The 121,896-nt window shown below is 37.6% G+C and overlaps 1 protein-coding gene across 4 annotated transcripts; it reads left to right on the top strand.

Moving 5' to 3' along the window:
• The first annotated feature begins 5,286 nt into the window (after positions 1-5,286).
• SLAIN1 (SLAIN motif family member 1) lies at positions 5,287-63,918 on the top strand. Of its 4 annotated transcripts, XM_081047197.1 has the most exons (8): positions 5,287-6,087; positions 19,464-19,603; positions 43,728-43,877; positions 45,128-45,277; positions 47,950-48,291; positions 54,174-54,329; positions 60,360-60,642; positions 62,819-63,918. In XM_081047197.1, the coding sequence occupies exons 1-8, from the start codon at positions 5,486-5,488 to the stop codon at positions 62,892-62,894; spliced, it is 1,899 nt and encodes a 632-aa protein (XP_080903323.1). In that variant the 5' UTR covers positions 5,287-5,485; the 3' UTR covers positions 62,895-63,918. The 4 variants fall into 4 exon arrangements, with proteins under 4 accessions (XP_080903323.1, XP_080903324.1, XP_080903325.1 ...); XM_081047198.1 differs by lacking the exon at positions 43,728-43,877; XM_081047199.1 differs by lacking the exon at positions 19,464-19,603 and having other exon boundaries at positions 5,890-6,087; positions 62,819-63,912.
• The last annotated feature ends 57,978 nt before the right edge of the window (positions 63,919-121,896 follow it).

The following is a 121,896-nucleotide window of genomic DNA, read 5'->3' as shown; positions in this document are numbered from 1 at the left end:
GATTGCAATTCTTTTTTTTTTTTAAGGGGAGTTTTATAAAAGCTCTGGAAATTATCAAAGAAAATTCTTCTGAATTAAAGGAAGAATACGCTACCACATTGATATTTGTGATGAGAGAACCATTTGAGAAAAACAAGAAAATAGATTGTTCTAAATCCAGATACTTTCTAGAGTAGACACCAAGTATGATGGTAATTTAAATTACCAATTTTTGCCAGCAAGATCCAAGTCATACCAGACTCATTTTTCTTTTAACGAATTTTGGAAAAAAAAATTAAATGCTTTTAAAGATGTTATCTTCAAGGTTTAAGTAATTTTGCATGTTAATTTTCAAGAAGAGCAGATCTTGTTCAAAATTGTTTATGTGTGTTGGGGTAAAAATAGTTTCAGATTTTGAAAAAAGTTCCTAAACTTTTTTTTTTTGACATTTTTCACTTTTAAAATAACTCTCAAACCATTTTGGGGTCTGTCATGGGTCTGAGATAGGCTGTGAGAGTGCTTATTGAGATGGGAAGAATCCAAATTGCTAGAAATGCAAAACAAAGCAGTACTGGTTTATGCTCTTTGGTCATCTGTGCAGAAATAAGCATTGAATGAATAGCCATTATACTGTCAGAAGTGTTGTTCCAGCACTGGCAACTTTGTTGATCTTGGTAACTTGCTGTTTTCTAATCTGAGCTTGGAAAGTTTCAGTAATCTTTGCTGGCTAATGAATCAGACTTTGTTCAAAGCATTCCTGACTATTGGTTTTGCACAATCAATAGTTTGTATTGATAAGCCACTAAGCCCAGAGCAGTGTGTTGTGCTAGGTGCTGCTGAAGATCAGAAAGGAGGTACTGCAGTTTGTGAACTTGGATTCTGAGGGCAGGCTGCCTCACTTCAAGTCCTGGCTCTGCCACTTACTGGCTCGGTCATTTGGGGCAGATTATTTGACCTCCCTGTGCCTCAATTTCCTGATTTATAAAACAAAAAAAGTAATAGAAAGTATCTCAGAGTGTTGTTTGATGATTAAATGAATTAATACAAGTAAAAGGCTTAGAACAATTGCTAGCCTTTTCTAAGTACTAATCGCTACTACTAAGATAAATTGTAAAAAGTTTCATTTTAATGGGAGTGGTAGGTATGTGAGCTATCCATAAAAATAACAAATTGACCCCAAAGGAAACAATATTGACTAGGAATTAGAGCTGGGTGCTGTATCCTAGTTCTATTGTTGCTTTGATGCATCCTACATCTTGCCTGATAAATGAATATATCAGACTTGCTGTAGTGTCTCACAACTTGATAAGGAGAACTGAATGAAATAATGCATGCTTTCTACATGAAGTCTTGCCAACATTTATAGCCAAAATTAATTGCTCCTTCTTGGACACTCACTCCCTATGCTGTTGATTTGTATTTTCATCATGATACTTATCGCACTAAGTCTTGTACTATAGTTGTTTATGTGCTTCTTTCTCCAACTAGATAAGATCTCAGTGTCGGAGACACTGTCTTACTCACTTTTAAAAAATCATATAGCATTGTGATTTGAGCATAATAGATATGTAATAACTGTTTATTAAAAAGGGGCTCTGAAAACTATAGCTTGCTAAATGAACAGAATTATTATTATTGTTACTATTATTCTTATTATAACTACTACTATATGTGACTTTACAGGGCATAATTACATGGGTTGTTGGCAGGAATTTGAGTAGTAGAGTTGGGTGGGGTCAAAAGGGAGCAACCCAAACAAGGATTACAGGCATACCCTGGAGATATTGTGGGGTTCATTTCAGAACCATAGCAATAAAGCAAGTCCTAACCTTCTCGCTGCTGGTGGTGGAGGTGGCGGTGCTGGTGGCGGTGGTGGTGGCGGTGGTGTTCTAGCCTTCCATTTGTAAAAGACGCAACATCTGTGAAGTGCAACAAAGTGAAGCACAAAACATGAGGTATACCTATATGTACATAAATTCCGGCTTCATGCATTTTTGTTTTTTTCTCTGCATTATCTCCTTACATGAAAATGTACACATTAGATGCAGCACATATTTTTCTAGCTTTTAATTGGGTGAGATGTGAAATAATCAATTATTACGGGGTTTGCAAAAAGTCTTGTAATCCTACTGTGTTGTTACCATATGATAAATGGAGTTTATGAAAACAATTAGATTCTTCTCTAAATTTCAGCTAGAGTTTGGGGATTTATTTATTTATTCATCTACTCTTTAAAAACCTATTTCAATGTTTCTGTGCTGTGCTAGACACTGCACAGGGCAGTGGAGACCCACAGTATGTAAGTCTATTCTGAGTGGATAAACAGAAATCTCCATTCAGATGCAAAAACAAACAAACAAAAAAGCAAATACTGTAGTCCAGACGAATTAACTTGAAAACATAGTCAGGGATCTTGGATCTTAGCTTAAAACCCAGATGATTTTTTTTTTTTTTGCAGTAATTGGATCTATCAACTTGAATGAATGTAGGGCTCATATTAGGGTATGTCGACTGCGCTGATTGAAAATCTACATTTCAAACATATGGGGCTTACCCTTAGAGGAATTTTACTCTAAGACAAAGGTATATAAGGAAAGGAGTGGTTGGACCACTAGAAACTGTGCTGAGAACTACTGTTATTTTCATGACTGAACTTGGGAAGTAAACTAACCTTGTTCCTAGATTTCCTTGGAAAATTAGATTTAAAAATTGAAGAAGAAACTATGCTGCTTTTGCAATTCTATGGCTGGATGAATTTGATATCTATAGATACTATTAGAGGTATATGTGAAAACTACAAATGAAATAAGTTTACTTTCTCTCTTAAAAGTTACCCCAATAAACTTTAATTTTAAAAAAGTCACTAGAATGGCCACAGTTCTGAGGTGCACTGGAAAAATACACTTTTATTTATCTGTTTTGAATGTGTAGTATATATGGATGTTTCTCATGAGCTTCTGGTGTTTCAAATGTATTTGTAAAGCGTGAAGTTTTTGATGAGACATGCACTTTCATTTTTCATGTCTTTGTAAACCTCTGAAATCACCTTATATATTTCATTTAAAATAAAAAGTATTTTAAAATGGAGCAACTATACATACAATTTCTTTCAAAACACAAAGCTTACAAATTTACATCAAAATAAAAAAATCAAGACTGCTTAATTAAAACCTGGACACCATCAACCTCTTTTATTATGTGTTAAAGAGACTGGCATCCTAAGGATACCAACTTAAAATCAGTGTGTGTTTTCAGTGTCTCTGGTGTGTACATGTATAATTCACAGAAGGGGGGGAAGTGCTTTAATTGAAAGGAAAGACATGATTTAAAATTTTCTAGACATGAGTCATTTCACTTTTAAAACAGTTTGGAAGAGGGCAAATTTGTCTTTGCAGAAGAATGCAGCATAGAAGTTTAGGCCAGAATGTTTTATCTCTCTTTCATGTCTAAATTTCAATGAATACTTTGTTTTTACGCAACAGATTCTTATGACAAGTGTTACTTAGAGAACACAGTTCTGAAGCTTGACTACTAGTTGCGTGGATGTATTCTGTAGCCCATATTGGCTAAATGGGGAAGAGCAGGCTGTCTATTTCTCTCCTCTAGTGTTTAAATTTTGCAGTAACGTGATTGCTTTTCTTTACATCTTAATTCTTGTTGCCTTCCCTAGTCTGCCTATTCCCAATTTCTTTTGCTAATGTGGAACCCAGCAGCTCTTTGTTCTCATTGTGTCTGTCGTCTCCCTTTCTTTGTGTTGCAGGGATTCTGCTACCCGCATCTGCCACTGAGCATGCGGAAAAAAATCCTTCAATAGATTCTTTACTTGGGGCTTTCGGTAGTATTATTCCACTTTTCCAGGTTTTAGTAATAACCAGAATATCCAGAAGAAGGACTGAAACTTGGAAAGGTGATGGGTGATACAGGTGGTTAGGTGGTGGTCTAGCAAGCTGGGACACCTGAGAGGAAAGTTCAGGGTTTATGCAAGCTCTCTCTCAGCAAGTTAAATACGGAACACCCACCCTTCACACAGAAACTAGAGATAGAGGCTTACAACCGAGAAGACACAAGTGTTTCTGACTAGGAAGGCACAGAGCCATATCTAAAATCAACCAGTTCAATGTGCGAGCAGTTCCAGAGCCAAGGGGTCCACTGTCACAAAGATTGGTGGTATCTAAAGTCCCTGAGCGGGGACTTTCACTAGATAGTTTACCATCTGAAAATGAATACTAGTTGTATGGACTTTTCTCATAATAAAATCTCACTTTCCTCTGATTGTGTTAAACACTCAAAATGCTAAGTCAATATTAATTGAATGAAACTTGATTCAGTAGTTCTTCTTAAAAGCCCTTTCGCTCTCCCCCTCCCCCTTAAAGCAGATTTGTTAATGCTTTCCATAGGATGTAAGAAATAGATTTGAAGGTGAGATTAGGGGTATCGGGGTAGAGTTCTGACCTTAATAGCTTGTATATTATTTAATAGATGGAGCGCTACACAATTTTACTCATGTGTCTCCCATATTTTTGCCTGTTTTGTTCACTGCCTGCATGGCCAGGTCTTAGAATGGTGTTGGGCAGAGTATGGTTCTCAGTCTTTTGTTTAATGACTATATAGTATGGAAAACATGATCGTTTTATTGGGGCAAACATTGGTGGTAAATAGAATAGTTCAAATTAGACTATTTTCAAATAAACTGAAGTTGAACACTTCAGTGGCTCTTCAGCAGCTGGCTACTGTCCCCCTCTTAGTGAGGGGGGATTTCTTCTTTCTCCTCGGCCTCCCCTCTCCCACCATTTTGTTTCTGTATCCCCAATTAGTGGATTAGATAGCATCGTTTCAAAGCTTTTCTGTTCCACGTATTTACTTTTAGGTTCTTACGATAATGTCCCCTAGCCTTTTGGTTTCCTATGGGTTTCACTAGCTAGCGGCTAGCAGCTAACGGGGTTAAGCGTAACAGTGTTCTTGGAAGGCAGTAAGCCAGGGGGCGCGCGGGGCGCTGCTCTCGGGCTAGCACCTGCAGCTGGGGCTTCTCCGTAGCAGCGCTCAGTCCGCACTCTCCGCAGCTGCGGGAGGAAGCGCCTGCGGCGGGAAAGCTCAGGCAAGGTCCAATAGCTGGCACCTGGGCTTAGGTGGAGTGGGCGGGGGCGGGGGCGGGGGCGGGGGCCCCGCCCCTTGGGGGCGCCTCAATCCCGCTGGTCCTCCATTCAGGCCCCGCCCACCCGGCTCCCGCGCCCCGCCCCGCCCCCAGGCCGCGACTAAAACCCGGAGCCGCCGAGGCGCCCAGGGGACTGGAGAGACGCTCTGAGCATGTGCAGAGCAGCTCGGCGGCTGCTGCCTAGGCGGGAGGCTGGAGCCCGGTGCTGATGCGAGCAGCCCACTCGGCCTCAGCCCCAGCGTGGTCGGCCCCCCGGGCCGGACGGCAGGGAAGGAGCCGTAGCCTCCCCGCGGCCAGAGGAGCCTGCACGAAGGCGCGCAACCCCCGGCGGCTGCGGCGCCCTCCGGGCCCAGGATGATGGCGGAGCAGGTGAAATGCGCCTCGGCGGGGGGCGGCTCCGGAGCGGGCTCCGGGCCGGTGGTGAACGCGGAGCTAGAGGTGAAGAAGCTACAGGAGCTGGTGCGCAAGCTGGAGAAGCAAAACGAGCAGCTGCGGAGCCGGGCGGCCAGCGCGGCCGCCGCCCCGCACCTGCTGCTGCTGCCGCCGCCGCCGCCGCCCGCCGCGCCGCCCCCCGCCGGGGCCTGCAGCCCGTTGGGTCCGCGGAGCCCCCCAGCCACCGCTGCCTCTTCTGGGGGCCTGGGGCTCGGACTGGCGCTGGGCGCCGGGGGCGGAGGCAGTGGCAGCACCAGTGCCGCGTTCCCGGGGACCTACTGCCTGCCCAGCCCGGCGCCCTCCCTGCTCTGCAGCCTGGCGCAGCCCCCCGAGGCGCCCTTCGTCTACTTCAAGCCCGCGACGGGCTTCTTCGGCGCGGGTGGCGGGCCGGAGCCGGGGGGCGTGGGAACGCCGCCCGGGGGAGCCGCCGCGCCCCCCTCGCCGCCCCCCACGCTGCTGGATGAGGTGGAGCCGCTGGACCTGGAGAGCGTGGCTGCCTGGCGCGACGAGGACGACTACACCTGGTATGGCCGAGCTCCGCTCCCTGCCCCGGGACCTGGGCTTGGAGGCCCCGAGGACGGCGGGGAGGACCTGGGCGGGGAGGGGGGGCTGCCCTCTCCCCTGTGCCCCGGACGCTGTGGCCTAGCAGGTGCCGAGCCGGGCGAGGAGTGGAGGAGGCTTTGCACGAGGGCGGAAGCCTGCTTCTGAAAGCTCAGGCCGACCCGACTGGGGATGAGCTGGTCCCCTCCATCTCCTTGTGTGCAGCTTTCCGCTGATGGTTAGGTCCCAAGCGCCTCATACTATTAACTGAAAAATCCATGTTATCTTGTCTTTTTGTTACTCGGTCTTGTTTCCCCCGCCCCCCCCCGCCCCCCAGCATTTTTGGTAGTGACGCGGAATGGGTAGGGGTTGGCCTCAGTCTGCGACTGTTACTCCCAAACGAACGCTGGGCAGGGTCTGCGTCTTGTCCCTCCCCTTGAGGCATCCCACGCCGACTAGTGATTGATCCCCCTTAGAGACTCGTTCTTGTAGTTTGAGTTGTGCGGTCGTACGTCCTCATTCCCTTCATTTTCATTAATAGCTTCTCATTTCAGAGACTGACTTGGTTTATTTAAATGTGCTGACCTCACTGGCTTTCCTGTTAGTAATGGTATCAAAAATGAGAGCTTTTCAGGGAATGTAGTGGGCAACTTGAAGACACTTTTGCTTGGGAACTAAGGAGCTTTGCTTAATAAATTAAACTGGTGGTTGAAGAAAAGTGAGATTAAAGAAACGTTAATTTTCAGAAACTTGAAGTTACCAGAAAACTTGAGGCTGGCAGCATTTATCCTGTCGAAATCAGTTTAGATCTTTCTACTTTCCATCCATGAGTAACTTTGGAGGAAGGGGTTTTAAATTCCTTTGTTTTTCATTTTTCATGCTATTTGCTCATAGAGAAATAATGTGCCTTCTTGAGTCTCTAGAGGTACTGGGATATGGTCAGATGTGTAGAAGCTTCAGATAAGGTGGAACTTAGGTTCATATGGGGAAAATGAACAGCACTCACCTCTACATAGCAGTGGCCTGAAGAATTGAGTTGTACTCCTTTTATCTTGTGTCCCTTTATTTAGGACCCTTCCTATTTTTGCAAGTTGAGTTTTCCTTACTTTGTTTTCCTCTTGCATGATTGCACAAGAGGGAATGGGAAATGGAGAACACGACTGGTTTCGGATTGGGATCTGTTGTGTTCCTTTTACTTTACACTCTTTTATGTGAGAACTCTATAAAGTATGTCCACTAATTGGTTTGATTCTGAGAATCAAAATGTATGGAGAATATTCATCTATAAGGCTTTCATGCTCCTCCTTAGTACTTTACTTTTGGGCAGCTGTGCCAGTAGCTCAAGTTGTAAAAATCAAAACAATTCACCTCTTTAAGCCATTCAAGTTCCATTAAATGGGACTTTAAGCCATTTTTTAGAAGCTACACCTTTATTTTTGTGAAGCCCAGGCTGTATTGTAATCTCAGTGTCAGCTTGAAAATGGTACTGGAAAATGCTCTCATGGTGGCTCTTAGGTTGGTTATCACTAGTAACTATAAGCCCTTATCCCCTCTTATTAGTTTAGATTGATTTAGTCCCCATTTGGCTTTTTCTGAAGATATGTGCTAAAATAGTGGAAGGAAACTTGTTTGTATTTTTGATGGAGATCAATTCTATGCTTTAAAATATTAGCACTTAAAAGATTATACTGTTAGTAAGTGTATTAGATTGGTGATAGTATATATAGCTAATATAACCTTAATATTTCTTTTGAATGGGTTTCTACCATATTGAGTTATCCAATGATTGCTTGTACTTGATATCTAGACTTGGCTTTTGTAGTTTTGTTTTTGTCTCTTTTAATCAAAATAGTATTGAAACAACTAACTTAAAAAAAAAAATCACCTAGGTAGTGGGATTAGCCTAGTAGCACTTAAGATGGTTTGAAGCAAATCTAAATTAGTAGCAGATTTTACTAATTTTCTCAACTATATAGGTGAATAAATAAATCATTGCCTTGACACTTTACAAGTGTTCCTTCAGACAGATGGACAGTATTTATAGTACTGTGTCTTCTTCAAAACAAACCTAGGATTAGAATCCCCAGGTGGAAAAACAGGGAGGGATCATTAATCTTAGTGGAATGGACTTAAAACTTTTTTAAAGGTGACCTGATTTACAGAAAACTTTCAATCATAGCATTTTATGCATTAAGATATTTTTGTATTGCAATATTTTGGGCTATTGATGAACAAATAATCTACAGGGTTTAACCCACTTGTTAATGCTTGCAGAGACCTCTGCAGTGCCTTCATCACTACAAACTGTGTATGTCCCCGTCTTGTGGTCCCGCCAGGTACTTTTCCTTTGAATTCCCTGATATGTTTGCAGGAAGGCAACTTAGTTTTATTTTCCATTTATTAAGAAACAACTGTAGTAGATTACAGGTACCTGATTACTAAAAATATTTAAAAATAAAAGTTTTACATTTTCAATGTAAAAAAAAGTCAAAACACAGAAATGAACATAAAGTTGCAAGTCTTCTCTCTTACTCTCAATTTACAACCATAACTTAGTTACCCCTGCTCACATTCTGTAGATCCTTCAAGATAAAAACATAATCATACAAATCAGTTTGTAAGTATATACGGATTCGTTTCGTTATCCTTACCTTTAATTGAACATGTCTCGGAGAATGTCTGTCTCCCTGTAGCAATGACGTTTTTGTTGTTAAAGTAAAAATATGAACCAAGTTACTGTTAACTATCACCTGCAATTTTTCATGCATTTTTTTCATGATTTTATCCTAACGAGTTAAACAAAATTGGCATTTGATAATTTATTTTGAGTTGTACTGCCTGCTAAGACGTCTTCAGGAAAGAAAGTTCACAGATGTGGATTAATCACTGAACATTTTACAAGGTTTTCCATGTAAGTCTGTTTTTTCTAATAAAGCAGAGTATAACTATTCACCTTTTATTAATAACCTGGATAACACTTGGCTCAAGAATTATGGGAATGCACAAGGAAACAGTGAATTAAAGAGTCAGTATTTTCTTGATGATAGTTCATTGGTTAATGAATGGTCAATCAGGTCTCTTAGGTCTTTTTTCCAAACAATTATTTAATGTGGAAGTATCTTCTATTTATAACAAAACAAAACTTGATGTAAGAAGAACTATGTGTTTTGCTTTTAATTTTCATGAAAATCTTTGAAACAAAACAGTTGTCTGATTTCTTCAAATTTATCTCAGCTGAATTTAAAGTATTTAATTCTGCCATAATACAACCTGATTGTCTTAGCACACGGATGCTAGAATTAAATGTCCCAGAAAACTAAAGTTGATTACAATTCCAGAACCTTAATTCTTAAGTCCAGTTATTACAATCCCATAGTATTTCAGCTCCCTTATTTCACTGTCGAGGGACTGAAGCTCCAAGGTGAAATTACTTCTGTAAGCTCCTCTATTTATTTACTGAAAAAGTCAAGATCAAAATCCAGATTGTTTAAACAGATTTGGAAGTGTTGACAGCATTGGTATTTTCCCCCAGCTTGTATTTTCCCCCAGATGTAACCATTAGCGGGCTATAAAGTCAGGTTAGTGGATTTTCTTTTCTTTTAAACATTTAAATTTTATTCAGTTGTTAACTTCTCATGAAATTTACCTTGCATCTTTGTCATATAAAAAGTAACGATATTTAAGTTTTCTTTAAAAAATGAAGTGCAGTAGAATGTAAAATTAGAGTGCATTATATCTTACAATACAAACTTGTCTTGGGTAAACTTATTTCAGTTTTACATGTGTGTGACCTGGGCTGAAATAGTAAATGTATTTGTACCTCATGGTGGGAGTTAGAAAAAGTCTACTTTATACTGTTTGAAAGCAAAATGGACTGGAAAAAACAGGTGGAAAAGCACAGCTCTCTGAAGATAGTGAAGCAGTGGGTTTTGCACACTGTAGCCAGAAAGGCAAGTCTATATTCAGAAAATGCCAAGATACACATATTCCAGTTAATATACAAAACATAGGTCATATAAGGAGACCTTTATTTTCGTGGAGTGGCAATTAGCTGAATACTGAGACTTATGTAAAGGGGACATGGCAGGGATTTTAAACTTGCCCAACTGTAAAGGACAGGAGAAAAGTCCATAATTATACAAAGGAAAAATGGTGATATGTACAAATAAAGGAAAATTTAATGAATGAATTTTCATCTTCCATGTGTAACACCAAGACCCTGGACAGCTGGCTAAACTCCTTGCCAATTTTTCATCAAAGCTGTTGAACACCTTGAACTATACATATGGCATGGCTAAATTAGACCACCTAAACTGTTTTTTGCATAATTAATTTTCAGTGAAAAGACCAGAGGGTGCTTCACTTTCTGACAATGCTAATTGAAAACAGCAGTGTTTTCTAAGAGCAAATGGAGTTGACTGGAGTATGTGCTGACGTGTCTTTAAAATGAAAATGTTGAAATGCTGCAGTAAGACACTGAACTAGAAGTTTAGATCTAACTGGAGGCGGTGGGGAGTCTGCTGTAGGATTGTTCAGTAACTAAAATTTGGGCTTGGTGTATTTTAATAACTTAGTGGGGTAAGTTTCTGTTGCGATGGATGACCCCAGCAGGTGCTAGTGAATCGAACACTGTTTAATTTGACTAGAGATTGATTGATTGTGCTCATCAGTGCTGATGTTTTAGCTTGCCTTAAAATAAAACTTGTGATTGAAGGCTCTTAAAATTACTTGAAAATTGTCCCATATTACTTTTCAATGACAGGTCTTTTTTTAGATATATTGCTTTTGTATTATCTGCAGAAGGATGACTTTAGAAGTAAATATTTACTGGAGAATAACAGATTTTTTTTTCTAGACAGTTGCAATACTTCATTTGAAGCATATGGCGGGCTTTGTATTATTTCTTACCTCTCAGTGGTAGCACATTTATGAAGTCAAGAGGCCTAGAATATGAAATGTTTGCAAAAGGAGATTCTATGAGAAGGATGATAGTTTCTAGTCCTACGCTTTTGGAAATTATCGAAGCAAAGTTAAAGAAAATTAGAGTGTGACTCAAGTGATAGCTTTTTTAATATTTGAAGAACTCTCAAGTTTTAGACTAAGGCTTTTCATATAGTCTTGCCAGATTCTAATATGCCATCAATGAAACTACAGAAGTTGAAAGTAATTTGTAAGTCACTAGGAGGTATGTTGTATTAATGATGGCAATAAAGGATATTGTAAATGGTGCTGGCGTTGGCAATGACAATGAATAAGGTGATTTTTAAAAAGGACTTTTTAAAAGATTAGAACCATTTACGAGAAGTAAAGATTTTACTTTGCTTATCTAATTTTGGAAATTGTAGGAGTGGTGCTCAAGGAATTTGTAGCTACGTGATCTCCATAACTAACTGCCTTTTTGCTTCTTTATTTAAATCCACCTCTAGGCCTTAGCCATAGACATAGTAGGCTCAAACCTTAGACACAGTAGGCTCAAAGCTATCGTGGGTACATTGTTTGGAGACTGACTCTGCAAATGATCACTTGTCTTAATACCATATATTTGCATAGTGCTTCCAAAGTTTTATCAAAGTAATATAATAAGTAGGATGTAAATAGTTCCAAAACCATCTATAGCGAGGCTTTTTACAGAATGCAGCGCTTTTCTACTCTTTCTACCTCTGAACCCTCCACACAGGCATCACTTTAAACTCCTCTAGTTGTTTCTTTGGTTCTTTATTTCTAAACTTTTTACTACATGTTTTTAAACATCGGTAGACTTCTTTTGGAAGGTGAGGACTAAGCTCTCTTCCCCTCACCTCCAAACCACCATATTTCCTTTCCCTTCTGAAAAGTTTTTTTTTTAAATTTTTGTATTAAATCATGTAATTCCTGTATTATGATTATAATTGTTATTAGCCGAGCCCTGTTAAATGCATGTTATATTTATTTTCTCTAAACCCTATGTTCCTCTAAGAGTTAGTAATGGTCTAGCTCTCTTTTTTCCTCTTCACTTTCTTTAATCCCTTATTAATTATTTATCCAAACACCCTATTTAAGCCATATAATTCCTCAGTAAGGTCAAACACTTTTGATAATCTCTTAAACCTGTTTTTAAAAATGTATTTTGTAGTGCCACCCATTCTGGTACTCTTAAGCCCACTGCTCCTGTCTTTACTGTTTGCTCCTTAGGCTGGATGCCTACTGGTACTGTCATGGGAATTCCTTAGGTTTCTTGCCTATGTAGGATCTCCTGTTTCTTTAATTCTTTGTCTTCGTATTTCATTTATTCTTGTAGGTGGGGCACAGCCTCCAATAGCTTTCTGAGAAAGGCTACAGGTATGAGGAGTATACTTTGAAATCCTGCCTATTTGAAAATGTCTTTATTCTTTGCTCATGCAAGAGTCATAGTTGAGCTGGGTATGAAAGTATAAGTCAATAATTTTCTTTATATAAGTCAATAATTTTCTTCGTGTTTGAAGACATTGTTCCATTTTGTTTTAATTTTCATAATGTTCTAGATATTGAAGTTTATTGTGATTTGGATATCCAGTCCTTCTTGACTTCCGCTTTACAAAAAAAAAAATCCCTAGTGTTCTACAATGTCATGTTTTACCTTAGTATGGGCCTCTCTATTCATTTGTTGTACTGGACATTTGTGGGTGCTTTCTCTGTAGAACTCAATGGCCTGCCTTTAACTCTCAGAAATTTTCTTTTTTCCTTTTTCTTTTGTGTGTGTGTGTGTGTGTGTGTGTGTGTGTGTTAGAATTTGTAGTAATCAGATGTAGGCCCACCTGGTACAATCATTTAATTTTCTTACTCATCTCCTATTGTAAATCTGCATCTTTGTTTTGCTTCTGGGAGACTTCTTTGACTTGATTTCCCAAACTTACTCATTGAATCTTTTGTCTCTACTATAATAGTTTCATTTCCCAAGCTTGAAGAAACTTTTTTTAATATCCTGTTTTTTGATGAATGCAACATTTTCTCTGAGATGATATTTTATAATTGTCTTGGGTTTTTCATCTGTTCTCTACATTGTTTTTCTCATTTTTCCACCTTTACTTTTAGTCTGAGGGTTTTATTTAAAAGGAATATTCCAAATACCTGTTGTCATTGGTTGTTAGTTCATACCCAAAGGAAGTATTGAAGTTGATCTAAAGCTCTGTGTGGGTGGTGCTTTCTGACTGGTGCACTTTACTAAATGATTGGGTGAGTAGCAGTTCAAGTGTCAGTATTTCTAGGTCTTCTCTTGGGTTCATCTGTTTTTCCACACATAAACCTTCCGTACTCCTGAGAGATTTAAATAAGACAGTCAGTTCTAGGAATGTAAAGGGAGAAATGGGGCCAGAGTTCTAACCTGTCAGCAGGTACACTTTCATTTAGTCCCTCTGGTTCAGTGAGGTTCTTCATCCCTGCTTCAACTAAATCTGGTGTGCCTGAAGTCAGAGCTTCTCTTGGTCAGCCTATCCACATAGTAAGCCTGTGGCCTTAGGTTGTGATGGATAAGGAGTGGTGGGACTTGACTGTATGGGGGGGGGGGGCGGAACCTAGGGTTCTGTTTGTTCCTTATGCAGCCTTCCAGCTGTATTTCCTTCTTTCAGTCACTTGATCATCCCCATGTTCTATGAACTTAAGGGTAAGTGTGAGATATAAGTACAAGATAGCATGGATGGACAATGGAGTATAAAAAAGAGAAATGAAGATGGTGGAGTGGGTCACTTAATCATGTGCCTGTGGGAAGTGAGCACTGCTTTTAACTATGTTGCGAGACTGTGTGGTCAAATGAAAGAAAACTACATTACGTAAGCCTTAAGAGATTAAGGGAATCTTCTAAAAACAAATCCAGAGGTATCACAGTCCCCAATTTCAAACTATACTACAAAGCTATAGTAATCAAAACAGTATGCTATTGACAGAAAAACTGAAACAGACCAATAGAAAAGAGTTGAGAGTTCAGAAATAAACCCTTATATATAAGGGCAAATAATTTATGACAAAGGAGACAAAAATATACAATGGGGAAAGTCTTTCCAATAGTGGTGCTAGGAAAACTGAACAGCAGTATTCAGAAGGATAAAACTGGACCACTATCTTACACCATACACAAAAAAAATTAACTCAAAATGGGTTAAAAATTTGAATGTAAGATGTGAAACAATAAAATACATAGAAAAAAACAGGTGCTGAGCTTTTGGACATTGGTCTCAGAGGTGTTTTTGTGAATTTGTCTCCAAAGGCAGGGGAAACAAAAGCAAAAATAAATGAGTAGAAAGGATGTCGAAAAAAGGGAACTTTCTTACGCTGTTGGTGGGAGTATAAATTGGTGCAGCCACTATGGAAAGCAATCTGGAGATTTCTTTAAAAATAAAGAATAAAACTACCATATGATTCAACAAAAACAAAAAGCTCCACCAAAAAAAAAAAATGGAGGTGGGTATCTGAAATCCAGAGGCAGGCCAGTTGGTGGAAGCTTCCTCATAGAGGAAGATAGGAGCAGTTGTCCCTTACGATGCTAGAGGTAATGGGAAGAGCAGGGCTTCAGATAGTAGTTTCACATGGCAGCCGAGAGACATTTGAGAAGCAAAGGCTCAAACAGTGCCATGAGTTTGTGTATTAAATAGTGAGGAAATTGTATTAACTTAAAGCCTAAAGGTGATGAAATTTCACACTTAACTAATTTAGGGGCTTATTTATATCAGGGCTGTGGCACCTGCTTCTCTTATTCATCTGCATGGTAGATGGCAATTTGAGTCTCAAGTCTTAACATTGAGGAACAGGAAGCAGTCCGTTCCTGTCTTGTGACTTTTAAAGCTTTATTAAGGTATAAATGAAATGTAAACTGCATATATTTAAGATGTACTGCTTGATAGGTTTTGATATGTGTATCCACCTGTAAAACCACCACCACAATCAAAATAGTGGATATATCCTAACTGTCCAAGTCCCTGTGTGTCCCTTTGTATACCCTCTCTCCTGATCCTGCCTATCTTCAACCCAGGCAACCATTGATCTGTTTTCTGTCAGTCTAGATTAGTTTACGTTTTCTATACTTTAATAGCAATAAAAACATATCGTATGTACTCATTTTCATTTGTTTTTGGTCTAGCTTCCTACAATCAAAATAATTATTTTGAAATTCATCTGTATTGTTACATGAATCGGTAGTTCATTCCTTTCTATTGTGAGAGCTATTCGATTGTATAAAAACAGTTTATCTATTCATCTTTTAATGAGCATTTGGTTGTTTTCAATTTGAGGCTATTATAAATAAGTCTTTGTGTGCATTCATGTCACTAAATACTTAATGACTTTTGAATGGCTGGAACAGAGTAGTGTGTTAACTTTTTAAGCAGCTGCCATAATCGTTTCCAAAGTGGTTATGCCGTTTTACAGTTCCACCACCAGTGTATTGTATGAGTTTCGTACCACATCATCACCGATGCTTGCTATGGCCAGTCTTTCTAATTTTAGCCATTCTAATAGATATATAGTGGTATCTCATTGTGGTTCTAGTTTGTATTTCCCTAATAACTAATGCTGAGCATATTTTCTATCCGCTGTTTGCCATCCGCAGATTTTCTTTGGTGAAATATCTGTTCATATCTTTTGTCCATTTAAAAAAAAATTGGGTTGCTTATTACTGAGTTTGCAGATTTTTTATATGTATTCTACATACAAGTTCTACATACAGATACATGATTTGCAGATATTTTCTCCCAATCCATGGCTCACCATTCCCTTAATAGTGTCTTTCAAAGAGCAAAGTTTTACTTTTTATGAAGTCCAATAGGTATGTTTTTTTCTTTTCTGGATTATGGTTTCAGTATGAGAAATTATCTCAAAAATATTTGCCAACCTAAGGATACAAAGACTTTCGCCTATGATTTCTTCTAAAAATTTTATAGCTTCAGGTTTTACGTTTTTGTCTGTGATCTGTTTGGTGTTGACTTTGGATATAGGAAGTGTGGGTCAAAGTTTACTTTTTGCACGTGGATATCCATTTATCCCAGCACTGTTTGTTCAAAAGACTACCTGTATTGAATTGTCTTTGTACTTTGTCAAGAATCAGTATTCCATATGTACGTGGTTGTTTCTGGACCATCTCTTTTTTTTCCCCATTGATCTATTTATCTTTATGCCATATGAAATGGCCTTCATTATTATAACTTCAAAATGAGTCGCAATCAGCAGTAGTTCTCTAACTTCATTGTTTTCTAAAGGTTGTTTGGCAATTCTAGGGTATTTGCATTTCCATATGAATTTTAGATTCAGCCTTTACATATCTACAAAAAGCTTGCTGAGATTTTGATTGGGATTTTGTTAAATAGACCAATTTAGGAGTAATTGACATCTTAATATTTACCCTTCTCACCCATGGACATTCTTTTTTTCCATTTATTTGTATCTTGTTTCATTTATTTCAGAATGTTTTCTAGTTTTCAGTCTATGGTTCTTGATGTTTTTTATGTCAGATCTATCCTTAAACATCTTACAGTTTTTTTATGCTAATGTAAATAGTAAGTGAAATTTAAAAAGTACTGATTGTTGCTAATATGTAGAAATACAATTAACTTTTATACATTGACCTGGTATCCTACAATTTTGCTAGTAAACTCCCTTATTAGTACTAGTATCTTTTTTATAGATTTCCTCAGATTTTTTTACATAGACAACTATATCATCTGTGAATAAAGACAGATTTACTTCTTGCTTTCCAATCTAAATGTTTTTATTTATTGCCTGATTGAACTGGCTAGAACTTCCTTGTCTTCTTCCTGACGTTAGGGGAAAAGCATAGTCTTTCTCCATTACAGTGTTTTTGTAGATGCCTCTAATGAGATTAAGGATGTTTTCTTAATTTGCTGAGAGTTTTTATCAGGAATGGATATGTTTTATTCTTTGTCCATTAAGATTATCATATGGTTTTTCAATTTTAGTAGATCTGGTAAGTTACACTGATGTTTGAAAGGTAAGCCAACCTTTCATTCCTGGTATAAACCGTACTTGGTAATGATGATGTATACTTTTTACATATATATGGTTGGAGTTAATTTGCTAAAATAGTTAAGACTTTTTTGCTCCTGTGTTCATGAGGGACATTGGTCTTTAATTTTCTTCCTTGTAATGTCTGTGTCTGATTTTACTATCAGTAACACTGGTGTTATAGAATGTGTCAGGATGTGTTCTTTCCTCATCTGTTTTTTGGAAGAATTTGTGAAGAATTGGTATTCTTTAAATATTTGGTAGAATTCAGTGGTGAAATCTGGGTCTGGACTTTTCTTTATGGATTTTTTTTTGTAGTTTTCCATTCTTTTACTTTTAATCCGTGTGTTTATACTTTATATATATATATATATATATATATATATATATATATATATATATACACACATATATATATATATTTAAAGTATATATATTGTAGGCAGCATATAATTGGGTCTTTTGTGACCCTTTAAAAACGGGGAGAAGCTGGACCACATGCCTATCAGCATGTTTCTCCTTCGTTTTTATTGGCTAGCATGGTTGGTGTGCAGGGCCTATGCCTAAAGCAGTCAATGGGCAAAGGGGACAGCGGGATTACTACGCTTGGCTTAGCCCAGTGCATCCATCTCCATCTCCGGGAGTGGTCTGCAGGCAGCCATGTCAGTATCACCTGGGAACTCGTTAGACATTCAGGTCTTGGACCCCACTCCAAGCCTACTGAATCAGGTAGGTCAGACCTGCCTGCAATCATGTGTTAGCAATCTGTGTTTTAACAAGCCCTCTAAGAGTTTGTGACGCACCAAAGATTGTGAACCACTGGCCTAGACTAACCTTTACTTGGGGACGTAAAGGGAGCTGCGTAGTACTGGACAGTTCAGGCGTCCTTTAGCAGGGGAGGGTGAAAGGGCTGGATTTATATTTGTAGGTGATAATCTTGTCAGAGTAGGCTGAAATGGGGCTCAGGAATATAAAGATTTAAGAGCGTCCACACTCTCAGGGGATAATGATATGTTAGGATTACTATTAAGTTGATTAAAAGAGTATTTTAGAATCTTCATCTGTAATAGAAGCTAGCAAACTATCCTACAGGCAAATCGGGCCGTTGCTTGGTTTGTATGGCTGGTCAGCTAGATTTTTACATTATTAAATGATTGAAAAAAAGCAAAAAAATACTATTTCATGACGTGAAAATTATGGGAAATTCAGCTTTTAAGGTCTGTAGGTAAAGTTTATAGGAACACACCTATACTTAGTCATTTACATATCATCTGTGATGCTTCAGGGGCTGCTGGGGGGGTGAGTAGTTAGGACAGAGACTGTGTGGCCCACAAGCCTAAGTACTTCCTCGCTGGCCCTTTACAGACAATGTTTGCCAGCCCCTGACCTAAAAGAATAATTTACCGAAGAATGAATGGTACATCCCTTGACCATCTTGGATAACTGATGAATTACTCTACTATGTGGAAGTCCTGACTAAAAACAGTAAAAGAGTGAATAATGAAGTATGTTATTTAAAGAAAGTGTGTTCATTAGAATTATGGTAACTTTGAGGGAGTTACTTAATGAGATCTGTAATTAGAATACAGCTTTATAAAGGAATGTCAATTACTAGAGCCAGTGATTATAATTTTTCTTCCTCCTGTTTTTTAGTTAACTGTTGGTTAATCCTCAAGATAAACCTTTTTAAATAACCCTATCGCTGAAACTCTGAAATTTACCTTAGCACAGTATGTCAATGAGAGGAAATCTTTGTTTTAACTTACAGTGCTTCATGGTGGTAATTTTGAATCCTACCCATTACTATGTAATGATATAGATGCTGGAAAAGAACTCTTCCTAAAACATATATTTTGAAAGCTGTTAGTTTGGCTTTAATGAGAAAAAAGTACATACCAAATTTAGTATAGATTTGAGACGGGAAATAACTGATTATTTAAAAGGTTGAGAGAATCAACAACTTCTACTTATTTTCAGACCTATTTTTTTTATAAAGCACATAAGATTTGCTTTATTTGCTATGTCATGTTTACATATATTAGCCCCAGTTCATGTAAGATTCTGTTGCCAAGAAAAATGAAAATGAGAGGTAGTCAGAATATCATGGTGTCTCTTCAACGTTAGTTCAATAACAGAAGCCCCCAATCTCTGACTTTCTGAGATGTAATTTCATAGTTTCTTTTTTGAAGTCCTTCCCACCAAGCTATAGAAAGCATCATACTCTTTTTGGGGATATTTACTTGTGAAAAAATAGTTTGGGTATTTGAAGTAATCAAATGTGAATTCTGTTTTGATAGAAATGGTCAAATACATGTTATTTTCTCTAAAAAAAAAAAAAAAGAGGTAATTGCTACATAACTATATCATACCTATAATGTAGATTTCTTTTTTTAAGGTTATACGTTGGCTCTTCAAAGACATTCTCATCATCAGAGAAATCCCTGAGCCCTTTGCAATGGTGTAGACACGTCCTAGATAACCCGACTCCGGAGATGGAAGCCGCAAGGCGCTCCCTGTGCTTTAGGCTGGAGCAAGGTAATTGTGAACCCCTATATTTACATTCGCCAACTCTTGCCACTGGTAGCTCTGCTTTTGTTGTTGGTTTTGGAATAGACACTTAAATGAAAACACCTTACCCTGAGGTATGGCTGTTGCATGCAATTCACTTCACCTGTATTACACATCAAGGTTTCTTAATATAGAATATATTTAGTTTCCTGCTTATTTTTAGTCAGATTTTTAGCTTGTTTTAGTTTTTATTGCAAAGTAGGAATACATATTATTTTTGTCTCGTTTTTTCTTTCTGTTTGCAAATATACCAGTAAATAAAATGGGTCAGTCTTAAATTGTCAGTGGATAATAACAAGGTTTGTGGCTGAATTCTGGTAGAAAACTGAGGTTCCATGGGGATCTGAGTACTGACCCTTTTGAGTTCCTTAAATGTTTAGTTGGATGTATAACTGAAAGTCCTAACCTTTATACACGGGGAAATAATCTTTGTATTGAATGTAATATTAGTTATGGAACCCGACATAAGTTAAAAAAACAAAATTAAGACTTTTAAAATGAAAAACAGCGAAAGGAATGAGTAGTACTGGGCTCCTTGCTATTTTGATTAAGAAGACTACTTAATTAAAACTGTGATTATTTAGGCTTTTGCTTGTCTCTTAACCTCTCAGTGTCTGTTTCATTATCTAGGAGCACTATTTCTATTCCATGAACTACCTGTATCCAAATTTCATTTGAGCTTGAAAATGCAGATTCCTGCCCCATTTTCCAAATTAATCAGAGTGGGAGTGTGGCCAAGGGCATCTGCATTGACAAGTTCACCAGTGTGGTTCTTATGTGCACTGAAGTTTGGGAACACTGCCTGTGAAGCTCTTCGGGGATAATGAATGATGAGAAAATATCTGGACATGATGAGACAAAGTATAATAGGTAACATTTCTTGAGCTCTTAATTCTGTGACAGTCAGTACATTAAATTCTTGACATCCTTCATTTTATTCAGTCTCACCACACTCATCTGAGGTAGGTACTACACTCACTTTAGGAGGTGAGGAAAGTGAAGTTTAGAGAAATTCAGAGTATTATGAGGCCAGAGTGATTCCCTGGGGGCAGAGACTAGAGCCAGCCCGGGTCTTCCTGACACCAAAGACTCCTTAACCAATATTCTATAATGCTTCTTGGCCAGTCATAGGGAAATATCAAGAGAAATGTGTTTTAAATATTTGGGGAAGGTAAAATTGAGAAGCTCGTTTTATTAACATTTTAACTCAAAGGAAATAAGTGATTTAGGAATAGAAGGTTGAAGAGTGGAATAGGCACAAAGGAGTATTAGGGTTAAAGCTTGGTGACAGATGCTTATCTGAGAGAGCAACTGTCTGAGTCAGGAGACTCTAGTCTTGATTCTGTTCCCATTTACCCAAGTGACCCTAAGCAAACTATTAAATCCCTCTGGACTTTTCTCTTTCAAGGGCTTTATAGACCATCCCTGTTTCTTTATTCAAACATCCCTTGATTCAAGGACTTTTTATATGTACATTTTATATATATGAATTTGGCTCAATTTTACTTTAAAATGAAATTCAGAACTAGAGTTCTTTAGCCCTGGGGTCAACAAGTTTTTCTGAAAGGGACCAGATACTAGTAAATATTTTAGGCTTGGTGGGCCACACACTCTGTCATCATTAGAAAGCAACCATAGGTGCCAATACTAATGAGTGTGTTCTAATACATCTTTATCTGTGGACACTGGGATTTGAATTTCTTGTGATTTTTTTTTTTTTATCGTATGTCACAAAATATATTTTTATTTTTTTAAAGCACTAAAAAAAAGTAAAAACCATTCTTAGCTGGTGGGTATTATAAAAGCAGGGGCAGGTTGGATTTGGGCCACGGAGGCCGTAGTTTGCCAACTCTTACTTGAGTTCATCTGCATACATGGTTGATTTAAAAAAAAAAATAGAGGAGAGGCTTTTGTTAAATTGGGTGTAAATAATCCTGGTTGCTGGTGGCTTTTGAGATTTTAGAGTAAGCCTGATCATCTGATTTTCCCTTGATTGACAAGGGGGCTAAAGCAGAATTGTGAGGTCATGAGGAAATGAATTGACATGCTGCAGTTTTATTCATGATGTAATTTATTTAAATTTCATAGAAGAGAGTTTAAGCAGAAAACCAGCACTTCAAAACTAAAATTAGTCTTTTGCTGAATTTCTGTATGAATCTAAATCCTCTTTTACTATGAGGATAAATGCTTTTGTTCCAAAGATCCATGGTCTATAATCCCATTATGAGAAGAGTAACCCAGTAGAGTAGATTATTCATTGGATGAATTCTTTTTTAAAATTATATGTTATAAAGTAATATGTCTGTAGTTTAGAAAATATTAATCTTATGGGTATTATAAGGAAAACAGCAGATTCCTATGCCATTCTCCCATGCCAATTTTATTACCTAAATGAAATTACTTACCAAAAGCTATTTGTTTTGATTTAGTTGTCTGCCTCTATTTATAAATTCCATACCTATATAGCTATCACTCGAGTTGTCAATATTAAACATTATCCATTAGCTTTTTGCTTTGGATTGTGAAGGTTTAATTCCTTTACAGACCCCCCCCCCCCATACTTTTTCTCTGCATATCCTCCCACGTAACTTTTTACTAATTTTAGGACACATCAATTGATAGAAATAGTCATATCTAAGTCATGTAGTAGTTTATTGTTATTTTTTTTTCCATCGGACTTTTTGTTTTTTCTAGAGTTAATTGTAAAAAGACACTTACTTGCTTTTTTTGGTCTTTGTCATTAATTTTTCCCCAAACTCTCTAAATGAACCATTCTCAATACAGTTAGACATATAAATCCACCAAGGTTGATTGTTTGTTTTTGTTTAACTATTATTCCTGATAATGTCCTCTATTCTCTTACTCCAGTCTGAACTGGTTCTCTGCAGGCCTACGCAGAGCTGTCATGGTGGGACTTCCTTTTGCTGTCATCCTGGGAATTCTCCCATCCTCCCAAAGTGCTTATCACCTGTGTCCTAGATGCAAAGACTTCTTTTTCCTTATATTCCCTCTTTTAGTAGAATACATTCTCCTGTTGCTGTTTACTGCAAGTAGGAGAGGAAAGAGGATATGGGGGAGGTAAACTTTGAGAACCTCACATGTCTGAAAAATGCATTTATTGTACCCTCATGCTTATACTTGACTTTTTTCGGGCTAAATGTATAATTCTAGGCTAGAAACCATTTCCAACAGAGTTTAGAAGGCATTTATTCCATTATATTTTAGCTTCATGATTGCTTTTGAAGTCCTTCCTATACCATTCTCATTTTGGATTCTTGTGACCTTTCTATTTAAAATATGACAGGTATTTTAGAATCTTTTCTTCTTGGTGTTTTGAAATTCATTTTTCTGTGGTAGACTGTTAGTGGGCAGTTCAACCTAGAAATTTTTGCTCTGTAAAATTTTGAGCAGTATTTCTTTGTAATTCTCTCCTCCCCTCCAGTTTCTTTGTTCTTTCTTTCTAGATATTCCTTTTAGTCAGATGTTGAATCTCCTGGATTGATGTTCATATTTTATGTTATTCTCTCCTGTTTTCTTTCCTTGATTTTTCTTTTTTTTGATGTTCTGCCTTCCTTTCGATTAAAAAACCAAAACCAAAACAAACCCTCTTCCACACTCCTTTGCTGTGTATTTATCAAGTACCTTTCATGTGCCAGGCACATGTAGGTAATGGGGATGCAGTCGTGATCAAAGCAGGTGTCACGTCTCTACCTCACTGAGCTGACCTGTTAGGTTGGTGCAAAAGTAATTGTGGTTTTTGCAGTTATTTTTCACCTTTAAACCACAGTTACTTTTGCACCAACCTAGTAGTATGCACTGATCTTTCATTTATTTCTCCTGAGTTTTTGTAAGGTATCCTTATTTGTGTACGGTATCTTAAATCTAGCAGCTTTCTTGTTCAATTTAAGTAATAAGACCTGTTTTTGAGGAAAAGCAGGAGAGGAGCAGCTGCTTGGGCAGGGAAGAGAGCCCCAGAGTTTCAGCACCTCCCTAGGAGACTTTGAAATAGTCGTTCTCTGTTTTTGCTTCGCCGTAGAGCTCCCTACCTACCCTCTGTGGTCCTTTGCACCTTTAATTCTAGAACTTTCCAGGTCCTTGTTGGTGTATACCCCACAGTGGACCCTTAGAGCCCAGAGTGCTAAGACCTAAGTCCGTTACCTAATGTTTATCTGTTTTTCTTATTTCTAAATGAAATGATCCTTGTACCCCCTTAAGTCAGATAGGGTCTCCTCTCCTATTCAGTCTTCCACATATGTATTAGACTAAGTTTAGCTGTCAGTCTAGTGTGGTTTTGTAAAAGAATAGAGAAGAATTCATATTTAGTCTTCCATGTAAAAGAATTTTTACAGGCTTCCAATTAAAGGGGTCCTTTGCCAGTGATAGCTAATTAACAGATAATCAGAAATCACGGTTTTAACTTTATCTTTATTCATAATGCAGAATTAAATATATAATTGGGATAATGTGAACATTCCATATTTTAGAAGTTTCCAGTGCCTCTTTAATAAAGTCTTTTTGTTTAGACTTCATTTCTCTCTTGAACAATCAGCATTTTCAAGTAACAAATAGTATTGAGCATTTTCTTTGAGACCAGGGTTGTTTCCCTTCATTTGGGTATAAATTGCCTAAGGACGGGGACTTTGTTTTGTGCACATCAGCTAGAAGGGAGCCTGACCTGTAAGAGATGTTGTTGCTAAAAGGAATGCAGTTTCAATTCTTTTTGAACGCCTACTGTAGTAATTTCAGTTTTCATTTTGAATATTTTAAGATGGGTGGAGTCTTTGCACCACTTTCCTTACCAGCTGCCTCTTTCTTCCAGAAGAAAGACTGGCGTCATTTGAAGTATCACCTTGCAGCATCGTTTTCCCAGTCACAAGCATGTTTTACTTTAAAATAACCAGCTTTTACTTACCTTACTGAATTTTGTTGCAAAATGATTAGTGGTTGTATACGTTCCCCCTGAATTTAAAGACTGTTCAGTGAGACCATCCACAGCCATGGAGAGATTAGAGATTAGATTTGAAGAAAGGGTAAAGTCATCCTCTCTCACTCTTTTACCGAGGGACAGGTAAATGTTCTTTAATGTTACCTGCGGCTTCAGGTAAGATGCTGCTTATTAGAGAGCAAATATTTTACATACCTGGTTTCTATTTCTTGACCCTGATGTTTTGGGAAGAGAATTACTCAAAAATTAAGGATTAATTCCTTGTAGAACATGTGAAGAGGGGCCGTAGTTATGAGGAGCCAAAGTATATCTGGTAGGTGGACCTTGTACGCCCTCTGGTCCCTTGGTCTTACATCCCTTCTTTCTTATTCCCTCTCGTACCCTAGGAACTTAGCCTGTGCTGTTTTCTTGGTTGCACATTAGCTGTCTTCCTGCTTAATGAAGACCATCTCCAGGAAGACATCGGTATAAGGGTTTGTCAAAGTCAGTGTCTGCAGTCCCGTTGGCAGCATTTCTTCCAGGGTGGTCTCTAATTATACAATTGCTAATGAACTCGTTTGGATCGAAACTTCTCGAAGGGTCCTCTAGCTGAGTTTTTGCTACCTGTGTTCTTGATTTGAGAGGTCTTCAAATAGCCTTCATGCTGTATCTGACAGCTTTGTGACTGGATATAGATAAGAAAACTTGGTAAGTTATGGGAGAATGTATGGGAAGGGTTCAAGTTTTGTCTTAAAGTTGTGAGAACAGGCTTATGAAAATCCTGCTCTTCTGAGGAAAGTTTGCTTTTCTGAAGCAAATGAGGGAAAGAAAGTGATATTTTGTAAGACTTAATTTTATAGGGAGCTAGCACCTGTATTGTGACCGTTTTAAGATACTGCTAAGAGAAGTGCTTTGTCTCCATAGCTGCAGTTTTGCAAATTGGTTATATGTGTGTGTGTTTAAGTTATAATAGGATAATTATCTTTGGTGTAAGGTATATATAGTCTTACAGATGACTGATAAGTATCTGATACCCTTACATTCTCATAGGGAAAATTAATTGAATATCAATTAAATTAATATAGTAGATCTCTTTTCTAATATATCTGAATAATGTAAATGGCTTTTCTGGATAATCTACTGAAAATAATGTTGAAAGTAAAATAATTGTTGAAAGTTAACTCTTTGGGACTTCTAAATCTGTAGTCTATTGGTATAAAATTAATTAAGACCCAGAATAATATTTTCTCTTTCTCCCCCAAATACTGAACCATGATTTGAATATGCCATCTTAGACAAAACTCAATATCTTGATTGTTTTTTCTCTTTTGAAAATGGTTCTAACAATGTTCATTATTTTCCACTTTGAAGCATCTGAGAATACGGGCCTATACATCAATTTCATGTTGAATTGCCAACAGCTTAATAACTTTTCAAATGTGTTTTAAGTTCTGAATGTTTGGTTTTTGTGATTTATTAGTAATTTGACAACATGCAAATTCCTTAGATGAGCAAAAGAGGTAATTGAACATTTGGTGTGTAAATGGTATCTGAGTAGACAAGCCAAGAAAAAAAGTCACATGGTGGTGCTCATTAAAATGTTAGTTCTGAGGGTGGAGATTTGAGTCTGTTTTGTTCTCTGCTGTACCTCTCCCAGGGCCTAAAATAGCTTCTATCACATTGTAGGTGTTGAATGCTAATTATTGAATGAACGAATATGGCGGAAGGGATTTTGATCTAGTTGTTAGAAATAGTGACACAGTGCCTTAGCTCTACGTAACTGTATGATTAGGAGCGTGCCACCTGTTCCTAGTATTTCGCTTGGTAAGTGCAGACATTTAACAGATTTCATGGAGCTATTAGGTTGGTACAAATGTAATTGTGGTTTAAAAGGTTAAAAATAATTGCAAAAACCACAATTTTGCAGCAACCTAATATTAGATTTCAGGAAATGTTGACTGTGACATTACTTTGAAAAATGTGAAGTGCTATATAAGTATAGAGGCACATTACTAATATGCAACTCTTCATTCAAAAACTGAACCAAAAAATACAGGGAATCCTTTTTGTTTGGCTATTTATATTTTATGGAAAACTAATAGCATTGTTTTCTTTGAGGGGTGTCTGTTTTCTCTACCTGTACATAAAGATACTTGTTAGAGTTAAAATCTCAAATTGAAAAATTTTATGACTGTAGTTTATTTGAGAAGAGTAGAAATTTCAAGACAACCTCGTTAATCTATTCCTTTTCTTCTGTTTCTTCTTAGATCTGTACGTATTCCATTTCTGACGTGGTTTTCTATAGTCTCCAATTCCCACACCCCTTTAGAATATTAATAATAAACACCCATAGAACTTGCATGGGTAACATTAACTCACATGGTATCCTAAATTGAAATAAGACTAATCTCGTGCCATGAGTCCTGGATGTTAAATAACCAAATAATGATCAAAAAGCTTATCTAAGTAATTTGAGACACCCAATATGTGGCTCAGTTAATTTGGGGCCAGTTAATAAAAGCTTATCTTGCCGTAAGATACTTGAATGTCCATAACTATTGAATCAGGACAGGTCACATTTGAAGAGTGTGGGTATAGTTTTCACAAATGGTGTAGCCCTGCACAATTACTATCTTGGGTCATGTTACCCTATGACTACCTCTCATTTCCTCTGGGATTATGTGCTAAGCAAATGTGGATAGATATTATTTCTTTGAGTTTTTCTTTTATCTTCATATGATACCAGTTCCCATTCTTGTCTCATTTATTATGATGTAGTGTTTCTCTCTAAATTTAGCCAATGAAGAAGAAAGTTGTCGACTAATCCGGTGCTCTGAAGGTGGCCTTTTCATTTGGAAAAGCCACACAGATTGAACCGAGACATTAAGAAGCTTATCAAGTGTCTGTCTCCTGGAGCCTGTCCAGTCTCTCCTTGCGTGGCCCAAGATGCTATCTCCATCAGTTCATGTTTCCAGTCTTGAGGTGCTCTGTCAAATTTGGAACACAAAATTAAAACTTAGTCTGTGCAGTTCATTTTAGGTAAGCTTTGTAAAGGATTCACTTTCTCACTGGAAAAATAATTTGGAACCATACCAAAATTTTTGTGCTGAGACAGGGTCTCTTGACATTTGCTATTATTCCCACATGCTGGAAATTGAAGAGACGTTGGCATGATTGTGAGCTTCCATCACATTTGCTTTGCTCTTACATTCAGAATAGCCCCCAAACATTTGCTTCCATGTTAGAGACGCTATTTAGTACATCAAGTGACAAATAACTGACATTGTGCTCCTATGACATTTGTAGTTTCTGTCCCATGCGTTTCTGTGTGCTTTTTGTTTTGCTTTTGTTTTGCATTTCTACTATGGAAGGTGTTTATTAAAATAAAAGCAATAACTTATGACAGTGCATAATGTTTGTTATAACGAATAGATAACTGACATGCTATTTTGTTACCTACTCCAAGAAGGAAAAAAAATAACAATAGTCTCCCAAAGTAGTTGTTGTTTACTATTTTCATACTACTCTGATAATTGTGCCTCTATGGCAGCAAAATTTTATTGTGGTAGGTGTTCATGCTTGTTTCTTTGGACCGCTACAAAATAGAATTGATTTACGCAAGAATTTGTAGACTCTTCTTTTCTGAAACATTGGGCCTTTGTCAGAGAGACTATTCCAATGCTAGGTCATGAAATAAATGTATTGAGTACTTGCTAGGTGCAGGCCCAGGGCTAGGGACTCAGGGTACAATGGAAGACACATTGAATACCTAGGTTTTGGAGTCTAGTATGACAAACAGATTACAAAGATAGCAGCTCTTTTTTCTTCCTTTCCCTTAAAACAAGTATGATGATGCTAACAGACCTGAGTCTGAGTGCTATGGCCAGGAAATATTTTCACAAGAATGTCCCATGTCGAGGAGCCAGCAAGAGTTAAGCAGCTACCTCTGTAGGAGAGGGGAGCGGAAGGATGGCCCTGACCACAGGAACAGCATGTGCAAAGGCCCTGACATGGGACAAGACTCAGGATGTGAGGAACTGCCAGACTGTTATGGTGGGAGTGTAAGGAGGGGAATGAAGAGGGAGAAAACGAGCTGCGTGACTCTAGATGAAACTGGAGAGGTGTGTAGGGTTTTCAGGGCAGTTAAGGATTCTGGAATTTATCTTAAGATGTTTGGGAAGCTTTTGAATAGTTTTAAGCAAAGAAGTGACATGATTCTGAACAGGAAAGCTACAGGGTATATTGTCTGAATTGTTACAAGACTGAGCCGTTTTTGAAATCTGGAAAGATGTGGAGAATGAAGTAGAAATTGTTTAGAGTTTGAGTAAAGTTAGGCGTTAGCATTTTTTAGGGGGATTCTTTAATTTAGATAAATTTGGAAATGTTTTTCTTCTGCTTCTCTCATTAACACCCTGAATTTTTTCTATGACCTCGTGAGAAATGGTTGTTTAAAATGTGGGCAACTCTTCGTGATACTTAATTTACTTTGAGAACATAAGGCTTGATATTCTCATTTATTTATAATACATGGAGCCTTGACTTTTATATAGTGACAAGTTTAATGTATTCAAATTTTGGAGCTCTTGTCAGTTTCTACTTGTGAGTTTAGTTTTTTCCCCGTCATAGCTGTAAGATTATATTTCAAGGAGTGTTTTGTGTGTGTGTGTATGTGTGTGTAAAAGTATTGGTCTTTTGAAATTCAGATTTATAGTGTATTTAATCATATGCATGTGTGTGTATGTATACACATAGTATTATTATGTGTTATCTTCCATTTTTGTAGTGTTTTTTAAATAAGTTGGATCATTAAAAGGATATTCTAGCAGTAGGAGTTGCTTGCATGTGCTAAAGATGATGATTGCAAATATGAGGTGAGGTCTAGTCTTTAGGATAAAACAAGATACCTATTTTTAAAGACGGTAAAGAGATCTAAGTATGGGATTCCTACCTCTCATTGAGAAGCAGAGTTTGAGGTAACATAATATGTGCACATTTAATGAAGCAGAAGGTGGGAGGAATATTAGATGGACTCTAAAGCATCCCACCCCTAGGACAACAACATCCTTACTTTGTCTTATGGGGTCCACAGCCACTCTGCTGCTGCATGTCCAGGCACTGTATGGAAAGCTTGTTTATGGACTAATCCATCCATTTGCTTAGTGCTTGTTGCCAGGTTTCTTTTTTTAAGTTAGAAGCCCATTTGGGTAATATCTACATTGGTGCAGAAGAAGCTCATGCTAGTTACCTCTTCGGATTTAGTCTTCGTTCGTAAGTATGAGCCAGTAACCAAGTCTACTTGCTTTTTGAGAAAATTAATAGCAAGAAAAAAGATGCACAGATCAACTGACTTTGTAGGAAACAAGTAACTGGGAGGATAGAGAACTTCGAGAACTTAATGTGCTCTGATTTAAGAGAGTAACATATCTTTAAGACAAGAACAGATCGCTGGGAAAATAAGCAGTCAAATCATCGTTTTTTTAGTTATTTTCAATTCCTTGAAAATTCTAAAAGAACGAGCAGGGCTAAAAAACAGGCTGCTTATCTGAATCAGAAGAAATCAGAAGGGGCGGGGGGGAGAGACATAGAAATAGAAAAGTTAGGGGACATGGAGGACAGATCCCAAACCTCTAATCTTTAATAGTTTTAGAAGCAGAAACAGAAAGTTGAGGGGAAGAAAGTATCAATAAATAACAAAAGAAAATTTCTTTGAGTTGAAGAAAGACAAACTTAGCATGAACTAGGATAGATTTAAAAAATGACCTACACCTAGATATCCTTGTTGAATTTCTGAAGTTTAAAAAAGATAAAATTCTAAAAATGTTCAAAGGAAGAAAAATTTACCCACAGTGGTAACAGACCTCAGACAATTCATAAATGATATTTGATGCTAGGTGGAAAATGAATATTGTTTCTAAAGTTTTGAAGGGAAATTGTTTTCAAACTATGATTTTGTACCCAGGCAATCTTAAATTGTGGAGACAAATGGAAGAGATTTTTCGTTTTGCAAAGACTTAGAAAATTTTACTTTATGCACCCTGTTTTAATGGTGGAAAAGTACAAGGAAAAGGATCCTTGAGATCTAGAAAACAGTAGCCAACAAGATGGCCTAGCCAGGAAAGATGAAATAAGAAAATGCGTTGAGGGCTTGTGAAGGCTTGTGATATTCTTCAGCTGTTGGTTAGGGTCTAGTGCCAAATAATTATCTTTCTTTCTCTTGGTTCTTTCATAATATACAGTTCCTCAGTTAACGATACTTATTTCAAAACACTGAAGAGCCACATTTATGTGGTTTGCCATCTAATGAACCTTTAAAGCTGTCTTAAGCATAGCTATGGAACAGAATGAAAATACAGTAAACCTTGACCGTGTAAAATAGAACTGTCAAATCTGGAGATGGACGTGGAAGGTACGAGAGGGAATGAGTGCACTGCATGTCTAACCTTTGCACTCTGGTGAGTCAGCTACCCACAAGGTGTGTTGGTTTGTCTACTTAATGTTACACTTACATACTAATTGCATAACTGTCTCCAATTCTGAAACAAAACTCCTGGAAAGTGGGTCTGGCTGTTTTGGACTTTCATGTATACTTTAATGCTCTTCTGTGTTCAGATGTTGCAATACCATCATGAAAGGGGTTAGTTTTAGAGCAAGAAAAAAAAATGTTTTTTTTCCCCAGAACTCTTAAGTTTATATGTTTATTTTCTACCTCCCCTTAAGATTAGTGGGTCAAAGGCCTTTTCTGCCATTGGAATAAAAGCCATATGCATTGTGTCCTTATTGGAAGAACAGTACTTAGCCCAGGTAGTACTAAATAGGAAGGATTGTCAAATTCCATTTCCATCATTCTTCTATTCAGGACCTTCTAGTGCTTTCTAATAGCCCAGTGGGCTCGAATTTCCTACCACACTGTACTTGGTCAAGGGCAGGAGTACTCTTACTGGTTATTGGTTATCTAGTCTATCCTTCGTTTCAGGCAGGGAAAACCCACTATTTTCAGACATGAGATAATGTAGCGGTGTAGAACTTGGAAGTAATTCTAGCTAGTTGTCACAGTTGGCATTATGGCTGTAGTCTAAGCTGTCGAGGATCTACATGACGACATCACATCTTTGACAGATTATTAGGTCATTCTTTTCCCTTGTTCTTTTTACTTGCACACAGGCCCCCTTGTCACATGCTACGACTATTGTCACAGTCCTTAAATTTGATTTAATTCTTAGCAGTCAGGCCTAAGGGGAAAATAGCTTCTATAAAAGGGAATTTTTAAACATGCCTTTGAAGTATAATTACTGCTAAAGTTAGATTTATTTTTTTTAATCTCCCCTGTTAACTGCAGATAGAAAGTGATTATGACTTGTGAAGTTGTAGAAATCACTCTTGTCCTAGATAACTCTGTATTTGGTCTCTGTGCTTAAAGCTGGCAGCTTACCTTCAGTTTGACCAGTGATTAAGTGGAAGCAAGTGGACAACCCGGAGAATTTCCCCTTCCCAGCCATCATTTTCCAGCTGTAGTTTTCGACCATTGTTCTGGTTAGAGAAGACCCTGCAAAGGATCCAGTAGTGGCAGTGAGAAGAGTATTTGGCATGTGGTTTGAGAAATAGAAAAGATTTAACGCTTTAATTATGATGACTAGATAGTTTAGCCAGTAAGATTACTTTAACTGTTAAGACGTAGGAAACATTTGACCTATTTCAGATCAAGAACAATTATAAAACTCTGATCCCTATGGAATAAATGTTATTTAATTAATACTCCTTTGTGGTGAAAGTTTATAACTCATTCAACAAATATTTATTAAACATTTATCTGCCAGTCATTGGAAGTATATGGTCCCCTTTCAAACCTGATATATTTTAAACCTAATATACTTTCAAACCTAATATATTTTAAGACTTAATCCTAATATTGAAAGTGACTTTCTTGACTAACTGTAGGTATTATTTAAATGTATAAATGAATTCTTTTATTAGCTATTTCTTAAAGATAAATGAATTCTTTTATTAGTAATATTTTTGTAAGTTGTTACATTTTGAATACAACTGGAAGTTGAAATACTGAGTATCTACCATGTTCTGGGGTAATGTGCGTGTGTGCGTGTGTGTGTGTGTGTGTGTGTGTTGGTTACTAATTTTCAATCATTATATTTGTCATCATGGGTTGCATGAATTAGAACTGTGGGAAACGAGTCAAGTTAATCCAGTAGGTGTTTCTAGCTATAATTTGATGATTGAGAGACTTGAGGGTTATGATTAACTTAGCCTCTTTACTTTGTGTGTGTCTGGGAAGAGCACTCTGAACACCGGTTTCAAAGTGTAGTAGTAGGACTTCCTAGATCCCATATGCTTATTTATCAGGTCATGGAGCGCTGCGGAGAAATTAATGCTACTCAAGTTTACCCAATAAAACTAGTAGATCAGATAAGCTGCAAACCATATGTTACTGCTCCAGGGGGGCTTACTCTCAGGTTGGATTCAAATCAGCAGTGCTTACTTAATATAAACGTGTGGCCTCTCCAGAAAACTTATACCTCAGTCTGTGCAGTGTATAAGAGTGAACCCGTAAAATACTATCTTTGCCTAAGGTCCTTAATTCCTTTGTTTAAGTTTAGTCCAAACGTCTGAGTGCATTTGTGTGCCAAGCATTTCTGTAGGCTCTGAGTATGTAAAGATGTAAACCTACGAAGTTTATACTGGAGAAGATGGTGGTGAAAATGAAGGTCTTCCTGCCCTGGTGGTTTGTGGGTTTAGGTTAAAATGCTGTGATCTGCATAAAACTTCCCGCCAATGTAAGGGAGAATAAAAAGCATTACAAAGAGGTGATGTCTCCCATCCCTCCACTGATCTCAGACCACTCTGTAACTAGTGTTAGTAAAGAACCAAGTATTTGAATTCCTCTAATTGTTTGGTTTAGAGCTGAAGCTTGTCTACCCTCTTGTGTAAAGAAAGGATAAAAACAGAAGGATGGAAAGCTTTCTTACTTTGACCTTGCTTTTAGACTCTGTGGTAAAGAACATTATTATTTAAGAGTCAAAGATACGACCTTAGGAGCCTTTGGTTTTAAAGAAACCATATTTTTTTAAAAATGTGGCATTTGGGACATTTATTTCCTCTGAGATAGTTTTTGGATAAAGAAGTGAGAACTTTTGACATATTCCGATCAAAATGTTGAAGTTTCAAGGTTCAGTACTTTGCCGCTGAGTTGGTAACGTCTGAGTTAAGTCTATGAAATTGTTTCGATAACATACAATGTAAAAATAATGCCCATCTTTTTGAGGAAACAGGTTAAACTGCCTAAGAATTAGGGGAAATGAAACAGTAGAAAATTTCTGCACTCTGCTTTCTCTCACCTAGCTTCTAGAACATTTTTCCTCCAAATTTAGAGAATGGTTTTGCTACAATTTGCTGTGATTTTTCAGTAGTTTTTTTTTAATGCTTTATAGTTTGAGAATGCATACTGTCAACTGTTCTTATATTCACCACATCTCTGCCTATTACCTTCTGACAAACATTTTTTTTTCTTTTTCCCGAAAGGGACACTGCAACCCCAAGATGTTACATTGTCAAACTCCAACTCTCATACTAGCATATGGCAGGATGAAGACTGGAGCTCTGGTATCTGGATTCTTAGTCCAGTGTCCTTGTAGTCTTTTGTCGGTCTTTCTTACAATGTTAGGAAAAATTACAGTAAAGAAATATGCTATCAGCCATCCTTATTATGTCTCCATACCCGACATACCGTTGTAATAGAATTCTAATCCTGTGCATGTTTCAGCATGAATATGACAAACGGGTCTGTATGTTAGCCCAGGGGTTGGCAAACTATGTCCATATCTGGCCTTCTACCTCTTCTTCTATGGCCCCTTTCAGATTTTTAAGTGGTTGAAAACAAAAGAATAATATTTCATGACCCATAATTCTTATGAAATTCAACTCTCCATATATACAAAGTTTTCTTGGAGCCTAGCTACGTTCATTCATTTATGTATCGTCTACGGTTGCTTCACTGCTATGATTACAGAGTTGAGTAGTTGCAACAGAGATCATATGGCCAGCAAAGTCTGACATAGTTACTAGCTGGCCTTTACAGAGCACGTCTGCCAACTCTTGTGTTAGCCTGTTGTGATGTTTGACTTCCCTTGGCATTGAATACAGTGCCACATTCCAGACCACCATCTAACTCTTCTTACCGAGATCTTACCTTAAATTTCTAAAATTCCCAGTGGCAAGTAATTTTCAGTTGTTAGGGGTTTTTGTTTTGTTTTTATTTATTTGTTACAAAGTTGGTCACTTTGACATCTCTGCAAACAATACAGCAACCACACTCCAACTATCTAAGCTTAAACCTGTAAGACATAAATGCCCTCTACAGAATCGTAAGACATAGACACTTGCTAATATCTTCACATTTTGTTTAGGCTTACGTGTTGAGATTAGTCTTGTTACAGAGATACGCTACCAGACTCCCCAGGCAGTCACTTTTACTTGTCCCAGTGGTGGCCAGGCCATTACTGGCCTGGAACTACTTCACAAGTTCCTCCCTTCTCAGCATATTTATTGCTTTCTAACTTACAGATAACAGGATATAAATACCACCTTCATCCTCTTTAGTCTCTACCTTCTCACTCTTTGTCCACCTGTGATTCAGAGGAAGAAATGACCCTCCCTTTTCCGAGGCTGCCCCCTCTACCATACCTCTTCCTTCTGCCTCCCGTGTCCCTTTCCTTCTGATCTCCGGGATCTTACTTACTCTGTTCTGTAAACTCGTCTCATTTGGTTCTGTTCTCCTTGTTCTATAAATACATACGTCTCCTTTATCCTTAAAACTGTCCTCCCTTGCGTTTCATGCTCCTCAAGTTGCAACTTGATTTCTTCTTACTTTTATAGCCAAATCTCTCTAGAAAGAGTAATTTCTTCCTCATCTTATGTCTGCTTGACCTGTTAGTACTGTTTCTGCTTTAACTCCTCTGTTTAATCTGCTCTCACAAATGACCAGTTGTCCTAGCCAGTAGCCTGTTTTTCAGTCCTCATTCTAGAGGACCACTCTGCAGTAATTCCCACTCTGAACTATCACTTCCATGTCAAAACTCTTCTTCATTACCTGTGTTCCTTTTGGCCTCTACTGACCCTTAAGCTTCCTGAATGACCTTTGTTAGTCCCCTTTGCTTATTCTCCCTTTATCCACTCTTAAATGGTCCTTCCTTCTGCCTCTTTTTCTTCTTTACATTCTCCTTGGGTAAGCTCATTCTTACCCGGAGCTTCATTTAGTCCGTATTTGTTATTGGGCCCTGATCTCTTCCTCTCTAGCAGTCTTCCCTGAACTCTTACCGTGTTTCCCCGAAAATAAGACCTAGCTGGACCGTCAGCTTTAATGCATCTTTCGGAGCAAAAATTAATATATTATATTATATCATATCATATTAAAATAAGACCCGATCTTATATAAGACCCGGTCTTAATATAATATATGATATGATATAATACCGGTTATAATATAATTTAATATAATACGGGGTATAATATAATACCGAATCATATTAATTTTTGCTCCAAAAGACGCATTAGAGCTGATGGTCCAGCTTGGTCTTATTTTTGGGGAAGCACAGTACTCCTTACTGGATACCAACACTATAACTGTCCTGAATTCAACTCCTTTTTTTTTCTTTCACGAAGGATGCTTGTATTCCCTGTCTTAGTGGATAGATGGCATCAGTGTTTTAGAAACCATGGTTTTAGCTTTAGCTTCTTTTTCTCCACTCCCTGTATTCACTGGGTCACTGGTAATCTCCACTTTAGCTCAGATGTGTCTTCACCTGTTCTCACCAAATGTTCTGCTAAAACTTTAGTTCAAAGCCTTGTGATGTCTCACCAGCTCTACTGTGAAGCCTCCTAACTGGTCTGGTCATCACTCTCCACCCAATTCTTCTGTTACCTGTCTATTTATGTTATCCTCCTAAAAATACATATCTGGCCATGCCTTTCTTCTTCCCAAAGTCAAAACGCTAATTGAATGTTGAAGCTTATGCGGTATGTGACAGTGCGGAAATTGATCTTAACCGATCTCTCCAACCCTAAGCCTTCTCCTGGGTACCACGTTTTCAATCCTGACTACATTTGTCGTTCCCTGAATATGTGTTCCTCTTTCATGCCTCATAGCTTTGCATGTTATTCCTGTCAGACTGCATTGTCCCCGGTGAGGTAGACGCCTCAACCTTTAAGGGCCATATTAAATATCATGTCTTCAGGGAACTCTTTGGATTCCCTCAAAATGAATCATTGTCTTCACCTCGCTCTAAGTGGACACTTACCATATCACATCATACTCACTTACTTGTCTGTCTTGACATCTTACTTGTCTGTCTTCTGCACTAGCTGGTCTTTAGAAATTGAAGTGGGGAGGAGGGGAGAACAGTAACCATAGTTTACACGTCTCACTATCTTCAGCATCTGGTACTTTATAGCCACACTGGTGGGTACCTGTAGTCAAATGAATAGAAAAAAGGAATTTTAAAAATCAGGTGGGAGCATCGGGGGCAGGCACATTTCCCAGAATGACTGGAGCAGGGAAATAACTGTGCTATGTGTATCTGTGAAAACCATTTAGATAACTACTGGAAACTGGCCTTTCATTTTATTTTATTTTTTTAAGTGTCTGTTGGTAAATGTTGAACGAAGAAATGACTATGTGTGGTCTGTAAATTCTGAAGCACTTTTTTTTTTTTTTTTGCTCAAGGGTACTCAGGGTTTTTTTGTTTTTTATTTTTGTTTTTAAGATTTAAATGGTAGTTGACCAGTTCCTCAAGGCAGACCCTGGGATAGGGAAGGATGAAGGATTATATGAATTTGGGTAACCTAGAAAAAAGACATGGGCAGGCAATACAAAACAATGACTTATTTAAAAATTTCAGTGAATTTTAGTGAAACAAATTTAAAATTTGCTGTTAATGAGTTTTCGTCAGACTTAATAAAAACTGAACAAAGAAAACATTTATAAAGCTGCTTAGGACTGATTTCTTCTGCTGGCATCAGTCTACCTCTATGGAGTGATGATTCTAGATGACCTGCTTGGCCTGAGAGACAGGTAATGGAGTGTGATAAATTAGAGTGAGCCATAGTTTGTGCAAGCTGCAGTTTTGCCTTTTAGAGTCTTATTCTTAAATGAGAAAGGTGTGAAAGGATAGAAATAGAGCTTGTTTTCTAGAATAACTTTCCCTGTGTCTTAGTCTGTTTGGGCTGCTGTAACACAAAATACCGTTTCCCCGAAAATAAGACCTAGCTGGACAATCAGCTCTAATGCATGTTTTGAAGCAAAAATTAATATAAGACCTGGTATTGTATACGATATATGATATTAAAGACCCAGTCTTATAGTAAAATAAGACCGGGTTTTATATTAATTTTTGCTCCAAAGGACGCATTAGAGCTGATTGTCCAGCTAGGTCTTATTTTCGGGGAAACACGGTTCCACAGACCAGGAGGCTTATGAACAGCAGACATTTATCGTGCACAGTTCTGGAGGCTAGACATCAGAGATCAGGGTGCCAGCGTGGCCTGGTGAGGGTCCTCTTGTTGTATCCTTGTTACTGGGAAAATGATGTTGAATACCTCGGCTCTTTGTCTTGAAGGAATGAATTCAATCAAGACACTGAAATTTGTGTATCATGAACAGCAAAATTTTGTTAGTAAAAGAAAGTACGCTCCGAGACGTGGAATGGCCTGACCCATAGAGGGAAGCAGCCTGGCCTTACATTGCATGAAGGCTTTTATTTCTATGGCTAGAATTGCCTTCCCTTTTCTCCTCTCTTGTCTCTCTTTCTCCCCCCCTGGGGTGCATAGTCCTCTGGTATTTAGCAGTGCATATCTTTGATGTGGGGGTATGAGTAAACACATCCCCTTGATTTTGGGGGATAAGTAAACATCCCTTAGGGGACTTGAAAACCTGGAATCCTGTTGGTCTATAGTAAGGAACTGATGATCCTGACAAACTGGATGTGTGTCCCCCCTCCCTTCTCTGACTTCTAACAACATCTCTCTTTGATTTAGAGATACCTTGGTTTTCGAAGGTAATCCATTCCGGAAGACCGTTCGAGTTTTGAAACGTTCGAAAACAGAGGCATGGTTTCCCCACAGAAAGTAATGCAAAATGGATTAGTCTGTTTCAGACCTTTAAAATCAATCCTAAAACTGCAAATTTAGCATGAATTTTACTGTCGAATTATACCATAGATTTATAAAATTGATGGTGTTCTTAAACTGAAATGTTCATCATCGGAGACGTTCGAAAACAGGTACCACTGTATGTGTAAGCCTGGAGTCCTGCGGGGCAGCTGCCAGGGGGCTTGACCCAGGTAGGAGCTGCAGCAAGGGCCTTTCTAACTGGACCTAGGTCTCCTTCTCTTGCTCATTTCTATCTACCTACTCTATTATTCTCACATGGCCGAAGGGGCAAGGGATCTCTGTGGAGCTTCTTTCGTAAGGGCACTAATTCCATTCAGGAGGGCTCCAGCCTCATGACTTAAGCAACTTCTAAAGGACCCACCTATTAATAGCATCTTTGGGCATGAGCATTTTAACATATGAATTTGTGGGGAACACAAACATTCAGACCATAGCACCATGATTAGAAATGTGGCCATCGTGTTAGAAGCCCTTAGAAAGAGTATGAGCCATGCCCCCCAGGACTACCTCATCCAACTCAGACCAGCTCAGATGCTATGTTACTGACAGTAAGGTTTATAGAAGTTTCGCTAAACACACTTTCAGCTGTTTTGTGAATGGCTTCTTCGATTGTAAGAAATGGTAGCACTTCAAGGGTTTGAGGAAGCTTTGTTGCCTTCCTGCATGGTTTACTGCCAGCTACTGTTCTTGGTATAATCCTTCACTTTAACTGCATCCAGCGGTGTAGGAACTACTGTTTCCCTGAAAATGAGGCCTAGCCAGACCATCAGCTCTGACGCGTCTTTTGGAGTAAAAATTAATCTAAGACCAATCTTACTTTAATATAAAATAATATAATATAATACCATATAATATAATACCGGGTCTTATATTGATTTTTGCTCCAAAAGACTCATTAGACCTGTCCGGCTAGGTCTTATTTTTGGGGAAACATGGTAGCTCATCCTAGATGGTGGGCTAAACTCCTGTTTAACTAGTTATCCCAACCACAGGTCTCAGTCATTAGTAATATGAAATCATTTAGCTGGAAACCAGAAGATTTGCACACATAAAGGTCGGCAACTTAGCGGTTACTAGAATTATTAACGAAGTGCTCCTACCGTTCGGTGTATTTCTTCATGGAGCCTCTAGCTGGGCTGAAATGTCTAGACTAACCTGTATTTTCAAATAAATTATAGTAAGTTTAACAAATTGGACAAAATCATTTAGGTTTCAAGGTAGCAATGGTAGAATAGTTTGAAGTAAGGAAATATTAGTGAACTTACCAAGATTTTGACTACATTCAACACGTGTTGATTGCATCCTGTGTGCCAGACATTGTGTTAGGTAAATACTGAGCTGGCTATCTCCCTAGTGAGAAGGAGTGAAAACAATTGTTTCCCAAATATATTATAGTGTTGCTTTATCTTTGAACTCTTTTAGCTTGATACAGTGCTGACCTTTTGAGGATTATCATTTAAGATTTTCATTAGATCAATTACTTTTTTCCTTTTATGTGAATTGTCATACTGCTTTCTTAAATTTGATTTTGATTATATGCAGGCACATATATTCAACAAAAGTTTGAATATTTATTGTGTTTACTGTGCGTCTTAGTAAAGACGATCAAGGCACGGTAGGAATGGCATTGTTTCTGGGAACTGTTTTTGTGGCCAAAAGAATAATGTTCAGTGTGGAGAATTAAAGAAATTTAGATTCTTCCTTAAATCTATCATGCCGCCTGTCCTCTGTCATTTTTCATCACTTGATATCATCACAGTAGCATTTATCAAATCCATTTTTGGGGGTGGGGTCATACTTTGCTTAGTGACATACAGAAATAACTACACAGATACGTTATTTTTTAAGTCAGGCAACTTAGAAGATGTACAGAAAATAAATTAATAGACCTTTAGACATTGTCAAGTTATTTTTTTTTTTTTTTGCAGGAAGATGAGGGATCAGTCCATAACTTAGTAATTTATAACATTTATCTCAATAGAAAATGCTCATGAGACAAGGAGCCAAAGTAAAAAGTTGAACCAGTTTGAGCATATTCTCAACAAGGAAGTTTTGGAAATGCTCCAGAGGTGGGCATGGCATAAATGGCTAATGAGATGGTCTGCAGTACCTTTCAGATCTTGTGTGTGATGGAAAGGCATCCGGTAATTTAATGAAAAAAGGTAACAGTTAAAATACGTGACTAACAACTTTGGCAGTGATGTGCAGAACAGACTTGCCGAAGGTTGTGCTGGTGGCTGGAAGTTCATGGAACAGGCTGCAGCAATCTGGTGAGAGGTGGCGAGTGTCTTACCAAGGCAGACATGGTAGAACTGCAGAAAGCAGTGTACTGGAGGCAGTGTAACTGAAGGCATTTGGGAAAGAAAACCTTGCCAAGTATGATAACGAAGTTTAATCAGTGCATCATTCTGTGTGGGCCCAATTCTCTGCTATTCTAGGGGTTGCAATTGAATGAAAACATACAGAGTCCATGCCACCTCCAAGTTTGAGAAGCCCCTTACTTATAGCTAGAACTTTGGAGTAGGAGTATATGAAAATGTCACTGTTGTTCAGAAGTTTATCATGCGTTTTCTCCTTTAGCAAAGCTGTCTTCCTCCTTTCTTAGGGTCATTGTGATTATCCCTGAGCCTCAAATAATTTCACATCCTTATATGAAAAAAAAAGAATCCATTGGTTGTTTGAAAAACATAAAATTGCCCTATGAGAAGTGCTTTTTGTTTGTCTTATTCTTTATGAAAATGCTTCCTGTCACACTTCTTCAGCTACATAGTGAAGAATAAGTAGGATGTGATGGCTTCCGCTCCTTTCCTCTCTCCTCCTCCACCGCGACCTTGGGCGCCAGTACAGCATCTTTGTTTTGTTAGCTTGCCCGCAATAACCCTCCTCCCTCTTCTTAACAGCCTCCAAAGCCAGAAGACAATGTGGAGCATTCTTTCTCGCCATAGATGCTAATTGTGTGCCTAGTTGGGATCTTGCTGTCATAGCCACAATCACTGTGCCATTGTGCTACGAGGCTGGGTCACTGTAGTTACTGTGCAGAGAAATGAATGCTGTTTACTTGGGGTGCGTCGTCGCCTGCACCTGTGAGTGAGAACACGCAGTCACTGTAATTTGCCTGGCGAGTGATCACACTGGTATAAAATAACATCATCTGTGAAGCGAGTTAGCAGTCACAAAGAACTATTGATCTTTTTTTAATATAGAATTTTTAATGAGAAACTTTGAGTAATGGAGATGGACGATATGAGAACATCTACCTAGTGTGTGTTTCCAAGTAACCCTGTTTTTCCGTGTATTTGGGTTCCGGTATGCTTATCTAAAGTGAAGGCGCTGGGAGTGCCAGCTCTGCAAGTCCCTGCTCAGCTCAGACTGAGAAGAGTGCTAGCCACAGTTGCATGTTGGATAAGTGATGTGACTGGTGTCAGATAGGAACCAGGGTGGCAGTGTCCCCTTAAGGAAACTTAAGAATTCTGAAAGCGTAATCATTGTGAATGGAGACGTTTCCTTGCCTCGTTCTTTCACTTACATAAAGGAAAATGTATTTTTTTATGTGGTTGTTGGAATGGGATAGTACTTAAATCTCAAGAATTCTTGCTGAAGTAAAAGGAAACATCCTGCTCTTTTTAAATAGCCTTGGTGATATCTTGCAAGGATTTTAAGAATCCCAATTTAGAGCTGATTATTTTCTTGACTACCCACATCCCATAGTTTCTTTCTCTCCACCCCAATGCCCATTTTTAAACACTTTATCCGTTTGACGGCTCATTAACATTGCTCAATAAAAGTAATTTGGGGAATGCATTTTAAAGTAGTGCTTTTTATATGTGTTTTTTCAGGTTCTGTCAAATTTCCAGCGATAAAAGCCTATTTATTGTTTAAAGTGAAGTTTAACCTAATTTATACTTTTATTCTCTCATCCTGCTTAGTACATGTCTAAATGATTGCTTTTGAGGAAAGTGGATTTTGACTAGCACAGTAATCTGTATCTCTTGAACGGAGAATAAGTGATGGTTGGTGTGACTTACTCAAGTTTTTATAGTTTGGAGTCTTTTTCATCATCCCAAGAACTTAGAAATAGCAAGGGATTGGTAATTTTGGAAGAGGGTAATGCATTAATTAGGCCAGGTGAGACATAATGTAAGAATTAGATTCTTACATTAAATCATCTGCCCATTGCAGTTAAAATTCTTTTTTGTTCCTTACTTTATAGTATTAAAGTAAGCATTTGTATAATCATACCTTCAAATGTTATATAAATAGTATATGGTCAATACAGAAAATTTGGAAACTGTTTTTTATAAAAAGAAAAAGAATCCTACAGATCAATTAGTCTGTATAGCTGCCATTAAAAATAGCTGGCATTAAATTTTGATGTGTGTGCCCTTCTGTGATTTTGTTTCATTTTTCCATAAATCTGGTTTGGGACTCAAGGCCATTCAAAACACAGCAGTCATTTCAAATTTCTTCCATAATTTAAGAACAAGTTTCCATAAAAATTTTTGATCAACATTTTCTGATATTAAATGGGTTGAAAATTAACCTTAGGAAAAAATACAAGTCTGTGTATAGTATTAATATTAAGAACATTTCCCACAGTTGGTAAAGATTGTGAGTTTCTTTGAGTTTTTCTTTTGACTCGAGCTTTATATTATTACAAAATACTTAAATCTTCGTGCAGAAATAGAAAGTAGAAAACATTTCTAATAATAGAAACTTAAAACAAATTTTCATTTTTTACGGGTATATTGGCTTTAATCAAAGTGAGACTGATTGACTTTCTCTTGATGGAGTTATAAATAGGACCCTAATTCACAGATTGCCTTTGTTAGTTTGCAAATTTTCCTTTAGATAAATGGAAGTCAGTTAAGATATTCTTATGAAAAGTGGCTTTGTCTTTTCATTTTTTTAACCACTTCCCTTTCTCCCTCTGGCAAATCAACATCTGCTTCCGTATAGCTAATTGCTGCTGTTTATTTTCTGCTTCTGTGACAGCTAGCCGATGGCGGAGTCTCTTCTCTTCAAATGTCTCACTGGCTTTTCCTTATAGTCCTGTTGCAAGACTCAGTCCTTATAGCAATGGCATTAATACACCCAGCTTCTCTAAAACCTCAAATAAAGCAATACTAACACCTGAAAGAACAGGTAATATTTCAACTTCTTGACTAGCTGCTTGCTTTGTCATTCAGTCACTAAACACAGCTTAAATATCCATCTTTCACTGAAAAGCTTGAGGGTCATCTTATCATAATGGAGAGTTTGTGCTACACAGTTACTTTGGGTACCAAAAGGGCCAGCATTGATTTGTACTTGAACTCCATTAATCTGCTGCTTTTAATTGTGTATAGTAGGCGATCTTCCCTAGTTAGCAAAAACGTACGTACCATGTTTCCCCGAAAATAAGACATAACCGGAAAATAAAAATAAGCCCTAGCATGATTTTGCAGGATAACCTCTCCTGAACATAAGCCCTAATGTGTCTTTTGGAGCAAAAATTAATATAACACCTGGTCTTATTTTCGGGGAAACACAGTATATAGTTATGTTTCCAAATGCCTAATGTACTTTGTAAAATTAAATGGCAAATGTGATTCAAGTACTTTTTATTATGATTCAAGAATATAAGCTTATTATATATCTTGTTTCTGGTAGCTTTTCATGCAGTCAAGGCTACATAGAAAAAAATAGCCATAGAAGATATATATTTATAAGGTGCAGGTCCCACCATTTCCTTATTTGTCTCAGCATTGGTGTGATTCCAGTCCTTTGGGCCCTTTCTTCCTTGGTTCTCTTATTTCAAGCCATTGCCTTTTCACTTTCATGAGTTATTACAAATCTCCTGTGACTCTTCTACTCTCAATGATGAATGCTTTGTATATGCTTCTGTGTATGTATGCGTGCCTTCTATATGTGGTATTCATTTATAGTACTATTTAAAACATAGACCAGATTAAAATTTAATTTTAAAATATACAGTAATTACTACCAGAGACCAGCATATCTGATTATTAATTGAAAGTGAACTTGTATTCTTATACAATATGTTTAGATATATGGTTAGCTAATGGGATTCAGATTTTGGCATTCATTTTTATCGTTGTGATAAAGAACAAAACATCGTCTTAACAGTTTTTTTTTGTGTTTTTTTTTTTAGTGTGTAGAACAGACTTTTTTTAATTGTGAAAATTGAATTTGAAAAAATAAATGGTTTTGTATATATGAATTATAAGCACATGAAGATGTGTGTATTGTCTCACCATTAAATGGTGATATGTTGATGATTGCTTTTTGGTGACAGAAAACAGGACAAAAATTTCTGGTTGTTGATAACATGAATTATAAAGCATAACTAGAAAACGGTTCTTTAGATTAAATAATAAACGTTTGTCTCTTAGGTTACACCTCCAGGGGCTCCCCTCTCAGCCCCCAGTCATCTATAGACAGTGAGCTGAGTACTTCAGAATTGGAAGATGATTCTATCTCCATGGGATACAAGTTACAGGACCTCACTGATGTGCAGATCATGGCGCGTCTGCAAGAAGAAAGTATGTTCTTTTTATACTATAAATTTTTTTTAAACTAGAGGCTTCTATGTGAAATACAAAGGTATGGGGAGTTTTCAGGTATTTCTTCCCAGGTAATGGGCAAACAATTAGATTCTTCCTCTCATACTATCCAACTTTGTAGGTGGAGCAATTAAATGCTTCTCACACTCTCATGAGCATTGTAAGGTGTTAGGACATATGCTCACCAAAATACAAGGTTGGCCAATTAAGTTCTCGAACTCATCCTAGAAAAAGGGCTACAGACCTCATTGTTGAATATCACTATGGTCACCTTTGAAGTATTCCCGTTGGGAAGCTATGCGCCAATGCCAGTGCCTACTCCACCCTTCAAAGCAATTTTGGAACTCTTTTTCTGGAATGGCCATGAGAGTGGTTGTTGTATTACCCTTGATGTCCTGAATGTCATCAAAATGTCTTCCTATCAATATTTCCTTTATCTTCAGGTAAAGAAAGAAGTCACTGGGGGCCAGATCAGGTGAGTAGGGAGGATGTTCCAATACAGTTATGTTTACTGGCTAAAAACTCCCTCACAGACAGTGCCCTGTGAGCTGGTGCCTTGTCGTGATGCAAGAGCCATGAATTGTTGGTGAAAATTCAGGTCGTCTAACTTTTTCACGCAGCCTTTTCAGCACTTCCAAATAGAAAACTTGGTTAACTGTTTGTCCAGTTGGTACAAATTCATAATGAATAATCCCTCTAATATCAAAAAAAGGTTAGCAACATCGTTGCAACAGGTTCATGAACTTAATTGGCAGACCTCATACATGGATAGAAGGACATTGCTAGTACAGCCGCTGTGGAAACGGTCAGTTTCCTAAAAACTAAACATGCAATTTCCATAAGGCCCAGCAAGTTTCACCCTTGGGCATTTATCCCAGCTCAATGGAAAATTGTGTTTACACAAAAACTCGTACAGGAATGATCATAGCAGCTTTACTTGTAATAGCTCCAAACTGGAATGAACCCAGATGTCCTACAGTAGGTGAATGGCTAATCAAACAGTGGTACCTCCGTATCAGGGAGGCTATGCAGCAGGAGAAAGGAGCGGGCTGCTGGTGAGCACAGCAGCTTGGATGACTCAACAGGGAATTCTGCTCAGTGAAAAAAGATGATCCCAAGAGTATAATTCCATTTATATAACATTTTGGAATGACAGTTTTAGAAATGGAGGACAGATTAGTGGTTGGTACAGATTAGAGAAATGGTGTGGGATCTGAGGAGATAGGTGGATGTGGTTATAAAAGGGCAACACAAGGGATTTCTGTATTTTTTTTGTGGGTTTTTGGAACTGTTCAGTTTTGACATTGGTGGTAGACATTTGATCCTACTGGTGCTACAATTATATAAAACTTAATACTGACATATTCATACATGAATAAAATTGGGAAAATCTAAATGAGATGGGTTTGCATCACTGCTAGTCTACTGGTTGTCATAGACTTACCCAATTTGGCAGAATGTTAGCAGTGGGGGAAAGTGGGCAGAGTACACCAGGGATCTCTGTATTATTTCTTAGAACTTTATGTGAGTCTATAGTTATCATAATAAAAATTCAATTAAACTGCCTTGATTTACTTCTCAGGGTAAATAACTATAGAAGAGAAGATCATTGGACATGGGACAGTTTATCCCTGGTTCTGCAACATAGTTACAAGAAATAATCTGGGAGTGAACTACTTCAAGGATTTTAATGACATCAAAATGCACGATAAGATGTAGCTCACAGAACTGGGCTCGGCTTGTTGTGGAGTTATCTTTTCAGGCCAACATAAGTGGCAACAACCTAGTATCATTTGAGCATAACGATTTCCTGCTTTCAAAATTAGTCAAGGCTACTATGAGAAACATGATAATGCTTATGCAGAATTTAATAAGATACATTTTGAGGGGAAAAGTGATAATTTTATGTCATTATTCAGTAACAGTAAACTAAGAGTCACTCTAAGACTCTATGGCTAAAAGATTGGATGTCAGTTTTCAGAAGTTAAGTGGTTAGGGATAGACTACTTTTTAAAAAATTGTGGGATTGCAATGAAATGAAGAACTAGAAACTTCCAGTTTGACTCTTTTTAGATGGTTCTCATTTAGGATGACCCAAAACTACTGCAGTATTGAAGTGTCAGTATGCTTTGACAGAGATAATATTAGTAGCAAAAAGAACAAATGAGAGGTGACCTTGTTAGAAAAGACTTACAGGTCTTGAACTTTCCTTTGACTTTCAGAGTTGTGGTGGGGAGCAGGCTGAGTTCCTACGGCTGCAAGAGATTTGCTTTTTTTCAATTGCCTAACTCACAGCGAAGTATTTATAATGACGATGAATAGTTTTCCCTAAGTAGCCTTCCTAGGTCTCCTTCCAGACTTTAGGAAGGAACATTTGGGGAAATTAACAAGACATTGATTGAGGAATTGTAGCAGCACAATGGTTAATGTTCGCTGCAGTTGGGACAACCTTTTTGCAAAACAGGACGGTAATATTAGACATCTGTTTGGTAGATAAATGCATCTTTTCTTGGGATTGAATAAACTAAGAACGAGATAATGGGTCTCCATTTGAATCATTTGGCACAAATTTTCCTGTAATATTTGATAAGTTGGAACTTAATTTTGCTGTATTGAAATGCCTCATAATACTGTTTCGTGTTATTTTATAGGTCTCAGGCAAGATTATGCTTCCACTTCAGCATCTGTGTCAAGACACAGTTCCAGTGTGTCGTTGAATTCAGCAAAAAAAGGGACATGTAGCGATCAAGAATTTGATCGATTCAGTCTGGAGGATGAGGAAGAATTTGATCATTTGCCACCACCTCAGCCTCGTCTTCCAAGATGTTCACCTTTCCAAAGAGGAATTCCCCACTCACAGACTTTCTCCAGCATTCGGGAGTGCAGGCGGAGCCCCAGCTCCCAGTATATCCCTTCAAATAATTATCAGCAGCCACAGTATTATTCACCTCAAGCCCAGACTCCAGATCAGCAACCAAATAGGACCAATGGAGGTAGCTTACGATGCGCTTTTGGTGTCTGACGTGCATTGGTCTTTCATGTGTGCTCAAGAAATGCTTTCCAGGTCAATGACAGTAACTGGTAAACGGTCCCAGATTTATTAAGTATATCCTAAAGACCTGATTAGTTTGGTCCGAATTTAAATCTGTAATTGACCAATTTCTGATCACGTGTCTCAGATTTACAGACTTCACAGCTTCAAGAAAACCCCCGTGATGTGGTGTTCTGGCCCAGCATGAGTCATAAGTGGGGGAGCACCTTTGTGTTGTCTCTAGTTCCGCTGTAGGATGGGCAGGGTTGTGCAAGCTGAGGAATCTGTAGGAGGGAGCTCCTTGGAGCCCAAGGCACTGCAGCTTTCCTCACCTTTCCCACAACCTCCAGTCTCTTACTGCCTGTCAGTGGCACAGAGTGATGGATGGGAAGAATGGACGATGATGCTTGGAGAGGATGCTGCTTGTCACATCCAGGGTTAGAGGAAGTTGGGATGTGTCCTTCCCTCTGCTTCCTGACATCTAGAATTAAGATTGTGTAGCAATAGGAAAATGGAGGCTGATATTTGGCATGTTAATGGGAAGTTGATCTGCCCTAATGTCAACATGGGTTGGAACGTGTCATTCTCTTTTGTGGTGTTTTTCTTTGTTTTGTTTTTCCTATCTCCCGTCTTCATCATTTGTCTCCTTTCTCTACTCCCAAGAGTTATACTCCTTGACTTTGAAGAAACTATAGGGAGACCAATCATGTGCTATTCTAAGCCTGGTATGTTTTTATGCTAATGATCAGTCACACAAATCCATGTAATGTGGAGCAACAAACCATATTTATGCAGGGATGGCTTCTAATTTTATAGCACCATTTCTCAAAGCTGGGGACAGAAGCGCTCAAGCACGTTATTTTGTAATATTGCAAGGCCAGATACAAATTATATTTGTGATTATCTGTTAACCATGTTTTTAGTTTTTACATTACTCTGTACTTTCATTCATGCTAATTGAGAGGTCATTTCAAAATATTGAAAAATTTAGTCATAATTTCTCTCGTTTTGTACCCTCAGATTTCAAATTTAAAAGAAAACCATGGCAGCCGAAGAATGTCATAGTGACTATTTTAGTAAAACTCGTAATATCAGGAAGACAATGTATTCCATGAGCTCAGTGAAAGTCCTAGCCTCCCTAATGTTACAGTTAAGGGAGAGGGCACCGAGTGGTGCTTCTCTAAAGGTTGTGGTGTCAGATGTCGTAGAACATCACACCCTAGTTGTCAGACAAGTACTCACTCTGCGTCTCGATTAGTACTGTCAGTGGGACCTTTGTCTTGCCTTAGAAACGTGGTTTTGCCTTACGTTAAACACCGTTATGAGAAGGACTGGGTTTCCCTGAGCCTGTGCTGTGATGGTTCTCATTAGGAAAGTGGAGATGATGACAGTTTCGTGTCCCACTGTGGTCGTTTTGTTCCTCAGCAGTCTGGTCTCCTGCAAAGGAAAACAGAGTGCAATAGCAATGTTCGGAATTAGGCGTCTGATGATTTGCCCAGTGCTTGAGAGCACAGGCTCTGAAGTCCAACAGGTCCTGTCCTGCCACGGAGCTGTCACAGGTTCCTCGTGGCTCGCAGCACTGCTTCTCCTGGCTATTGATTTTGTGAACAAAATCTCTCTCCTAGAAAACTTAGGTATAACTTCTCCTAACCTAAGGGAAACAAGCGACGATCACTGGTACATTACCAGGCGTAAATGAAAGTGAATAAATGTCTCTCTCTCCTCTGTCACCCCCTTAAAAAACACATGAGTTAGATATCAGAGCCTTCATTTGTTATCACGGAATATTATTTGAACAACATTGTGAGATAAGAAAGGTAACTATAAAACTAATCTGTCTGATATTTTTCTAAATTACCGAAATAATATAGATAGGAGGAAATTATTATTGAATCATTGATGCATTTGAAAATAAACCAGAAATGCATTATTTATATTTATTGCTTCCATAGCTTCTACACTGCCTAGGTTCAAAAGAGACAGCTCTTGAAAGTTGTTAGAATATTTCTAAGAGATCGTGGAGTTAAAAGAGGCACATTGGGAGTAATTTGCCAGGTATGGAAAATGACTAAATCTTGCAGAATCCTTACTACCGTGTTTCTCCAAAAATAACATCTAGCCAGACAATCAGCTCTAAAGTGTCTTTTGGAGCAAAAATTAATATAAGACCCAGTATTATATTATACCCAGCATTATATTATATTATTATATTATATTATTATATTATATTATATTATATTATATTATATTATATTATATTATATTATGTTATATTGCATTGCATTGCATTGCATTGCATTGCATTATATTATTACATTATACTCGGTCTTATATAAGGCCCGGCCTTATATTAATGTTTGCTCCAAAAGACGCATTAGAGCTGATTGTTCGGCTAGGTCTTATTTTCGGGGAAATGCAATAACTGTAACTTCTAGCGTGTGGCAAGGGCAGTTGGTGGCAGGATGTAATCAGGGTAGCCCAAGGTTCCCGCTGGGCCCTGTACTGACTGGGAGGCTAGAGCTAACTGGTAGTCACTGAGCATCTCCTGTATTCCCTAGGATTCTTTAGTCTCTGTTCCAGAGTGGTGAGCCTTGCTGCGGCTTTCACAGGAGGAAACTCCTGTGCAATCTTTCCTTGATCTCTTCCTCCCGTGTCCTGCTGCATCTTAGGCCTTGAGGATAGATTGCTGATTTATTGTGAAGACAGACATAGAACATTATTTAAAGTATATGCGGCCAGTAAGATACCCCAAGTTGTTTGACAGGAAAGGGGGCCTCATTTCCAGATGTTCTCTGGACACAACGTGGGAATCACAGCTTAGCTTCCAGAGAAGTGTTCTAAGTATTTGGAACACACTTGGAAGCCTTTAAAGAGCATATTTCAGCTTTGTGAAACTGACTTGATGCTTAAATATGGGTAAAGAGGTTTTAGAGATGGGTACATCTGGATTAACAGGTTAGAGACACAGCAACCAAGTCTAACGTGTGAACCTTTGATTGGATTGTGGTTTAGGGGGAAAGAATATGAAAGACATTCTTGAGATAGCTGGAAAATTTTGTGTATGGGTTATTAAAAGCTGTGGTTAATGTGTGTACATTTCATGACAGTATTGTGATTCTATAGAATTTTCTTATTCTTAGGAGATACCTACGATTTCAAAGTACCTGAGTACCTTCAGGTTTCAAATTTAAATGAAAATAGTGGCAGATAAAGAGTGTCATAGTGACTAATTTATTAAAGCTTGTAGTATCAGGAAGACAGTGTTTAGTGAAAATTATAGCCTCATATTAAAGTTGAAGGAGAAGGCATTTAGGGTTAGTGTCAAGAGGTCTGTGGCTTTCCCTTTATCAACAGCAGGTGAATGTGTACATATGGAGATGAATTAAATATGGCAAAGTGAAAACTCCCGTGTTTCCCCGAAAATAAGACCGAGTCTTATAATAATTTTTGCTCCGTAAGATGCAATAGGATTTATATTCAGGGGATGTCCTCCTGAAAAATCAGGCTAGGGCTTATTTTCTGGTTAGGTCTTATTTTCGGGGAAGCACGGTTGTATATCTAGGTGGGAAACACACAGATGTTTATGGTACTACTTTACAACACTTCTACATATATGAAAACTTATAATAAATAGTTGGGAAATTTTTTTAAAATATAGAAACTCATTTCATTTTCTAAATAACATACAATTATTTCCCCTGTGCCTTCCTGCTGCTTAAATAGATACAAAGTGATTTAGTCCCGCACTGTATTGAGAGGCCCACTCTTTCATGCCAGTCAGTGTGATGTTCAGAAGATCCAGCTGTAGGCCCCACGACTTTAGCTCTCCTCTCTTACTTCCTCACCCCTACAGTGCATACACCCTCTGCCAGCACATATATACATAATAGTTGCGGAATGCCTGCTGCTTGAGCATAGGAACTTTATTAGGAATTTAGGCATATAAGACATGGTTGGTAAAAATAGGCCTCGAGGTGATTAGGAAAATGGTTAAGAAATCTAACAGTCATTGGCAGTATTTGAGCATTATTACTCTAGAAATATTCGTATGCACAGGGAGTAAGGAAGTTGTGTAAGTGGTAGATACCTCAGCTAGGTGGTATACAGAAACTCTAAGGAGGGGATGGTTGTGCTAATTCTTTAAGAATTAGTAAAAGTTAGATGAATACTTTTTCTGGTCTCCTGTCATCATGCAATTTCTTATACAGGGCTTCTTTGAATGAGCAGTGTAGAATGAGCAGTGTGTGTAAAGGAGGAAAGAATTTAGTTTTGCTCTTGAACACATTTTGGGTTACTATTCACATATATCATTTGTTTTCTGATTTAGCTTGAGAGAAAAAGACCACAAACTTAGTGTCCTGATTAGTGTTACAGGGCATCTATTAATAAGGATAAAAATATCTAATAGAGTTGGAGGTGTGTGAATTACATGGGATATTACAATGGTATGTGGTTCTCCAAAGTTCAACCCAGTCTTTCAAAATGTTATTCTTTAATAATTTCTCTCATTTAGGAGAAACTAAACTTAAATTTTAGTTTTCTACCTTAGGATTGATAATGGAAAAATAGATTGAGAAACACTGGCCTAGGCTCTAAACTCAGTGATAGCTGAGGACTGTATCTAATGCACTGGTGTCCCCAGCATCTTCTAGCACACCTGTCACATAGTATATCACAATCAGGATTTGTTCCCTTTCTCATTCATTCATTCCACAAGGTGGGGAAGGGTGTGTGTGTGTGTGTGTGACTAGATGTGTGCTTGTTTTCTGAGAACAGTGGAACTGGCTGTCTGGAAGATGGATTGGAGGAACAAGTGCTGGGAGACAAACCAGTTGAGAGGATTTTGTGAAAGTGCGTGTGATAAATAATGAGGTCCGAACTAGGTTTCAGTGAAAGATTCATTAACAATTTGAGGCAAAATTATGAGGATTTGGAGTAAAGGGTGTAGAGGGGACATGAATCTTAGGAGATACTCCAGATTTCTGGATGAGGTGGTTTGGTACACAGGGCTCCTATCAACAGATGTAACTAACGTAGGAGCTGTGTGTGTGAATCCGGGTTTGTACTTGAATGGGTTTTGGCTTAGTGTTCAAATATATCCTTTGTGTTCTGAGCTTCAGTGACCTGATATATGTACTTTATAGTTTTTTTCTGGTTTGGGGGAGGTCTGTGAATAAAGAGAAAACTAACTTGTAGTGTTGCAGTCTTGCCGCTGATTTTACCTCTGAGCAAGAGATCTGTGCGTGACTCTCTGCTGCCCCTAAGGGGCAGAAAATGTACTTAGCAAGGACAAAGAAATGGAAGCATTCAAGTCTCCAAAGGTGTGGCATACTCACGGTAAACCGTTGTAGACGTTAATGTGGTCATGTTGATGTGATCAGTTATTCTCTCAAAACATCTCAAGTTATAATTTTAATAACTTCTTCCATTTTGATATGCTAGCAAAAGATTCAGTTAGTGTGGGCTTTGACTCCTCTAGGTTTTTTTGTTTTTGTTTTTTTTTAACATGTAACAATTGCTAGTGTCCTTTTCAAAAAACTAAATGGGTGTAAGATTATTGTCTAACCTCACTTTAACACAATTTTATCCATTTATTATATGGGAACAAATAACTGATTAGCTAATCCCACCTCTTTTCATAGAACTTGTGTTTTCTTTTAACAGTCTGTTTGGTGGAACCTTTCTGGAGATAGTGTGTTTTCCCATACAGAGTGTTAATTCTGTTATAATTCATAATGTTGAGCAAAATATGATTTACAAATTGTATTTACTTTTGAAAGCTAGTTGTTTTAATTGGCATGAAATTTATGATTTTTAACTCGATAAAATTTTTTTCTCTTCTAGACAAGCTCCGCAGAAGTATGCCTAATCTAGCCCGGATGCCAAGTACAACCGCTGTCAGTAGCAATGCGAGTTCTCCAGTCACCGTGCGAAATAGTCAGAGTTTTGACTCAAGCTTGCATGGCGCTGGGAATGGGATTTCAAGAGTACAGTCTTGTAGTAAGTACAGTTTTTAATTTTTTTGTATTTTTTAATTAACTGTAACAACATTAGGAAAATATCTTACTATTCTATTTGTTCTTTTTGTTTTCCTTGAGACCACTACTGGAAACTTTTCCTCTTGTGACTTTCTTTTTAATAATTCACCATTACAATTGAGTATCATTTTTACCAGTGCCTATGCTACCAATTAATAATTAGTAAATTATATGTAATCCTTTATATCTAAGGATAACAGTAGAAGCACTAAATGGTAATTTGTCCACTCATCATACAAAATAATCTGTTTTCGTTGTGGATCTGCCTCTTCCTGACTATCTACTTGATATCCTTACTCTGAAGAAAGCACTTATTCTGTCTACCTGTTACTTTGGTGTTGTTTTTAACCAGTCTATAGCTTTTTTTCCTCAAAAAAAGAAGTTATTTGAGTGTGTCTAAAGTAGTTATTTATCTACTCATTTTCAGCTTACACATGGTCTGCCACTCATTCTCTATACATTTTACCCAGCAATGAGCAGTGCAATGACCGTTCAATCCAGTGTTCATGTTTTTACTTTGTGTGGGAATTGGTGGTTATAGGCCTACCCCTCCCCAACCCCGCCATTCCTGCTCATGCTGTCTATATGGGTGGTTGGAGTTAGGTCTGAGACTGGCCCCTGGGAGGCTGACTCAAGGTCACAGTCGTCGTATTGGGAGGCCTGAAGTGTGTTCAGAGTGCTGGCCTGGAGTCACCACCAGATGATGTCTAAGGCTGCCTCAGAGTGGCTTGTAGCCCTTCTCCCTCAGGTCAAATGGTATTTGGGGCTCAAATGGTATTTCCCCAACACGTGATAGTCTTTCATTTCTTCATGTCATAGTTCCTAAAGAAAAAATGACAACATTTACTCTACACGAGGAACAGTGCTAACTCATTTATATCCATTTCTCATTTAGTTTCAACAACCCTATGAGGTAGTTTCTGTTGTTGTTGTTCCTATTTCACAGATGAGGAAACTGTTTTAAACAGATTAAGTAATAGTTTGTTTAAGGCCATGCAGGTGAAGGAACAGAGATGGAAACAGTTCTGATGACCCCAGAGTTTATGCTTTTAACTAATGTGATATTCTGACTCTGACATGCTATACTTTTCTTCCCTTCCTCAACCAGTTTACTCTTATTTGCCTTTATAATACAGCCCAAATACCACTCACTTTGAAAAGGTTCCCTTGGTGACCCTAATAGACTCCCCCTTGTGCCCCCAAAACATGTCTAAAACGGATTAATTTTTGGTGCTTAACGTCTGTTATTCAGTCTTCCATCTGAGTACTTTGCTGTCATGATGTTTATTTTTCACACCAGATTACTAGCTCCCTCTGGGCTCAGAACACAGTTTATCTGATTCTCTGTCCCAAGCACCTCTATGCTGCCTGGCACATAATGAGTTCTTAGTAAACGTTTGACTGAATGAATAAATGAATGCTATAGGGTTCTATCTTAGGGCTTAATCTATTAATGTTTCAATTAATGACTTGTGTAAAAACATAGATGACAATCTGTGAAATTTGCTAATGGTGGGAAACTGAGAGGACTACTAATATTATGTCAGGAGGGTAGGACAGTAGGCCAAATACATCGTGATGAAATCTGAGATAAATATTCAGTTCTAGGCTTGAGTGCTTGAGTATAAAAGTCAATAGTCTAAGCATAGAATAGGAAAATATGGTTTTGACAGTAGTAAATGTGGTAATTAGGAATTTCTGTGAAGTCTGTGTGGGTTAATAATATTTGAATGCTAGAAAAATGTCTGTAATCCAAATGGAATAGAATGTACACTGCAACAAATGGCCAGTTTTGATGCAAATGCTCAGGAAATGAGAACATGTCCAAAGGATATACAAAACAATTTGAAGGAGCTCCCAATGACCAACTAAGTCTGGGACAATTTGAGCCACAGAATAAATTGTATTAAATGATTATAATACGTAGATTAAAATAAATAACCATGGGTCCATATTTAATTGAATAAATAAATGGAGAATAGGGGAAATTTTTCTTTACAAAATAATTCCAATTAATAAGTGCAAAAGAAATGAAGAAAATAGAAAAATCATTGTTTGTAATCCAAGCATCATAATGAGAGGGGAAAAAACCAAGAAGAGTATTAATGTGTAATAGAAAGGCAATCATATACTTGATTCAAATCTTAGGATTCTACTCTCACTTTTATTCTTAAACATTCTAACTAAGCAAATATTCTTTACACATTCTCAAATTATATAATGAAGATTTCTAGTTCTGAATCATGTTACTTTTAGGAAAGAACAAAGGTACGATAGAGAAAGTTGGAAAGGCAGCACAATACAGAAAGAACGCTTGATTTGTTCAACGTGTGAGTTGAGATCTTAATCATAATCTCAGGGAAATTATGGATCCTTTCTGATTCTTATTTTCTCATATGTAAAATTGGAATTATGTCTTAATTATGTCTTAGTTTCTATGTTAGTTTTTTTTTACTTGTCAATTACAATTGACATACAATAGTTTCAGGTATGCAACATAGTGATTAGACACTTATATAACTTATGAAGTGACCACCCTGATAAGTCTAGTACCCACCTGACACTATACATAGTTACTTACAATATTATTGACTATATTCCTTGTGCTATATTTTACATCCCCGAGACTATTTTTATAACTGCCAATTTGTACTTCTTAATCTCTTCACCTTTTCCACCCTAATCCCCTTTCCATCTGGCAACCATCAATTTGCTGTCTGTATCTATGGATTTGTTTTGGTTGTTTGTTTTTTAGATTCCACAAATAAGTGAAATCATATGGTCTTTCTCTGACTTATTTCACTTCACTCTTGGTCCATCCATGTTGTCACAGATGGCAAGATTTCATTTTATAGCTGAGTCTTATTCCATCACATATAAGTACCACCTCCTTGTCCTTTAGTCTATCAGTGGACACTTAGGTTTCTTCCTTATCTTGGCTATTGTCTTTATGCCATGATATATTCTTGCCTGCTTTGTCATCAGTTAATTGACCATACAGGCATCAGTTTATTTCTGGGCTTTCTGTTCTGTTCCATTGATCTGTGTGTCAGTACCACGCTGCTGATTACCCCAGCCTTGTAGTATAGCATGATATCTCCAACTTTATTCTTCTTTCTCAGGATTATTTTGGCTATTCAGGGTCTTCTTTTGGTTCCATATAAATTTTAGGATTATTTCTTCTAGTTCTTTGAAAAATGCCATTGGAATTTTGATAGGGATTGCCTTGCATCTGTAGATTGCTTTGGGTAGTATGGACATTTTAGTGATGTTAATTCTTCCTCTCCATGAGCACTCTATATAGTTTTCTACTTATTTGTATTTTCTTCAGTTTCTTTCTTTAATGTCTTAGTTTTCTGAGTACCGGTACTTATTATTTTTTTAAAAGTGTGGTTATCTATTTGTATATCAGAGTTAATAGGACTGTTTGCTTGAATGACTTATAATTTTTCATTTCAAATGATACTGATTGGGATTTCATTGACTCTGTACATAAATTGCAGGAGAATTGGTACATTAACTATATTGTCTTGTAATTCATTAGCATGGAATGTGCCTTCATTTATTTAGACCTTTCATGTCTCTCAGCAGAGTTTTGTAGCTTTCTGTGCAGAGCTTTTATACATCCACAGTTACATTTATTCCTAAGTATTTGATTTTTAAAATATTTTTTTCAAATTTTAGTTTCTACTAGTTTGCTGGTATTTAGAAATACAGTCGCTTTTTGTATTTTGATGCTGTATTCAGCAGTTTTGCTAACGTTACTTACCTTGATAGTTAATAGAATTTGGAATATACCCAACATAATGAGTGCAGTGAACACCAACACTTATTCATGCAAGTTTGTAAGACTCCAAACTAGAAATAACCCCGCTTTTCCTCATAAGAATAGTAGTGTGTGACATCCGTAGAATAGTATGTAGCAATGCAACAACATGGATGAATCTCAAAAACATAATATTGAGTGAAAGAAGGCAGACACAAAAGAGAACATACTACTAATATATAATTCCATTTATATGAGGTTCAAAATGGGAATATCAAATCTGGCGATGAAAGGAACAGTAGTCACCTTAGTGGGGGGCGTGACTGGGAGGGGCCTGAGAGAGCCTTCCAGGTGCTGCTAATGCTTTTTACCTTGATCTGGATAGTGGTTACAGGGGTGTGTTCACTTTGAAATTTCATTGTACTCTAGACATAACATTTATGTACTTTTGTTTTATAAGAAATTGGGATAAAGTCATATGTTGACTTTTAAAAAAATAGACTTTTTTGAGCTATTTTAGGTTTACAGAAAAATTGAACAAGAAACCGATTTCCCATATATCCCCACATATCCCGCCCCTTACTCACCCCATCAATTTTTCCTATTAACTTCTTGCATGAGTGTGGTATATGTTACAAGTGATAAGCCAATGTATTGAAATATTCATGGTTAGAAGCACCTAAATTAAGGAATTGTAGAATTGGTTGGAAAGGAACTTAGAGATGATTTGTCAACCAATACAAGATCTCTGTCCCAGAAACTTGATGGGAACAGAACTAGAGCAGAATCTTACATAGCCCTTATTTTTCATTGAGGTTTTTGACTACTGTACGTGTATATCAGCACTCCTGGATACAGAGTTCACCTACTATATTCTTGAGCAAAACTAGTTTTTAAGGAAATATTTTCAAGTGATATTAAATAAAACTATAGACATTTTCTGTTTTTTTCTCCTATTTTTATTTCAAAAAGATATTTGTTATATATTCTATGCTTAAGTAAGTTCAAAATCAGCTAAACTGTTTTAGAAACCGGGCTGTGTTCCTGTTTAACTGAATGGTAGGTACTAGGCAGCGAAGGCTGGAGTAGTTAGCAAACAGACAGAGCTGTGTGCACGTCGTAACCACTCAGCTTCTCATTACCTTGATAATGACAGCAAAATCCATAAGATGAAGGGAGCTCTCTGGGTAAGAACCCTTAAAAACTTCATCAGTGTACTGGCCCAACAGTGTGTACCATCTCACATTAAGAAACAGTGAACTGTTTGGCGATTCATCCATGTTGTCGCATTGCTACATACATACAGAAATTTTCAAATTTTTCAATCCTTTTCTCCAAGGGAAAAATTGAATTACAAATATCTTTTTGAAATTTGTGTCCTTCATGTTATGGATTTTGCTGTCAAGGTAATAGGAGGTTGAGTGGTTACTATGTACGTTCCAGGCACCATTGTAAGGCTTCATGTAGATTAACTCATTTAATCATCCCTTCCTATGAGATAAACAGCTTTCATTATGGCATTTACCTAAGAAATACATTTGTAATAAGCTGTTTGTATCTACCAATGTCACTTCTGTCTTCCTTTCTGTAATTACAGCTAAATTGTCCCTTGTTTCATTTTCCATAGACTAATCCCCAAAACAACCATCAAGAAATCCTAATGTCTTCCAAGCAAGCAAGGAAGAAACTGTCCTGTGAATACTCAAATTTGTTAAAGAAAAGGAGGTTGTTCTTAGAATATAATAATACAGTTAGGCACTCAAAAATGTTGTCGATTGACAGAATAGAAGACTTGTCAAGAATTAGAATTTTCAGTACTAAATCCTTTCTGGAACTTGTATTTCATTTTATGTATATAGCAGGGGTGCCAAAAAATATATACACGCTTTAAATGTATACACATTTTAAGAGTAGTTAACACTTTGGTCACCATTGCTCAAGCAGTAGTTCACCATAATCAGAAGTGTCTGGACACTGATGGTAACCACTTTGAGCACCTCTTGTAATTGGAGAAGTCAAACGTGACTTGTATTCATCTTTTTTTATTGGTATATATTGAGTATTATAATTTTAATAGTGTTTTCCTTAAAATTGGTGTACATTTTTTTGGCACCCTCTGTATTTATATAACTTGGAGACAGTATAAGCTTTTTTGAATATAATGCACATTTCCTAAGTTGGATAGTGGTAGACGATCTCTTACTCACATGTCATTTTCTCTTCTAGTTCCATCACCAGGACAGCTTCAACACAGAATCCACAGCGTGGGACATTTCCCAGTGTCCGTCCGACAGCCTCTCAAAGCTACAGCCTACGTGAGTCCAACTGTCCAAGGCAGCAGTAACATGCCTTTATCCAATGGCTTACCGTTATATTCCAACACTGGAATCCCCACACCAAACAAAGCTGCAGCTTCTGGGATAATGGGCCGCAGTGCACTTCCGAGACCTTCATTGGCAATAAATGGGAGTAACCTGCCTCGAAGCAAAATTGCACAACCTGTTAGAAGGTAAGAATCTTTGTTTCTTGGTCTGCATAGCTTCATTTGCAATTTGAAATTAGAAACTGCTCCCAGCACCATCTTGTCTTCGTTGGTCTCAGTCTGCCCTTTCTGGCCTTCCTCTGAAAGTGAGGGATGGGGGTGTCTTCGTGTGCTCAGGTCCCCTTCTCTCTGATGTCATTATCTTCCTCCCTCCCTCGTTACTTGATTCCTGATGCCGTTAGCTTTTGCTTTAATTTACCAAGCAAGCTCCATCTCCAGAGCGCTTGCATTTTCCTTTCCCCAAGTTATTTGCATGGCCTGCTTCCCCTCCTTCAGGTCTTTGCTCAGATGACACCTCTGTCCACAATCGCAACTCCTACAAGAGTTGTAACTCGTCCTTCCCCTTCTCCATTTTCCCCCCATAGCATTCATCACCATCTGTTGGACTGTACATTCTGCGTATTAATTTATATATGGTCTGACTCTCAATTCAAGCTTCCTGAAAGGGCGGGGGAAGGAAGGGAAGGTAGTTGATCTTTGATTCACTGCCATGTGTCCCTAATGCCAAAAGCTATGCCCAACACAGTAGGATTGCAAATGTTTTTTGAATCAATAATTTTATCAAAATGAGCAAAACTGTGCTAGGCACATATGCGCATGCACACACACACACCTTCCCTTCCCAGTCAAGGTTTAAAAGCATCTTAGTGATATTTAGATGGGATTTGTTTGCTTCTGTTGGTAAGTTTGCTATAGTCTAGATAGCTTTTCCCAAAAATTCTAGATTACTTTTAGGGCACATGTCAGATGAGTTCATGGTCATGAGGTACCTTTCTTGAATCTGGATATCCTGCAGTATTTTATGGTTTAAAAATTGTATAAAAGGTTGACGAGAGCTTGGGAGATGAGACCATGGAGGCGGTAAATATAGACAACTCTTACAAGAAATGAGGATATTAAGGTGGGGAGCCATAGTAAAGGTTTGAAAGGGATGTGGGAACAATTTTTCTTTCCTTATGCATTGGCACCGTGTTTCCCCGAAAATAAGACCTAGCTGGACAATCAGCTCTAATGCATCTTTTGGAGCAAAAATTAATCTAAGACCCGGTCTTATTTTACATATATAATCCAATCTAAGACTGGGTCTTAGATTAATTTTTGCTCCAAAAGACTCATTAGAGATGACTGTCCAGCTAGGTCTTATTTTCGAGGAAACACGGTATGTACAGTGGTACCTCGGTTTTCGAATGTAATCCATTCCAGAAAACCGTTCAAGTTTTGAAATGTTAAAAAACCGAGGCATGGTTTCCCCATAGAAAGTAATGCAAAATGGATTGATCTGTTCCAGATCTTTAAAATCAACCCCTAAAACTGCAAATTTAGCATACATTTTACTATCTAATGATACCACAGATCCATAAAATTTACAGAGTTCATAAACCGAAATGTTTGTCAACAGAGACATTCGAAAACCAAGGTACCACTGTATAGTTTTTCGTTTTATTTTCTGATTAGGTGCTCAGATCAGAAACTATTGAAAAACAGAAAATAATGGCTGACCTATAATCCTACCACTCAGATAGAAATAATTTTGGTGCATGGTCAGTAAATTCTGGCTTACCCTCCCCTAGTAAATGCAGTGCTGTGTTGTTTATGGCTGAATGGGACATATATAGGTAAATAGGACCATCTATTTATCCTTGGATATATGTCTCTAAACGTACCTCCTGAAAAAGTGTCACTGCCAGATTATATGAGAGGATCACTAGGAATTACTCTTTTTAAATTCTTTGCCAATCTGATAGGCAAATCTTTGATTAGTTGTATTAAAATTTCTTTGTATTAATTTGCTATTTGTATTCAGTGAAGCAACACTTATTTTTAGACTTTTTTTCTACTGATGAGTTTATCTTTTTCTTACTGATTTAAAAATATCCTTCATACATTTAAGGATACTAAGCATCTTTCACTCATGTCACAAACCCACTTGTGCGCGTACAAATGCATGGCCCAGAGCTGACAGTGGGTTTCCCGCGGAGGAGCGTGTTGTGAATCTCCAGAAGTGGGAAGCAGAAGGAACACTCAGAAAAGGGCCCAGAGGTTGTCAGTACCGGAGTGGAGGAGCGTAGGTGGGCGAGCAAGTGGAAGAAAGGGATGTGACTCAGGGGGTTATTAACAGTTTCCTGTTTTCTTACCTTTACAGTTTCCTTCAGCCTCCAAAGCCACTGTCTTCACTCAGCACTCTGAGAGACGGAAACTGGAGAGATGGTTGCTACTGACGCAATTTGATGTACCTTGAAGAATGGGAAAGAAGTGGAAATGAGGGTTGCGTTACCTAGCTGGCTGGGTAGCAGTGGATGTCGGGAGATTCTTTAACCTACTTACTGCATTGTTTTCCATGGACCAGTCACCAGAGACTAACTATTGCACTTAAGTGTTTGCCTGAGATACTGCAGCACTCCCAAATCCACGCTTGCAGTATTGTGACACTTAGATCTAGGAAGTTTTTGTAGAACTGCTATGTACCTGAACACTTTTTGAGAGAATTGAGATGTATCAATAATGCTTTCTTTGCCATGAGTTTTTTTTTAAAGTAACTTGTTCAATTTACTCATGTGTTTTAAACATCTTCGCGTTACATGTTCTGTATTTTAATACTTATGTATTTACAACTATGTTCTATAACATATGCATTGAAATTTACCTTTTTTTATAGTTTACAGGAATTTTATTTTTTGTGCCTATTTCTTTTTACACCTCTGTGAACCACTATGGAACAACTTAAATTTTGTGCCATAAAAATATTTTTGTGGTAAGGTACTATTTTTTTAGCTCTAGGGATATATCAGCAAAAATCCACCATAAAATTTGAGAGACATAATTTTATGTTGAATGAGCACAATGTAATCTGAAGCATTACAAGGAGATAGCCAGACAGCAAGTTAAATGGTGTCTTTTTCATCATTAATTTATTTTCCTCCATGGGTTTCATATTTATAATGGCATCATAAGCTCATTGCACTCAATACCTGCAATGTTTGCTACTGTACCACAATTGATTTTCAGTACTTTGTTACAGAGGATGAAACTGTAATGTTTTATTAACAATGCTTCTGGAAATGAATGCATTTTAAAGCAAATAAATCCTTTTGATAGACCTTTTACAAAACCCATTTGCACTAATGAATGCTTTCTTATGGTATATAACTTAATATTTGTTACAGTGTACACTGCTGTTTTGGAATGTTCAGAAATAAAGACTATTTCGGCAATACCAGGTCATGCATGAATGTGCAGCATAAACCGTACGGAACCCATATACATGTTTCCCTATAGTCGTGAAAGTGGGTGTTGTTGGTTACGTTCTTGTATAGGGCATTTATAGCTAAAGCAGGTAGACTATCCATGTTGGTAAAAATTGTTTCTTTCTCTAAAATACTTGTAAGGTTTAGTTTTAGTTCCATTTAGAAGGCTACTAGAACTCAAGTAGTCTGTTGCCCAGAAACACATTTATGGATGAACACTGTCAGGACATTTAATATTTTATGGGAGTTGAAGTTGAAATGCTTTCTCAGTATCAGTAAAATAGCAAAATATTATTATTCCATATTATATTTCATATATGCTGGAAAACTTTTCACCTGAAGGTACTAGTATGGAAAGGTTATGCAAAAGTTTTAATGTTAGGTTTTTTTTATTTTTTAAAAGTACCTTTATATATAATTCTATCTAGAACTACAAAAGATTGGCTTTAAAGCAGCTTGTACTTTAAATGAAATATGAGCTAGAGGAAAGGAAGTATATTTCTGAAGCACTTCTTTAGTGACAACACTGGGCTAGACATTCTAATTCTAACAATTATCTGCTGTTAACACTTTTAAAAATAAAGATACTGAGTCCAAGAGATGTGGCATTAACCTGTGTACACACTTAGCTAGTAAATAGTGAAGCTGACTTCCGAGTCCAGGTTTACCTGATTTCAAGTCTCTCTTTCCCACAACTGTGCTCAGCCTATGAACACATACAGTTTAGTACGTTTTTAAAAAGAGTTTATATTCTGCTGAGGAAGTTAAAGGATTCATTTTCAATTCAAATGTTTCACTTATATTCAAAGGCGTCTGTTAACCCCCTGTAATAAAAAAAGATCCCTGCATCTTAGATTTTACAGTCTAATTTTGGGGATAGAGACAGTAAACCATAAACAAGTAAATCACAGTATGTTAGGTCCTAAGTGCTATGGGAGAAAAGGGAAAAAGGAAATTAAAGTAAGGGGAGTTGAGAAAATTGAGATGGGGAGAGATCACACTGATAAGTAGGTAATCTGCGTAGATCTTGTTAAGGAGTTGACACTTGAGCAAAGATTTCAAGATGAAGAGAGTCCTGAAGCTATTTCACCTTCTCACCTGGAGTTCTACAGAACACAAAATGCTGTTAGCGAATTCTCCCTAGGGTGGTATATAAGAATTATTCTAGATGCATAGGAGAGAATTTTATATACAGTGGTACCTCGGTTTTCGAACGTAATCTGTTCCAGAAGACCGTTTGAGTTCTGAAAAGTTTGAAAATCGAGGCACAATTTCCTCATAGAAAGTAATGCAGAATGGATTAATCCGTTTCAGACCTTTACAATCAACCCAAAAAACTGCAAATTTAGCATGAATTTTACTATCTAATGATACCATAGATCCATAAAATTTACGGCGTTCATAAACCCAAATGTTTGTCAATGGAGACGTTAAAAAACCGAGGTACCACTGTACTGCATACAACGGATGCCCTAGGGTATGGTTCTCAAAGTGTGTTCCCTACATCAGCAGTATCAGCATCTTTTGGGAATTTATTAGAAATTCAGGTTCTCAGTCCCTATCCCACCCTCTCAACCCTACTAATCACACCTCTGGGTGATTTGCCGAACCTCCTTTGAGAAAGGAAAAGCAGGGAACAACCTATGCAAAAGCTTAGGGGCAAAGAATGCCTGGTGTGTGTGTGAGGAAGAGCAAAGAAGCCAGTGTGGCTGCAAGCGGGCGGAACATGGAGGAAAACAGAAGAGATGAGGTCGGAAAGGTGATGGGGCAAGATCATGGAGGGCATTGTGGTCCCCAATGAGGACTGGTTTTACTCAGGAATGGGAACTGTTCATGGTTTTCAGCAGCAGAGTTCATGATTTGACTTATTTTTAAAAGTATCACCCTGGACTTGGTGAGAAGAAACTATAAAATGGCAAATGCAGATTAAACTATTTAAAATGGCCAACATCAAGATGATATTCTAAAAGCAGGACCATCAGGATTTCTGTATGGATTGGATATACTGTGTCCAGAATCAAAAGAATAATGCCAAGAGTTTTGGGCTGGCAACTGGAAGAATGGAGTTCCTCCAACCGAGATGGGGAAGGCTGTGGTGGAGTAGGTTTGAAAGCCGTGATTCTGGCCGAGATCACCAAAGTGAGTTTAGACAGATAAAAGAGGCCTGAGGCCTGAGACACCGGTGCCCTCAATCTTATGTCAGTTCTTTGTACTGGTAACAAAGTGGGACTCATGCAGAAAAGAGATCCCGAGACGCCCAGTTCTCAAACCTGGAAAGGAGCTGTGGTGCTGTGTTCACACGGACAACCAGGTCTGGTTTACATTTGTGTTACATTTGTATTGCTGCATAATAATTTCCCACACAATTTAGTGGCTTTAAGCAATATTATCTCAGTTTCTGTGAGTCTGGAATCTCGCTACTGCCTAGCCGGTTCCTCTGGCTCAGAGTCCTTCACAAGGCAGCACTCATCTTGCGACTCAGCCGGGGAAGAATCTGTTTCAAAGCTCACTCACATGATTGTTGGCAGGATTCCTTCCCTTGTGTGCCACTGACCAGAAGCGGTCCTCAGTTTCTTGCCACATGGACCTTTCCTTGGGCATTTACACCATAGTGACTTGCTTCCTCAGAACGAACGAGCAAATGAGAAGACCGAGAGCGAGTGCCAGTGCGATGGAAATCACAGTCCTGTATAACCTAATGTTAGAAGTGATTTCCCATCACTTTTGCCGTATTCTATTGATCGGAAGCAATGAGGTCTTACCCTCATTCAAAGGTGGGGTATTACACGAGGATGTTAATGCCAGGAGACAAGGAGCATTGGGGCCATCTTAGATGCTGCGAGCAAAACAGCCATCAACTTTACTAGATAAATGTACCACATACAATGGAGTATTACGCAGCCGTAAAGAAGAATGAAATCTTACCATTTGCAACAATATGGATGGACCTAGAGAACATGCTAAGTGAAATAAGTCAGACAGAAAGACAAATACCATATGATCTCACTTATATGTGGATCTAAAGAAAAGAATAAATGAATGAACTAATCAGAAACAGTCTCAGACACACAGAGGAAAAACTGAGGGTTGCTAGATGGGGGGTGGGGATAAGGGGGAAGGTGAGGGGATTAGAAAGCCCAATCGGTAACCACAAGATTGCCACGGGAATACGAAAGACAGTTTGGGGAATGTAATCAATAATGTTGTAAAGACTTTGTAGGGTGTCAGATGGGCACTTGTCTCGTTAGGGAGACCACCTCAGGGATGATGTAGATGCCTGATCACAGCACTGTACACCTGTAGCTGAAGCTGAACAATAATGTCAATTATAATTTATATACATACATATATATACATACATTCTGTACTCTTGTGCATATATATGTATATACACAAGAAGTGGAGTACAGCATTAGGAATAGAGATTGGAAATGTAATGGCTGTACGCGATGACAGAAGGGTAGTAGATGGGGGTGGGGGTTTATCACTGTGTGAGGGATATAAATGATAACTGTCTAAGTATTGCATTGTTTTGTACACCTGAAACTAATACAATTTTTAAAAGTAGTGAAATGGGAACAATAAATTGCTAGATAATACTAACCTAATTTCCAAAATGGTTGTACCACTGCACATGTCCGAGCATGTATGAGAATTCCTTTTGCTTCATACTCTTGGGTGTGTGATAGTAGAGTTGTGGTTTCAATTTTACATTTCCTTAGTTGCTAGTGAGATTGAATACCTTTTCATTTGTTTATTGAACATTCGTATATCCTCTGTGGATTCCTGTTCAGGTCTTTTGCCTGTTTTCTTATTGATGTTTTCTTATTAATACATAGTAGTTCTTTCTATAGTCTGCTATAAAGCTTTTGTCAGTTATATGTGTTATAAATATACTTTCGCAATATGTAGGTTGCCTTTTAATTCTATTTATGTGTTTCTTCATATTAAATTTGTTGTGGTAGCCTTGCTTAATAATAATTCTCAGGTGTACAAGACTATAATTCGACATCTGTGTATATGGGATGTTTTAATGATAAATTGTACTATATTAAGATTAGTAATTCTATCATTTTTTAGGTCATTAAACACCCTATTTAAAGAATATTTCCATAGCCTGGAATTGTGACTACATGTATGTGTGTGTATATCATGAATATGTATGTGTGTGTATGTGTGCGTAAATATAAATATTTACACATACATATACACATATATGCACATATACATGTATCTACACATATACTGATATACATTCTCCCAGTTTTATTTTGTTTTTCACCTATACATTTATAATCCATCTGGATTTGATTTTTGTGGATAGTATGGGATAGGGTTACAACTGTATTTTATATTGTCCGTGTGGATATCTAGTTGTTCTAGTAACATTTACTGAAAACTTCATCCTTACCCTACTTCTTTTTGTCATAAAGCAAATGTCTTGATGCATGTCTGTGTGTCTCCTTCAGAACTATTTCTGCACCAGAAGCATATTGTTTTAATTACTATAGCTTTATAATTAAGTTTTACTAAATAGAGCAGTCCTGCTATCTTGTTTTCTCTCAATTGTCTTGGCTATTCTTGTCCCTTTGCATTTCCACACATTTTTGATAAACTGTTCAAGTTCCAGAAAATCTTCCTGTTCAGTCTTAATAGTCCATAAACGTGTGTACCTCTTCTATTGAGATATTCTTGAATCTCTCTCGAATGAAATTATGCAGGTTCTCCGTAGAAGATTTGCACATCTTTTGCCAGATTAACTTCTAGGTATTTGATATTTTTTATACTACTGTAAATGATATTTTTTAAATTTCATTTCCAGTGGTTTGTTTTGAATGTTTTATTCAACAGCCTTAAATTTATGTTATACAAATTTATCTTTAGTCTTTACATACACAGTCAAGTGTATGAATGTTAGCTTTATATCTTCCTTTCCTATTCTTATATATTTGTTTTGCCTGTGGTCATCAATGCAATATTAAATATACATATTTAATATTTATATTAAATATAAACTAATATAAAATATAAATATATAAATATAAAAATATAAATTAAAATATAAATATTTTGCCATTGTTTCAAGTTTGTAAGAGTTTTTTTATTATAAAAAAATGTGAATTTTAACAAATGTTTTCTGCATCTATTAAATAAGATTATTTCATTTAACCTGTTAACATGCTGACTCACTGATAGGTTTGTATAATGTTGACTCAACCTTGAATTATTGAGATACATCCAACTTGGTCATGGTGTGTTATTCTTTTTAAAGATACATGGGTTTGATATATTGTTTCATTTAGGTATATTTGGTCCATTTTTTTATTTTAAATTCTATCATCTGTCTTTCTTAAACTGTTCCTCTTAAGTGTTGGAATGAAGATAGTATTAGATTCATAAAATGAGTTGGGGTGTGGATTCTGGTCAAGTTGGAAGAACGTGGGCTCACCTCCTCCCATGACACACCAAAACTACAACTACATCTAGAGCAACTATCAATGAGAACAACCTGAGGGCCAGCAGAACAGATTCTCTACGACTGAGGATGTAAAGAAAAACCACATTGAGATGGGTCAGAGGGTCAGAGACATGGTCTTGTCGGGACCCACAATCTCGGGGCATCATCCCATAGGTGGGTGGGATACTATGGCTGAGGAGGTCCCCCCCAAGGAGTAAAAGATCTGAGACTCACCTCAGGCTTCCCAGCCCGGGTAGCAGCACCAGTACCAGGAAGGGGAGCCCACGTAACATCTAGACTTGAGGACCAGCAAGGCTTACATCCGTTGGAGCCATAGGGCTAGGGGAAACCAAGCGTGCTCTTAAAAAGTGCACATGCAAACTCAACTCACTCTGTGTCTCAACAGAGGCAGTGGTTTGAAAACGTGTTGGAGGCGCAGGGATCTGTTGGAGCGTTTTCTGAGAATGGAGGCACTGGCAGGTGCCATTGTCTCTTGATTTGGTTTATTTGGCTTTCCTTCCACCTAGCAGGCCCCATGCTGGTGGATGCCAGTTCTGGCACTCAACATTAACTTCCTAATAGTTTGCCCTGCCCCAGGCTTTCCTCTGAAGACCCACCCAGCTCAACCTGCCTCTCCTGGTCAGCACACCCCTAAGTCATGCCAAGGTGGCATCCCACCCCACAGAACCCAGCAGCTCCTCCAAGGCAGCACCCACCCCACCCCAGCACCTGGAAAGAGGCCCCCCAGTCCTCAACAAACACTGAAAAAATATTTCACAAAATACAACATCCCTTCATGATAAAAACCCTTAACAGACTGGGAACAGAAGGAACACGCCTTACATAATAAAGCCATATACAAAAGAATCACAACTAACTTTAGTGGAGAAAAATTGAAAGCTTTTAAGATCAGGAACAACATACAATGCCCACTCTCACTACTACAGCTATTCAACATAGTATTGGAAGTCCTAGCTAGAGCAATTAGACAAGACAAAGAAAATACATCCAAATTGGAAAAGAAAAAAAATTGTCACTATTTGCTGCTGATGATTTTATCTATATAAAATCCCAAAGACTCAAGCAAAAAATTGTTGGGATTAATAAATTATTTCAGTAAAGTTTCAGGATACAAAATAAACATACAGAAATCAGTTGCATTTCTTTACACTAATGGTGAAACATCTAAAAAAACGCATTTTTAAAAAAACTATCCCTTTCACAATAGCACCAAAAATAATAAAATAACCAGAAATAAATGTAACTAAATGAAAGATCTGTACAACAAACACTACAAGATTTTACTAAAAGAAAATGGCGGCGTGAGGTGAGCCTCTGTAACGCTCCCCTGGAATTTACAACGAATCGGACAACAATAACTCCACAAAGGACTCCCTGCACAGCAGACAGGCAAGACGAAGAGGCCCACTACTGAATTCACCTCCAGGTGGGTGAATCGCGCGAGCGGGGGAGGAGGGAGAGGAGAAGTGCGGAGACGGAGCCCCGCGGGCGCAGGACACAGACCTAGCTCAGTGCTCGGAGCCCGCTGCTCCCGGAACTACCGCCTCTGTGGGAGAGGGAAGGACTCGGACTGCTAGGGCTCCGCTTACGGCCCACAGGGCTGAGGGGGCAGCATACAAAACCGCTGAACCCAACGCTCGCTCACGGCAGACCTCGGAGCAAAGACTGAGAGAAGAAGGCTGAAAACTGTGGTTTAAGCCCTCACTGCCGAGCGGAGAACGGAAGCCTTAGGCACTGAGACTAGCTGCCCCTCCCTACCCTCCCAGAGCTTGCCCCGCCCCCACCTGCCCGGTGCTAGAAGCCATAAAGTAGCAGTGTCAATCAAAAGGAAAGGATTTTTGCTGTCCTGAGAACTGTGGACCGCAGAAACAGATTTGCAGCCCAACTAGTTCCAGCAAAGGGGAAGGAGCTGTGGAAGCAGGACCGGCTGTGGTCGTGGTCACCGCCATTGCTCCGGGCCACCTCTCACAACTCACCCCGCCCCTGGCCCCACCTATCTGGGCGGATTCCTGCAGGAGTAAACAGAACTGCTGAAACATACGGGCTCTGAACCGGGTGCAGAAAGAGCTTTGGAACTTGAAAAGCTCTCCGCACCCCCACAGGGACGTGGTGCCCTATGACCCAGGTGTACTGTTAACAGAGGAGAGGCCCATCTCCCAGGGAATCCCCCCACTGTGTGAGAATCTGGAAAAGTGCAGAGAAAATATAGCACTACTGTGTCAAAGAGAAAAAAAAAGGCTGCAGTCAGAGAGAAAATAAAACATTCTTCCAACAAGTATTGGAAAACAAAAGAAAGACCTCTTCCTATCAACCTGTTGCAGAAGCCACTCCTGTAGATGTCTAGGAAGAGAAATAATAAATCAGTAATTGCCATGAATAACCAAGGCAACAAGACAGATCAGAAAGAAAGTGAAAAGTCTCCAGAAAAGGAACTTAAAGATATGGAAATATGTGAGTTAAATGATAGAGAATTCAAGATTGCAGTTCTGAAAAACCTCAAAGAGATGCAAGAAAACACAGAAAGGCAATTTAATGAACTCAGAAACGCAATCAAAGAACAACATGAGCATTTTACGAAAGAGATTGAAATTTTAAAAAAGAACCAAATGGAATTTCTGGAGATTAAGAAATCAATAGAAGAAATTAAGAATGAAATAACCAGCTTAGGTAGTAGAGTTGACCAGATGGAGGAAAGAATCAGTGATATCGAAGATAGAAACCTGGAAATTACACAGATGGAAGAAGAAAAAGACTTGAGACTTAAAAGAAATGAAAGAAGTCTACAAGAACTTTTTGACTCCATCAGAAAGAGCAATATAAGAATAATGGGCATACCAGAAGGAGAAGAAAGAGGGAAGGGAACAGAGAATATATTCAACCAAATTGTCAATGAGAACTTCCCAAACTTGTGGACAGAACTGGATCCTCGAATCCAAGAAGCAAATAGAACACCTAATTACCTCAATCCCAACAGGCCTTCTCCAAGGCATATTGTATTGAAGCTGTCTAAAATTAACACCAAAGAAAGAATCCTCAAGGCAGCCAGGGAAAAGAAGACAGTAACCTACAAAGGAAAGCCCATTAGATTATCATCAGATTTTTCAGCAGAAACTCTACAAGCCAGGAGGGAGTGGAACCCAATATTCAAACTATTGAAAAAGAGAAATCATGAGCCAAGAATAATATATCCAGCAAAGATATCCTGGATTTATATGCTGAAAACTATAAGACATTTTTGAAAGAAATTGAAGAAGACACAAAGAAATGGAAAGACATTCCGTGCTCATGGATTGGAAGAATCAACATAGTTAAAATGGCCATATTACCCAAAGCCATATACAGATTTAATGCAATCCCCATTAAAATCCCAATGGCATTTTTTAAAGAAATAGAACAAAAAATCATCAGATTTGTTTGGAACCACAAAAGACCCCGAATAGCCAAAGCAATATTTAAAAAAAAGAACAATACTGGAGGTATCACACTCCCTGATTTTTGCTTGTACTATAGGGCTACAATAATCAAAACAGCTTGGTATTGGCGGAAAAACAGACACATAGACCAATGGAATAGAATTGAGAACCCAGAAGTAAAACCACATAAATATGGACAGATAATTTTTGACAAAGAAGCTAAAAACATACAATGGAGGAAAGACAGCCTCTTCAATAAATGGTGCTGGCAGAATTGGATAGCTACGTGCAAAAGAATGAAACTGGACTGCTATCTGTCACCATGTACCAAAATTAATTCAAAATGGATCAAAGACTTAAGCATAAGACCTGACACAATAAAGTGCATAGAAGAAAACATAGGCACTAAACTTATGGACCTTGGGTTCAAAGAGCATTTTATGAATCTGACTCCAAAGGCAATGGAAGTAAAAACTAAAATAAACGAATGGGATTATATGAAACTGAAAAGCTTCTGCACAGCAAAAGAAACTATTGACAAAATAATGAGGCAACCAACTGAATGGGAGAAGATTTTCGCAAACAGTTCCTCTGATAAGGGGCTAATATCCAAAATATACAAGGAACTCATGAAACTCAACAACAAAAAAACAAACAACCCAATTGAAAAATGGACAGAGGACCTGAGGAGACATTTCTCCAAAGAGGATATACAAATGGCAAATAGACATATGAAAAAATGCTCAACATCGCTAATCATCAGAGAAATGCAAATGAAAACCACAATGAGATATCACCTCACCCCAGTCAGAATGGCTATCATCAACGACAAATAGCAACAAGTGTTGGAGAGGCTGCGGAGAAAAAGGAACTCTCATACACTGTTGGTGGGAATGCAGACTGGTGCAGCCGCTATGGAAGGCAGTGTGGAGGTTTCTCAAGAAATTACGAATAGAATTACCATATGACCCAGCAATCGCTCTCCTGGGTATCTACCCCAAAAATATAAAAGCATTTCTCTATAGAGACACGTGTACTCCAATGTTCATTGCAGCTTTGTTTATGGTGGCCAAGACATGGAAACAACCAAAACGTCCTTCGATAGATGAATGAATAAAGAAGTTGTGGTACATATACACAATGGAATACTATTCGGCGTTAAGGAAAGATGATATAGGAGCATTTGTGACAACATGGATGGATCTCGAGAGAATAATGCTAAGTGAAATAAGTCAGACAGAAAAAGCAGAGAACCCTATGATTTCACTGATATGTGGTATATAAACCAAAAAGAACAAGACAAACAAATGAGAAAGAAAAACTCATAGACACAGACAATAATTTAGTGGTTACCAGAGGGTAAGGGGGTGGGGGGTGGGTGATGAGGGTAAAGGGGATCAAATATATGGTGATGGAAGGAGAACTGACTCTGGGTGGTGAACACACAATGGGATTTATAGACGATGTAATACAGAATTGTACACCTGAAATCTATGTAAATTTACTAACAATTGTCACCCCAATAAATTTAATTAAAAAAAAAAAGAAAACCTGCATGGTATTGGCAGAAAAACAGACACATAGACCAATGGAATAGAATTGAGAACCCAGAAATAAAACCACATAAATATGGACAGATAATTTTTGACAAAGAAGCTAAAAACATACAATGGAGGAAAGACAGCCTCTTCAATAAATGGTGCTGGGAGAATTGGATAGTCACGTGGAAAAGAATGAAACTGGATTATCATCTGTCACCATGTACCAAAATTAATTCAAAATGGATCAAAGACTTAAGCATAAGACCTGACACAATAAACTGCATAGAAGAAAACATAGGTACTAAACTTATGGACCTTGGGTTCAAAGAGCATTTTATGAATTTGACTCCAAAGGCAATGGAAGTAAAAGCTAAAATAAACAAATGGGACTATATGAAACTTAAAAGTTTCTGCACAGCAAAAGAAACCATCGACAAAATAAAGAGGCAACCGACTGAATGGGAGAAGATTTTTGCAAACAGTTCCTCCGTCTAATATCCAAAATATACAAGGAACTCATGAAACTCAACAACAAAAAAACAAACAACCCTATTGAAAAATGGGCAGAGGACCTGAAGAGACATTTCTCCAAAGAGGGCTTACAAATGGCAAATAGACATATGAAAAAATGCTCAACATCACTAATCATCAGAGAAATGCAAATAAAAACCACAATGAGATATCACCTCACCCCAGTCAGAATGGCTATCATCAACGACAAATAGCAACAAGTGTTGGAGAGGCTGTGGAGAAAAAGGAACCCTCATACACTGTTGGTGGGAATGCAGACTGGTGCAGCCGCTATGGAAGGCAGTGTGGAGGTTCCTCAAAAAATTACAAATAGAATTACCATATGACCCAGTAATCCCTCTTCTGGGTTTCTACCCAAAGAATTTGAAATCATTTATACATAAAGACACGTGTGCTCCAATGTTCATTGCAGCTTTGTTTACGGTGGCCAAGACATGGAAACAACCAAAATGTCCTTCGATAGATGAATGGATAAAGAAGTTGTGGTATATATACACAATGGAATACTATTCGACGTTAAGGAAAGATGATATAGGAACATTTGTGACAACATGGATGGATCTTGAGAGTATAATGCTAAGTAAAATAAGTCAGACAGAAAAAGCAGAGAACCATATGATTTCACTTACATGTGGTATATAAACCAAAAACAACAAAAGAACAAGACAAACAAATGAGAAACAAAAACTCATAGACACAGACAATAGTTTAGTGGTTACCAGAGAGTAAGTGGGGTGGGGGGTGGGAGATGAGGGTAAAGGGGATCAAATATATGGTGATGGAAGGAGAACTGACTCTGGGTGGTGAACACACAATGGGATTTATAGATGATGTAATACAGAATTTTACACCTGAAATTATGTAATTTCATTAACAATTGTCACCCCAATAAATAAATTTTAAAAAAAAGAAATTGAGGAAGACACAAATAAATGAAAGAACATCTCATGTTCATGGATCAGAAGAATTAATATTGTTACAATGTCCATAATTCCCAAAGCAATCTATAGATTTAATGCAATCCCTATCAAAACACCAATGGTATTTTTCACAGAACTAGAACAAATAATCCTAAAATTTACAAAAACTAAAATCACAAAAGACCCCAAATTGCCAAAGCAATCTTGATAAAGAACAAATTTGAGGTATCACACTCCTGGATTTCAAACCATACTACAAGGCCATAGTAATAGAAACAATGGTACTGGCTCAAAAACAGACACACAGACCAATGGGATAGAATAGAAAGCCCAGAAATAAATCTCAGCATATATGGCCAAACTAATATTCGACAAGGGAGCCAAGGACACCCAATGGGAAAAGAATAGTCTCTTCAACAAATACTGCTGGGTAACACAGAGAACCACATACAGAACAATGAAATTGGAACCCTATCTCACACCAGAACAAAAATGTTCTTCTGCTAGAAGAAACGTAGGGAAGAAGCTCCTTGACATTGGTCGAGGCAACAATTTTGGGAAATGATGCCAAAAGTACAAACAACGAATGGGACTATATCAGACTCAAAGGCTTCTGCACAGCAAAAGGAACAATTAACAAAATAAAAAGACGATCTACAAAACTGGAGAAAAATTTTACAAACCATATAATGGATAAGGGGTTAATATCTAAACGATGTAAAGAACTCACATAACCTAATAATAAAAAGACAATCCAATAAAAAATGGGCAGGACATTCTTTCCAAAGAAGAAATCAAAATGGCCAACAGCCACATGAAAAGGTGCTCAACATTACTAACAATCAGGGAAATAGAAATCAAAACCACAAGGAGATTATCACCTCACACCCATGAGAATAGTTCACATCAAGAAAACAAGAGACAACAGATGCTGGTGAGGATGTAGTAGTCAAAATGAAACGCTTGTGCACTGTTGGTGAGAATGTAAATTGGTACAGTCACCATGGAAAGCAATATAGACGTTCCTCAAATAATTAAAAATACATCTGCCATATGACCCAGCAATTCCACGTCCAGGTATATAATCAAAGGAAACAAAAACAGAATTACATAAGAAATATATGCACTCCCATGTTCAGTATGGCACTATTCATAATATCCAAGATATGGAAATAACTTCAATGCTCATATTAATGAATTAATTGATAAAATATGTGGTATATAATTGTAATGGAATAGTACTGAGCCATGAGAAAGGAGGCTATCATGCCATTTGCAGCAACATGGCTAAATCATGAGCACATTGTGCTAAGTGAGATAAGTTTGACAGGAAGATAAGTACTGTATGATATTTATATGTGGAATCTAAAACAAGAACTAATTAAAAAAAACAGCAAAATGGTGGTTACTAGGAGATGGAGGGTTGGGAGTATAAGATTAATGTTGTTTAAGAGCTATAAACTTGCAATGAATAATAAATAAGCAATAGAGATCTGTATATGCACTGTATAATGAATATAGGTAACTATACTATACTACAATTTAGAGACTGAAACTAATTATCCAAGCCACTAAAAAGAAAGGATAATTATGTAATGTGATAGAGGTGCTAAATATCATTACAGTCGCAATTACAATATAAAAATATATCAAATTAACACATTGTACACCTTAATTTATGCAATGTTATATGTCAAATATACTATTCAAATATATAAAAAAATAAAAGAATGCAATAAAAAACAAGGAATAAATTACATAATGATGAAGGTCAATCCAACAAGAGGATATAACATTTGTAAATATTTATGCCCACACCATAGAAGCACCTAAATATATAAAGCACATATTAATGGACCTAAAGGGAGAAATAGACAGAAATACAATAGTAGTAGACTTTAATATTCCACTTTCATCAATGGATACATCATCCTAACAGAAATCAATTAGGAGACATCTGCCTTAAACGACCCATTAGACCAGCTGGACAGCACATTTCATCCCAAATGCATACAATATACATTCTTTTCAAGTGCACATAGAAAATTTTTCAGTATAGATCATATGTTAGGCTACAAAACAAATCTTAGTAGTATAAGAAGACTGAAATCATGTCGAGCATCTTTTATGACCAAAATGGTATGAAACTAGAAATCAATTACAGAAAACTGGAAAATTCACAAATATGTAGAGATTAAACATGTGGCTGAACCAATGGATCAAAGAAATAAAAAAATAAAAAAATACCTTGAGAAAAGTGAATGAAAATACAACATACTAAAACTTATGGGATACAGCTAAAGCAGTTCTAAGAGGGAAGTTCACCAAAATAAATACCTACATTGAGAAACAAGAAAAGTCTCAAATTTAAAAACTTAGCTTTATACCTCAAGGAACTAGAAAAAGAACAAATAAAGCTCAAAGTTAGTAGAAGGAAGGGAAAAACAAAGATAAGAGCAAAAATAAGTAAAATTAAGACTAACAAGACAATAGAAAAGATCAATGAACTAAGAGCTGCCTCTTTGAAAAAATAAACAAAATTTACAAACCTCTCTCACCAAGAAAAAAAACCTACTCACCAAGAAAAAAAAGAGAAAGGATTCAAAGTCAAAATGAAAGAGGAGACATTTCAGCTGATACTACCGAAATACAAAGTATCATAAGAGACTACCATGAACAATTATATGATAATACATTAGACAAACAGAAGAAAGAGATAAGTTGCTAGAAAAATATAGCCTACTAAGACAGAATCGCGAAGAGATAGAAAATCTGAACAGAGCAATTACTGGTCAGGAAATTGAATCAATAATCAAAAAGCTCCCAACAAGCAAAAGTCTGAACCAGAAGGCTTCACTGGTGAATTCTACCAAACATTTAAAAAAATTAATGCCAATCCTCTAACTTTTCCAAAAAACAGAAAAGGAGGAAGCACTTCCAAATGCATTTTATGAGTCCAGCATTATCCTGATACCAAAATCAGACAAGGACAATCCAAGAAAATTACAGGCCGATATCCCTGATGAACATGGTAAAATTCTCAACAATATATTAGCAAACAAAATTTGACAATACATAAAAAGGATCATACAACATAATAAAGAGAGACTTATTTCAGGGACACAAAAATGATATAATATTTACAAATCAGTCAATTTGATATACTACATTAACAAAATAAAGGATAAAAATCACATGATCATCTCAATAGATGTACAAAAAGCATTTGACAAAATTCAACATTCATTTATGATTAAAAAAAATAACTCTCAGTAAAGTGGGTATAGAGGGAATGTACCTTAACATAATAAAGGCCATATATGACAAGCCCACAGCTAACATAGCCAATGGTGAAAAGCTGAAATCTTTGACTCTAACAACAAAATCAAGACATGAACATCCACTCTTGCCATATTTACAACATAATACTGGAGATCTTAGCCACAGTACTCAGGCAAATAAATAAATAAATAAATAAATAGCATTCAAATTGGAAAGTAAAACTGTCACAATTTGCAGATAACATGATACTATGTAGAGAAAACCCTAAAAACTGTAAGAATAAATGAATTCAGGAAAGTTGCAGGATACACTCAATATACAGAAATTTGTTGCCTTTTTATATGCTAAAAATGACCTATCAGAAAGAAAAATTAAGAAAACAATTCCATTTACAATTGCATAAAAAAAGAAAAAAATATAGGAATAAATTTAACCAAGTAGGTGAAAGGCCTGTACACTGTTAAACTAATGAAACAGTGAAAGAAATTCCATATAAAAAGATATTCCAGGCTCATTGATTAGAAGAATTAATGTTGTTAAAACGTTCATACTACCCAAAGCAATCTACAGATTTAAAACAATCTCTATCAAAATCCCATGGCTTTTTTTTCAGTAATAGAATAAACAATCCTAAAATCTGTATGGAGCCACAAAACTCTCAAAATAGTCAAGACAATATTGAGAAGAACAAAGGTAGAGACATCACGCTTCCTGATTTAAAGTATATTACAACGCTATACTAATCAAATTATATAGTATTGGCATAAAAAAACAGGTACATAGACCAATGAAACAGAATAGAGAGTCCAGAAATAAACCCACTTGTGTATGTTCAGTTAACTTCCAACAAAGTAGCCAAGACTATACAAGGGTACAAAACCATCTCTTCAACAGTGTTGAGAAAAGTGGACCACTACCTTATACCATACAGAAAAAATAACTCAAAATGCATTAAAGACTTGAACATAAAACCTAAAACCATAAAACTCCCAGAAGAAAACTTAGGTGGTAAGCTCCTTGACATCAGTCTTGGCAATCATTTTTGTATTTGACACTAAAAGCAAAGGTAACAAGTAGGACTACATCAAACTAAACTTCTGCACAGTAAAGGAAACCATTAACAAAATAAAAAGGCAGCCTACTGATTGGGGGAAAATATCTGCAAAACACGTATCTGATAAGGGGTTAATATATAAAATATTTAAAGAACTCATAACTCAACAGCAAAATAACCCCCAAACAATCCGATCAAAAAATGGACAGAGGATCTAAACACATTTTTCCAGAGAAGACATACAGATGGCCAACAGGTACATGAAAATTTGTTCAACATCTCTAATCAGGGAAATGTAAATAAAAACCACAATGAGATAGCACTTCACACCTGTTAGAATAGCTATTATCAAAAAGAAATAAATGTTAGTGAGGATGTGGAGAAAAGGGAACACTTGTGCTTCGCTGGTGGGATTGTAAATTGGTGCAACCCCTAAAGAAAGCAGTATGCAGATGCTTCAATAAATTAAAACAGAAGTACCATATGATCCAGCAATATCACTTTGGTATATTTATCCAAAGAAAAGGAAAACACCATTTAATAAGATACATGCACCCCAAGTTCATTACAGAGCTATTTACAATAACCAAGATATAGAAACAATCAGTGAAATAAGTCAGAGAAACACTAATATCATATGATCTTCCTTATATGTGGAATCTAAAAAACTCCAAAAAATATAACAACAACAAAAAGCTGAGCTCATAGATACAGAATGTAGATTGATGGTTGCCAGAGGTGGGGATTGGGGGTTGGGAGGTGGACGAAATGGGTGAAGGGGGTCAAAAGATATAAACTTCTTTTAGTTATAAAATAAATAAGTCCTGGGGATGTAACGTACCGCATGGTGACTCTTGTTAATAACATACTGCGTATTTGAATACTACTAATAGATCTTAAAAGTTCTCATCACAAGAAAAAAATTTTTGTAAATATTTGTGGTGAAAGATATTAACTAGATTTATTGTGAAGAGTATTTCACAATATCTACAAATATCAAATCATTATGTTGTATACCTAAAACTGATTTAATGTTATATGTCAATTATACTTCAATGAAAAATAAGCATACAATTATCCAACATAAGAATTAGGAAACCTTTGGTGTAATGGGGAGAACTGACTGTTCAAAAATCCACTCAAATCCATTTATACTAAGCTTGTTTCTTTTCTTTATTAATGAAGTAGTAATAGTATAGTGTTTTGCTTTTTTATGTATAGATGGTAATAGTATAGTCTTTTTGAATTTAGCTATAGAACTTCCCCTTCATTCTTAACCTAAAATGATGTAAACTGTTACAATAATTATGATATACTTAGTTTACAGTGTAAATGAATAATCTGGTTATTCTGTTTAAATTAATAAGCAAGCAACAACGGTTTATTCTCTTTGGGAAAATTAAATTCAATAATTGATTTCAGATTTTGAAAAGTAAAATGAATATTTATCTTATTCTTCATGTTCAGATTTCTCTTCTAGAAAGTAATTATTAAAACTTATTTAAAATTATTAAAAATTATTAAAACTTGGAAGTGAGAGAACATGTTCTCATTTTATTTTATTCACCTTGTCTTCATTAATAATATGCTCATGAGTACGTTGCAATAATGTGGAGTACAGTAATTTAGATAATTACTTTTTATTTTTTTTAATTTTATTTATTTTTGTCTGTTCCCATATTTATTGTCGGTGATTTTTTTTTTTTTTGATAATTACTTTTTAAATCTTGGTTGACATTATAATAAATTCTTTTGGAACCACTGAATATACCATTTTTCTCTTGTAATTTCAAATTGTACTCATCAAAAATGTTAAAAATATCACCAAATGTCTATTTTGTTATCCAAATATGTTGCTTTTCAATAAAAAAAAAAGTGCATTGTGTATCAAGTTCATGTTCTGCTGTACCTTATGACAACTAAAAACTTTGATGTGATCCAGTAAGAGGTTATGGTTAGTTGCAATCTCTGAATAAAAAGGGAAAGAAGGCTATTCAGTGATTCTCTTAAAAAAAAACTAAAATTGACAGTATTCTGTGACAATCAGAAGAATTTCTTTAGATACTTTAGAAGCTAAGTGTGATTCCAAATGGCACTGTGAACAGCTTGGAACGATTTTTAATACTTCTGTACTGTTTCTGACTGTATCTACTGCTCTATTAGATCTAAACCAAAAACAAACCAAGTTCATAGATACAGAGAACAGATTGGTGGTTGCCAGAGGCAAGGGGTGGGGTGTGGGAGAAGTGGGTGAAGGGGGTCAAAAAGTTAAAAAAACAACAACAAATATGGCTTTTCATATATTACCTTCTTTAGCCTGAAAAGTCACATAAAACATCTCTACATGTCAGATAATTTTATTTTATTTTGCTAGCTACTCTTTCTTTCTTTACATGATATACTTCTAAATACAACAAAACTTATATATCTCCTGGTTTATTTTCATTGCACAATTAATAAAACAAAAATGAGATAATTTAAAATTCCGTACTTTTTTTCTTTTTTATAACAAGAATCAAATGAAGTCAAAGTTTGCTGGTTAGTCAACATTTTTCTTATAATTCATATTTTATATCTTTAGATCCAGCAATTAAATCTGAATTCAATTATATCTCTGTATTTTGCATGACATTTTTCTTTTGACCTCCTGATAACAAGTTATCAATTTGAAAGGCAATTGGACTATTATCATGAAGAACTTAAAATTGTCAAGAACTTAGGACATGTTGTGATAAGGAGCCTAAAGTAAGTACTGAAAGTTCATAACCCAAACTCAGTGGAAAGTCCCGACAATTTTGCGGACTGAGGATGAAAATTATACCGCATTTTGCTTTACAACTAATTGTACAATATAAAATTAGATTGTGGAACATTAACTGTATCAGTTTTCAATTGCTGCATAACCAATTTGCTATGAATGCAGGAGCTTAGAACAACACAAGTTCATTGACTCACCATTTGTCTCAGTCCAGGTTCTCCGCTCTGGTTTTTCAGTGCTGAAATCAAGATGTCCCACGGCCTTCGTTTCTGAAAGTTGGGGTTTTCCACATACATTCATGCTGTTGGCTGAATTCACTTCCTTGCCTTTGGAGGGCCGGGGCCCCTGTTCTTCCAAATGTGAGTTTGGGGTCCGTCTCAGTTCCTAAACATCCTTCCTTGTCGTGGGGCTTTCTCCTTAGGCCTCAAACCTCTTTCGGGAGAGGCCCTGATATTTGTAACGGCTGACTAAATTAGATTGGGCCCACTTGTGTGATCTCCATTTTGATTGGCTCGAAAGGCAACAGGTTAGTAATATAATCACGGGAGAGATACTTCACTTGCCGCAGGTGATCGGAATGCATTCAGGAGGAAATTATACAAAGTGTGTCCACCAGGGACAGTAAGCTTGGAGGCCACCTTAGAATTCTGCCTCTCACATTGGTCCTTTACGTTGATGGTCAAGTTAACTATCACGTGCCAGAACATAAAGTGAGTTACTAGTGAGTAAAAGATCAAAGCACTGTTCCTAGCTAAGGCATGCATTCATCACGTTATTCTGTCAGGTGGGTGTTACACCACTTACACTTCGCAATGATCATTTCTTAGTGTGCCCGTGTCTGCCTGAGGATCTGTGCAATCCTTTCTAATATTTTCTATTTATTCTTTTCTGTTCTATTTCATAACTTTTTAAAAGGAGGCTGATCATGACTCAAAATGAATATCACAAAATATATTTCATGATCCATGATTTAAAAAACAAGCATTTTAAGGGACACATTTTTATTTTAATTAGTAATCTCAAAACATTTTCTTTATAAAAAGCCTCCCATATATTTATGCAAAGTAATTATTTCTGAATAAATTAATATGAGCTAAATTGTAGGTTGCAAATGGGTCCACATTGCATAATCTTCAAAAGTTTGCTTAAAATTATTACAGGACAATTAGCAATATCATTATAGTCCACAGGAGGGCAGCATCTGCACTACGTATATTCTAGGCTTTACTTAAATGGGCCATTTTCTAGTGAGTAGGAATTCTGGTAAGTGAATTATTTATTGTGTACTAGTATAGGAAAAAAGTGTTTATGCTTGACAACTGTGAATCATTCATTTCAAAATCCAAAGAGCTATAATTTATTTTTTGGTCTGATGCAAGAGAATCAGTTGAATTCTTTTATTCCTTCCTTCTTTCTTTCCTCTTGCATTTCTTTCCTCCGTTTTCTTTTTCTTTTTTGTCCTCTCTTTCCATCTGAGGCCTATGATCTCGCACAGATGGTCCAGGGAAGGCTCAAAAACCATGGGCCCTAAGGGACTGGCAGTCATCAACATTTGATTCATTGTAAAATCACTCTCTCAGTTTCCACGCTGAAATGACCTCCACTTCCTCTCTTGCTACCTAGTAAACCAGTGGCTCTTGTGGTGTCACTCTTGTAAATTAATACCACTATTTCAGCTGGAGTCAGAAAGGAGTCCTGCCTGGAGATGTCAGGATGCATAATCAAATGTTCTTAGACTTGTTAGGCCTTTCAGGTTTAAATTTAATTATGGCTACAGAAAGAAATGTACTACTTTGAATCCCTTCTTCTCACCTCTACCCTGGACCCACTACATTTCACTTTAAAATCATTGTCTGACTTAACATCACCCTGTGACTCAATCAACAGGAAATGGGTAAGAGGAACTCAATGTTGTAGTTAGATAGGGAATGAATTCCCTGCCCTTTGTTTTCCTGAGGCCTGTATTGTCACAGGTGATAACACTGACCCTTAGTGTGTATTTGTTTCAGGTGGTTCTACTTTGGGGGATTGGGTGAACCAGATGGTGTTTCTACATTTTTTTAAAGGGACTAAGTTGCATTGAGTACAGCTAACTATGTGAATTTCATATTTTTCCTTCTTACCAATGTGCCACTTGGAGAGGTTTTGCAGTTGACCTGCTTTCTCTTGCCTTTGTGGCTCTGCATTTGTGGCTTGCTCTGCTAAAAAATAATGTTCCCACAGCCCGTTCCTTGTCTCCATTCTCTGCTTCAGGAGCCCCCTGAAACTACTTCTGGGAAGTCTGGCCGTTGGCTATCACGTCTTATAGCCCCTCGTCATCTGGCATTGTAGGTGCCCTTTGACTTGTCAGCCTGTCATGGTGGCTGGCACATAGTAGGCACACACAAAACTTTTTGTATAAATGAATCAGAAACTGCTAATGCTATTGCTGACCTTGAGTTGATTGACGAAGTAAGTGATAGAGAAGTTGATAGACAAGGTCTTACAGGTAGAAAAAGGCGAACGAAACAGGGGTATGGGGAATTAGATGTGTATGGACGGGAGAAGTGTCCAACACAGGGTAAGGTGAGGTCAAGAAATTGTGGTGAAAGAAAAATACGCTGATGATAGACAAGTCCAGAGTCTGAAGATGTTTGGAGCAGTATGGGTTGCAAATACAGCTGAATGCTCTGGTTCTGGGAAGGACAGGCAACCAGTCTTCAGCTTAGCCTCTTTTGTGCTAATGCCATGACCTCTAGGAAGCCAGGAGGCCTGCTAGCTGCTTCGGCTTGGAGGAGGTGCCAACTTAGCAGGGCAGCACCAGAAAGGGCTCTGATCATGGGGTGTTCCACCTGGACCCTGACTAGAGTTTTGGAGGAGGCTTGTGTTCTGGAAGAGAGGAGGAGGAAACACACTGTCTGGTGGGGAAAAAATCCCAAACTACAAGTTTGCTCGAGCTATGGTCTAAGTGTGGAGGAGAGTGGTTCAGGACCTGCCACGAGAGGGACATAGAATCATATATATTTCCATAGTCAGAGATCTCAGAATCAACCATTTTAAACCACAGTTTGAAGATCTCTTGGAAAAACTTTCTTATTACTGAAACTTAGAAATGAGCCATATTCTGGAAATTGGATAGTTTCTCTACTGTGAATGCAGGTATTCTCCTTTTGGTCATGGAATAGCAAGCCCTTAGAAATAACAACCCTCAGGAAGTTAATAGATGAATGTTGAGTTGCTTTGCTGCCGTTACAGGTGACACTACAGTTGACGAAAACAAGCTAAGTTTTTCTTAATTCAGAACAAATGTTTGGGAAGCGCAGAAGGTTGTTACAGATACATATGTGAATGACAGGATAAGGGGTGAGCTGAACATTTTGTATTTAAATTTCTTTTTCTAAAAATTCTATTTTTCAATTACAGTTGACATTCAATATTATATTATTTTCAGGTGTACAGCAAAGTGCTTAGACATTTACACAATTTATACAGTGATCCCCCTGATAAGTCTAGCACTCACCTGGTACTATATAGTTATTACCATATTATTGACTATATTCCCTATGCTTTACTTCACATCCCGTGACTATTCTGTAACTGTCAATTTGTACTTCCTAATCCCTTCACCTTTTTCGCCCAGACTCCCAACACTCCTCCCATCTGGTAACCATGAGTTTATTCTCTGTATCTATGAGTCTGTTTCTGTTTTATTTGTTCATTTATTTTGTTTTTTGATTCCACATATAAATAAAATTTCTATTTTTATTTTGTTTTTCATAACTATACCTAAAAAAGGAGACTGATAAAATCAGTATCTAAAGAGTAAGGCATGTGTATGTCGGATGAAAAGATCCAAGTATAAGAACACTCACAGAGGTAATTTTTCAAAATAGTGAAGAACAACAGAAGTAGGGTGAAAAAACATGGGACACCATGGAAGACTACATCATGATTAAACTAAATGATCTAAAATATATGGAGCAACATGAAAAATTCTTGAATACATGATCATTTTCAAGTTTATTGAGACATAACTGACATGTAATGAAAACGTAATTTTGAATGAAGAAATCGAGTGGCAAAGGATATATGCCAATGATAGCATTTATATAAATGCTAATATTGAAACAAAATGATAAATTATTGTGGGGACAAAGCCCCAAAAAGCAGTTTCCAGGCTCTTGGCCTCACATAGAAAGGTGCTGGCTCGGGTAGTAAATGGCCATCAACTGTGATCAGATGGCCAGCAGCTGTGGCTAGTTGGCCGTCAGCTGTAACCCGTAGGCCATTGGCCACTAATATAACGGCTGTGGCTACGCTAGCAGGAAAGGAATGGGGGCTAGCAAGAAGGTGGTGGCTGGCAAGCGCGGACTGCTGTTAGGCAGATTATGTAGATCCTGCTTCCTGTGTCTCCAGCCCAGCCGCCAGCGAGAATATATTGGTTTGACTCCCCTACTTATGGCTCCGTGGGTGTTCCTTTTTGGCCTTACCGTGTCCTGCGTTCTTGGGCGGGGAGTGGGAGCTGAGACCCTGCACGACAAATGGCTCAGCGAGCAGGGTACCCTGCGTGACAATTATATACATTTATGACAAAACTTGAAAATACTTACAAGGAAGGATAAAATTCAAGTTCATGATATTGATTTTCTGGGGGTGAAAGGAGAAGCAGATGGGGGATGGAGATTACAGCTGAAACTATAATGTCATATTTTAAAAAATAAAATTCTGAAGCCAATATGGCAAAATGTTAAAATTTATTAAATTTTTCTGATGGATACACAGATGTCTGTTGTATTATATTTTGTTCTTTTTGGTCGTTTTGAAAAACGTAAAAATAAAATTAAGGAGACATGAATCTAAAAATTAAGCCTCGGATAAGAACTATTGTCAAAAGACTCAGTTTATCAGCCTTTTCAAGCAGAAACCCCATTTCACTAAATTGTGCCTAACCAATGCTGTGGCCTCTGTGAAATCATTGGGAAAAGCTGCAAGAGGGAGAGGGAATGCAAACCAACATAAGTCTTTGGCTACCAGGAGGTTTTTATTTTCTGCCAAATGGAGACTCTTTGAAGGGAAGAATAATCTTTGATCTTTTTGTACCAATCCAGCATATCCAGTCAACAGCTAGGAACACAAATCCAGCTGAAAATATCAGTAACAAAACTTTTAGTTGTTCTTCTGAACAGTTTCAAGTAAGGTTCCATGGATTCCCTCCCGTCACCTTGCTGGGGTCCCGGGAATCCGATTCAGATCACATTACCAGTGCCACTCTGCCTAATGACAACAGTCTTGTCCTGTTCAATACGGAACCAGAAGGGCTTTGGTCTAAGAAAGGTGACCTGGGAAGTCCTGCTGAGATAGGTTAGTCTGGATTGCATTTGGCTTATCTCATTAGTGGATTGATAAACGTCGAGGAAAATGACAGTGTGTTTCTCCATTGGATGTTATTGAGAGGAACTTGGCATTAACTTCTGTGACAGAGCATTAGCATATTTTCCCCCAGCGCTTGCCATGAAATTCCTGAGGGTTTTCATTGTTTCTGTCTATAAACCAATATTTTGAGGATTCTCTGTGTGAAGGATGTAAGAGCTGCGGCAAGGTGATTCGGGAAAACTAGAAATTTGTGCTCATGGGCCCAAGTTAGTCATTTTCTCTAGGCAAGAGAAGACAGAAATACAAGTTCAGCACTGCCCTATTAGAGTTGATTATTTATATCACAGGTTAGCTATTAGAGAGCCAGAGAACATCTGCACACTGTTTGTTTTGTTTACTCTGCAGAGATCTTTCTGCCATCATCATCCTAATTCCTGATAACTATCTTTGATTCAGAGCCAATGGTTTGATTGTTTCCAAAGGATAAAGAAAACACCCTGGAGATTATAATTCAAGTTTTACAGCTTTTTTAGGCTGGTGAGTGGTGGTCAAGTGGATGTGAATTCCACTGTAGGCTCCGTAATTCGCCAAAAAAAACAATTCTAAAGAATGAAGAGAAATTAAAGACATCAGTCAGTCTCTTAATTGATAGCTAGGTACCAAGTTTCCCCCAAAATAAGACCTAAATGGAAATTAAGCCCTAGCATGATTTTTCAGGATGACATCCCCGAACATAAGCCGTAATACATTTTTAGGAACAAAAATTAATATAAAACCCAGTCTTATTTGGGGGGAAACATGGTAGTAAATTATGATGTAGGGGTGGCTAAGGAGGCAGAGATGAAGAGTGGAACCCCAGAGCCCTTGCAGTGGAAGCACCACTGTGTGGTTTCTAGTCTGAGTGATGAGGTCAGCGGACCTGGTGGGCAGTGACTGGGAAAGGGGAAGAGAGATAATTTGGAAAAAGATGGGAAAGTTCTATTGTTGATCATGGCTATACATGTGACATTTCAGTGAGACTTCACTTTTGATTTTGGTGGAAAGGAAAGACTGACTTAGTTTTTGAGCTCTCATGGTGTTCTGGGACTTCTCAAGCATTTAAAAATAAACTTTAAATTCACTCATCAAACACGTCATTGTATATTATTACGTTAATTTTTTTAGAGCGATTTCCCCAATGCCACATGTCTAGTAAATGGGAGAGGTAGAATTAAATCTAGGTTTGTGCTTGACTTCAAAGCTATTTTTATTTTATTGTTCAACGTTTGGACCATGAAGTGGGTCATAACGCAGATGAGAATTTCCATGTGTACAGCACAATACACAAGTGCACTCACATGCTTTCATTGTGTTAATGCAAGGGATTTCCGTGGGGAGTTGCCTGCCCCCCAGTGGGTACACAGGCTGATCAATTGAGAACTTTCATTGATATTTTAATCTGTACTACATTGTGGACATGCTGTAAGATATGTATACTATATTACATACATACGTTATATCAAGTATGTGTGTGTGTGTGTGTGTGTGTGTGTGTGTTCTTATGCATATATGAGATGTGTGACCAAACAAGTTTAGAGAGTGCTGATATAGACCAGGGGTCCGCAAATTACATCCCATGGATCAAATCTGACCCATCACCTGATATTGGAAATAAAGTTGTAGTGGAACATGTGCTCCTTTGTTTACATATTGTCTGTAGCTGAGCCCCGTGGTTGCGACAGACACCAAGAGGCCTGCAAAGCCTAAAATGTTTCCCATGTGACATTTTACAGAACAAGTTTGCTACCACATGATTTAGACCACGAAGTAGAAGCAGACAATAAAGGTTGGAAGCAAAAGCTTTCACCTTCAACATGAATTGATATTTAATCACTGTTCTGCCTAGAAGTGGATACAGCCCACTAGCTCATCTCAATGATCATAAATCAACTTTTGAGTTAGTGCTTGATATCTCATTACCTAAAATCCTGCATCTTATCAACCTGTTTTGTGTAAAATATGTCATGATGAGCAGGAAAAGAGTTATCACAGGAAAACTAAAGGGAAATATGCAATAATGAAGAACAAAAGAAAGGATGCTTTCTGTACCAGTCAGCATGAATCTACTGCCTGTGGCTCTCAGGCCTACTTCCTCTAATTTTACTCAGCTAGGAACTGCAGAATTCTTAAATTCTTTCTTAGTGCCTTACTCAATCCTGACCAATTTGGCCTTAAACCTACCAGCAGGTGGTTTCGGGAGTACTTCTAGGATTTGGTCTGAGTGGGGTCCAAATTTTCCCTCTTTTGTCCCTTTGGGATAAAGTTCTAACCACAATCTACTCGCAAGCGTTGTGACTACTTTTTAACCCCTACCTGCCCTTATACCTGCAAATACCCTGTTCTGATTGTGTATTTTCCTTCCCTTCCTCACTCAAAAGTCTCCAGGACCATGATTCTACCATTTGTGTATCTGAAACAGTGCCTCACTTAATCCACTGGCTCAGATCTCTTAGCAGTTAAAGCATCCTGGATCACATCGGCATTTCTACTTGCCCTCAGACACTGTGCTTTGGGCTGCTGGCAGTTCTAGCAAGACCCAAGTCTGTAGCTAGTTTAGACTCTCTAGCACATTCTCTGCAGATCCACACTCACTTCCCGACCTCTAAGGACCCATTTCGAAGTCTCAGCAGGCCTTGCAAGTAAAGACATAAGGGTTTTGTCTGAGGTCTTCCTACGCAGTAAAAATCGAGCTTCAAATATTTGAAATAAACAGGGTAACAAAACAAATTATTTCTAAGATAAATCAGTCATAGGTAAGATATTTCTCAAATGATAAAGTGCTTTGCCTAAAAGGGCAATTCCCCTGTTTTCTCAACGCTTTTCAGGATAGAGGAATTCGTTAGAGGTTTGAGCCCGCCTATCATACGATGATCAGAGATTAAGAATTCCCTCTAGCAGTGACTCTTACACTCAGTGGAGCCTGTGACCTTCCAATGCCACTCCAGGCCTCACAGGCTCTCACTGGTATCCTCAGTCCCCAAATAGGGGAATGCCTACTTACACTGGCCACTCAGTTCAGTGAAACACAGCACTGATGCCTAATTGTTACATAGTGTTACATGGTGGTGGGGTTGACTGAGCAACCACTACCTAGTTGTTAAAGATGCCCATAGATTGTTACCCTGCTTTTTGTTTGGATACCCTTGAGGGCAAACTGTCCTGTGGGCTCTAGTCTTTTATAATTCTTGTAAAGATTCACCACATCACGGAGAATGCCTTCAAGATGATGGCTGATGTTTTACCGGTCTTATTCCTTCAGCTCTTGTTCCTCTAGCTAGAGAGATTCTTTAATATTTGTACATAAATCAGGTTAGATTTCTTCCCTGATTAAAATGTCTCATAGTTTCCCATAAAAGTCATTAGGGCTCGGAAGACTCTATATAAGCTGGCTGCCTTATATAGAGTCCACATTCTTTGCCCTCTCCATGCTTTAGCTACATTGAACTCACATGCTTATTTCTACATCAGGACCTTTGCACTTGCTGATCCCTCTACCTGGAATGCACGTCTCCAAGATCTTTGTATTTTATCCCCATGAGATCCTTAAGTACATCCTCTCAACCAGGCCCCACACTTCACATTTACCATGGAGAAAACTCCTAAACTCCAGATCTGCCATGTCTCTGTGAACAAATAGGAAACTAAGCTGAACAACCCTGTTCAGCTTTCTGTTCTAAAGTGCTAACAAAATAGTTTTTCTCACTTCAATTTAATTAAGCTTGTTCACAGTTATCAACAAGATGCCCCCCAAACTTCCTCTGCTTACATATTCTTACAAATTTATCTATTTAAATAAAGAAGGTGGGCAGGCTATGGAAAGTTTAAAATATTGTACAAATTAAAATTACAGGTGCATTTCAGACATCTTCTTTCATGATTTTGAGAAACGTGCTATCTTAAAAGAACTATTTCAATACAACCTGGTAGGCAATAACAATGTTCAAATATGTCTATACCATACATTTTAAATTTATTTCAGTGGAATTGTCCATGCAGGTGTATAAGAAAGGGTTCAGAGATGTGCAACCACACTGAGTAATAAAAGGGATTTATGAACTTCCTGTCAAGATGGTAGAGTAGGTAAACACTGTGCTCTCCTCCTCCCCAATCACACCAAAGTTACAGCTAAATTATAGGACGACTACCCTTGAGAGCCACCTGAAAACTAGCTGAACAGAGCTCCTAGAACTAAGGATATAAGAAATAAGTCACGTCAAGACTGGTATGAGGGGTGGAGATGTGGAATGGGTTGGTCCTATACCTATGTGTGGCAGTTAAGAACCGAGAGGGATATCTTTGCTGCAGAGGTACCCTCTGAGGAATGAGGGGTCGCATCCCTACATGGGGCTCCCCAGCCCAGACCATCAGTGCTGGGAAGAGGCGTAGCCACAACATCTGGCTGTGAAAATCAGAGGGAACTTTGTCCAGGTGAGACAGAGGGCTACTGGAGTCCCAGGCATTCCTCTTAAAGGGCCTGCACATTGACTTACCAATGGACTCACTTGCTCTGAGCTCCAGCAGTGGGGCAGCAGCTCGAAAAGTGTCAGGGACATATGGTGAGGAACAGAATTGTATGGCTCTAGGGAGGACTGGAGGGCCACTCTCTCCAGAGTGATGGCAAGTGCCATCATCCCTTTGTTGAGCCCTCCCCTCACCCAGCTGGCCTGGTGCAGGCAGGTACCAAATCTGTGCTCTCCATTAACCTGGTGTACACCACTCACGTTACTCAACAAATGTACCAGCCTGAACATCTTTCAGTGGCTGTTCCTCACAAATTGCTAGCTTTGGCCCACATGGTGGACTTTTCTAAAATCTCTCAAAGATCCAAAAACCCCAAACAAGGAGTAGCTGGGCTCAGCATGCTCTGTACCTCTTGCTAAGCAGCCACTGCACTAGTGGAAGCTGGCCTCAGTTTGCAGCATAGCCTCTCCCAGGTGCCTCTAAGTTGGCAAAGACAACTACCCACTGCAGATCACTTTGCAGCTCCTACCAGGTGGCTCCAGGCTGGGCACGGGCAGCAGCTGACCTGGGACTGTACCAGAGCCGCTCCCAAGAGGCCCCAGAACCAACATAACTGATAGCTGGCTTCAGACCACACCAGAGCACCACCCAATAAGCTACACAAATGACACACCCAAAGGGCCTCAGCAGACACCAGAGCCCTGATAAAGTGAATCCCGCTCTGTGGGGTTGGACCCTGCATAACAGCTCATCTGTTCTAGTCACAGCCATTCCTCATACCCAGTCAACCTGAGGGTCAATCCCACTCACTGACTTGCCAACAGCAATTAAGGCCCAACTACAACAGGAGGGCACACACAACCCACACAAAAGACACTTCCGGAGCACCTGGCTCAGGTGACCAGGAAAACTGCGTCACTCTGCCCCATATGACACCTGCTACGTAAGATCACCCCGCCAAGGCTGGGAGATGTAGTAGATCTGCCTAATACATAGAAGCAAACACAGGGAGGCAGCCAGAATGAAGAAACAGATGCCAAATGAGAAAACAGGGTAAAATTCCATAGAAAGAACTAAACAAAAAGGAGCAATCTATCGATACAGTGTTCAAAACACGGCTTATAAGGATGCTCAATGAGCTTAGGAGAAGAGTAGATGAAATCAGTGAGAACTTACACAAAGAGACAGAAACCATAAAAAAAGTCAAAAATGAAGAACACAATAACTGAAATGAAGAATATGTTGATGGAATCAACAGCAGAGTAGATGAAGCAAAGAATCAAATCAGCTATTTGGAAGACAAGGTAGCAGAGAACACCCATTCAAAACAGCAAAAAGAAAAAGCATAAAAACATATGAGGATAGCTTAAGGGGTCTCTGCGACAACATCAAGCTAAATAACATTCAGCTCATAGGGATACCAGAAGAAGAGGGAGAGAGCAAAAAATTGAAAACCTGTTTGAAGAAATAATGACTGAAAATTTCCCTAACCTGGAAGGAAATAGACACACAAGTCCAGGAAGTGCAGAGAGTCCCAAACAAGATGTACCCAAAGAGGCCCACACGAAGACATACCATAATTAAAATGCCAAAGGTTAGAGACAAAGAGAGAATCTTAAAAGCATCTAGAGAAAAGCAGTTAGTTACAAACAAGGGAGTTCCCTTAAGACTGTCAGCCAATTTCTCAACAGAAACTTAGCAGGCCTGAAGGGATTGGCATTCAAAGTGATGATAAGCAAGGACCTACAACCAAGATAACTTTACTCAGAAAGGCTATAATTGAGACTTGAAGAAGAGATAAAGAGTTTTCCAGATAAGAAAAATATGAAGGAGATTGTCACCATCCAACCAGGATTACAAGAAACATTAAAGGGATCGAGAAATATTAAAGGGATCAAAAATATAAATAATAAAATAGCAATGACTACATATCTATCAACAAATACTTTAAATGTAAAAGGTTGAAATGCTCCAATCAAAAGTTGTAGGGTGGCTGAAGGGATAAGAAAACAATACTCTTACACATTCTACCTACAAGAGACTCATTTTAGATTGAAAGACACATAGAGACTGAAAGTAAAGGGATGGAAAAAGGTATTTCATGTAAATGAAAACAAACAAACAAATACAAGCTGAGATAGGAATACTTATACCAGACAAAATCGACTTTAAAACAAAGGCTATAACAATAGACAAAGAAAGACACTTAATATACAATAAATAGACAAGGTATAGAAGCAACCGAAGTGTTCATTCATAGATGATTGGATAAAGAAGACGTGGTACATATATACAATGGAAAACTACTTGGTCATAAAAAAAAAAAAAAAAAAATGAAATCTTACCACTTACAAGAACATGGTTGGACCAAGAGGGTATTATATTAAGTAAGATAAATCAGCCAAGGACAAATTTCATATGATTTTAGTTACATGTAAAATCTGAAAGAAACAAAATAAACAAACAAAACAGAAACAAAGAACATAGATACATGTAACATAGATACAGAGAACAAACTGATGGTTTTCAGATGGGAGTGGGGCGTGGGCTGAGTGAAAAAATGTGAAGGGATTAAAAAGTACAAATTGGCAGTTACAAATCAGTCACAGGGATAGTGCAAGAGAGGGAATATAGTCAATGATATGGTAATAACTCTATGTGGTGCCAGGTGGGTACTAGACTTACCAAGGGGATCACTTCTTAAATTATATGAATGTCTGACCACTATGCTATACGCCTGAAACTAACATAATATCGAATGTCAAATGTAATTGAACATTTAAAAAATAAGTAAATAATAAAAGGGACTTATTATAAGGATTTGACTTTATACAATAATAGGAGCTGGTGTGTTGCTCAGTGGCTAGTGCTGAGCCTAAGTCAGCTGGGGGAATTTGAAAAGGGAAAACGGGCATGAAGTGTGGGAGGTCAATGACAGAGTGAAAATTGTGAGGATAAACTGGAACCTGTGTCTGTCTTTCCCTGGAACTCATGGTGGTCCTTGCTTCTCAGCTTCCTGCTTTGGTGATTTGGATGAGTGCAAAAGAACTGGATAAAAGAGCTCCATGGCGCTTTGCTGTGGAGAAGCTGAAGAAGGGGATCAGGGAGTTGTTGGAAGAATGGATATTGCCCCACGCCAACAAGGTGGTCCAGCCCACCGGTGACAATGTGCATGATAAGAGTTGCAGCAGTGCCTGACTCTCAACTGATCTTCCCAGTGTGACCATGGCTGCTGCTTGCCTTCCACCTTGGAAATCTCAAATAAACTTCTCTTTTGGCCAATCCTAACTCAGACCATGCGAGGAAACATAGTGCTCACGTAGCTGATTTTAAACAATACCAAGTCATCATAGTAAATAGCAGATTTTACTAAACTCTGCAATCCATACAGCCCTAAACTGAAGCTCATTGATTCCAGATAGGTCTGGGGACTAGTCTAGACTTCATCCCCAACCAGCACCTCATCTTTAGGAGGTCCCTGAAACACCCTGCCCTTAAGGTATTGTGTTGGTTAATTAAGGGCAATTAAATGATATCTCTAAGTGTCTTTCTAACACCATAATATCCTGACTCTAAGATTTACTTTCTTTTTTTTTTTTAATTTAAAAGAAAATGAATATAGAAAACTCAACCAATAAAAGTGATCGTTGATAAATATACCTATATGCTGGTTCTAAATCTGTGAAGTTTTAAAATACTTCTTATTGTTTTAGAAAAACACACTGAACTCTTTGTGGATGAAATGACATGAGGAGTGGGATATGCTTTAAAATAATAAGGGGTAGAAAGGAAGTGCTAACATGAAACACAATAGGCCATAAGTTAATAATTGCTGAAGTACTTAACTGTTGAATGTGGGCACTGGGTTCATTCCACTATTCTTTCTACTTTTGTATGTGATTGAAATTCTCTATTATAAAGCATTTATTAAACAATTGTATGCTGAAAGTTTTGCTTGTTCCATTTCCCCCCTCATTTTATTTAATAATTAACCAAGAAAAATGAGGTATAATTGCTCCATTGTAAGATTCCCAGGAAGACAGAGCCCTACCCCCTTATGATAATTTATATCTACTGGTCCCAATACATGATTCTCAGCCCACCTCCTCAGGTTGCAAGCCCAGACCTGGAAAATTTGTTCACGCACACATCAGAACATTAAAATGTTCAATATACAGAATGTAATACAATCCACTGTTTATTCTCTGCCCCAGCAGAGACTTTTTAGTCCAACTTCACCAGAGAATAAATCTTCTGCCTCATATCTGTGTTGGAGGGAACAGTTATCCAGAGGGAAGAGTCAGAGAGTGTATTTGGAAGTCTCCCTGTTTCTTTCAATGACTCGAATGAGTCCTGTTCTATCAGCCCCTTCCCATACCCCCGCCCGATTGGCTGGAACCTAAGGTGTGAATTGACTTGGGCAGGTAGGACCCTGTTTTCTGGACTCCCTTGAGTCAGTTGTAACTAGTCCTTGGAATTTCCATCTCCTAAAATCTTATTGACACATCGTCTCATCTACAATTCCTTTTGTTCTTATTAATTGGTATTACTTTTATCCTTTATTCTAAATTTTAGGGCTTAGTGCATGCTACTCATAAATACATTTATTTAATCCAGTCCCTTTAGCTGGAAATCCCTGCTTGAGTATGTCAGCCCAGATCATTGTAGCCCCTTGTTTTCATAGAAGTCATTTCAGGTGCCTTACCTGCGTCTACACTTCATCCTTTCTTCCTCATCTGTTAACCGGCCATATGTCTTGAGCAGTGCCTGCTTGGACATGCAGTACCTGTCAGGCTCACCTGCTGAACCAGATTCCTGCTTTTAGAATCTTTTGATCTGTCCTGTCTCTCCTGACACGAGTAATGCTTCATTGGGTAGAATTATTATTCTAGATTAACCAAATCACTCAGTGTGATTATTGACATCAAAAGCATCCAGACGTACTATGGAAGAGTACGCTTATCTGTGTTTAAAAACAGCAGCCAGACTAATTCTACCATCTGGCAGGTTACAGTGCCAAATCCAGTTGAAGCAATGCAGGCAGCTACAGTGAGTTGTGTACATTTGCAGGTCCAGTGAAAGGGGATTGTGTTTTTTCTTACAGGGATCAACAATTCGTTTTGGTCATTTTCTTAGCAACATGTAAAGTATCTTTGGAGTGAGTGAAATGCTTCCAGAGGTGATGACGACAGCTCCCTTCTGTCCACCTTGCAGAGCTTTGGTGGAGAGGGAAGGTCAGGGAAAGAAGGAGCCAGGTCATGGGTAGGAACCCCAGGAAGTTCTGCATGGTGTAGTGGAATGGGGCGCCATTTCCCACCTTTTACCTCACCTAGGTCTGCAAACTCAGACCACAGTCCTAAGTTTGTTGAGCTCTGAAAGGAACTGTAACTCTGTGCCAAATGACAGAGCTGCAGTTGGAATGTGTACTTTAAAATCTTTGCTTTGATTTAGACAATTGTCTTTACTATCAAGAGAGTGGTTTTAATTTAGCAATTAAGGCCAAATATTTAAGTGACTACTTCTGTGAACCCTGGTTTTTGCCTGATTACTTCTCATAACAAGATAAGGATAGGACCTCTGATAATAGCATTTACTGTTTTTCTTCACTTTGTTTTTTCCCCTCTTTCTCTGCTTCTCCTGTTCAATTATTATTGTTTAACACTCATTAATTTCCTGATATCTGCGATTAAAAAAAGTGGTAAGACATAGTTCCTGTCTTCAAGGAGCTTACAGTCAATACAATAACATTTAACTTTGAGATTGTTATTCAGTTGAGAAGAGAAGAGGTTTTTTTAAACCCAGATTTTCATTTTCCTCTTTATTTAAAATTGTATTCTCAATTCTCTGCTCTACTTTGTCTCTGTGAAAAAACACACAAAACATTGTCTGTCATATTCAAGCCTTCTAAATACATTTTTATAATTCACATGCCACTCACATTTGCTCAACTCCCCCTTTTTGTTCACAGAGGGATGTGTTGTCGTCATCTTTGGTTTGGGTTTGTTAGTCCTTAATTAGGAAGTCTGCCTGAAACCACACATCATTTTGGTGTGGGAGCTATTACTCTTCCTTTCCCCTGAAATACAACTGACTGCAAATGAACTTCTCATCTGTTTCACATTTCTGTGTGCATGACTCATGGGTTTAGAGTTGGTTTCTTCCATTATCTTAATTGAATCCATCTTTTACATGTAAACATTTTTAAAGGAAATGTGAATTATGTGAAAAAGACAAGAACCTGGAGTTTGAGACCTCATTTCATTATTAACTGGCTGTGTCTTGCATGCTATTCAGGCGTGTTTTGCCTCAGTTTCCCAATCCTGGAAATTCCTTTAAGAGTAATGGCTCTATTTATTTCGTATATGCTGGAGATAAGAAAAGAGGTACATAAATAGGATGGGATGTTGCCATTTCTGTTTAAACCATTTTCAAGATGGTGGAATATGACAAACTATGGCTCCCCTATTGCAATGAGGCAGGGAAAGAACATGTAATGTTTTATATTTCTTCTGCGTAGTTCAATGTTTGTTTTGAATATATTAATCAGCTACATTCCTTCATTCTTATTCTGGGGGAAGTTATATTGTTCTGATGAGATCAAATAAGCTTAAATGTGAAGATAACTTCCTTTGCTTTAGAATTCCCTCTCTTGGTCTTTTCACACTATGCCTTTGCTGCTTTTTCCATATATTATTTTCCACTTGCTGGAGGTGAAAGTACTTTCAAAAGGCTGACAGTGAAGTGAAGTTTATCTGTTTGTTCAAACAAGCAATAAAAAAGATTTAGGCCCATAAGTTTGCAGGGAATAAAAATGAGGGGTAACTCTTCTTCCTCCGTATTAAAATTTTTTTCTTTTATATCTACTTAATTCACAGCTGTAATTGTTTCTGCTCTTATTCCACCATAAGAGGAAAATCTGTGCCAACAAAATAAACAGCAGTTCCATTGACCATGGATTCTTTAGTTTATAAAATGGAGGATTACTATAAATGCCTTAAGAATATTATTCAATTTGCCAAAATTCTATTTGTGCACAGATTTTCAAGAAATTGCATGAGATCATGCATATCATTCTCTGCAAAGCAGTCAGTTATCATTCAAAATATTAGTTAGATGATATCTTATCCCTCTATAAGGTCCCATGTAGGTTTTTTCTATTGCATTTAGAGCAGAATCTAAACTACTTCCTGTGGCCTTCAAGGCCCTGGTCACTTCACCCTGTCCTACCTTTACAGGTCGTCTCTCACCAATTTCCTTTTGTTACTACATTCTCTTACTTTAACTCATTGATTCATTTATTCACTTGACAAATATTTGGGGGGATGGATACGCATTAGGGATTGCTCTATAAACTGTAAATACCACTGAGAACAAAAGCAGCAAAGTCTTTGCCCATATGGAATTGGTATACTAGTGGGGGATAGATAATAAACAAAACAATATGTAATATGTTAGGAGTACTTCCAGGGAATTTAAATACAGTATGTATGCCCTCTAGGGTAAAGATGGAGGAAGATATCTTTGGTTTGAGTGGTCAGGGGAGGTCTCTTTAAGGAAATAGCATTTTAGCAAAGGCATCATTGAAATGAGAGGATGAATTAGGAAATTTTGTGAAGAGCTTTCTAGGCAAAGGGACTAACAAGTGCAAAGGTCCCAAGGTAGAAATGAGTGTGTGAGTTTGATGATCAACAGGAAGGGGGGTGTTAGTGGAAAGGAGGAAGAAAGAATGGGGGATAAGATTATTGAGGTGGACAGAACAAAATCATGTAGGAACTTGTAGGCAAAGAGTTGCATTTTATTCTGTGTGTGCTGGGAATAGACTCTGAAAGTGTCAGAGAGAAAGCTAGGGCGTGTGGGGATTGTTGCAGTTGTATACATGAGAGATGATGGTGTCTGGGATTAGGAAAATGGCAGTAGATTCTGGAGAAGTGTTTGAATTCCAGAAATTTTTAAAGGTGGAGTCAAAAGTCTTACTTGGTGTATAAGGGAAAAAAAGAACTTAAGAATGACTCCTGAATTTTTAGCCACAGCAACTGGATAAATGGAGATTCCATTTACTAAAATTGGAAGGATTTATAGACGATCATGATTTGAGGGGAAAGCAAAGGTTTTGTTTTGGATACGTGGAGTTTGAGCTGCCTGTTATGTGTTCATTAGAGGATGTCTCAGCAATTTAAAATGTAAATCTGAAGCTTATGGGAGAGTTTGCAACTAGGCTATCTAGGTGGTATTTGAAGCTGAAACAGTGCATAAAGTCAGCTCAGGAGTTGATATGGATAGGGAAGAGGGCAGAAGAGGAGAAACTGCCTGCACAGGAGACTCTTGAGGATTATTAGCTGAGGCAGAAGGAAAACCAGACAGTGTAATGTTCTGGGAATCAAGTGAATAAAGACTTTCAAAATGGAGGAAATAATTAAAGTGTAAAGTGCTGTGAACTATGTCAAGTGAGGTGAGAACTATCTTGACAACTGAATTTGGCAATGTGGAACCATTGGCAAGTTACTGAGGTGTAGTGGTACGGTTACATCGAACAAATTGATATTAATTAGCAATTTAGCAGCTGGTTAAGAAATACATTTAACACACAAAAAAACCCATGTTCTTCTTATGTTTAGCAATATACTAATGTTAAAATTAAAATAGCTGCGGTTGCCAGAGCTTAAGGTGGTAGGCTACGTGAAACTTGAGTTTAGAAAACAAAGGAACACAGGATGTGGGTTCTTGAGATACAGGTGCTCAGGCTCTCTCGTGTGGGATGTCATGCTCGATGTGCCATTTGTCATGCAGGGCAGCCTGTGGGGGGTTTCAGCTCCTGCTCCACGCACCAGAACGCAGGATGTGGCACCAGAACGCAGGATATGGCGAGGCCAGAAAGGAACACCCACGGACCATAGGTAGGGGAGTCACACCACTAAAGTCTCCCTGGAGGCTGGATTTACACGATGCGACCTGCTGTCCGCTTTTCTACCTGCCAACCGACTCCACTTACTAGCTGCAACCCGCCGTGCTAACTGCAATCCGCGCTTGCCAGCCACCATCGTCTTGCTAGCCCCCATTTTCTGCTAGCGTAGCCACTGCAGTTATATTAGTGGCCAATGGCTCACTGGCTACAGCTGACGGCCAACTAGCCACAGCTGATGGCCATCCAATCACAGTTGATGACCATTTACTACCCGAGTGGGCACCTTTCCACATGAGGGCGAGAGCCTGGAAACTGCTCTCCTGTCTCTGTCCCCACAGGCTCACAGGGAGTGGGAGATTGTAGGTAATTTCCATGGCCACATGGTCTGAGTTCAAATCCTTGCCCTTCCAGCTGTGCAACCTTCACTTAGCCGTTTGAGTTTTGGTTTCTTTGTATAAAGTAGGAATAATATTGACTATGCCAATAAATTATTAGTAGAATTTAATGAAATAACATATGCAAAGAGCCTAGTGGTACAGACACTTAGCTTCCTTCTCTAAGGAGTTATTGAAAAGTCTCATCAATGCTCCATCTGTGTCACTGACGCTGAAGCTCATGACAAAGCCAAGGGCTTTCATGTCCTGGGACATCTTTTATCCTGGAGAAATACAAATAGTTCAATTAAAAATGTTAGCTTCAGCTTCATGTAAGTGTGAGTAAAGTTTACAGTCACTGTGCTGAGAATGCTTTCCCTGGAAGGGGCTATTCTATGATATTCAACGGTATTCTATGGTATTCTCTCTCTCTCTCTCTCTCTCTCTCTCTCTCTCTCTCTCTCTCTGTCTCTCTCTCTCTTTCTCTCTCTCTCCTAATCCTTCTGTACATTTCTCTTTTATTCTTTTTTCTTCCTTATTTCTATTTCCTTTTATTTTCTGACTTTACAAGTAATACCTGTTGGTTTTAGGGGAAAAAGTGGGCAGTTTTAATTCCTAAAGAGATAGTTCAAACCAAAAATGGCAGAGTGTCAGGTGATTTTTTCCAGGAATTTCTCTCCAGGTGACTTCTGGACTGTCCTCTGGCTGCTCCAGCTTCTGTGTGGTTGAGGACAGGAAGAACTCATTCCCGTTCTTATTTAGCAGACAGTGACTAAACATGATAAAAGAACTCTATGGAAACTTCTTTGAATCTTAACTCTGTGATCTCTTTCAATCTCCTCCCTGTCCCTCACCACTTTTTTTCTTTCTTCATAATGTGTTTTTAGCTGGGCAATTTGAGCAGTTAATAACCTGTGGAGCCGCTGAGTTCCTACCCTTCTTGCTCGATTAACCTGAGTGTCTGTCATTCAGCCCTGAGAGGCTCTAAGACACTTTCCTGTGGCCTCGCATTGTTACTCCACAGTTCCTGCTCAGGAGGTAGAAGACTTCCGTGCCTCGTGACAAATGGTTACACTGCAGACAGCTGAGTCCTAGAGCACTTGGGGAAGCTATTACTCTCCTGAGAGAGTTGCAGGTGGGGTCGACTCTTTCATTTATTGTTTTCTGGAGGTAAGTAAATCTATAGAGACAAGATGTGCTTGCTCCAAGATATCCCTTGAACAAGATCACAGACAGTTTTTGCCTAAGTTGAGTTTGTCACACTCAGCTGCCACTCTGTGAAGAAGGAGGTGGGCTTTGCCCAGGACTAATGAGAGGTACAGAAGGAAATGGGGCCTGCACATTGACGGGAGCTGGGGTTTTCAGCCTCTTGGAGCCAGGCAGGTCTTCTGTGCGTGAGTTCCTGGGAAGCCTTCACGTGCTTACAGGAACTTGACAAACACCTGTGATTTATATTTTGAATCTTACCCAAGTTTGTGCGGCAAACTTTTGGTTCAGTCTGCGGGAGAGATTTTGAGCTTACTAGGAGAAGGCTACTTGAATACCAAATGATGTAAGTTGATGTGCAATTGCTCTGAGTTGTTTTTAAATGCAGGAAATATGAAGTTCAAGAAACATGGACTCAGAGCCAGTGCTGAAGTTCCTGGCTAGGGAGTAGATTGAGACTGAAGAAACTTATAAACTCTGAAGTCTTGTCGACCTGCATTTCATTTTTCATCTATGCTTTGAAAAGAAGCATCTGTCACATAAACTACAGAAACCCATCAGTGTTACTACATCTCAGAGCTCACATCAGGTTGAGCAGCAGGGAGAAATTCAAGTGGCAGGTGCTGGGTCTCATGATTCCAACCAAGTCCTATTAGAAAGACTCATCTTTACAAAATAAATTGTGTATTTGAAAGAAATAACCCATTTTTTTTATTCCCATAACAAACTATAACTAAAGGAAGTACTTTGAATTTTAAAAATGTTGCAGCCAAAAAAAAAAAAAAAAAAAAATGTTGCTGCCTTTTACAAACACAAACCTGCAGGTGTTAGCTTCTCAACAGTTTGTAAAAGAGCCAAACAAAAGTATTTGTTGTTCGAAGTGAATCACTGGGTTACATGAAATTTTCAGACTAAGTTTGATCTCTTTAAAGTAGTATCAATAACTTTAAAGAACCAAAGCAAATTCACCCAACTCTCTGCAGAATGCCAATCAACAAAGGCTTGACTGTTTTCAGAACCCCATGATAAATCATCTTTATGCCCTCCCTGTGAAAGTTCTAAGGTTTTAGAGGAGAATATTAAAGGCAAAACCTTAAGAGCCACTCTGGCTGCTGTTTTTCTACATAAAATGAACAACAATAACAACAGAGAAATAAGAACAAAATTCCAAATTAAACTGTCCAACAACTAACTGCCAGATGATTCTTATCTCATAAAACTCACATACATACCAGGAAGTCACATTAGCTGACAGGTCTGTTGTTCTTTGTCCTGTCTCCACCACTTACCTATTCCTCCAGAGGGAAATAAAGAACATTCTTCCTTCCACATTTGTATCTACTCTAGGAATTGAGGGGAATCTACTGTATTTTCTCATGAGATTGTCAAGTGTGATGGCTGGAGCAAAGCGCTCAGTGGTAGGGCACCAGATTCTCCTAAACACCAGCCACAGATGCTTATTTTGGCCTGTGAGACACTGTTGAGGGAACAGGGTTGGGAGTGCCCTCTACTCTGAAGTTCCTGGGGTTCTCTGGGAGATACGCGCTTCTGTAGCCGGAAGTGGAACCTTGTATGAGCAGTGACACCTTAATTGTTGCTTCATTTTTCTGGGTTGGGATCTGAAGTTTTCTAACACTAAATTCACCACTGGAAAAGCCCACTTTGTTGATGGCAGAAAAAAATTTTTTTGTACCTAATTCCAGCTGCCTCTGATAGTTCAATTATACAGGTTTGGCTACTCGACGTTTCACATTTAACAAAGAAAAGCCACTTGAGAGTTTGAAGCTATTCGGAATGCTGGCTACAGTTTAAATGGTTTGAAATGATCAAAAGGCTTCATGTTCTCCCAAAGCTCCCTTACAATTGTGTTAATTAATGTAATAAATAGCTATTGCTTTTCTAAAAAAAATATTTTATACAGAATTTTCCAGACATGTTCGCTGTATCCCCCCCCAAAGTTAGAGTGTTAGTAAAACATGGCATGCACTGCATATCATTATTCAGCTTTTGTGGAGGGTAGTAATCATTCCTACAGCACTGTAGTAATTTTTCATTTTTCCTTGAGACTGTGTCTTGTCTTAGTGGTTATCAAGCACCTGCAAAGTAGAGGCTGTTTATGGTTCTCTTTTATTACCTTTCACCAGAAGAGGAGATGGAACTCAGTTAACTAGAGAATCAGTTATTACCGAAGGAGTGGGGCTAAGGATGAACCCACCTCAGCTCTCAGTCCTGGTTTTATATCTTCATTGAGTCAGGACTTTGTCTAGACTCTGGAGGTGTATTGATAACACCTTTAGGCACCTTGCTTTGTGCTTTTGCTCAGAGAAAAAATCCCATCTGTCTCTTTAGTGAGCTAACATTATCCCACCATTTTTATCACATTTCTTATTTTCTGCTTTACGTTTTGGCTCACGGAGGAACTAAATGGAGTATTATTTTTTCTCCTAAGAATGACAAAAATGACTTTAAGCAATCTCGGTTTCCAGTCTTTGCATAAAAATGTTGACCTACAGTAATTGACATGTATCGTGTAAGAAGACTGGCTACGTGCCAAGCACAGAGAAAGGGCCACATGTAGCCATTCTCCTTCTCAACCCTTGTGTCTTCATTCATGATGCTCAGCATGGTGACCTTCTTTCTGTCCTTTGATAGGCACAATTGTATTCCCATCTCACAGGCTTCGAATTTTCTTATGCCTTTTCCTGACCCACTTTAAAATGTCCCTCCCTCTGCTTCATAAAAGTAGTGCTACTCACCACTCCTGTCTGAGCTCAACGCCACTTCTCAAGAAGACTTAGAGGACCAACTTCTCTATCACAGCATTCATAGCATTTACTACCATCTGAAATTATTTTGTTTATGTGTTGGCTTATGTGTTTATTTTCTGCCTCCCCTCCTGGGAATATACACTGCTGAAGAGAAGAAACATTTCCTATCTTGTTTTCTGTTTTGTCTCAGCAGGTAGAACAGTTTGTTTTCTATATACAGAGGGTGGGGAAAAAATGTATACACATTTTAAGAAAGGAAAAAACTGTGTTAATTGTAATACTCAATATGTACCGGTAACAAAAGATGAATACAAGTCACTTTTGACTTCTGCAATTACAAGCGGAGCTCAAAGTGGTTCCCATCAGTGTCCAGACACTTCTGATTACGGCAAACTACTGCTTGAGCATAGATAACATCTCTTAAAATGTAGATACATTTTTTGCACCCCCAGTATATATGTAATGTAAATATGTAACATAATATATACATATCTATTTTTAGATATCATATATAGTATAGTAGCAACTTTACTGGTAGAATCAGTGAGCTATTATCATCAAATGTTCATAACAACTGCATTGAATATTAGCTTTCTCATTAAAAAAATAAAGAACAGACTCAAGGAAGTTAGTAATTTTCTTAGTGATAGAGAGCCAGCAAATAGAATTTTCTGTGTCACTGAATTTGTCAGTTTTTCATAATCATCAATAACTCTATCTTCAGTCTCATCTTCATTCTCGTCATACGAGCTCATGAATCACCTCGGAGTGTGAAGGACTGATGTGCTTAATCTTAAGACATTTACTCATTCATTTGTTTATATCCTGAAATATTTCTCAGAAACACACACTCTGAAGCTTGATGCTATTCATGGTGAAATAAGTGAAAGAGGAAAAGTATCCCAAGACTGGATGAGATTTAAAATGTAGGATGAAGCAGGAATGATATCAGTCATAAAATGCTAATCAGAAACTCTGGTTCATGTCCTAAGTTGATCTGAAACTTTGGTTTTATACTGTCTAAAAGAGAAACAACAATTACATTTTTCACAGTGTTCCTAAGGTAAAAACTAACCAGCGATTCAAAAGAAAAACAATTCTGAGCTCTTAGAGATGTACCCTTCGCTTTTCTCACAGTAAGGACACTGTGATGTGAGAAACAATATTCTCTACAACATCTATATGGTTAATATAGACAGAATTTTCATGTTTTTCCCCTTACAATACGACAGCATACCAAAGCCTAAGTGAGTAAGAAACAATTCTATGGGGACCCCAAAATAATGCCGTTTGGTTGTCCATCTCAGTGCTGGGATGGCTTAACCCAAAGGCTACAGTGTAAACCATTTTGAAAGGATCAGGTTTATATCAGGTCATAAATAGTCTTCTCTCCAACCTGATCAGTACCGATTAGCATTTGGTGCAAGGAGGGTGGGATACACACATGTACACACATACATACACACACACACACACACACAAGTACACGCACATATACAAGCACATGCCTAATTTCTGGCAACTACCTGGAGTGCAAAGACTCTGATATTGGTTATGGCTGTAATCATAAACTTTGACATTGAATGAAGCTCAGAATAGGCGAGTAACTCTCTCACATATCACTGGATCTGGGGTAGAAAATCTTAGGGAACTGTATTTGAATTTCAAGAGTTATTAGTCTTAATGTATTATTAGTTGTGCAATGGGAGTAGTTTAGAGTAAGTTTCTGTGTTATACTCTTTTCTACCACCTTGTGGAATATCTGAGGCACTAGAGCCATCCACTTAGCACTCCATTTATGCACGATTGCTTATTCCTGTCACAGTTTACAAAATTGGAACATTTAATTGCGGGCTTGAACTGACACTTCATCCAATCTCATGTAGGTTGTGATTTAATTATGTCTTAATTTATTGAATCACCTGAATGGCTCAAAATATTAAATAGTTCTAATAAGATTTCCATACACAAGCAAGTCATTTTAAACAGTGGATCGATTACACAAGATGGAAAACCTTCGGTGTATCAAGCATATGTACAGTTGCTGGGAAATAAGTCAACGAAACATTAATCAGTTCATTTAGGAACTAATAACATCAGCCCGAGGCTACAAGAGCCATTCAGACTGGGCTTCCGTCATGAGGGGCGCGTGGTCTCTCTGAACTTTGTTGAGTGGATTTCATCAGATAAGCTGTCAAATGCTTCAGAGAACATGCCTTGGAGAATTAAGCTTCCACTGTTCATACAATTTTATCAGACACTAGCAAAGTAGATTTTCCAGTAAAACAGGAAATTGCCCTAAGGCCACGCTTTTGAACATTTATTCAAGATGCACTTTAAATGCTGTTTCAGCTGTCATTTTTTTTTTTTTTTTTGCTGTTAGCAGAAATGTCTTTGCTTTTGTTGCAGATGAACAGTTCTCTTTAATCACCAAAATCAACTAAAATGTGGAGAAAACAAGAGCTGTAAATTTAGAGGGGGTGCAAGCAGGAGTGAGGGTAGGTAGGTTTTGAGGCAAAAGCTATTTGAGCTGATTTGGAACCACGATTGAGATCCTAAATTGTCAACAATTTATAAATTTCTTTCTTTTATAAAAGTTAATAAGGTGTACTGTTTTATAATGTGTATGCGGCAAGATAACAGTAGTTAAATGCGTAAATTCTGGTGCCATGCTGCCTAGTTTCAAATACCAGTTCTAACACTTCTATCTTTTAGACTTTGAACAAGTTACTTAACTACTTTATGCCTCATCTGTAAGTTTCCTCATCTGTAAAATGGGAATAATTACCTTACACAAGCAACTATAGAGCAGATTAAGTACATCACTTAGTAAACACTTTGTAATACTTTGCTATTAATACTACAGCTCTCTATAAAATCAGTAAGGAGTCATATGAAAATTGGAACACAAATATACTGACTCTAGATAACAGTTTAAAGTATCAAAATTAATAACTTCTGAAAAATATATCAACGTAAGATTTTAAGAACCAATACAAAATTTTCAACTTTGTTTAGGAAAGAAATACAGAGTACATAGCTCAGAAATATGGAATGAACAGATAGCAAAGGAAACTCAATTTTCAAGGAGTAAAATGAAGGACAATTAAAACCATCACATATTTCAGTAGAAATAATGTCTTGGTAGATGGTAAATACATATAAAACATTCTATTACACAACTATCCTTATCCTAGCCAATAAATGAAATACAGTTATTTCCTATTTTATTACTTATGAATCCAGACCAGCATCTCAGGAAATGACTGACTGATCTCATGTAGCATTCATGTGGTCGTCTACTTTCTTCTACTCTGAGAATAGAAGACCCATTAATGTCTTTTGCTTCAAGTCATTTTTGAGGAGCATCAGTTCATTTCCTTACTAAAAGAAAATGAAGTTGCCTCCTGGACCCTTGTACGAAAAGGCAAATTTAATATTAAACTATAGTCTAAATCTGTAAGTTTACTGCTAGAGAAGCAAACTGCTCCAGGTCACTTGGACAGCCAGTGTGGACAACTCAAGCTACACTGACCCCTGGATGACCAGCTATTTGTCTTTAGACAACACACCACTGGGCTATATACTTTATATAGAAATGCTGAACTACTAAACTTCTAGAGATTACAGAACGTATCTGTTGACAAAGCTCAGTCTTTAATATGCAAAAACCATAACTTTGTTATGAAGTTTATAAAAGCTCATTCCTCAGAGTTTATCAGAATGACTTTCATCTTCAGTAGTCTGCGGAATATTATGCAGCCTCCATATTGCACCTGGCTGGTAAGAAAACGTCATATCCTCGTTTTAGAGCAGACTGAGCTTAAGTGATTTGCCTATATTACATCCCAAAAGAGATCATCACCCATATTTTTGGCTCGTAACCTCACACTATCATTTTCCTTTAGCTTTCTTTGGAAACATTAAAAAAATGTTTACTCATGTAGAGTTTTCTGCCTATTTTTAAATATAAGCAAATAATGCTTTACACTGTATTTGTAATAGTGTGAGTCAGTTCTGCTATAACATTTATTTTGAAAATGTGAATTTACTCCAACATGACTGCCATATTAGGGAACAATGTGAGGATGACGGAATTTAAAATCTGTAGGTAGATACAATTTTGTTTTCACGAGATAAACACAGAAAACTAAACTCAGCTGGCCCTAGCAGCACGGGAATACATAAAACTTAACCTCACACACTTCAAACATCTCCCATCTCTCTGGTCACTGTGCTGTTATGAGTCACTCCTATCTACAGCTACCTTTATGACCTTCCCTCTAATTTCAGAAAACTCTCTTTCTACCACCCACAATGACTCACAAGCTGCAATCCTTCCAGCTCCACTTCTGCCAGCAAACTTCAGGTTTTTTCAAGGAAGGTGCCCTATTTATTGTAGTATTTGTGTATTTCTTAACCACTCAACATTGGGCCACTGTAAAATTGGGCCACTGTTTTTACCAAGTTCTTATATGGTTTTTATGTGTCGCTGATGTGGTACACATAACCTCCTCGTTTTCCACGTGCCCTATGCTTTATATTGGAAGATATTGCATAGCACAGCAATTTTTAGGAATGCAAATATCACATTACAGAAGAATCATATGTGGCACACAAATCATGACATTCTTAAACTCCATAGTTATCTAGCACTTGTTATGTCAATTCTGGCCACTGCTTTCTAGGATCACAGTCCGTTAGAGACTGTCACACATAAACATCTCTAATGATCAGTCATACTGTGCTCATAAATGAAGAGTTACAATGGAAAGGTAGAGGGAGAGAATAATTCTACCCCAGAAGATCTAGAAAATGTGAATTTAACTTGGGTCTTGATGGATGAAAGGTGACTTTAGCAGGCAGGTGGGAAAGATGTAGAAAAACATCTTTTTCTGCTTAGTGACAGTTTTAAAATGCTTCTATTGATGGCCAAAGTCGAGTCCATGATCGTAGGATCTTTGAGAAACAAACTGACTACCAGGAAAGGATCTCTATGTATCACAGTTTTGACTTCCTTGAAGAAACTGACAATAAGTTTGGAGTCTGAATTTGGTAAACTCAAGTTCTGGTAGCTATCCATTGTCTCTATGAACAAGCCTCTTTTCATTCCTGCTGATGCTCTTTCTCTAACTCCTAAAAGATTTTTTTTTCTAGTGGTTGGTTCTTGCCTGAGTATTATTTTATAATAAAGCTGCCACCTAAAAGGAATATGGCCTCCCCCAGACAGACTGGCAATTTTAGGGGTAAAACTGGAAGGGAAGTAGGGACATAGGATAAAACATTTGTTGAGTGCCTACCATGTGCCACTCACTGTGTAAGTCAGTTTTATATGTGTGATATTATTTGATTGTCACAATAATCCCATGAATTATTCTAATTGAGCACGCCCACTGCAGAAGAGATAGAGATGCTTACTGAGCCTACAAAAGTATCCTTAAGCTTGGCTACACATTAGAATCTCTTGGGGGTGAAGGGAGGTTTTAAAAATTCCTTTGCCTAGACTGCATTCAGCACAATGGAATCAGAATCTGTGGGTGTGGGAACCAGATATTTTTTTTCATGCTCCACTGGTGGTGCCAATGTGCAACCCAGGTTGAGAACAACTGACCCAAAGAAAGATCACTAGGAAATGCGAGAGTAAACTCATTTGTTTAAACGCTAGCATTGTATGACTCTAACCTCATATTTTAATATGAGAGAAAAAAAACTCATAAAGTTACTTTAACTCAGAAATTTTAGAAGAGCTGTTATTCAGTTATGTGTAGATGAATTGCTAGTTTCCTGTCAAAAATGGATATATAAGTGCTGAGGGTAAACCTGCTATTAAATGTATTAATGTATTACAACTGTTTCCAGTTTTTTGGCTGTTATAAATCAAGTTGCAAGGAGTATTTGTGTATAAGTCTTCATTAAATGAAAAACACTGACTTAGTATATCAGTATCACTCTGACCAAGAGAAGCAAGACCAGCTTTTGAGCCTACGACTACTTTGAATGGTAATGCTTCTGTGCTAACCTTTAACTAAATACCCCTGAACACAGATTTCAGTAACTCGATGAGTGTAGATTTTACAGTTAAGGATGAAAAGACACATATGTTTGCCTTATTTGTACTGTTTAAGAGAAAAGACATTGTAAGGTTTTTCAGATTTAAACATTCATGCTTTCTGAAAGTGATTAATAGAATGTGTTACTGGCATAGGATGAAAAGAAAAAGACCAATGTAACTTGATATAGAGTTCAGAAACAGACCTACCTATACATAGTCATCTGATTTATGACCAACGTGACACTACTATATAATAGGCAAAGGATGATCCTTTGAATAAATGTTTCTGATATTCATATGGAAAAAAATGAACTTTGACTCTACCTCACCCATACACAAAAATCAATTTCCACACCAAGTTGAAAAAAAATAATAAAGCTTTTAGAAGAAAACACAGGACTATATCTTCACCACTCTGAAGCAGATGTTAATGTCTTAAAAAGGGACAGAAAAGCTCCAAAACATATAGGGGAAATTGATAAATTGGATTATATGAAAATTAAGAATTTCTGTTCATCAGAAGACACCACTAAGGGAGTAAAAAGACAACCTACAGAGTGGGAGAACATATTTCCAATCACATAGTAAGAACACCTAAAAATTAATAAGAAATAAGTATAAAAACCAATAAAAAAAAGTAAGCAAAATCCTAGAACAGGCACTTCACAAAAGTGAATATCCAGCACTATGAAACAGTGCTTAATTTTATTAGTTATCAGAAAAGTGCAAATTAAAACCATGGTATGATCTCATATGCACCTACTAGAATGGCTAAAATGAAAAAAAAACAAGAAATACCAGAAATACTAAGGAGCATTGAGGATGTAAAGCAACCAGAATGCTTGTGCACTGTTGGTTGCATGTAAGTAGAAATGATCACTGGAATATTTTTGGAAAATATTTAGTATATCAATATTTATATCCCATGACCTAGTAATTCCAGTTCTACTTACAGTCCCAAAAGAAATGATATGTACAAAATTGTTCATAGTGGCATTATTTATATTACCTCCAAACTGGAAATTTCTCTAATTTCTCATCAACAGAATTATCAATAATCAGTTGAAGCATATTCATGTAATTTAATACTATGAAGCAATGAGAATGAATACATTACTTCTATATGCAACAACATACATGAATTTCAGAAGCACAGTGTTAAATGCAAGAAAGCACACACAAAGAGTGCATACTCTTTTTTTCGTTTGCATAAACTTTGAATCAGTTAAAGCTAATGCATGGTGATAGAAGTCATGATAGTAGTTATCCTTGAGTATGTTAGTAGTGACTGGAAGTGGCCAGAGTGGATCTAGGATGTGATTATGTTGTTTCTTGATCTGGGTGCTGATAAATGGATTTCATTCACTGAGAAATTTTATTGAGCTGGACACTTATGATCTGTGTCTTTTTCTGTATGTGTGTTATATTTGAATAAATATGTTTTGTTTTTTTAAATATCTTTACATGACAGTAATGTTGTCACTCAGATTTTGGTTTTAAGCAAATCTCTTGATGTTGCTTCCATTAGTATCAATAAAAGTGTGAAATTCTTTGATGATGAACTATATCGGAAGATGACCAGTAAATTGAAATGCGCTTCAGACCAGAGGGTCTTAAGTTTCCTTTGAATTCATCACTGTACCATTCACATAATGCTGCAGAATATTTTGGAAAGAACAAGAGCTTTTACACGGTCTGATATAAATTGTAGTCCTGGATCCAATTTATACAAGTTAATTAACCATTCTGAGATTCAGTTTTCTGATCTACAAAACAGGGCTATTAGTGTCAGTTGCTGTTGTTATGGAGCCTAAATGAGAGGATGCTTGTAAAGTATGAGGAATACTATTAAATATTTTTCTCTTTTAGATGTAGACTATTCAAAAGTGAATAACATCTACTTTTTTCTCTTATGATTATAGTCTTGTGAGGTACATAAAATATATCAGTAAATATGAGATAATTTAGAAAATAATGAATTCTACAAGAGGACCATATAATTTGACTCCTCAGATAAGAAAATGTGGTAAAGGATAAGGGACACTTATGTTTAGTCTACTATATACCAGGTACTGTATACTTTATAACTTTTTGAAATCTGAGAATAACAGAGAATATTTTGAAAAGGAAGTGACATCTGGGCAAGGCTATGAATGATTTGACCAGTTAAAAAGAATTATTTGCATATATAAAGATGGTAGTGCTAAGTGAAATAAGTCAGACAGAAAAAGTAGAGAACCATATGATTTCACTTATATGTGGTACATAAAACAAAAATAACAAAAGAACAAGACAAACAACTGAAAGAACAAAAACTCATAGACATAGACAATTGTTTAGGGGTTACCAGAGTTAAGGGTAGGGAGGAGTGGGGTTCTAGAAGAGGGTAAATGGGGTCTAATATATGGTGATGGAAAGAGAACTGACTCTGGGTGGTGAACACACAATGTGAGATATAGATAATGTATTACAAAATTGTACATCAAAAATCTCCATAACTTTACTAACAATTGTCACCCCGATAAACTTTAAAGAAAAAAAAATGGTAGGATATTCATCACAGGAAAGAAAATCTTAGAAGCAGAAATACAAGGTATATTTAAGAAATAAATGGTAAATTAGTGTTTGGCTGGAAATATTAGGTGGATGAAAAAAAAGTAACAGAGAATAAAGTTGAAAAGTAAGTGGAGGCCAGACTTTGACCATGTTAAGTAATTTTGTCTACAAGACGTGGGAAAACTTGAGAGATATTTGAGTGGGTAAATTCACTGTTTATAGCTGAGCATATTCAAGATTAATATACCAGCATTATAATGCTAGATGAATTGGATGTAGGCAAAAAAATTGGTCAAGATAGATTTGAAGAAGGCTAATAAGTGAGAATACAGAAAAGTGGGTACAGAGAGTGCTTGCTTACAAAGAATCTATGAAATTTAGGAGATAATCGTATGTGGGAAGCAATTATTCAGTTCTGATTTTCTGAGCCTGGAGCAAACTTGATGAAAGGACCAGTCAAGTGAGTCAGTTTTTGAATCAGGCAGAATCAGGTAGGATGTTTATTACCATGGAGATGCTGGAAACAAAAATAGTGTGAATGGCAGGCATAAATGATGTCCTCAGCTGAGACAAGGTGAGTGCCAGTGGGCCAGGGTCTTGCATTAATGGATGCAGCAGTAATGGATGGGGTCCAGAAGGGATTGTAAAGGAAATTTTTAAGTGGAAAGAACCAAAAGTTTTCAGGACAATGAGGTGAGCAAAGCACGATGCTTGGTGCTTACTTTTGTTGGGTGCTCACGTAACAGCAAGTTGGTTCTTAGAGGTACTGGATTCCAGATTCAGTGGATAAGGGGGAAATCAAAGATTATGAGATAACAATAAATTTCTTAGAATAAGTATTATAAAGTCCATTAACAGAAATGATGAAGACACAAAGAGGAAGAGATTTTTGGTTGGTGGCCTGTGTGTGCAAGTGTGGTGATAGACTTAGGTAGAGAATGACACAGGAGAGTTTAAATAGAGGAAGGAAATGTAAGTTTGTTTTTGGTACATGTAGAGTTTGAAATGTTGATGGTCCATTTCATGGAGGTGTTCAGAAGTAGAAAAAGATATAGAATTGTTGTGCTAGGTTTTAGAAGATCCCTGAAGTATGCCGACAGGTATCTTCATTCAGGCCCTTGTTTGTTCAGTGTTCCGGAAGAGCCTGAGCTCTGAATTCAGGCACCAATAAACTAGATTTGATGACGGTGTCTGTTTCCGTGGGTCTGGTCAACATCTCCAAGTATTCTCTGTCCACAGGTGTGGTCATTTTCTCCAGTATGTACAAACCAGAATTTTCTTAGCTGAAGTTTCAAAAAATTTGGAGAAGACAGCCTGGGAGACTCCACAGTTTTTTGCTTTCTCTTGGGCTTTGCTGAATTTTGGTAGTTATGCTGTTTTTCTGTTTGTTTGTTTGTTTGTTTGTTTGTCTTCCCCACAATCCATTCTCTTCTCTGCCCTGCTTTGTGCCTCAGAAGGCTGATCCCTGGGAACTGCTACTTTTCTGGATTCTGGTTGGGTTCAGCCAATGGGAAACACTGGCAGAAGATGAAAGGGCTGGAGGAGAGATATTCAGGATATTTCATCTCCATTCCCTCCCTTTGGCGGCTTGTCTTTGGCAAGAGCTGAAATACAGCCCTTGCCTGGCAGATCCTCCCCTGTGGTTCCAGTCCTCACTGTACTCTGATAACACTATTTCCTCCCCTTGCTTCTGTAACCAAAGTGATAGTAATGACTTCCTTTTGTTGTTAATATCTCAAGTGCTCAATATCCTTGACGGTGCCCTTAACCCTGCCCTCGACTCTGTAATTATTCCCCGTATTAAATTTCTTCATTGGAACAATCTGGGGAGTGACTTCTGTTTCTTGCTGTGACCCTGACTAATACAGTTGCCCTGAAGACAGATGGATACTGGTCTCAGCACTCCTTTACTTCCAAGTGAGATCTCATAACCAAAGGAGCCCAGGATTTGAACAGAAGACCACCCCTTGAAATCAGGTGTTTCAAAATTTGAGAATTTAGGTCATTAGCATAGGATCCAGATTTACTATTATATTTCATACTTGTAGAGTAAGGGCATCCTTGGTATTACATTGTGGCCAAGATAAATGTTAATTACATTATTTACAGTTCTTATCACACAAGGGTTAGTAGATGATATAACCATGCTAAAGACTTCAGACAGGATGGGTAAGGACCTGAAAGATCTTTTCAGCGACATATTTTATAGTGACCAGATATGGAAACATGATTAATATATTTACTTTTAATGATGCCTAACACTTTGTTTAGACTGCAGTCTTAGATTTCGATCCATGCATAGGCTTATCTGATATTTTTCCATAATGCTTATTTTAAATAAGTTATTCATCTTATTTGATCTACTAAAATGAGTCCTCCCCCCCCCACACACACACACAATTATAGACAGGAGCCTCACTGAATGAACTTCCAGATTGACAATTTCTTGGATTTTACCAAAACATGATGGAACTCAATGCATTAATCAATTAAGAATTATAATTATAGCACACAAGAGCTGGAACTTTGTTTTTTGTGCTATAAATATGTGTTGATACACATTATAATAGTACGGAAGACTTAAAAAGTTTAAAAGAGACATATAAAAGGGACTAAAACACTGGAAATAGGGAAACTTTCTGGGGTCCTTATAAGAATTAGGATAGTGTAAAATGAAAATAGAAGATTGAGGGGTCAATTAATAAATACTTTATGGTGTGACAGGCACTGCTTATTAATTTCCACTGGGGAAATAGCACAAAGTACAAATACCCCTTTTATCTCAGCTCCTCTCTGATGCCGTGGCAGCAGTTTCTCATATCCAACGTATCTTTTCTATCTAACAACTATTCTGATTCAGGTCTGGCTGCAGCGTGGGACAGAGCTCATCCTGAGGGATAGATAATCCAACTGAGACATCAATTAATAGGGGCTGGGCAGAGAAGCTGAATTTAGCCACCTGGCCTAGCATACACACTGGGGTACCTTAGTAGATCAAGATTTCAGCACTGAGAGTAGCAAATTCTTTTTTACAGCTGGTATATCTAACTTCCTACATTTGCTCTACCTTTATCACTGCACAGAAAATCTCTTGAGGTCAGGAATCATGTCTTCACTTTAATTCGCCACAGCATCTCATAAGGAGATTGATGCTTATATTATTCATAATTGACTTATAATCAAGTCAAGGCTAAACTATTGACACTAATACTGACAAAAAAAAAGAAATGGAATCCTATTTATTTATTTATTGAGCATAACTCATTTTCCATTCTACGTGACTGAGGAGGATAGTACTTATGGGATGAAGTTTAAATTAGATTATTCAGTAAAATCCCTTCTGGTTCTTGGATTCCAGAATTATGTGGTAAGTATTAAAGCGCCATAACGCTGATTGCCAAAAGAACTGATAACTCTGACTTAAAGTATATATTATGAAATAGATTGTATGTTAGATACTGAATCCAGGTCTCGTCAGGCATTCTTTTCCTAGAAGTCTCTTGAATAGTTTACACATGTTGTATTGGGTGAGATTGGGCTTTCAAATGGGCACATGAGGCAAAAAGTAAAGTCTCCCTTCCAGTATTCATGTAATTGTTACCGATCTTCAGGGCTCACGGTAATAAGCAGGCTGCAGAGTTGATGAGAGGGCTGGTTGAAAAGTCCCATTAGAGGTGAACAGGGTCCTCTCCCTCTTATTCATTTGCGCCGCTGGTAGACTTAATGTTTTGAGTCTGAAGGACACTATGACTGTTATCAGTTTTATTGGACAAGTGAATATAAAGGTAATTAAATAGACCATGCCTAATAACCCAACTCTTACAATTTAAAAGTAAGAAAGGGGCCTGATAGGGTACCAGGGATATACCTATCATCCTAATTAAGTGCTAACAAGACAGTTGTCCTCACTGTGGTAACTTCAGTGTATTCCCTCTGTTAACTGTCTCCATCCAATGGACTCATCTACAATTCTTAATTCTTCTCCATGGTTACCCTTCTTCATTCTCCACACAAGCAATGTTTCTATAGGTTTCAGTGTTTTGCAGTTGGTGTCCCGAAAGCACTCACCCCAAATTGCCCATCCAGTTTATTCATTCATCCACCTTTTTACATCTTTCCCCTGCAGTTCAGATTTGGCCAAATTGCCACACAGTTTGAACTTGTCATCTCTCCTAGCATTTTTACTTTGTTAAGCAAGCACATTTCATAAATGAAAATAAGAGGAGATGTGTGTCAAACCCACAGCCTATTTATTTAAATTAAAAAATCACCTAGCCAACTTCCACTGCTTCGAGGAAGTGGGTAGAAATAGATCAAATATTTAAATGAATCAGGTGAAGATGGACAAAGGAACATCCATAACCAATTTAGTTTTCTAAATCAAAAGAGCCTTTAGCTCTAGCTATATTCGTACTTCAATATTTTGATTAAATATGCCTAAAGATAGGAAATGCTGTTTTCAGCAGTACAGAACAATGGTTTCTTACGTCTTTCTTGTACAAGTCAAAGAAAAAGTCTTGCTGCAGAATTACCTGAAACCTCCCAATGTTGAGAGTTTGTTTAGCATCTTTTTAATTGTAACTCTAAATTCTGGTAGTGGCTCTGTGTTGATGTTTTCTGTGAGGTAGATTAAAAAGGTGAGACCTAGATATTCTGATTTATCTATCAATATTTGGTGAATGATAACTTTAAGAAATGGACTGACTATTTCTGTATAGCCACAGACCCAGGTATGTAACAGTTTTATGGACAGCATGTTAGCTTAAATTGAGGAGTCAGTGGTGAAATTATGATATTTTTGTCCTGATAGTAATTTATAAGCAATCTCCTTTAAGCATAATAAACTATTGTGTGAAACAATGTATGCTGCTTCATCAGGCTTAGATCCTACAAGGATCTTTCCACTCTTTTTTGTAAAGTTACTTATTACTGTTCCACTTATGAAAACATTGAAGAAAAATGCTAGTTTGATAAATGTTTCAACTATTAAAATACTGGATTCATGCTAAAAAGTCACTTCATTGGGAATCAAGCTGTCCTTTGTGCAAGTAATTATGATTCCTATTAATTACTGTTTCCGTTTTTTAAAATATATCTTATTTAGGGAACTAGTTGGGGCCCAGCAATTACATCTTCCTAATAAATTGTGAATTTACTGTTCTATCACCTGGCTGATAGCTGTTTGCAGGAGTGATCCAGTCTGAATAAAGTCTTTTCCCTTATTTTTCCCCCAATAATGGGTGGTGTGCTTCCGCCTTCCACCAGCCAGGTTGCAAACAAAATATGCTCTTTGCAGCTTACATCAAAATGAATATTGTTTTAACCTGGAAATGATGTTTGGCAAAATTATTTAGCTTAAGGAAAAATGTTTTGTACTCTGTTACACATAATAAAAATTCCCACATGCTTTAGTTATGTCAATTACATTCATGGATTTTTCAGAAGAGTTTGTTTTGCTGTGACCTTACTCAGTAACAAGATGTAGTAAGATGACTAGACTTTTAATCTACATTTTGCCATTGGAAGGAAAAATAAGATTCCAATGGAGGGGAAAATATTTTATTGGAATTTAATCATGCTATAGCTGCTTGCATCTTGGATTTATTTTTATTTTTATACCTATTATGAGTATGTATATGTTGCCTATCTCAGAGGATAACTGCTAGAAGTCAGAGACCTGGTTGATGTCATTCTTTGCACAAGCTCAAGAACAATGAAGCACTTGTTAAAGCTATTGGATGTGGTATCTAGAATTTTCAATCTGAAGCTATCATTTGAGACGCTTATGGCTGCTTGAGCAGAGACTGTTGAGGTAGTTTATTGATTAGGGTACCAAACAAAAATTTGCCTGATTTCAGAGGTAATTTTTGGCTGTCTTACCCAAACCAATCTCATATGACATCTATATATAAGTCAGAATATCAACTAAATAATGGGAAAATATACATTTATTCATTTCTTCCTCCCTTCATTCTTTTCTTCTTTCTTTCTTTCCTTTTTCCTTCCTTCCCTCTTTCCTTTCTTCCTTCCTTCTTTCCTTTTAAAACCATTTAGTAAATTCCTCCTATTTATTCAAACCGTTACATAGTCTCTCTTATTTATGAATGTATCCATTTTATTGAGGAAGAAATTGAAGTTCAAACATACTAATTATCCATATTCACATAGCTTAGATATAGCAGAGCCCAGCTATAAATTGAGGTCTGTATAGCTTCAAAATTTTTGCTACGTTTTTAATGTATTTATTTTTACCACATTGGAATATATAGTTTTCTGGTTCACTTATGCCTGGAAGAATGTTGATAGTAATAAACATGGACATTGAAAAAAAAGAAAACTCAAATAAACAACCAAACTTTACACCTTAAGGAAATATATATAAAAAAAGAAAAAAACTAAGCCCAGATTTAGCAGAAGAAAGAAAATAATAAAGACTAGAAAGCAGTAAATGAAAGAGAATAGAAAAAGAAGTAGAAAAAAATTGACAAAACTGGGAGTTGATTTAATTTTGAAAGGATAAAAAAATTAAAAAACCCTTAGCTAGACTAAGAAAAAAAGAGAGAAGACTAAGTAAGAACTAAGATGAGAAATGAAATAAGAGATATTACAACTGCTGCCCACAGATAAAAAGGATCATAATTATAAATAAATAATTATAAATTATTATGCACAAACAAATTGAATAACCTAAAAGAAATGGATAAACTTTTAGAAACATACAGACTACTAAGACTGAATCAAGTGGAAATAGAAAGGCTAAACAGACTAATAACAAATAAGGAAATGAATTGGTAATCAAAAAACTCCCAACAAAGAAAAGCCCAGGACCAGATGTCTTTATGGGTGAATTCTACCAAACATTTAAAGAAGAATTAATATCACTTCTTCTCAAACTCTTTCAAAAAAATAGAAGAGGAGAAAACACTTTTGAATTCATTTTATGAGGCCAATATTGCCCTGATGCCAAAATCAGACAGGGACATTACAAGAAAATTGTGGGCCAACATTCCTGATGAACATAGATGTAAATAACCTCAGCAAAATATTAGCAAACTGAATTCAATAACACATAAAATAAAAAAGATCATATACCATGATCAAGTGAGATTTATTCCAAGAATCAAAGAATTTTTCAATACTCACAAATCAATCAATGTGATACCTCATATTAACAAAATGAAGAATAAAAATCATATGATTATCTGAATAAATTCAGAAAAATCATTGGATAAAATTCAGCATCTATTCATGATAAAAACTTGCAATAAACTGGTGTAGAGAGAACATA

Source organism: Rhinolophus hipposideros (assembly GCF_964194185.1).
Source record: "Rhinolophus hipposideros genome assembly, chromosome: 4".
NCBI classification, from domain to species: Eukaryota; Metazoa; Chordata; class Mammalia; order Chiroptera; family Rhinolophidae; genus Rhinolophus; species Rhinolophus hipposideros.
Note: the sequence above shows the minus strand (reverse complement) of the source record. Positions and strands in the feature narration are given on the sequence as shown.

What these genes read in the sequence shown, in the direction of transcription:
- SLAIN1 (XM_081047197.1), top strand. Translation starts at nt 5,486, where the DNA reads ATGATGGCGGAGCAGGTGAAATGCGCCTCGGCGGGGGGCGGCTCCGGA. An exon ending in ACTAACACCTGAAAGAACAG is followed by an intron (nt 43,878 to 45,127) that starts GTAATATTTCAA and finishes TTTGTCTCTTAG; the next exon opens with GTTACACCTCCAGGGGCTCC. An exon ending in TTCAAGAGTACAGTCTTGTA is followed by an intron (nt 54,330 to 60,359) that starts GTAAGTACAGTT and finishes TTTCTCTTCTAG; the next exon opens with TTCCATCACCAGGACAGCTT.